Source organism: Momordica charantia (genome assembly GCF_013281855.1).
Source record: "Momordica charantia cultivar OHB3-1 chromosome 8 unlocalized genomic scaffold, Mcharantia_2.0 BLBB01000008.1, whole genome shotgun sequence".
In the NCBI taxonomy this organism is placed as follows: domain Eukaryota; kingdom Viridiplantae; phylum Streptophyta; class Magnoliopsida; order Cucurbitales; family Cucurbitaceae; genus Momordica; species Momordica charantia.
The window spans coordinates 30,021,440-30,165,618 of NW_028275166.1; the positions used below are offsets into that span (position 1 = coordinate 30,021,440).

Consider the following 144,179-nt stretch of genomic DNA (forward strand, 5'->3'; position numbering starts at 1 on the left):
CTTTATTGAAATTTTGTTTGAAAAGAAGTAGACCAAATCATTGAATTCCCAAACCAAACACCATCCCTTCATTTGTTTATATTTGAGAGAAAGGATTCTTTTCTTGTAATATTAGAGAAACCCCTATTTTTATTTTTATTTTTTATTTACATTCTCTACCCTTATCAAAATAATGTTCCAATCATTTTCAACAACTCTTTTCCTTATATACTAAGCCATATGTAGAGTGTTACTAATGATCAAGTGGATCCCACTAATTAATAATCATATGTAGTAGTATACATACCTAGGGCTTGTGTGTTTGCGTTTTTTTTTTCCTTAAAATTAGAAAGTATTCAGTAATATTTACAAATTTAGTCTCTTGAAATTTTAATGATGGATCATGTTTATATAATTGCAAAATTTTAGTTTAAGTTAGTGATCATTAAACTGTAATTCTATTGGTATTTATGTAATATTTACAAATTTAGTCTCTTGAAATTTTAATGATGGATCATGTTTATATAATTGCAAAATTTTAGTTTAAGTTAGTGATCATTAAACTGTAATTCTATTGGTATTTATGTTGAAATTGCTAACTAAATGAAGATTTGACATGCTTACAAACAAAAAGTTCAATATATGTTTTGGTTTCTAATATTTGTGTCATTTTTTAATGTCATCCCAAAGTTTTATTTTCATTACTAAATTTTAAAATATTTTTCTAATTGAAAATAACAACATTTTTAATAGGATCATTTTCTATGATACAACTGCCTATTTCTTGGCCAAGTAGGTTATATAGATTTAGGTCATGTGTAAAGTGAATGTTGTTTCAATTTTGGATCAACTTATCTATTTCGTCACATTAAACTTTTTTTCTTTTTGATAATTTGGAATCAATGTCATGTAACTTCGCCAATTGGATCCCTATAATTAAAGTTGTCGACGGTCACCCATAACACTGTAACTAGTATAGGAGGACTCATTCCAAATAGGAGATACCCTGACTACACGTCCACGAGGTTCGAACTAGGTTCGGCCACGAACCCACTTCACCACCACCTACCCATGGTTAAACTATATTATTATACTCTAACTTAGTAAGAAAAACATATTCTTACTAATTTTGTGGACACATCATACATTTTGTGAACAAATTTTAATGGACTAATAACAAATAAGGATTTAATAAAAGAAATTCAAAAACATGAAAAGATGAAATTAAAACTTTATAAAAAGATTTGAGAAATGACACACTTAACCCCCAAAAAAAACTCAAGTTGATAAACTTTTTGGATAAAATTATACATGCAATAATTGAAAACATTTGTGTTGTCACTTCTCTCTTTAGCATATAAGGGCAGCCAGAGGCATAATGAAAATAAGGAAAAGGTAAAAAGAAAAGAGAATTATTATTAGCCATTTTTTGCCTTTTTCTTCTCTTATTTTATTTTATTTTATTTTGTTTGCAATCATGTGAAACATGTAAAGAAAAGAGGCAGAAAAAGTTTGTTTTGATTGACGTAAATATGTATTACCTTTGCATGAAAATTAAATATGTTAACCTCTTTCGACATCATCATCATTTCACTTTCAATATTCAACATTTCTAAACCCTTCTTCCTTTCTAGCTAACCTTTTTTTTTTTCTTTCTTTCTTTCTCTTCTTCTTTTTCACCTCTCAATCTTCTCATCCCTATTTTCTTACATTCTCATAAATCAATCTACTTTTTTATCTTTAAGCTAATTCGTTTGCAAAGGTCATTTCTTGGGCTGATGTTCGTATTCTATTTGATTACTGTAGCGCTATAAGTAAATGAAAAGACTGTTTGTCTTGAATCGATCACTAAAAACACTTCAGAGCTCGATATGGTAATGTTCATGTTTATTGCTTCTCATTTTTTATTTTTAAGAAGCATAACTGTTTGGTAACTATTCTCCAATTTCTCTTCTCATTTTTCATTTTTAAAAAACGTTTTCAATTGAAAATGACAAAATTTTTTCTAGTTTATGTTTCCAATTTTTTCCTAGACATAGATAAAAGTATTATTTTATCATTATTGACTTATAAAATACATAATAAATATTAGAAAATAAATATAACATAAAAACTTTTAGAAAACAAAAAATAAGAGATAGTAATTACCAGACAATTCCATTCCTTTTGTAAGTGAAATAGTTACCAAATACAATTCTATTTTCATTTTATAAAAAAAAAAAAAGGAGAAGAAACCAAAAATAATAAACAATGAACAATAACAAACCAACCCTGAGCTACTCTTATGTTTTGTTTTGTGATTAAAAGTTTCTTTCTAACTTTTTCTCCCTTCTACTAAATTCAACTGTATCATAAATCTCACTTTTTTCTCTTCCAAAAGTCGCGTTTGGTGGCTGATATTCATATTTTATTTCGCCAAAGTGTCGCTACAATAAATTAAATAAATTATCATCCATTTATTGTATTAAAATAAATTGACAAATTACATATCATGTATTCCAAGTTTTTTTTTGTTTACTTGTTAATTCTCCACCAAATTCCAAAAGCTTAAACCAATATTTTAGTGTATATTTTTTTCTTAATAATACTCCTTATTTGTAAATTCAAAAATTAGCGCAAGACTCAATATTGATATTAATGGGATAGAAAATTTTATAGCATGATTTGGGAACCTAAAATCTTATGCTCTAATAATACGATGGTCAATCCAGCAAAATGAAGAAAATTAAATGTTCACTTCATTAATTAAGGTATTTGTGTGTATATAAAATAGTTATAAAACGAAAATAACAAAAATAACTAATTAACTTTTTCAATATTGTCTTAAAAAGTTCCTTTTTGACTAACCGCAAATAATATTTGAATATTTCATAGTGTTTGATTACTTGTTTGAAAAGGCATTATTAAAATTTTAAAAAATATAATTTGAGGTGCCTTTTCATAGAGAGTATTTCATTTAAAACATGAATGCATGTTAAAAACATTATTCCATTATATAAATCTAACATGAATTCATTTAGGTTTAAATACTTCTTGTTAATTTCATGTCAAGAAAAAAATACTTCTTGTTAGTTAGTATTTTTTCATTATAATTCTAGTTTTTTTTTTTTGTTATCTAATTAATTACTTTTAATGAATATTACCCATAGTACACATTTTCAAGATAAAGAAACATTGTAAAAATTGTAGCATTACTCAGTGTTGTTAAAGATGAATAAACTACCACTCAACCCAAAAACTTAACTAATTGAGTTAGGTAAATTTAATTCATTTATATAGATTCTCAACAAGCATATCATTGATCTATTTTTTTCAACTCTTATAAAAATCGATCAAATTAGACTAATTTCTCTTTCTCCACTATCTAAAATTTATACAAACCCGTCTTATTAAGATATCAAGTCGAGACTTTATTCGTGTTATCCTCTCCTCTCCTCCTACTTAGCCAAAGAAATACTCTTTGGTGCAACGCTATTGGATCTCTCCTATGGCACATATGGATGTAAAGAAACAACACAACATTTATGGATCTCTCTGAGAGGCCGTTTGCTTTTTGAGAATGCAGATGCCCAGCATTTTCAAATGTCTGGAATTTCAGATGTCCGAAATTTTAGATGTCGGCATCTTCAGATAATCATGTTTGTTTCGTAGGAAAATATATAAGGATGTCAAGGAATATCTAGATAACCACGTTTGTTTTGTAGGATTTATTCATGGGAATGTTTTAAATTTATATAAAGTTCCAAAAACGCCCTTACGAATATTCATATAATTTATACATTAATCTAATATAATTAGCATTTATATAATAGATTTTTCTAAAATTAATTTAATATTTTAGGTTTTTTATGTTAATTGCGTATATGTATTAATTTTTGTATGTTATTAGGTAGAATTCATGTTAATATAAGACTTGTTTTTAAAATAATTAGTATTGAGTAAATTTCATTTTCAACTTTAATATTTTTTAAAATACAATTATATAATTAATATTATATGAGGTAAAATTTATTTATCAAATTATATTCTTTTAAGAAGAAAAATATCACAGGTAAACTCATTGTTAAAAAAATGTTAAAATTAAATGGAGATATTATATAATTTAATTGAAGTTTATTTTATATGTACATATAATACATGAATATACTCAATTTCTTATTAGTCAATGAGTATGTTAATTTATTTAAACTATAAAGTTACAAATAAAACAAAAAACTTTGATAAAAGAAAATATATGAAAAATTAACGAAACGGCCCCTAAGAGTACCTCAAACCTTTGGGAGGGTATGACGATCAAGCCTCAACATGGTCATCAAAATCCTCTCTGTAATTACAATATTGCAATCATTTATCTTAATTGGAGAGCCTCATTTTTTTCCTTTTCGTTTGTAGATTTCTCATGTAACTATTGGCTCACTAATAATAAATACTCTTAATGAACAATGAATAGAAAAAGGGTAAAATAAAAAATGTGAGGTTGTAAACATATGTGCTATTTTGAACAATATAATTTAGGAGTAAGAGAGATATAATTTTGACTGAAAGGGTAACTTTATTGCCTTTAAGTTTTTAATGCTCTCTCTTTTTTCTCTTACACTTTAATCTGAAGAGCACTAGTATGTGCTCTTGCAGTGGCTCCACCAAGGAAGAAAAAAAAAAAAAAAAAAAAAAATTCTTTTTGCCCCTTTCAATGCAAAGGGAAAAATGGTGAAGTTACCCTTTGGGAATTTTAATTTTATTTATTATTATCTTTTTCTTTTTGGTGCAACTTTTAGCTTCTGAATTCTTTGAACACATGCTTACTATTTCCAATGACATTGCCCAAATTTTCTATCTTAATATTCTACCTTTTTTCTCCCATTTTGTGAATATATATATATATATATCTTAATTGGATATTATTGTTTTGTTTTTTGTTTTCCTTTATTTATACGTAGAATATTCTCAAATAAAGCCAAATTTCAGAAAGGTTATCCGAGGCTTGTTTTATTTAAGGGGTGACCATAGATTTAGCATAGTTGAAATAAAACATTATAAAAGTCAATTAGAGATATAATTATAAATATAGAAAAAAATGGAAATTACATCAATCAATAACTATTAAGATTGATATATAATTTCTATGATTATGCATATGGGTGGGAATTCAAAATTATAATTTTTTAGTAGTATCAAATTAATAAATATTTTTAATAAAATTAATCACATAAAAACATTATAATTCTTGTAAATAAAAAATATATATTCTATTTCCTACAACTATAAAATAATTATTTCTTTCATTTCCTACAACAATGATCAATGGTATAATTATATAGAAAAACCAGCTATCATACTTTCTATTAAACAATAATAAAATATTTTTAATAAAATCAATCACATAAAAACGTTATAATTTTTATAAATAAATAAAAAACTATTTTTATTCTATTTCCTACAACTATAAAATAATTATTTCTTTCACTTTCTACCGTAATTAAAAAAAATATGAATTGTATATTTATATAGAAAAAGAAGCTTTTGATTGAACAAATGAATCAAAATATATATATTGATATTAATGCTTTATGGTAAAAAGTTTTAGATTATTAGGCAGCGATTTAATAATATAAAAAATTTTAAAGGACAATTATAATATATTAAATTAAGAATTGAATTCAGTTATAGATTTTGAGATGTCTGACTCATTAACTATTTCTATTAAATTTGAAGCGTAGTTTCCCACAAATAAAATTCTGGATCGGCCCTCCAATAAACTAGAGAGGTTTTTTAACAAGTTTTTGAAAGTTGAGAATCAAAAGAAAAAATGAAGAACCTAGGAAATCAAAATTTTTTAATTTATTCTTTTTTTTTTTATATATATGTCTGTGAGTACCCGAATGCTTCACCTTACTACATTTGGTTGCTTAAGAAATACATAGGAAATTAATTCTTAGATAGGTGACCGTTGGAATTCATTTCCTCTAAATCATTTTAATTTACCTTTGGATCAATGAGCCACCCATAATAATTAATTTTTTTTTATTCTGACTTTCTATTGTATTTTACTTTGGAATATATATTTGTCGTAGACCAATCAGCATCAGCTCCTCCTACTTTACTTATTGATCTAGCTTATTTTTAATAGGAAAATTTAATACACCTCCAATGCAATACAAATATGGTGACACTACAAATAAACTACACAAAAGGGTGGTAAAGAGTAGGGTAATAAATTTTTCGTTGACTATCCATGTGTTCAACATCGACGTAAAGAACGAATCGACATTTTCGTAATATCGTAAAAAGATCAAGTACAAAGTGTTAAAAAATATGAATAAAATATCACAGAAATGAACATAATATTAATAATAAAAAACTTTAACGTATTTAAAAAGTTGAAGAATGACTTTATTTATCAATTTAAATATTTTTTTATGAATTTTTAGTTTTATTGTTTTTCCATAAATATTCATTGATATCGACACTATATTGATATTTTCATTTGGGACATCAACCTTTAAAACCTTTTCGGTAAGTAGGCAATTTTTTGTCCATGTTTACTGAAAAAGAAAATAAAAATGCAAAGAAAATGTTGGCACTATCAATTTAAACTTAAGTCAGTAATTAAGACGTCTTTATACCTTATCTAAAGAATCATAAGCTCGAATCTACGCTCCGTATTTGTGACGAGAAATTATAATTACTTTTTTTAAAACGAATGGATTTGATGCGGGTGGTTGGAAATGAGATGAGAATCATGAGACTGAGACAAAAGGCTATTGCAGATTGCAAAGGGGAAAAAAATAATAGTGAGTAGGAGAGCAGACAGAGGTTTGCTTTTTGGGTACTTGGGGAATAAAATGTTGTCTCTCCATGAGGATTGGCGTGGCAAGTGGCAATTGGCAATTGGCAAACCCCTTTTTTCAAATATATATATATATATATATATATTTCATTCTCTAATTTTTATTCCCCTTTCTACTCTCTCGTTTTTCCAAAAATTAGAGATTGTTTGGTAAAGCTTTTATTTTCTTTTAAATCTTATTTTCAGTTTTCAAGAAATTTTTACTGTTTCTTTTTCTTATAAAACATATCAGAAAAATATTATTAATAAAGGCAAAATGTTAATATCAAATAAATTTGAACTTATTTAAAAAGAGTGAAATGTGTATTTGTTATTTTTTTTTATAATTTTTATAAAAATATCTATCAACAACGATATTTTCATCGTGAGATCTCGACTACATTTAAAACTTGTTTATAACAGAGGTTTTCCTCAAAATTGTATAAATTTTTTTCCCTGAGAATCTAGTTTCTTTTTTCCTTTTTCCAAAAATATTTATAAAAGAATTGGTTTAACGTACAGTAAATATTAAAATTTAAATATAACATAATGATTTAGAATTTTTTATTTTTAAAATATTATTTTCATGTAAAATTTTTAGTTAAAATTTGAGAGAATAAATAGCCGTTAAATGTTTTTTAAAATAAAAAGACAAAACACATTTTTATTTTTCTTTCCTAAAAGGATAGAAAATTAATAATTAATAATAAGAAATAAAAATATTACCAAACAAATCTTTAATATTCTGCTGGATAATTATTTTATTTTAAATTTTCTACATTTAAAAGATTATACACGTTTACTAGTATTTTTGTGTTTTTAAATCTAAAATCTAACCAAGTCTGATAACTAACGATAGTTTTTAAAAGTCCAAGTACTGTATGAGTGTATTATTTAAAACATTAACCTTGCAAACTTGTTTTACTTTTTTTTCTAATTGATTTGGGAATGTAACACATTTGAATCTAAGTTCACTTTTTGAAATGCAGTTGAATCAAGTTGGTCAAAAATAATTAATGATTATACATCAATAGTAATTTTAATTTTTAACAAAAGACACGTGAAAATAGCAAAATACTGTTCTTTTATTTCATTCTACTTTAAAAAAAACTAAATATATATATATATATATATTTAAAGTCTCTTAGGTACTATTTATTTGTTATAAAAAATATTCTTTAAAAGTGAGAAACTAAATTTTAAAAATAGATATAAATCATTTTCAGGAACTTAATTTTTCAAAAATAAAACACAAACAAAATTTTTATCCAATGCGGCTCTAATCCACATTTTGTTAATACTTGAAATTGGTCTCCTATGTTTTTTAATTTGTTTATGAAAGAATTGTATTTATTTATTTTAGTATAAGATGTGGGGATGGAAGTTTGAACTAAATATATGCCAATTACAGCGAACTATGTTTTCTTTGGCGTGATATCTATAAATTTAGATATCATATAATTGAGAATATTTATGATATTATCAGCATACTGTATACTGTTTTACATACTTTTATACCATATTAATTAGATTTTGTATTATTTTTTAATTAAAAAAGAGGTTCTATATTATTTCTTCTCTATACTTTCTTAAACCTTTTGATTTTTTTTTAACCATTCTTTAACCTTTTGATAATCATAGTAATAAACAGTTTTGTAACCTTATATATCATAAGAAAAGTAACATTAAAATTATTTTTGTATTATGAGACAGGTATTTGTGAAGCTCTATTTGATTATATCTTATTTTTAGTTTTCTAATTTAAAATTTTTTATTTTTCTTTTCAAATCTAAACACTTTGAAAAATAAACTTTTGAAACTCATGGGTTGTTGAGGAATTGTTCCAAAAAGGTTTTTTTTTTCAGAAGTAATTTTTAAATATAACTTTTAGGTTTGTAAAATATAATGAAAAGAATACGTTGGAATCACTATTTTTTTTTTTTTTAACGAAAAACAACCAAAATTATTCTAAAATATGGGTGATTCATAAAAGTAAAGTGTGCAGAAAAGAAACAATTTTTCAAAAAATAGCTATCTAAACCTGTTCTAAAACAATTAAAGTACCTTTTTGAATCTTTATTTTAATTTCACAAGGGTTTAAAAAGCAAATTAGTATATAAAAAATAAAAGTAATAATTTTTAAATCTAAAAAATAAAAAACGAAACCGTTACCGAAGGTTACAATATACATGGCTATATGATAAAAAGATATAAAAGAGGCAAATGGTGGCGAAAACCAACAAACAATATTCAAAAAAGAGATCTCCAATCTTAGAGTCAAATAATAGCCCAAAAAGTGAAATAAAGAGAACTGAAATTTCTCACTCTCTTTTCATCACACTTAAATTCTATTCCCTCTTTTTCCCACATCTCTTACCTTTAAGTAATTTCCCTTTTTCTTTTCTTTTCTATTTTTTCTTTTTCTGAAAAACATTTGTAGCTTTGAATTTCTTCTGGCCCTGTCTGCCCATTCAAAGGTTGATGTGTTAAAAGGAGGGAAGCTGATCTATGACCATGAACCATAAATAAAATAAGATAAAATTTAAAACTGTGGGGCCCACTGGTGGACCATCCTTTTTCCTAAAATTTCATTTTGTATAAAAATAAAATAAAAATATCATTAACATATAACAATTAAACAAACCCCATAATCATACTGTTTTGATTCTTTGTTATCTATTAATTAATATTATATTAAACTATAAATAATTTTAATTAAAAGAATATATATTATCTGATTTGAGAAGTGAGAGAAGGGAGAGAGACCGGTGAAAAATCTTCTTTTTGCAGCTTTTCATAATAATGGGAGATAAAGATAATCTGATGGAGGTGTATCATGCTATTAATTTTACTATTTATATATAATATGCTTCCCTGCTTCCCCCTTCGCTACTCCCCAAAAAAGTGTTACATTCTAATTGGACTTTCCAAAAAAAATTCCCCCTTTTCTTTTAGTTAAATAAATTGCAAAAGTAGTGCAATAAAAAGAAATATATAGAAATTTAGCCAATGAGTTGTTAAATGGATTATATTGTGTGGTATGGTAATCAAGTAAGATAAGGCTATAAGTGGGAAATAAAAAGCAATTTTTCTTGACGAAAAAAAAAAGAGAAATAACAAATTTAATCATGACTTTCTAACTTTAATTTCTAACTAGTTAGATCGAGCATAGTTAAATAGGGAAGCATTTATATCTTACGTACCACTTTTTAGAGGTGGTAAGTTATTATTTCCACCTTTTATTTGTGATGTAATTTTCTATATTAAAAAAAAGTTCTAATGTATGGGTAACTTTTTCAAATTTAAAGTTCAGTCTAGTTGAGCTTAACTTAACTAATTAGGCACATAGCTCCAATCAGGTCTGTAAATTCGAATTCTCATCTCTGTATATTATACTTAAAGAAGAAAAAAAAACTTTTTCAAGTTTGAAGTTAGATTCTCACCCCTGAATTTGAAGAACTATATTATGAAAATGTAAGAAAAAAATGTCTTTGAATGTTGAAAAGTTTAAAAATTTAAACTTTCTAATTTTGATACTAAATTTCTCACAAATTCCTATCTTTTAACACATTTTAGTTACCAACAGAGCATAGCAGGTGGTGAGTTGGAACAGACTCTCTACCTTGACTAATCAATAGCTAAGTTTTTTTAGTACAAAAGTGAGACGGTGGATTCCAACTCATGACCTTTTGGTTAAATGTCAATTATTGCTGTGCTAAACTTATATAAGCAATTAATAGCTAAATATTAATCTTCATGCTTCCATAGCATTATATATCTTAGTGATTTTTCTATGAATGACTACGATGATTTGGTATGATATGAAAATAAGTAGCAACCAAAACAATTAGTTTAAAACATACTCTGCCTAGTGTACGTCATTTATCTAGATAGTCTACTATTTTCTTACCTAAAAAAATGAAGAAAATAGATGTCACCAGCAAAAGACACAAAAAAAAAAAAAAAAGAAGAAAGAAAAAGAAAAGGAACTGGTGGAGTTAACACAGCATGAAGTTTTAGTATAAAGATGGTTGTCTGGTTTGGTCTGAGTTTTCCAAAGGCCAAATTACCTTCCCATCTCTCTCCGAAACTCTCTCTTCCCTCTCTCTTGGTTTTCCATATATCATCACTCATCAGCCAACCCACGCCTTCTTCTTCTTCTTCACACCTTCCTCTCTCCAAGTCCCATACCCAAAACACACAAACACCAAAAACCCATACGGGTCGGGGGTGAGCCGAGAGAGAGAGAGGGATAAGAATCAGAGACCAAACAAAAAAGAAGCAGCCAAAAGCTCGGTGGTTCTATAGTTTCTTTCGGGGGGTGGTATAGGGGGGGTGGATTCAGGCAAGTGATGCGATCAGGAACTTGCGCTGCGCAGCAGACCCTCACTCCGGAGGCTGCTTCAATTCTGAAGCACTCCCTCAACTTGGCCGCCCGGAGAGGCCATGCCCAAGTCACCCCTCTTCACGTAGCCTCCACTCTACTCTCCTCCCGGAGCACCTCTCTTTCCCTCTTCCGACGCGCCTGCCTCCACTCGCACCCCCCGCACCCACTCCACTCTCGCGCCCTCGAGCTTTGCTTCAATGTCGCCCTCAACCGCCTCCCCTCGTCCCCCCCTCTCCTCCCCTCCCCATCCCTCTCCAACGCCCTCATCGCGGCCCTCAAGCGCGCCCAAGCGCACCAGCGCCGCGGCTCGTCCCTCGACCACCAGCCCCACCCCCCTCTCCTCGCCCTCAAGGTCGAGCTCCACCACCTCATCATCTCCATCCTCGACGACCCCAGCGTCAGCCGCGTCATGCGCGAGGCCGGCTTCTCCAGCACCGCTGTCAAAAACAACATCGAAGACTCCTCCTCTCCCTCTCCTTCTCCTTCTCCCTCTCCCCCAAATTTCTTCTCCCACCAGGCCCGCCCATTCTTCTTTGCACCCCCGCCCATCTCCACTGACACCAAGTTCGTGTTCGAGGCTCTTTTGGGGAGGATCAGAAAGAAACATAATGACAACAACAACTGCAACTACAGCAACATTGTGATTGTTGGTGATTCTATTGGGGTGGCGGAAGGCCTGGCTGTGGAGGTGATGAGGAAGGTGAAGAATGGGGAGGTCCCCGAGGAGATGAAGGGGGCCAAGGCTGTGGAGTTTCCATTGGGGGAGTGTAGGAGAGTGGGGGAGCTGAAGAGGAAGGTGGAGGATTGTTGTGTAAGTGGGGGAGTTGTGGTGTATGTGGGGGATTTGAGATGGGTTGTGGAGGGGAGTAATGGGGAAGAAATTGATCGGTTGGTGGGAGATGTGGAGAGAATGGTGTGTGATTATAATCATGGAAATGGAGACAGTAATAATGATGGGAATATTACTAAGGTTTGGATAATGGCGGTTGCTAGTTATCAAGTTTATATGAGGTGCCAAATGAGGATGCCTCCTCTTGAAACTCAGTGGTCTCTCCATGCCATTCCTCTCCCCTCTGCTCCTGGACTTGGCTTATCTCTCCATCCTTCTAGGTATATTTTTAAATTTCCCCTCCACCAAACTAAATTGAAAGATTAAAATCGAACAACTATCTAAATTTCAGCGAACTCGCTGAAACTAAATTGAAATTTTTTAAATAAGAACTAAATTAGAATCGTCTAGTAATAAATGTATATTCTTTTTTTCTTTTGAAGTTTTTTTTTCAAATACTAGTTGTTTTGTTTGGAATTTTGCATGGAAGGGCTGAATTATCATCATTTGTTTCGAAGGTTACATAGGTAGAGAGAGAGAGAGAGAGAGATTAATTTGGGGGGTTGTACTTGGGTTGTGCTTGGAGCGTAGAGACATGGTCTGAATAAGGACAGAAACATAAAAGAAAAAGTATTGTTGGAAAAGTCAGATGAGTATTGTCCTTGATGTTTCCTACTTTTTCTCGTCATGATATAACCACGCATGGTCTTTGTTTTACACAATTTTACTCGGAGATATTAAACACAAAAATCAAATCATCTCTCTCCTCTCTCCTCTGCTAAGTTTTTTTCAAAAAGGGCCGGAAAATTTTCTCTGAAACAATTGAGAGAAAAAAAAATATCATTAACTATATCTGTTCTGTTCATATGCCCTGTTGTCTAATCTCCTTTACTTGATTAAGACTTAAAACAGTACTCTAATTTGTGTTGGAATTCCAAATTCTAATCTACTTTTTCCTTCTGTTCATGATTTTTTCTTTTTGGGTGCAGTGTTTATGATTCAAGGCTAAGCTTCTTCTCTCAGAATCCATCATCTCATGCCATGGAAACAAAGCCATTCATTGCTAAAGAAGAACAAGAAAAACTTACTTGCTGTGCAGAATGCACTTCAAATTTTGAAAGTGAAGTCCGGCACTTGAAACCTCTCCACTCCAGCAAGCAAGTTCCCTCTTGGCTGCAACAGTACAACACCGTCCACTCTCATTCAAAGGTACGAAAAAAAACACAGTAAAATTTAATTATTTAAAGAAAATACTTGGTTCTTCAATGGAGGAATCAATTCTTGTCATCACCAGCCGATATGAGCATAGTTGAATCGTAATTGACATGCACTTCTTCTTTCAAAGTCGGAGATTCAATTTCTCGTATCCTCAAAATTTTGTACTCAAAAAAATAATAAAACTTTTGTCCTCACCGTCAGTTGAAAAATTGATAATATTTGATGGTGCATTTCTCTGTCAAGTAACCAAATATTTTTCATTGTTTAACTTGTATTTTCACTCATTCGTGGGTTTAGAAATTAGTCCAAGATTCGAGACTGTGTATTTAATGTTTTGTTTATGTTCTTCAGGAGTTTGTGGAACTGAGGAGAAAATGGAACAGATTTTGCAGCAGCCTCCACAGAGATGGCTCTGTACAGAGCTCGATGGGGAAGAGTTTTTCCTACTCTTCATCATACCCATGGTGGCCGAAATTCAATGAATCGAATTCAATTTCCTTTACAGATTATCAAACTCCTAAATCGTTACAGAGTTCAAATCTTGTTCCTCGATTCAGACGGCAGCAATCGTGCACAACAATTGAGTTTGATTTTGGAAACGCGACTACAAAGCATGATCAGGATCGAGAACCGAGCTTGAATTCTCTCAAACACATGGTGGGCAAGGAAGTGAAAATCACTCTTGCACTGGGGAACAATCCCCTGTTCTGCGATTCGTCGGCGGAATCCACGGAATTGGAAAGCGAAAGGAATTCGCGACGAGGAGAGATTTTGAAGGTTCTGAGAGAGAATGTGCCATGGCAATCGGAATCGATTCGTCGTATAGCGGACGCATTGGTTGCAGAGAAATCGATTCATTGGATTCTGATGGAGGGAAGTGATTTCGTTGGAAAGAGAAAGCTGGCTCTCGCAATTGCAGAATCGGTCCTCGGCTCTGCGGATCTACTCTTCCATTTGAACGCTAAAACCGAAGATATGGAAATCTCTCGCTCTGAAATTCTGGAGAGAGCATTGAAATCGAACAGAGAGCTCGTGGTTCTGGTGGAAGACGTGGATATGGCGGACTCGCAGTTCATGAAATTCCTCGCGAACGGACACGAGAGCGGAAAATGGGGAGAAGTCGAGAAAATCATATTCATCCTCACAAAGAACGATTCCTCGGAGAAAAAGAAGAAGAACAGAGCTTCCGTGATCGAGATGACGCTGAAAATCGAGGCAATGGCAAGAAGGAATCCAGACCAGAAGCGGAAGGCAGATTGGGAGGAAGTGGCAAACAAATCAAAAACTCAAAAAACAATGGAAACGGCAGATTTGGAGAACAAAATCTGTAGACAATCAAGCATGAACACGCTGGATCTGAACGTGAAAGCGGAGGAAGAAGAAGAGGAAAGCGAGAAGAAATTACCATCAGGAGGCCAAATCAGTCCAATATCAAGCGAAGTAACGCGCGAAACAGCGATCTGCAACGACCTGCAAACTCCAAGAAACAGATTAATTGGGGAGTGGATCGAGAATCGGTTCGTCCTGGATCGGAAAACAGAGCAGGAACGCGAGATGAGAGAGGAAATAAGGCGGAAAATCAGAGAAGCAGAGGAGGAGAATTGTAAAAACGGGGATAGGGATAGGGATTGTAGATTTAGGGTGGAGGAGGGGGTTTTAGAGGGAATTATAGAGGGATTTGGTACATTTTCGAAGAGTTTGTTTGAGAAATGGGTGAAAGAAATTTTTCAAACGAGCTTGGAAATGGAAATGGAAATGGAAAGGAGTAGATATGGCGGGAAAGGGAAGGGTATAGATATAAGGCTGTGTTTGGGTCAAAAACACGTTTTGGAGGAGGATCATGATCATGGGTATGGGTATATGGGTTCTTGTCTTCCTAACAAAATTTCTCTTTCTTCTTCTTCTTCTTCTTCTTCTTCTCCGGACTCAAAAGTGGTCTTTCTGTAAAAAAAAAAAAAAAAAAAAAAAAAAAAAAAAAAAAAAAAAAAACCAACTCCACAATGTCCTTAACTTCTTGTATTTTTCACTTTCCAACAAATATTAGATTTTCTTCCTTCCAGTTTCAATCTGGTTCTCATGGTTTCGACAAATCTCACTAATTCAATAGACAATAACTCTTTTTTTTTTTTTAATTTATTTATAAGATAACTATGAACTTTGTGTGTTTTAATTTGGCCGGTGGTGCGTTAGCTACTTGTATTAGAGTTCAGAATTAATTTGAGTAGAAATTAAAAGAAAACGAGTTTGGAAGTTTCAACATGATGTGAAGGTTTAGCTAAATCACACAAACCGAATTGAAACTTTTAAACTATAGAGACTAGATTGAAACTAACCTCAACTTTTAAAATGATAGGAACCAAATTGAAATTAAGTCTATGCTATAATGGACTAAATTTATAATTTAATTTTTTTTATAACAATATAACATTATAGATAGGGAGAAAGAAATTTGAAGGTATAAACTATAAAGAAAGACGCTAGTATTAAAAAATTTTGAAGAGGGGATTGAAACGGGATTAAAATTAATATAGTTTTAAAAAGTAATTTTCAAAATAATGTCAAGAATAGGATTTTGTGTTTTTATGGAAAAAAAAGTAAACGTCCTATTATAAAGCTGATTTAGTATACATTCACAAGAGTACATCAATTAATGTCTTTTTTTTTTAAGTATTGACATAAATAGAATAAAATAAATATATATTTTAAAACATGACATAAAGTTTACTGAACTTAAATGTAATGTAAAATATACTTTAAAAAAAACACTTATTCTATATTTGAAAAAAATAATAATAATTCACATGAAATTTATACCATAAAGTGAAACTTCTCCATTTTCTTTTAGTATTTGTATTGTAATTAGTGTCTTTTTTTTTACAGAGATAAATGCATTTATTATTGAACTTTAAACTTCTATCAACATCTTCATATGTCCATGAATTCGACGTTAATACAGGGGTATATCAATTGAACTTATTAAAAAAATATGAAATGCTTATTTGTTAATAAAAATATATTTCACTTTCTTGATTTTAATAATATTTTTTTAAAGGTGATATTTTTAAAATTGAAATATCAAACATCCATATTTAAAATCTCGAAATCAAAACTAAATTAAGACTATATCGAAATGGTTCTAAAAAGCAACTAAGTTGCCCCTTTTTGGGTATACGAAAAGGGTAATTAGGTAAATATAGCCACTTGCAACAATGTATGGCCATGGAAGTGTTAGCCCATGATTCCCCTATGATCATAGACCAAAGCAAATCTTGAACACATGGAATAATGATTTTTGTGAAACATTTATTGTCATATCACTATCAATTTTTTTTAATTATCTTTAAAAAAAAATAAAAAAAAAACCCATATGAACAAAGTAAAGGCCCTACATCCGCCGTTGGATGCAATCATTTGGTCTCTCATCATTAACCCTTTTTTGAAAATGGAAATGGAAGGGAAAAAATTTGAAAAAAAATAAAAATAAAAAAGTGTACTATTATTGATTTTTAGTGGGAAGAAATTTAATTAAACTTATTTATTGTGATAGAGAGAAGCCCAATGAAACATTCATCATTGCTCTTCTTTCTTTTTGTTTGTTGTTCTTTTTTTTTTCCCTTAAAGTTTTGTGACCTAACAAAAATATGTATACGAATGAATGAATGTTCACTGATTGCAGTCAAACGTGCGTGTGAAAGAAGAATCTCATAATTAATCATCCTTTCATAATCATTTTGGGTTTTTTATTTAGTTTTTATTGTTGATTAAATTATAAATTTAGTTATTGTAGTTTAATAATTCTATCTACTTAGTTATAATTTTATATAATCTTTGTTGTTAATAGAGATATATATGGACTATTTTAGCTAGCATGATGCAATTGGTAGATTGCTTATAAACAAGTGGATAACGAGCCTAACTGATTAGCATATAGGTTAGGTTACGGTGTGAATAAAGCCACTTTTAGTCCATTTAGTTATCTTTTTTTTTTCATCGACATGTTAAAGGTGGATCCTCGTTCACTAATTTAATTTTCTCACCAGTCTAACAATACACTTATTTCTATCATTGATTTGTCATGCGTCAGTCAATATTGCATTCACAATGAAACCTATACAAATTCATAATTAGAGATGTGATTTGTCAAGACAATTGAAGGAACATGTTTTTGTCGCCTCAAAAATTTATGGTTTAGAGATATGATTGAAAATTTTTAAAATTTAAAGACTTTGCCGATACTGAATAGTTTGTAATCACTTTCGTTACATCATATTGTGACGAGCTCTCTCACCAAAGTAGGTATTCCTTGTAGGAAGGTATACATTCTTACCTCCCTAACTCATGCCTTTTTACTCTTTGCTTGGGTTTTTTTTACCTGGCCTTCGACACGATCGGTGCCATGTGACCTAGGATTTTACCGGTAGCAACAGTTACCATAATATATAGTTACTAAATTTATAATTTAACCATCTTTATTGTTATATCATCGAAAAATTTTCAAACAAGCTTCAACTTCATAAAATTAAGGAAAAGAGCAAGAAGGTAGAGACTAAAGAGAGTACCTTTCGAATCAAGGGTTAAGATAGATACTTAATTACTAAAATTTCGAGGTTTGATCCATAATAATAATAGTAATAATCACAACCTTTCTTGTTTTTAATTAAACTTATAGTTAAATTTAGAAAGTAGAACCAAATCTTCTTCTAACATTTTTCTTTTTAAGTTTATGAAAGTGAATTATGTTTATGGTGGATTCTCGAATTGGCAAAGTGAGTTATGTGAAGAAAAACATGCCGGCACAAAGGGGACAAACACTCTGATGCCTCAGATCAGTAAGAGAACAATCTAAAGACTCAGGATTGAGGAATTAGATTGCATCCTTGGATTTAGAATGATGTTCTTATTTAGGGTTAGAGGTTGTGAGTCCCACATAATCGTTCTGTTAAACCGTTGTGGGGTTTGTTATACAGTTACAGATAATTGGTCATCCTACCTCGACATATGACTTTCTCTCGATCAACAGTAGTTTAACTGAGCTATCAGGTTATCCTTGGTCGAGAAACTAAATAGGTCGGCCACTAAGTGTTTTCGAGATATAATAGAGAAAGATCTAGCAATTCGATCTTTCTCTGCTCTCCACATTACGCATCGTTATTTGTTCAACAAATAATAAGATATACATTATAGGTAGAATGATGAAAATGTAACAAACATAAATTGATAGATAAATAATTTTCTAACGGAATCCTAATTCTTTGAGTCTAAAATTACCTTGAATTTTGGGAACATCTCAGCGAAAAAGAAAAAAGAAGAAATAAAAAGTTTCTCCAAAAATGATTTGTTTCACTAGAAACAATATTCGTTTAAACTTTTTTAGGAGATCAGTTAATACAAAAGATAGAAAAAATATTAAATTTTACCCATAAAGAGTAAAATTTAGTCGCTTAAACGTTAATTAGTGGTAAAATTTAGGGAAATTTTTGCAAAAACCACCCTGAACTACGGAACAATATTAATTACAATCACGCTCTCAGAACTTTTAATTTTGATCCATCATCTTTTTAAACTTACGAAATTGTTACACAATTAAATCCTTAAATATTGAAAATTGTGCACATTAAACCACACCCTAAACTAAGTTTGTTACAATCCAACTCTCAAATTATAGAATTGTTACAATTAAACCCAATTTTTTACATCTATTTTTTGTTTTTACAAGTCAAGATGTCAGCTCAATACATTGATACCAATAATAATAATAATAATAATAATAATAATAATAATAGTTTAGTATTATATATTTTCAAATTTTATAGAGAACAAAATGTGGGTTATAAATTGTAATAATTCTATAGTCTGAGGGTTCAATGGTAAGAAAAGCTTATAGCTCAAAGAGTGTGGTTGTGCATTTTTTAATATTTTATGGTTTAATTGTAACAATTTATAAGTTTAGGAGTGATTGACCAAAATTGAAAGTTTGAGAGTGTAGTTATATTATAACAAACTCATATATAGTTGGAGGACAATTTTTATAATTTCCTCTAAAATTTTTGTCCTCAAAACTAAATAAAAAAAAATAATTTAAAAAATACTCAAAATCAAATAAATAAGAAAACATTGAAACTAAATCACAAAAATATCGGAATCTAGCAACAAAATTAAGTAGGTAAAAAAGTACCCCAAACAAAACAATGAAATGTAAAAACTTAGCTAAACATTATAACATAACCAAAAGAATCACAAAAATAGTCCTATCCATCTTTAATAAATATACGTATCCATCTATATATTCTAAAAAAATAGTTTCAAACACCTTTCAATCATGATTTTTTTTTCAACAACTAAATATGTTTGAATCGAAAACTTTTTTATCGAAAATATATCTTAATCAGTGGGCGCAGCATGCCAAATGACAAGTATGATAATGGCCCACTTATTTGATAAAAATATTATAAGCTTTTCATCTCCATAAAAAGACATAATAATACTCTTAATTGCAAGAAATAAGACAAACTCTCTTTAAAGCGTTTGATTACATTTTCCAAATATTATAAGAAGAAGGTTCTTTAATTTATTCCAAAAAGAAAAAGAAGAAAGAAACTCCCCATGCTTTGAATATATGAAAAAATTGAATTATTTAAGGAAAGAGTTGAAAAATAATAATTAGCAGTAGGAAAAAGAGAAAAAAAAAAGGCAATAAGATATTTTTTGGTCTTTTTAGGATCTGCTTTCTTTTTCTTACTTTAAGACTTATTTTTTGTCCTCTCTTTCAATTATTTGAAGATTTGGACATTGTTTTTCTTTCTTTGTATATTTGCTATCTCTTTGTCCATAGACTCAAGCAAGTTAAAGATTCCTTCGACAAGAAATTTTATTTCTTTTTTTCCTTTTTTTGGTTAGTTTAAAATTTTAGACCCTATAATTTTTAAAAATTTTTTTTTATAGTTGTTACTTTTATGATTAAAAAGTATAATTGCAATTTCTAAAATTAAAACGTTTTATATTTAATCCCTCAAGTTTTAAAGTTCAAATTTTAGTCTTTACGAGTCAAGAATTCACAGAAAAAAAAAATGACAAACTATTCTAATGTTGTAGTAAGATAGATTATACTATATTTAATAGTCAAAAGAAAAATGATTAACTTAAATATAGCTGAACCAAGTAAGACATATATCAAATAAAAAAAGAAAAATGATTAACTTAAATATAACTGAACCAAGTAAGACATATATCAAATAAAAATAAAAAAAGAAAGTCAATTTATTGGTTCTGAAGTAGTAACGAGTTAGAATCTCAAATTTATTATTGAAACACAAGAGACTAGAGTAGCTTTTTTCAAACCTAGGAGGATGCTAAATTAGAAATTAGGGTAAATTTTAAGACACGAAAATCATATTTTAACTTCAATTTATCTTGTTTCAATTGATTTTCTCACGTTCCTTTCAAAAGTAAATATTTTTTTTTATCACGTCAAATATTCAATAATGTTTTAGCAGAAAATTGACATTATGCATGGAAATTGATTTGATGTCACTCCAACTTTCTGTATGTCAAGGTGCCACATCAGATTCCACTTACAGCCAATAAATAAATAAAATAAAATATATATATATATTGGAGGGGTAAGAAGAAAATTAAAAAGGAAGAAAGGAAACCACCTTATAATTAACAAAATTGTCTCCAAGTCATAATAAGGAAAATATTTCACAAATGTCTAATGCTATAAATATTTATAAATATGGATTTTAAGGTTTGAAGTTGACTTTTTTTGTCTCCAAATTACCATAAATAAATATCATCTTACTTTAAAAATATATTCTTTCCTAATAAATTAAGTCATTTAATGCACATATTTACATTTGATATTAATAAATTATTGAACAAATATAAAAAATAATCAATGCAATTATTCTCATTATTTGGGATGTTAATTACCAAAATTCTGACAAAAATTCACCAGACTTGTGCTTCCATTATTTCCAAAATTCTCACTGTTGTCACTATATTTTTCAGTGTTCATTCTGGCATCTGCAACCTCCACGCATATACGTCTAAAATTAATAATATTAAAAGATCATTCGGCATATTAAACTTAAATTTTAAATCTCTTTATTTGCAGTTATACCTTGAAGCAGGAAAATAGTGATCGCATCAATAAAAATGTATATGCAATACTTGAAATTGTGTCACAAAATTCTATTAAAAAAAGTGTTGCAAGCTCACTCACAAACATAATTTCTGAAAACATGAAACCAAAAACAAAGTGGTTATGAAACAGGTAATTGAATTTCATGACTACATCAAATCTTCTAGAATTCAATTAAATTATACACTGATATTCATTTCTTACATAGAGAGAGAAGAAGAAGAAGAAGAAGAAGAAGAAGCCATTTTTGGTTAAATCAACAAAAGAATGAAGGAGCAAAACCTGGATAAATGAACAAATAAGAAGAAATACTATACAAAGAATGATACAAACTCTCATATGCTAAAACTATTCTTCTTTTCTTGGCATTTCTGAGGTAGGGGCTGTGAACATATACAAAAAGGGTGGTTACATAAATAATACATCACCCTTAATTTAGTAAATCTATTATTGAGGGGAAACAAGCATATATGAAAATTAATGCATAAAGACTCACAATAGATTAGGAGTTGTATTAGGAATCGATGTCTTACTCTTAGTAGAACAAAAAGACAGGTGTGAAGAATCTACCGCTCTTTCGAGATCGACCAATGGCTTCAGTCTTCTCTCTACCTCTTTGCTTTGCAGATTAATCTCCTCCAGAATCATAGATAGAGCAGATTTGCAGGTATCCTCATCCTGGAATGCTAGGATCCATCTCCCATCCACAAAAGGTTTGTTCTTAAGCTTTATTGACGTACCGAATTTAGCAGGATCGAGAAAGGGTAAAGTTGAAGGGCGAATCCTCAAATGCAGCCACCTTGAATGCTTTTCATCAATTCTAGGCTGGTATGAACCAAAAAAGTATTATAACTTAGAAACTACAGTCATCCAAGAAAGCAGAAAGGTAAAGATTGGCCAATAATAGATTTTCATTTTTTTTAAAGAATGAGGAATGAGCCTAAAAGTTCTTTCTATATCTATCATTGGCTAGATATATGTTTTAGTCCCTATTATTCAAAAAGTTCCAATTTGGCCCTTTAAAATTTAATTTTTTTCAATTATACCTTTTTCATCAGTGAATGTTTAAATTGGTAGATGATAAAGTTACATGGTAAGATACTTAGTGAGTTGGTAAAATATGCCATCTAAAAGAAAGGTCTAAATTTCTGCCAACTCTTTAGAAATTTGGAGAAGGAATTTAGATAGCCTAATTTCTCTTTTAAATTTCTATCAACTCACTAGTAAGCTTATCATCAGCCAAGTCAATATTAGTATGGTATAATTGAAAAAATTAAAAATACAAGGGACTAACAACTAACTTGAGAAAAACACTCAAACATGACGAACTAAAACATATACTTTTGCCTTCATTTTTCTAACTATCATATAGTTTTGATTTCAACCATATAAGTAATACTTGCCATGACCTATACTGAAAAACACCAGTAACAAGGGCCATCGATGTGATTGACAAGGACTAAAATTTGCTGTGAAGTGGTTTCATATGATATGAATGACTCAAAGTACATTGCACTCTTACATTTGATCCAGCCAGAGGTGCAGCAACTCGAATAATTCCACAACGAAATTTTGATGGCAGTTCTTCAGCAAGAATTATCCATCCGGAGGTCCCCATAGAAGCTCCAAGAAAGTAAAAATGGCGCTCTTTGCCCCTCTCAAATGCAATTCTACAAGACACAGCACCATCTACACAGCAAGAACTAGGGTGGTTATAAACTTATAATATAACAAACTCACTGCAGCCTTGTTTGAATTAAAATTTGTTTGAATCCTGCACAACTTGTACCATCTAAACTTTTATGGACATGTAGCTAAACAGAAACTCTTATGGTAGAATTTCAATTCTAAGTCGAAAACTAACCAAGTCTCAATTCAACACCCGGTTTAGGTCCTGAAGCATCTAGTCCAGCAACCTTTGCGCGGGAAGTTTCAGAAATTTCGGAAGGAGGAACAATGGCAGGCTGCTCCAACAAAGCCTTGCCTAGGGAAAATGATTGAAGTTGGTGTAGAAGAACAAATACCTTGAATTGAAAGAGGGAAAGATATTGTTAATAGAAACTTCATACAAAATAGTAAATCACAGGCGGAAAAAAGAAGGAAAAAAAAAACTTTAGGTAGTTGACCCATTTCAGAAGGAAACTGTTTTGAAATAAACCGAATCTTCTCTCTCTTACCTTGAATCACCCATTTCAGAAGGAAATAGACTTTAGGTAGTTCACAATTTTTTATTACAAAAACAATTCAGATATATCAACTCAAGCTCCATAAATTGATGTGGCTAGCATAGGGCAAGTGATTATTGTTTGTTCTAAGAAGATAATGTCTGTGTTTAAACTGACATTATCTTAAGCTGAATTTCGGATGTTCAATAATTTAAGCATCTGATTAAGTGATCATAAGTGAAAGTTTAGTGGAAAGTATACTTCAAATACAATTGCCTTAATTTTCCTTTTGGTCGGGCATCAATAACTGGTAAACTTAAAGATATTTTTTCTGGAAAATCTGTTGCATAAAATTGTATTGTTTAGTTCTTTCTTCCACTAGATAGGACTTATTATCCATTTTTTCCTTCTTGTAATCTGTCTTTCTTGTTGATGAAATTTGTTTCATATTTTGCTTGCGAGAGAGTAAGTGGGGAAGAGCGACACCTTTACCAACTCGGACATTCTTTGACCAGCAGCAAATGACGATTCAGGTGGAACAGCATCTACATGGACAAGAAGTTACGTTAAATTCTTAGTGCGCCATACATTAGAGTCGCCAACCCTACTTCTGACAATATAATAAGAGCTAAAATCACAAGAAGTAAGATAATCAATCACAAACTATGAATGTTATAACTAGTTATTATTCTTACCTTCTACAGAAGCTTTTGCAGAGTGCAAGAGCATGCACTTTGGTTCTCTCCTTGGTGATGGGGCTTCAATTGCTACAAAAAGTTTTATGGTTCAGCCCCCAGAAACTCTCAATCCAATTATCATTTTGATGACGTTTTATACCTCTTTTGCACTTTTTCCACTCGTCAGAAAGAACTGTTAGGAGGAGATCAGGCCAAGTCCCTCTAGTTTCCTGCAGGAGCTCAATGACACAGTTTTTATATGAATCCTGTTCGATTTCAAAGAAAGATTAGAAAAACATGAGGTGAAACTTTCTGTTTTACAGTTGCAAGTAATAAGAATCAATAACATTGTTTTTACTCGTCCACATATAACTCACTTTAAGCAATTTTAGATGATGGCTGTTAAACTCTGCCTCACTGTAAGGTAACAACTGCCGCAAAAGCCACCCCCCATCCCACAATATTTCTGCAGATATATTTGAGCGACAAAAGAGACTGACCAATGCATTTAGCACCTAAAACATGGCCAATAAAGATGGATTAAGCCACTCATGTTCATAACCATATATCTTGGTCCATGTTACGATGAAATCATAAAAGATTAACTGTAGCTTTAATAGTTTGTACAGTTAGGTTGGCTTTTGCTTATGCTTAAGTGGGAAATTTTTATCATCGGTCCTTTGTATGACTAACACATATATATGTCGAACGATGTTTCTGATCCAAATGAGATGCATATCCTTAAGATAGAGAGAAGTACCTGAAACCTATGGACACGAGGGCTTGCACATCCTTTAAGAAAATATGAAATGCCGTAATCCTGATAGTGAGAGAGTAGGACATAAATCAGTCAGCAAATGATTAGATGAGAATCAGCATAATATTACAAAGAGGCATCAAATGGTGCAGCTAATATAGTGGCAAGATTACATCCTAACGCTCTAAATCTAAGAGAAAGATACCATAATAAATAACCTGATTTTTAACTCCAGAAAAGCAACTAAAATATTATCCAAATAGCCCTTGAAAGTTTTTCAGTAATATATTTCCTTAAAGCAATATTTTCCTTTGAGGGGGAGAAGTTTGGAAAGGATTAGGGGAAGCGTGGGAAGACAAAAGGAGTACCTTAAGCTTATGTAGGTAACCATCAAGTTCAATATCAATGCCACCTTTCACTGAGGTATTTTCTGAAGAAAAGAGTTGCTCTTCGCCGGAATCCTCACCAACCAAGGCTTCCTGTTGAATACAAGTTTTAACTATACTACCAATGAAAAGTTTGTTTATAGTTCAATGAAAAATTCTAACTATACTACCTGTTACTACCGAGACTTCTTTTTCTTATATTAATGAAAAGTTTATTTCACGTTTAAAAATTTAAAAAAAAAAAAAAAAAAACTATACTACATAGAAAAATGGGGTGAGCACTATCTTAGGTTCTAATAGGTTAGGTAGTAAGTACAAAAATTCTGAAAATATTATAATAAAATGTGGCAATAGACTGCACCCGGGCAGTTACAAGAATGAGCTACATATGCAAGAGCCTCACAAAAGAATAAAACACAGTTCAAATTTGCAGATCCGAAATATTGAAGCTTCATTCACTACGAGCATTAAAATTTTCTTTTTTTAAAACTACAGAGTCCATTGAAGATGACCAAAATGCTGTAATCAACTGGCAATGATAATAAAATAGTATAAATCTTCAAATATCAATAATTGTCTGGTTATGATAAAGTAAATCATAAGTTCAGAGGCGAATCAAATTAAAATTCGAAAAGTCAAGCATACAAGCACTCTCTTTCACGATATTGTCAATTTGAGATGGTGCTAAATAATGTTTGTCACTTAGTGTCAAGAAAACAAAAGTAAGCCCAAAAATTGCAATGTTTGTTGCTTAGTGTCATGCTATCAATAGTGAACAGAGTCCAAAAAATTGCAGCATAGTCATCGTGGAAGAGTACCAATAACAATTTCTTATGTTGTTTTCTTTGAGGAAGGATTCCAAGAGCATCCAGCATTGACTCATCCAGTTCTACAAAAAAAATTGAGATGCATGATAAGAACAGCAAAACAGAGGAGCAAAGTTGAATATCTGTAATAATCTCACCTTTAGTCTGCAATAGTGTAGCCAGAACGTTCAAGGCACCCAAGACTTGTAAATTATCTCCAATTGTAATATGAGAAAGCAACGATTCCCTGCCAAAGCATACATGTTGGGATATTTACTAACACATTGTTGACACATGTTAAGCATTATTTGGACCAATTCAGAAGATAGAAATTGGAAGTTTTGTATTGGACCCCTATCCAGTGTGCACTAAAGAAGAATAAAATCAGAAATTCTTATCAAGAGTGAAAAGCTGCTATTTACAAATAGTTCATAGATTAATTTATAAGGAAACCAAGTTACTGAGTAAGCCTACAAATAGAATAAGTATAGTAGCCACTTGAAGGCTAACATACTGGCCCTCTACCAAAAAACTTTGCTATAAATATGGGCAGATTAGTCGGAATCACTTGGCTAATTTGAGGATTGTCACTCTAGACAGGGATCTCAACTTGGGTAAGATTAGGGACTTAAATATATGGTTGTGGCGTTCCAAGTTCAGCCTTCAGCTTTATGGAGAAAGGTGATCGTTAATAAATACGCTACTTCATTATTTTGGTTGTTTTCCTTCTGAATGAAAATTTAAGAGCTGTAAAACCCTTAGTTCTGTATAGTTAAGCTGAAAGACACTGCCGGTTCTCTTTTATTAAGTGGCTACTATACTTATTATTGTCTCTTCTACCCAAAAGAACGTCAGAACACCTGCAGATGGGTCTTGTGTTTTGGACGGCCATAAGAGAATTCCATTGAACCAACTCTCTCTCCAAAAGGGGCCTTCTAAGCATCGGACAACAAACATTAGAGGGAAAATCTCACACATCCTTTGGTCTGGCACTCTTTTGGGTAGAAGAGAGAAGATGTTAGGGAAGCTTCCACTAAAGCAGCCATTGCCACTCCAATCGTAAAATCAAAACAATGTTTTACTATTATCTATGGTTTTTATAAAAGAAATGGAAGCCCATACAGTATAGAAGCTTTGTTAAGAATGGGTCTTCAATGTCAAATCGCACTTTGCCGCTCTCATTGAAGGAATGCCGACCCACCCCCTCAATTTTTCAGGACCCTATTTGGAAGAAAATGTTGCCCAAAAAGTGTAAGGGTTTTTTTTTATCAGCAGCCCTTGGTGGTCTCAACACAATGGACAAAGTGAACAAACAGAATCCCCCCATGGTTCTCAATCCAAATCGGAATTCCTTATGCAGATAAACCAAAAAGGATGACAACCATCTTGTTTTATCCTGTCCGCTAATGGTTTCTTTTGGCTAAAGCTGCTAGAAGCTTTTGATATGGCTTCGGTTCTTGTAATTGAGCCAAGCCTTTTGTAGTGACCTCTTCTCTTCAAAATCTACTTTAACCATCTTACTAGCCCCACAGCTCAGCTGACAGCACCCCTCGTCAACTACATTTGGAGGTTTAAGGTACCAAAGAAGTGAGATCCTTCTTATGGTCCTTTTCTTACAGAAGTCTTAAAACTGCCGAGAGATTTCAAAGAAAATTTTCCCACTAGTCCTTGTCTCCCCCGTTGTCTCTGCTATAAGGAGGAGACTACAGACCACATTTTCATCCATGGTTCGTTTGCCTGCAGTGTTTGGTCATTTGTGTTGTCTAAATTTGGTATGAATTTTTGCCTTCCTTCAAGGGTGGATCATCTCTTCTTGGAATCTTTTGTGGAATTATGCTGTGTCGGCTCTCCTTTGGTGGATTTGGAGGGAGAGAATAATAGGATTTTTGAAAACAAGAGTGTTCCAATGAATTCTTTTCAAAATAGTGTACAACATTTAGCTTCTTGATAATGCTCTAATCATAAAAATAATTACAGCCTTGTGATGATCATCAATGACTGAAAGACTCTTATATCTTAGTTTCGGGGGTTCTCTCTACCCTCTACCCCTAGGCTATATTCTATTTTTGTCTGTAATACCATGGTTCCATTTCTTATAAAAAATAAATAAATAAATGATGGGTTGTTTGAACAGTAGATTATGCTTTTCAAACCTCCCAATGCTCCAAGCACCTTTATGCATTTCACGGTACTTGAGTCTTTTTTGGAAACTTTATTGTTAGTCCATTTTCACAATACCTTTGGGTATAATAAAATTTGTGTAGGAACACTGGGACCACTTGACGAAATTTTTCACTGCCCCATCTGATGTATGGATCAATATTTCCCTTCAACAATTATTGTTGCTTTGTATCAAGCCCATGCATTTTATAAGTACAGATGAATCAATAGTTAGGTAGCTAGAGGTGTCAAAATTAAAGGATTAATAACTCCTTGATTGAAGTGTGAAGTAACCATTTGAGTGAATTGTTCACATCAATTTTAAAATACAGAATAAAGAACCAGAAAGAAATAATAGCTCTCTCTTAACTATAGGAACAATTTTTAAGAACAACAACAAACTGTTTTAGGTGTTACTAATAACAAAGAAATTGACGAAATTAATTACAAGCTAGTGCATTTTTCCAGTCCTAAATGGGATCAACTTTGTAATGCAGGAACTAAAATTTCAAATAGTGTCACCACTAGCATATTTTTTTTAAGAAACAAATACTTTATTTAAAAACATGAAGTACAAAACACTGCAAGAGGATGGCACATCCTATGAAGTGATGAAAAGAAAAAGAGAAATGAAAAACTCTTACACAGTAAAAGTGCAGGAGAAAGATAAATAGAATTGGAAGCTGAACATAAGGCTAAATATTTGCAACCGAATTCTTTCAGCAAGTAAAATAGAACCTTGTGATTTCAGATATCACGTCTTGCAGAGTTCATGCTTTGTCATAAGTTCATTTTCCTCTTGATTAATCATCTAAAGGCATAAACCCCTTGAAAATTGAAATATGCTTTCACATGTGACTAAAATGACAGGAAAGCTGGTTATAATGGATATAAAACGTTACCTTAATTCCAAGTGTGAGCCTGGACAATCATTCTTCATCATCCCATCTTCTAGCTCAGTTTTAGGAGGAGATGAATCCAATACTTCATTTCTTAAAGATTCAGCATCCAACGGCTGCCTCACAATGCTATCACCTTCTGATAACTGGCTTCTATTTATGCAACATAACTGAGCCATATTTCCATTAACTCTATCTTCACAGTGTGGGGAGAAGGCATCCAATGGACAGAAAAAGGCAGCAGAGATGGTGTTTGCCAAATCTTTTATTTTAACTATGCGCAAAATGCAACAAAGTAAATACAGAGAAGTGACAGCTCCAATTTGTACCCCCTGGACGTTCAAACTACCAATGGTTAAAAAAAATGCTGTGAATAAAAAAGATTTTTTTTCTCATAAATGAAACAGATATGTGACTGGACTTAAAGATACTAATAAGCTATGACAAAAGGAACAATCCGCTCATAAAGGAAGCTAGGCCAAGAAAGGTTAAACCTCGAAGGCTTAACCACTACGATTTTTTTTTTATATATCCGGGAGTGTCAAGACTAGCTTACGCGCACTTCGACTGATCTTACAACATTTGGTGTCAGGAAACACATAGGAATTACTAATTCCTAAGGTAAGTGGTCATCATTGGGTTTGAACTCATTCCCTCCTAATTAACCCTAGCCCATTTGGACCAATGAGCCACCCATGATAGTTGGCCTAACCACTACGAATTATGAGAGATTAAATTTCTTTTTGTTTATATGAAATGGAGAACTACATTTGAAAGGGGAGAACAAAAGAACGACCTGTGGGCAGAGGGAACCACCGCCCACAGAACTAAAGAAAAATCTTTCAATTGTTAATAATCCTCCTCAGCAGTCTATCCTTTGTTTTCGCGAGCTTTCTTGTAATCGGTATTCAGCATGTGTTCTTGGGCTTCAGTTCTCATATTGTTATGGGTTTTTGTTTTCTATGGGCGGTTTGTTTTTTTCCTTTTTTTTTCCGCTTCCTTTGAGAGCTTGTATTCTTAAAATTTTTTCTTCCTTTTCATATTATCAATGAAAAGTTTGTTTCTTGTTAAAAAAATATATATATATAATCATCAAAAGACCCCTATAATTATAAAAGAATTTTCTATGGTTAAAATACAAGATTAAATTTCATTACAATTTATACATATGTGCCTTCTCAAAAAAGGAAAAAAAAATTATACACGTGTCCTAGTTGGCAGCCACATCATACTTCTGTTAAATTTTAACCTAATTTCTTTAGCTCCGGAGGTCTATTGCACTTTAGTGCACCTCGAGCTTCAATTTGAATACTATATGTGTTTTGTGTACTGCCAATTGCGAAGACCAAGTGCATTTGTTTCTCTTTTGTCCTTATACATCAATTTGCTGGGATCTCTTCTTTCATATGTTCAATTTAGTTTTGGGTAAAGGACAAGTCAGTATCTTCATCGACTTTTCAGTTGCTATTTGGTCTTGTCTTTTCGCCTAAAGCAAGTCTTCTTCGGGTAAACGGTCTTAAAGTCCTTATTTCCGTGTTATGGTTTGAGCGTAATCAAAGGACTTTCGAAGGAAAAAGCCGCTCAGCTTTTGAATGCTTCAGTATAGCTAAGTTCAAAGCCTCACAATGGTGTGCTCTCTCCAATCTCTTTGCAAATTATTCTCCTAGCATGATTTGTTCTAATTGGGAGGCTTTTTTGTGCAATGTTTAAGCTTCCTTTCATTCTCTGTATTAAATTTGGTTTGTTTGTATCTTTATTTTTATTTTTCTTTTTTCTTCTTCATTTCCCTTCATTTCACCCCTTTGGGGGTTTGTATCTTTGAATAATTTTTGTTCCTTTTCATTTATTAATGAAAAGTTCGTTTCTTGTTAAAAAAAAAATGTTTCTCATCAAAACAATGAAAACACCAAAACTATTTTAATTAAAGAAAACATTGAAATAAGACAGTTCATAACGTTCAAAATATTAATATTTGAAAAGAAATGTCACAAAGGATAAAGGATAGAATAAGCAAAAGTCATACATTAACAGCCTCTATCCTCAAAGACGGAAGAAGCAAAGGAAAGATCAAGTGCCGCAAAATGTTATCAGTTATTAACCTTCCCACGTCAGGAATCCCTGCAGAAATAACATCACTAATATAGTAAAGGTTGTCTTCAATTTCATCTACAGCAGCAAGAATTGTAGAGGTTGAGAGCTCAGTGCTTCTGCCAAAGAAACCAAACAGCACCTTTAGAGTAAAAGTCACCTTCTATGCGATATTATAGTAATATATTCTAAAAAAGAAAAGGTTTAAAACTAACTTTTTACCTCATTGTCTTAAAGACCAACTCATTCAAGTTAATGCACTGCTTCCTAAAAAATGTCACTAAATTTGAGAAATATTCTGCATGAGGGAGGCTGGTGATGAATCTGTTGACACAATCATCACCAACTGAAATTGAAATTAGCACATTAGAAGTCTACCAGGCATCAAGTTACCATGATAATTTTAATCAGGGAGTTATTTAAGCAAATAGTGTCAAGACAAACTAACCATGATATACATTAAGTGTCAAGGTCCGAACTGCTGTGCGGATCGTATTTTCTTCATGAAAAGCAAACCGTATAGCCTCTACATACATTGGAAAAGATACTACTTTATCCTACATGGAAAAATCGCATTGTAAGAACAAAATCACAATTACACATGTGCTAACAATTTGTGAACAAGAAACATATACTTACTATGAACAATATCAGCTAAATATACCTATCCTAAATAAAAAAATGAAAAAGTAGTAAATCTACTTGTTGGTCCACATTTATTGGAAGCATTACTTCATTCAATTGCAAAACAATTTGTTCCATTGAGTGACCACATGTCAGTTTATTGACTCTCCAAAAACAATTCGATAAGAAACAGAAGAGATGTGTATTAATCACAAAAAGAACTGCCTAAGGGCAAGGGGTAGAGAAAACTCCTTCCCAAGGAAACTAAAACATGAAAGCCTTCCAATTGAACTAAAGACAACAAGAGACATAATGCATGGAGTAAGAGGTCCAATCTCCTAACTGTTCTACATGCTGAGATAATTGTTCTTTATTGAATCAAGGAATGTTATGAGAATGACAAAGATTTTATTGATATATTACACATGTTCATTAAGTGAACTGACGACAAAGATCCCTTTTCCTCAATGGAAACACTAAACCTATTCCTTAGGGGCAATCAAAATATACAAAAAGAAGGGAGAACCCCAAAACTAGGGGAGTGATAAGAACCCTAAATGGAAGGAAAAATTGGTAGAAAATGCTAGATATACGAAAGGAAAACTAAAAGGTTCCGAGCACTTTCAGGGGCCTAGACTCTCCCAAAGATCTACTTAATCCCAATACCCCTGACAGGTTATTTATAACCATTCAACTATAATGAACTTGCTAGCTAATTTCTAATATATCCCTAACATAGATCCTTTAAAATTTAAACACTTCTATAATTACAGCCTTACATCATGTCTTTTAGGTCTTTAAAGTCAAAACACTTTTCGTACTTACAAAGCTTACAGGTTTGTTCACCGACTGGAGATCTTTTTTTGTAACCCTGCAGTCCTTTATACGTTCTCTCTCTTCATGAAACCTAGACAATCAATATACGTTTATGTCCCTAATAATATCCATAATCGCCTACTGAGGAGCTTTTCTCCAATTAGTATAGATCAAATTGTTTTCTTGATTATTCCCCGGGAGTCGGGGAGTTGTTTGGTCAAGTTTCATTATCTTTAATCCAAACGATTTTTAAAGTTATCATGACTTCCTAGAAAATAAATTGACATTTTGTGAAATGGATACCAAAGACATATTTCTCCTTGTGATGACCCGAGCACTTTAGCCAATATACAAACACATCTATAAGTATACATACAGCAGTCTTAACATCTCCCTCAAATTATATGCAATTGCAATCGGCTTATGTCTAGGATTTGGATCATACATATTAAATACTTTTAATAAAAGATTTGAACACAATTTATAACAAGAAAAACTTACATTTTGAGTTTTCACAAGAAGGGAGATCGTGTTCTTGTTCAGCTTTCCACTAATTGCTCTTATAAAAACAAAGAAAACATATTCATAGTTGTCAGATGATTAAAAAACACGATTACTTTGTAGTGAGGAAATTGTAAACAATTCAAAAACAAACCTTAAGAAGGACATATAGTAAGACAACAACTCATCATTCCGGAAATCAAATGCATATGTTATTAGCTTGTTCATATGTTCAGTACTGAATAGGTAATCTGCAATAGATCCAAAATGATCAATTCCATAAACAGAAGTAGCAAGATTGAATTCAATAATTTATGAAGTTGTATTCAGAAAATTACATATAGCATGTTCACTTTTGAGGTTCTGAATTATAATGTTCATTGTCTGCAACAACTGAAGCGAAACAGCTGCAGTCTTGCTCATCTCCAAAATACGTACAAATTCTCCCATGACTTGTTTCTCCATGAAAAACCTGAAAACAGCCAGAAGTACGTAATGGCTTTGCAACACTAAAAATTTACCAACAAATAATAAGCAATAAAAAGGCCTCACTCAAAAAAGGATGCATCATGCTGGTCACCATAAGTTATCAACTCTGCTATTGATCGCAGCACCTCAATAACAAAATCCTTCATCAAGGCATACAATTAAATAGTGCTACTACATACCCATGAAAGTTGTTATTTAAGACATTACCACTGGAAGGAGAAAATCAAGAACCACTTTTTACCTTGTTAACCTCATTGACTATTTGAATCTTCAGCAGCTGATCAGTTAAATACCTGTGTCCCACAACACAAGTAAATTTAACAAAATATGAAGTGAAACAGGATCAAGATATAAGGATGCAAATCCATCACGTCCTCAACGAGCAAAGTGTAATGTAAAAAAAATAATTGATGATTAATGTAAAATGTTTTAACAAAAACATAATTTCATACGAAAGGATTATTATAATTATGTTTTAAAATAAATATAATGGATTTATGATGATTTGGTGTATACATTAGGAGCTTTGGAACATTTGGCCCGTACTGAATTAAAATATTTGAACATATAAATAGATCAAATCTATGGCCAAAAATCCAATAGATACATCTGAGTGTTCACTGGAACCTTAAGCTTTTTGCCTTTTCTTCTTTTGCTTTCAGACTTTATTAGTCAGCCTTTCGAGAAGTCCAGAAGGTAGAAACAGTGTCCAGACTCTGGAGTTGTATTTGACTTCTTAGAAGCTTGTAACTATTATTTAGGATATAACAGCATTTCATTGAGATAATTCTGTAATTTCTAATTTTTGTTATTTATATTTCCATTTTAATTTCTTAGATTTAGAAATTTTTGTTTGAGGCTGATGAGTGGAGAAAATTACTTGAGTAAATACTCCCAACTGTAAACCATAGTTCAGCATCCAACACTCTCTCCTTTCTCTTTTTTTTTAAATCAAAAAAATCTCATTGATAGAATGAAATGAGAGAAGATTACAAAAGGAGGGAGAGAACCCCAAAAGTGGGTCACAAAAAGGCTCTCCAGTTGGTAATTAAAGAAGCAGAGCTATAAGAATGAAACATGGAGAACATTTCCACCAAGTAATAACCAAAAAAACTATGGCTTCAAAAGTGGCATGCCGTCCGTTTCTTTATGTCCAAGTGGTCCACAACAGGGCCCGGATGAAGTGGTTCCAGAGGCAGCCTTTTTCTTTCTTAAAAGGGTGGCCGAGGATAGTTATAGCAAATAGGAATGACAAATCTGTTGGGAGAGGAACCGACCAGCCAAAGAGGGGCAAAATTCTGTTCCAGAAGGTTGTTGTATAGGGGCAAGAGAGAAAGATATGCCCTATGGATTCACTCTGTAGCTTGCAAAGAGGGCACCACTGACGAAATAAAGCCATAAAAGACATTCGTCTCTGGAGCTTGTCGTGAGTGTTGAGTGCATGAAGGCTAGTTTCCCAGAGAAAGAATTTGATCTTCTTCAGATAAGAATCTTTCCAGATAACTCCTAGGCCTTCTCAGCCTTTGTGATGGACTGCTTTCTTCTAACTAATTTGCTAGCACAACCTTTTTCTATACCTTCATCAGCCCATAATTTCTCATTTTCTTTTCAATAATATTTATAATTTTGACCAGCATTTTTTCCAATCTCATAAATGCACAAAGTAGGCGACAAAAGCAGTTTATGATATGAAGAAGTTGGCAATGGATTTGGTAGCCAAAAATAAGGAATACAATGTTGCAACAATCACAGTAAGCTCAACAGTGCTGGATCGATTCTTCTTATCAAGCATTATCAAGGATTAGTCACGGCTAATGACACCAATAATACTAAAAAACTAAAGGAGTTGGAGATTTAAATGAACGAATAGCTCAAGACCTCAAAGATAGCCTTCATCTCCTGAAACACAACTTTGCATTTTGGTACACTTAGTTAAACACCTGAGTGCAAACTCAAACACCATATGAGGACAACATGCAAAAGATTGTGGACTTCAGCTCATTTTAAGGAGTAAGCTATTGCCATTTGGCTCGTACTTCTTCATTGCCAAGGCCAACCGATCTACATCTATTTAAGGAAGCAATCAGTCCACTCTAGGAGGAATCATCCAACTGCAATGGTGGAAATATTTGACTCTCGCATTAGTGGGTGACCAACTGAATTTTGGTGACAGTATCGTGCTTAGAATTCGTTTCAACAAAGATACTTTGAGTGTCTGGAACTGCAATGCATTTGATCATTCGGCAGCGATGGAGTTAAGAGATTCAATAAAATGTCACTTACCACTCTCACACTGCTATGTTATGAAATACAATCAACAAACTCTATGATGCATCATTGTGTGTAGCTCGTTACATAGAAGCACATGGTGTGATGGTAAGGAGGATGTTCCTTATCTACTACTACGTAGTGGCCACTGAGGCATAAGGCTACGCTAAATGATTCTAGCATGGTCTACGTCCCTAATTGCTTTTGATTCTTCTTTCAATGTTAGCAATTAATTCACTCTTGAGATTTTTCAAGCTTATAACTTTTCCTTATACATGGTTGGTCTAAGGAGGATAGGACATGTGATGTAAATATCTATGCAAATTGTAACTACATGCGACTTTAAACAAAAAACATGGAAGCACCTCTACAATACAATTTTCGTTTACATGTTATTAAAAAGGTACTTTTGATTGGCATTTTGAACAAGACATCAAGTAGATTGGCTCATTGGTAAGCTAACCACCAACTGAAGCATAGTAAGCCTTCCTTCTTTGAAGAAAGGAGCCTTCTTCCAGTAGTCAAGTTTTCTAGTAATGCTCTAAAAGACACAGCCATTTGGATTCCTTTCAATGGCATGCCTAAGAATCCAAGGGCCAAACCCCTATTTGAATCCAAAGGAATTTGCTTCAGCAGGAATTTTTTTCTAAGGTAGAAAACCAGACTTTCATTAAAATAAATGAAAAATAGAAGGAAGGGCAAAAGAACTATGGAAGGAGCTTAAATGAAAGAGACATTCTAACAATTAAAAAAAAAAAATACACTCCAGTTATGCAAAACCCCTTCGACGCCGACACTAATGAAGCACGGATTGTGACCATAGCCTGCACCTCTCTCCAATACTTCCAAGTCCCCTAAAGATTTTTCTATTCCTCTCCCACCAAATGCTCCACAAAAAAATAATGAGTAAAAAAAAAATATTAAACGATTTCCTGGAAGCGCTTATAAAATGGTTGGCTATGGATAACATGCTATGAGGCTACAGCAGTGTTCTTGAGGTGCAAGGCGCACCGCATTGCAACAAGTCCTTTGATCGCCTTGAGGCGAGAGGCGATACAAAGGCGACGCCCGAGTGAAGCGAGGCGCACCTTAATAAATAAATAAATATTATATATATAGTGCATAAATTTATATAGTAAACCTTTAAAAATCAATACCAAATTAGTGTCATAGTAAATGTCAACAAGATACATAAAACAACCAAATTCTATAACCAAATTAAAATTTGGAAGATAAAAAAATAAACAAATAAAAGAAAGTAAAGGAAAGAGCCACTGTGATGAAACCATGGGGAAGATTTAGAAAGAATGGGTGTGAAATGATTCAATGAAAGAGAGGAAAAGAAAAAGGAACAAAGGAGATAAAAGAATAAAAAAATTAAAAAAATTAAAAAAAAAAACTACGAATGAGCCGCGGCAGCAACATACGGAGGAGGCGACGGCTGCGATAGGCGACGACGGCGACGGTCGGCGACAACGGCTACGATGATGGTCGGAGACGGGAGCGGGCAGCCGGAGATTGAGGGTGGTGAAGTGAAGATGAATGCCGAGAGGAGAGGCAGAGAGAGGGGTTAGGGCTTGTGGGTTTTTTTTGCAAGGGAGAAGAAGGGTGTTTAAAAAAAACACATTAAAAATATAAATTAAAAAAAATAGGGCAGATCGCCTTGCTTCAGCGAGGCGATCGCCTTGCCTCAGGCGAGAGGCGCGCCGAGGTGAGCGCCGGATTGAGGGCGCTCGCCTGGGCACCTCGCAAGGCGCACCTGGGCGAAATCGCCTCGACTCTCGCCTAAGGCGAGCGCCTGGGTCAGCCTCGAAAATACTGAGAGTGTTGTATGCCAACTAATGGAGGAGAGAACGAACCCACCAAAAATTAGTAGCAAATGGGAAGTAGTGAAGATAGCATAGGGGCACCAAATTTTTTTTTTTTTTTGAACAAGATACGAACTTTTCATTGATATATGAAAAGGAACAAAATTGTTCAAAGATACAAACCCCCGAAGGAGTGATAGAGAAAGCAAGAAATAGAAAATAAAACATAAGACAAGACTACAAAGGAGAAATAAAGGTCTCCCAATTCATACAAATCATACTAGGGGAATACGAAGAGAACAAATCGGAAAGAGCACACCATTGAGAAGCTTTGAATTTGGCAATGTTGAAGCATTCCAATGGCAGGCAACAAGAATCTTCAAAAATTCTTTGATTTCTCTCAAACCATAATTCTGAGATGATAGCCTTAAATCCATTAATCCAAAGTAGATTAGCTTTAGGTGCCAACCCAATACCATGTAGAATCTGAAAAATATTATTAGCAGCCTCACGATCCCACACCCATACTAATTGGAACATCTGAAGAAAAAGATTCCAACAAACAGCAGCATATGGGCAGAAAAAGAAGACATCATTTAAGCTTTCTTCATTTAAGCTTTCTTCAATTTCTCCTTAATACACGAGTTCAGTTTGCCATTATCATAAAATTCAGCAAAGAATCTTGCAAAATCTGCCTTCAAGAACTTCCAGAATTTAATGAAAAACTCTGCTGTAAAGCCATCGGGCCCCGGGGCCTTATTCTTGCCAAGGCCTTTTAAAGCATCCCAAATTTCTCCTTCCTCGAAGTGTCTTTCTTACCGGACACTATTCTGAGCGGAAATAGGTCTCCAATTGAAGCCAATTGGTAAACAACCAAGGAGCCATCCACTGAAATTTAGCATGGATATTCAAGCAAGAGTACCGAATTTGTGTTTGCATTTGATGCCTTGGTAGCACGATCATAGCATAGGATTCGGCAATAAGAGCTTCCAGTGCAAGGAATGTAGTTTGTGAAAAAATTGGAAAGTAGATAATGCATGGGACAGTGATGCCCACTCCTAGATTTCAGCTTCTCTAAGATGCCTCCTAAAACCCATCTCCCAAAAACTGTCTTCATCCCATGATTCTCGGATGGATGCATCTTCATTGCTGGATAAGGCAAAAAGCAACTAACTGGCATTAGCTAATGCGCCATTACGGGTCCATTGGTTTTTTTCAAAAGAGGGTGAATGAACCGTCGCCAATCCTAACCTTAATTTTACTATGAACTAAATTTTACATTTCTACCTCCACCTAACATCCTCCTTGGCTAAAGTATTCAAGCACTTTAGTTTAATCTCCATTCTCAAGTTTTTTTCATAAGAAACACTCTGTAAAATTTTCTTGAAACAGCAGTATAGATGAGACAAGACAAAACAAAAAGACATAAGATAAGACATCTCACCCATTAAGCAGTAAGCAACATCCATTCTTCCAACTTTCTATCAAATTAATTACTTCTAAAAAAAGATTTCATGTTTTATTCTCCTCAATCAATATTGGTAGTATATTTTTCCTTGGCACTAGAGTAAATAGTAGAGAAAATATGGCAAAATAATGAAGTTGATGAGCCATTTGTCCTCCCAAAATCTAGTCCCCACACCATTGCCAACCAACGAAACTGTTATTGAGAACCTTCCAACATTGGACCATGGGCTTTTAGAATTCCATGGCGTGTCAAAAATGGCTGTAACCTTGCCACTCTTCCAAGCAACATCACCTTCAATGACATCCAAGATACTAACCATTGTTGCATTGATGACTTAGAAGCCTATCATCTAAACCTTCGTTCAAACATGCACCAATCTGAGGAGTGAAAATCCAACCCTCCCTCCCCTGCTATCCAAGGCTATTTGGAAGTTCAAAGTTCCCAAGAAGATTAAGATTTTCTTGTGCACTCTCCATGATGAGGGCCATGATACTCATACCGCTGCCATGATTCAAATAAGATATACCCAACTACTACCCTCTCCTGATTGGTGCACCCTTTTCACAAAGTAGAAGAAAAAAAGTACAACACAAGAGGTGGTCCGAAGAATACACCAAGAAAGGACGAAGAAAAGATTGTATTCTTTTTCCGTATTTTATCTATATGGTCCGTATTGCGGTCTTACAGTATAACAAAAGCTCTAAGGCAGCTGCAAAGTCCGAGTCATATTTCTTTGTTCCACGAATAAAACATAGAAATAACTCTCAACACAAAACCGAATATACTAAAGTTCCATCGGTTTAGCTCACCGTGGCACCAGAGCAAAAAGAGAAAGAAAAAAAGAACACATTTTCCACGCTTTTCACCCAGCAAAGGTGAAGAAATAGCATTGAGAAAGAAAATTTTCCAGTTAAGAAATTGAGGCGATGTTGAGTAGCTAACAGTCAGAGTGATCGTGCCCGAGTATACCATAAAAGAGCAAAAAGCAACAAATCATCCATCCGAAAACATTAAGCGAAATTGAGTTCCAAACCTGAGTTCTTCCAACGAGAATCGATCCCTGGATCTCCAGAAGGAAAACCACATGGCTGAACAATCAGAGCCCTGAATTCAGATACCCAGTAATCATTCTGTACCCTAAACCCAATCCATCTCAGAATTGAAGGTCCAATAAGGCTTGAGAGAAGTTGTTGCTTGACAGGGGGCAATTGATGAAGGTTTTCCAATCCGATCGAGAGTTCATTCGACAGGGGAAGGAGCGATGGAGATCTTGATCAAGGCGAATTTGGGTTCTTTGTTTAAAAGATACTGCAAATTGCAAAAGAAAATTGAAAATGCAACTGTTGTGAAGAAGAAGAGAGCCGGGAATTGTTGGAATTCCGATAGCAAACGGAAGATTTGGCGGAGGAAAGAGAAAACGCTTTGGAGTTGGAGCTGAGAAACCAAATTCCGTTCGTCGGACTCAAAAGTATTGAATTGATGGAATCGGACTTTGCCGGTGGATTGGGCCATTGTTGTATGCATATAATTGGGCCAACCGTCAGAACATAGATGAGTTCAGATAACGAGAAATTGACTGATTAATCCAATATTCCTTTTTTTTCCAAAGATTCTAACCCACGATTTTTTATCGAAAATACATGTTTGAACTCTGTTAATTATTTGATAATTTAACACAATATAATATATCAAATAAAGTGGTTTATAAAGTTTTAAATATTATCGGTCTTCGATTTTTTGATCGACGATATATGCAGTTGAACTCTATTCAAGTTGGTCGATTTTGATGTAGTTTGGACTAATTTTTGTAATTTAGACTTTTATTCATTTTAGTATATTTATCCTTCTAATACTTTGTTTTGGTTCTTGTAACTTTAAAAACCAACAATTTTCATCGTTATTTGTAAAATTTTAACACAAAATCGAAATAACGCACTATGTACCAAAAAATTCTGAAAAAACTGTAACAAAATATTAACCAAAATTACATATAATTAATTCATATTTTAATTAATAACAAAAACATATGCGACAATGGAACCTTATTACAAGCCTTCTCCAACCAACAAAATTTAACCTTACTACATAATCATTACAATATTACATCATCAATATCTCTAAAAACACAACATTATTATATTTTGATTTCAGAGCATAAATCTCCAAACTAATATTATAATTATATTAACATATATGAATCTGAATGTCACCAGAGGCTGGCTTGATGCTCTTGAGAAGCTGAGCTCTTCCAAAGTAGAGTTGGAAATTATTGATATCATCAGAATCAACCGTGATAGAGAGGTTTTTCAGTAGACGACCATAGTGCAGAAGATAAGCCAGAAAGTAGATTTCGTGGTGCTTTCCTGTGAAGCACTTGGCCTCCACTGTCTCTAGAGACGACGATAAGCACTTTATGATAACCATATTTGTGGCCCAGAAGCTGGCGATGTCCATTGGAAATGGTGGTTCATATTCCTATTAACAAACAACAAACATAAATTAATTTCATTAATTCATCATTTTTTTAAAATCTTTTCAAAATCAAAGTCAAAATTTTGAAAATTAAAAAGAAAAAAAGTGATTTTTAAAAATATGTTTTTTTTCCTGTTAAATACAGTTAAGATAATTCAAATTTGTTTTCGTTAAACACATGCTAAAGAAATCATGGGAAAAAGTATAATTTTGAAAAAATAGAAAACAAAAAACGCAACGGAGCCTTAGTTTGTATAATTAACTAAAATGTGAAACCCTAGAAAGAAAAAGTAAATAAAAGGGTGACTCTTTGTTAAGTTTCTAAAAAATTAGGGATTGTATCAACTATTAATTTCTAGAACTGTTCATTAGTGCTATATGCCACGTTGAAGTTATTACTTGACACACTCGTGTTTATGAAATATAGAATAACTTCATTTATGATTAAAAGAAATAGGGTTTTTTTTTTCATAAACTGTGTTAAAGAAATAATAATTAGAAATAAATTCAAAGAAAAAACAAAAATAGATTTTTTTTTTTCAAGTCATTCTAAATACAGTTTTAAGTCTTAAGTAGAATTCTCAAAAGATAAAAATTGATTAAAAATATTTTTAGTTTTTAAAATTTAATCAGAATTTACAAAAGCACAAAATAAACATAAATAAAATGTAAATTACAAAACAACGGATAAATTAATATTCTAATTTTAATAAACGATTTTCTCTATGATTAACAATCCCTTTACTTCATTTTTGGTTTTTAAAATTTCATAGGGAGAAACTATCAGCAAACAAATTTATTCCCTCGAAAACACATGGAAAACAATCGTAAGTAATTGAATTAAAACAAAAAACGAAAATGGTGAGAAAAAGAAAATACTCACATGGAAAATGGTTGCTTGGCCAAGAACGAGAGTGAGGATCTTCAAATGGGGTGAACTATTCAAGAGAAAAGTTATGCCATAAAATTCATTTGGATGCACATTTGTCCTCAACGTTAAATGTTGTACATTCAATGGCGCTTGCATCCGAATTGGCTCGTCCCCTTTTGGAATAACCTTCATAAATAATAATATCAACTTTATAACCCCAACCAAAGAAAAAAAAAATTATATATGGCTAAATTACACTTCTACCCTTCTATTTTTAGAACAAATGGAAAACATGAAAGAAGTTTCATTTAGACAAAATAAAAATAAAAATAAAAAACACCAATTAGAAACATGGACAGGATTATCAGTTTGATAGCCATTTCGATTTTAGTTTTCTGTGTTAAAGAAATTGATTTACTTTGATATAATTTTTACTTTTCTTATAGTCAATTTGAATTCTGAGTAGAATTACACCAACAAAATTAATAGTTTTCCAATTTTGGCTGCAGATTTTGGAAACATTTTTCAAACTTTGATTATTTTAAAACAAGTGTGAAAGATTCAGTAATTTGAACTAATATATATACCTGAAGCAAAGAACTGCAAACACTCAAAACTTTGGCAGGATAGAGACTATCAAGAAGAACATAAAGAAGGTTAGCGAGTTCCGAACTATCATGATCTTCTTCAATGTGAAAGCCAAGATCAGCCTCTTCGAAGCACCGATTCACTTCCATCCGGAACGAACCAACGCTCCCGAAGTATCGAAAGTACGTCAGATTCGGCGCCTCGATCGAAATCCAATCGTGAAGAAAATTGCAATTCTCAATCGCCAAACTCCTCAGCCTCAGATGATCGTTCCCCCCAATCTCAAGATGCGCAATGTTCCAGCACTTCTTCAATCTCAAACTCTCCAGCATCTCACATTTCCTCAACAAATCCCTAATTTCTCCGATTCCGACTTGATTCCATCCCAAACAGAGGTGCTTCAGCGATCGCAACTTCGCGAACTCCGCCGCCCGAAATCTGCACGAAAACAGCTTCAGAGATCGGAGATTCTCGTGGCCGTAGACGATCGGAGGCAAATCGAACATTTCTGCGTGATTCTCGCCGTCGTTGACTAATTCGCTCCACGTCGCGTCGGAGAAATCGAGCTCCAAGGTCTCGACGTCTCGAGAAACAGCGAATCGAATGCAGGCCTCGATCTCATCGACGAAGCCGCCGCCGCCGCCGTCGCCTCTCGGATTCGAGAACGAGAGGGCGAACTTACGAATCGTCGGTTCTTCGTAGTCTCTGATGAAATTCGTCGCGAAATCGATAAAAACTCTTCTCCGAGCGTCTCTGATTCGCTGATCGGATTCCTCTGGCCGGACGAAGAAACTTTCCTGCAACTCGATGTTCTTCGTTGCTTGCCAAATCTTCACCCAACGCTTCGATAAAATTGAAGTTCTCACAGCCTCCTTGAATGGCAGAGAGGAGACGATGATCGATAACAATGCATCAGGCAAAATATCCAATCTGTCCATTTCCGCCATGGCTACCGTTGAGAGAGAGAGATTTGAATATGAAACTGTGCAAGTTGACGGTATTTATAGGATTTTTCGAATGGGCGCGAGAAGACGACGGTTGAAATTTTGGTACTTTTGAAAATAAAATTTAAAAAATTAATAATTAGATATTTTGAGGATAATTAAAAGCGATTATAGCAATATGAGAAAGTAAGCATTTTTCTTCCTCAAAATGTTCTATTGCTAATATCTCTTTTCCTAAATTTGATTTTTAAATTAAAAGACTAACTTTTAAAGGATAAGTCCCACATTTTAGTTTATACTTACCTTGAAATTTAGTTAAATTAATTTTTTCCCTCGTAAATGTTGGAAGTTTAACGGTATCATTAACGACCATGAGAAATGATTTTAGATCGCATAAATAAACCTCCCTGAATCAAAATTATAATAAAATTAAATAATATGTTATTAGTGATGTTAGTTGCTTATATTTTTCTTACGTATATGGTAAAAAAGCAATGTCGTTTTCAAATACGTCACGTGGAAAACTGGAAAACTTATCTTAGGTTATTGGTTTTTTCCTCTCCTTTGCAAAAACAAAAATGTATTGTAAATTAAAGGTATATGTTAAATCCCTTTCTAATTATTTAGGCCGCATTACTTAGAAAGAATGAGAATCAATCGAAATGTTATTTCTCATTTATTATAAATTTTATCGAATCAGAATCTGAAAGTTTATTTATTAAACTATTTGAAATTAAAATAGAAATTAGATATATAACATTATTAGTGCATTCTCTCTTTAAGAAAATACTAACACACCCCTTTCTTATTCTTAGATAACTAAAAATTGTGTTAATATAATTTCTAATTAAAATGATAATAAATTTTAATTTATTTCATTACTTTGATAGAAAATCATTTTATTGTAACAATTTATATCATAATAACATAATACATATTATTAAAATAAACTAAAAAATGATTAATATAATTTTGTTATGAATATTATCTTACTTAGTGTCTTATTGCCCAATACTCAGAGTGTCTTGTTGCCATTTATTGTCGTGTCCAAATAATTGCACCTCATGTTGCCAAAATTACTTATAAATAAAGATTTTTTTGGTGGTTCATTATCCTATTTTCATATTTTCTCTCTATCTTTTCATTGATATTTTTTTATATGTTTCAATAATGCCTTGTTTTGTTCCTAATTTCACAACAAATTTTTGTTAAGACAATTATCCTTAATATTGTTATCTTATAATATATAATAACGATGAATTCTATTTTAGCAATTTTATTTTATATTAATTAATAATAACAAAATCAAATCAAATAATTGACAAATTAAATAAAAATTTTATAATATTTTATAATAAAATCACATTAACTCAAAAATGTTGGATAGTTTTTTTTATCCGAGAAACATTATTAGTAATACAAATAAATAAATAAAGTTGTAAAAAAATTAATAAAAAAATTATGAGTATCATTAATATATGAGAGAGAATGAGTAAAATTTGTAAAGTAATTATTGAGAACGTGTAGAGTCTACAAACCAAAATAGTAATAAAATTGATTGAATTGTAGGGGTGAAATGGAATTAGCGATTTTCAAGTTTTAGTGAGGTTCACCAATCATGCAATGCATGAGGAATAAAAATTTTCATTCGGAAAACAAAAATAAATGTTTAAAAAATTATTTTTTTAGTTTTCAAATTTTAGCTTAAATTTTAAAATATTTATAAGAAGTTGATGACAAAATAAAGGTATATATAGATTTTTAAAAATAGAGAGAAAAAAAACATATGGTATCAAATGGGCCTAATTTATAATTTGCAGTGATAATAAATATATACTCTATTGCAGTTTATATCAGCACAATTTTAAATAAGTGGTAAAATTAAAAGTCCTTCCAAATATAGATGGTAAATGTAGACACTGACTTAATATTTGAAAAAAAATAGAAAATATAATATATTACATATAATAATTATACACAATCTATTTTAAACAAAGGATTTAATTATTTATTTTTTCTAGAATATTATATTATAATGAAAGTGAGAATTCAACGACGGACAATCTGAAAAAATAAAAATACCTTAACGCGATACATTGAGTTGTGGTTAAGATCAAAGTGTTTTTTTAATTTGTCTGATTTGAAAAATAAAATAAAAGTAGATATAAAAATATATTTGAAAAAAAAAAGTTGAAATATTCAATTTATATATTAAAACACTATCTCTTTTATCCTTTAAAAAATATTTTTAACTTTCCCGCAAACTAAATAATAATAATAATAACAAAATATGAGCTATATGAAAAAATAAATGTCAAAATGAAAATATAAATATCTTTTTCTTATTTATAACACCATTTTTTAGTACACGGACTGAAACCTCGCAACCCGCTTTCCATCGGACGAAAAGTCTTCCAAAAGGTAAAGTACGGTTATTCTTATAAAATAAGGACAACCCACAGCTCCTTAAGCAAAGATAGCAATAGTGTGGGAAGAGAAAGCATAATAATCAACAGAAGCATGACGCATCAACGGATGAAACAGAAAGAGAGAAATCAGATACTGACGAAGTCGAATAAGAAATAAGAAAAGACAAACGAAGTAGCGTTTTCCGTAGAGATTCGAACTCACGACTTTTCAATCCTTATACTTTAAGCTAGATTCAGGTTGGCCTATGACACCATTTATTTATAATAAAAGGAAACTTCATGTTTCTTTCTTGCAAAAGTTATAAATAACTTATTTTATCCTTTTTGTTAAATAGCTTATTTCAATATTGCTTATTTTATCTCATCAAAGTAATATCAAATAGGTTATGGTCCAACTAAAAGAAGTCCAAATGAGCCCAATTAAGTAGTTTAAAAGAAAAAGAAGACCAAACAAAATCTTTCAAATTACATTTATACCAACCAACCTGACTGTTAGTTTCCTTGGGGACTAATAGATTAAGTTTGGAAAAATATTTGTTTATATGTCACCACCTCTTTTTTGCTGATTTCATATTTTAACTTCTATAAAGTTTTTCACCTTTCCAAAAAAATAAAAAACTTCGATAAAGTTTCTTTCTTTCCTAACAGCTGATACAAATTGTTGGTTAGGACAATGTATATGTAGAAGTTTGTTTTCTTTTTAGTATTTATTAGCGAATTTACTCTTTTTTTTTTCCTTTCTACAGTGGGAGACAGTTGCATGTAATGACAGATCACAACTATATTATTAAAAACTTGAATGGATTATGTTTTAGTGTCAGAAAAGAAATATTCTAAAACTTTCGTATATTCTTTGTTCTTTGTTTGGATAAGACCACCATTAAATTGTTTATAAATAAAAGAGAGAAATGTAGAAAAAGAAATATTCTTCAAAAAGCTAAAGAAATTTCAATTTTTTATTGGGATTTAACACATACGAAGATAGGTGTTGACCAATAGCACTTAAGTATTGATCATCGATTTCTGGCATTGTTTCGTATCCAAAATTGATATTGATCTATCAATGTCCACCCTTCGTTAAGGGATAGATATTCAAATTAATTAAGACATAGGTTATCTAAGTTTTTGTACTTGTGGTTGTTGGGAATGTGGGGCCAAAACGGAAGAGGGACGAAGTAAGAATGAAGAGATCTTGAAGAAGCGGAACGAAGTAAGAATGAAGAGAAATCGAAGAAGCAGTTTTTAGGGACCTTTTGACCAATGAAGCAGTGGTACGACGTTGTAGAGATACATGGGCGCGAGACAATCAAAAGTTTGTAGCGCCATAGCGCTATGTCGATATTTAAAAAGGCAACTTTTTTGTCGTTTAGGTTTTGTGGCACAAAATTAGAAGCAGCAACAATTTGTTTTCACCGAAGGAGGGAGAATAAGTTCTTCAGATTGGCAACATATTCTTACGTCAGGCACTAACTGATCTTCGATATATATATATATATATATATATATATATATATATATATATTGTTGAAAGTATCTCTAATCTCATTGATAGCAAGTTGGCGCAAATAATTGAATCAGAGTAGTTGTTGAACCATACCACATAGTTCCAGCAACCATAAAAACTGCAGCGGTGAGGTTTTTCATTCTTGTATCCTAAGTATCTATTACTGTAGTGTTTAGAAGTTAGGTAGCTATTGTTAAGACATCTATCGAGAGTGTTTGTAGAGCGTTTGTGAAGCCCATTATAATATATTCAATCACAGGAGAACTTGCACATTGTGGAAGGCTAGACGTAGCTCATGCTTAGGGTGAACTAGTATAAATCTATGTATCGTTTTATCTCTCTCATATTCTTTTTATTGTGTTATTTATGTGAGACTTGCTCATAACTGTAGAAGGGAAAAAATCTTAATTAGACTTTATTGGATAGCTCGTGTAAGGTATATTTCCCGAATTCTTCAAATAAACTACTAAAAGATGACCATTGTTATTCAACATAGTTTGAGTTCATTTGTCAATAGTCCACATCCATATTTTGTGAAGGAAAAAAAAAGGACAATAATTTAAAAACACATCTATAAAAAATCAAAACACAAACTCAGTCATCTTTGTTCTTTTCATCTAAAATGGGAGAACAACATGAAGAAATCTTCGGTGAAAAGAGAATAAGGTTTTTTTTTTTTTTTTGCGCAATAATGTGAAGGAGTGGTACAAAAATATGAACAAAAGTTTTTTTTTTCTGTTTTGGATTAATGATAAGAGTTTTAACTTATTTAAAAAAATGGAAGACTTATTTTTTAATTTACATATCTTGTATGATTTTTTTAATGATCAATATTTTCACACACCTAAAACATTAATTTGAGGTTTTTTTTTTCGCTAAAAAGCTCACCAATATTTCTTAGAATATTGGTGAATTTTTATTGCATAATTGATGGCAAGGGCCACTTTATTTCTTTTGGAGACTATGTAGAATCCACAGTATATGATAAATATGATGATGACTTGACCTTTTAACTTATGCAAAGGTTGCATGTTATTGGACTTATTTCGTTAAACTTGAGTAGTACGTTATCTTAAATTTACATTTTCCAAATGACATCTTAAATATTTCTATGATTATCGACCTTTTTCTCTTAATTATATTACAAGTTTAGTCTCTCAAATTTTTAAAATTATGTTTAATAAGTACCTAAACTTTGAAGGAAAAAAAAGCCAATTTTGTATTTAATAATTCTACGAATGTCTAATAAAGCTCTTGACTTTCAATATTATATATAATAAGCCTATGAGCTTTCCATTGTCCAATAGATATATGAAGTTTAAAAAAATTAACAAGTAGATGATCCATTAGACACAAAATTAAAAGACTAAAAATCTTTTAGATACTTTGCGACAAATACAAACTCAAAAGTTCAAGTACTAAACTCATAATTTTTCTCTTTTTCCTTTCGTAATTCAAGCAAGCATGTATTATAATGTCTCTTCGAGATACCCATTTAAGATTATAATAAAATCATCACTCTCATTTCCTATTTTCCTTATTGAAGTTGACTCGGGTGGCATGGCACTGTCTGCAGTTTTGTGCTTTTATTTTTCCTTCTAATAAATGAGAATTTTTGCAACCGTAGAAAGACATTTTTTTATCTTCATTTCTAAAAATTTCCTATAATTTTATTTTCCAGACAGAGAGGAAAATAACAAAGAGAGAGAGAAAGGAGAACCAATTCTACTTGGAAATGAGATGACAAGTTGTGAGCCACAGTTGAGAGGTTCTATCAAATGCTCATAGGGCTTTTGCGATCACAAATTGCTGCTATTGCTGTTTCTACTTTTACCTTTACTTCCTCTTCCTCTGCTCTCTCTGCCTGTAAAAACCCAAATTTTACGTATTAAACACATAATTTAAATCTACGTCCTTAAAAAAATAATAATAACTATAATATATCGATCAATTTAACTATGCCTCAAGCGAGAAAAGCTAAACAAAATAATCCTAACTATACCATCACTGCAAGGTAATAGTAAAAACTTGAATAATAGAATGATACTAACACCAAATTTGAATAAGTGGTGAATATTAACACTTCTATTGAGCCACAATATTGATCATGAACTCGCTTTTTTTTCATTTTTAATATAATAACGTGTGAGAATAGAGATTCAAATTCTTTTGATTGAAAATTAATATCTTAATATTGAGTTAAACTCAATTTGATAGTCCAAGAACTGGTTAATAAACCACCCAATATTCAGCCAATAAAATACCCAAAATCAATCCATAGACCATGGATAATGTAGGTGAAAAAAGTGATGGAATTGTAAGTCTCAATAAATGTGGGGGATGGGACGATCATTTTAGAATTAAATTATTGTAATTATTTTATTTGATTAGAACTTCTTGTTTTGTGAGGACAGTCCTTATCCTGACACAATGAAACTTGGCCGCTTCAACAAATTTTGGAAAATCCCATCCCCTGATTCCGGCTCACGTGCTTCTCGGGTTAGCCGACAAATGTAACGACGAAAATTCAAGTTCCCTTTAATAATAACATTTTTTTTATTGTTTTTAATTTATAACATTTTTTGTTTCTTAAAATTTTCAGGTGAAATCAAAAGTAAAGTTTGCATCTAAAGTGAACAATAAAATGTCATATTGAAGACATGTAATTGTCATGATATACTTCGAGAAAACAACTATTAATGTTTTTTTGCTGCAACCCTTTTTAATTAGGGTTTGATTAGAAATGAATGATTTAATGGAGAGAGGGAGAGAGAAATGGACTAACCTCAACAAATAGAGTATTCAAGAGCCTACCGGCGACGACGGTGATATTAGCGGTAATAATTTTGAGGTTGAGCGATTCGATTGCTTGGCTGAGCTTCAATATGGTGTCGCCGCTCCGTCTGCAAGTCAAACTCACAATGATCGTCTTCTCCGCCATGTAGTTCACACTAAGCTGCGATCGATTTCAACTTGATTCCGTCAATTTCGAAGCCCTAGAAAACAAAATAGAAATCCAGTTTCAGAGAAACTCACATCGAGAATTTCGATTGTTGAAGACGACGACGCATCGCCCTCGGAATCACCTTTCGGCTCTCGATTCGCATCCGCTGTCTTCTTCGCCGAAATCTGATCGTCGCCGGAATCGCTCGCCGGAGTTCTCTTCACTTTTCCCGATTCCAGATCCGAGATGTCTGATTCGATTCTCCTCTCCTGCTCTCGCAGCTTTTGGATGTACTCTATCGCGTCTTTGATTATCGACGCCTTGTCCATCTGAAATACCACACATGGAAAATTCGAATTCAAAACCCTTCAACCTAACACTAATTTAATTGATTGAAACATAAATAAATAAATAAATAAAACACATTATATTATAATAAAGGTTAAAAAAATATTTTTGGTCTATATATATTGATTAAGATAACAATTTAGTCCTAAAACTTTCTTTTAGATGGATAACAATTTAATCCTTAAACTTTAATATGTAACAATTTAGCACTTGTAATTTAAAGTCGGTAACGATTTAGTCCTTATCGAAAAATTTTTTTTGTTAAATTTCTTATATATATATATATATAGGTTGACAAACTAAAGGGACCAGATATTTTTATAATTACAAAGATTAAATTGTTACACGATAAAATTGACTTTTGATTTTAATAAAATTTTTTACAATATGGACTAAATTGTTACAAATTTTAAATGACAGGAACTAAATTGTTAAAAGTTAAAGTTCAAGGACTAAATTATTACTTTTGTGAAAGTATGAGGACTAAATGTTTACAAACTAAAATTCAAGGGTTAATTTATTACTTTAGTGAAAGTATAGGGACCAAATGTATTTTTTAACCTATAATAAATTTTCAATTAAAATCAATTTAATAGGTAAAATTAAATTACGTGGTTAAATATTAAAATAGCTAAAAAAACATTTATTAAATAACTAAAATTAGAATTAAATATTAATAGGCCAAAGAAAAACTCACAAATTTCACCCTTTATTTCACTTTTAAGGAATGAAAAACAAAAATTATTTCTAAAGTATAAACATACCTACTATCACTTTTATATATATAAAATACATACACTGTTTATTATTTTATTGTCCACTTCAATTTTTCTTTTTAATCATTCTTATACTCGGATCTTCGTCAAAATGATTAATTTTGTTCATATCCAACGGCCCACCCAGACTTTAGAATTTGATATTAGAATATACATCAAATTGGTGCATTATTTTCAAAAAGTATAGAATAATTAAATACAATGTAGTACAATGACTTAAAGTCTTAGATCTCGTGATGATTTTAATAGTTAAAAAAACGAAAAGTAAAGAGGGCAAAGTTGTCCAAAAGATAAAGAATATTATTTTATATATATAAAATTCTCAAATAATTTGCTGTAAATAACTTCACAAATCTTATCTCACGGTGGGAATAAATTCAATTATTAGATGGAAGGATCGAGATCAAAAGATGAATTATAGAACAACAAATAAGAATGAGATTCAAACTCATGACCTCTTCATCGTAAAAGTGTGTCCATTTTTTTTACATATAAAAAAGTGGGTCAATTATCACTTAACTAAGCTCAAATTGACCGTTATAAAAACAAAATTGATTATATCTCTCTCCTATGTTCAAATTTACTTTTTAAAAATTTAATATATAATGGAAGGTTTTAATATATAGATTATAAAATTTCCACTAAAATCTCATAATTTAGTAAACCTCTCAAAATGCCTCTAAATTTATTAAATATTGATAGTTTTTAATATGTCGCATCAGACAAATGTTAAATCTTTGAGAAAGATCTATAAATTTATTAAAACATGAATTTAGAAAAGAAATTAAAAGTAGAGACAAAAAAGAAAAACAAAAAAAAAAGTCTCACCACTACAATTGGTACACGTGCCTTGATTGGCTGGAGGAGTTTTGTCCGCTTTTAATATGTCGCATAAAGACAATCATTAACTTTTGACTAACCATGGTTTAGTAACCTCTTGCGAGGTCAGAAATTCGAGTCCCAAAAAGACAATTTTACACAATTAAAATTTTTTAAAAATTATAAGAATATCACCAAAAGAAAAGAAATATATGTATTTGTATATATAATTAGATTAAAAATTTCAGAAAAGCAGCATAAACTACGCATCACGTGAGACTAACTAAAATTATTTTTTGTGACACTTCTTACAAAATATGAAGTAACGTTATTATGATAAATGCAACTTGAACATGATTAAAACATCTTATCTCCAATTAAAATAGGGTGAGCTCAAATTTTCACAACACATGTCTTAATAAAAAAATATTATTTCTACGAAATATAATTTACCTAAATTCTTTACCAACCCATTAAAGGGAAATAAAAGATAAAGAATCTTAAAATAAAAAAACGTATAATTTTTCAATAATAGTTTAGTATAGAATAAATTTTAATAAAAAAAAAATCTACTTCTCCGGAGAGGATGAATCTACTCACCGTTGCATCTTTGACAACTAAAAAAATATTAAAAATAATAATTTAGATATTAACGAAAATTCTTCGAGAAAATAGGTATTCTTAATATTTAGCTCTCCAATGGTTTTGAATGTAGTCGATATATAAAGTTTTTGTTATTTGTTTTATTGGAAAACGAAAAAAACAAAGAGGGTAAAATGGAGTGACCTTGGTGATATTAGGGACGACGGCTCTGAGCGCGAGAAGGCGATCGTTGAGCTTCTTCCTCCGATTCCTCTCCGATAAGATGTTCTTTGAGGCTTCCAAAGACGACGGCGTTCCGTCCGGCGAGCTCGAGTCGTAGGAGCCGTAGAACGCTTCGTCCAGGCCCGGCCACCTGCGATTGTGCCGCTCGTAAGCCCTAAAATCCAAAATCCACAGAAACAAGAACAAATTACAGAGACGGAGAGGGAAAATTACCCGTCGAACTCTTCGTTGTGCAGAAACATGTTGGTTTCCCAATAGTATTTGTACTCGTCGATAATGTTCTCCATCGGCGGCCGGAGAAGATGGAGCCACTGATTTTGGCCTTCTCTCGCCCAATCCCTTGGTTTCCCCCTCTTCCCTAAGGGGCAGAGTTGAAAGCGAGTCTTTATAGCAGTTCTATTCGTATGGACGCCAGGAGAGGGGGAGCCACTCTTTTCTTTTTTACTTCCAATTATTTATTTATTTAATCAATTTATACTACTCCCAAGTCCCAATCACCACCGCTGCCGATTGATTCTGTCTTTATAAATAATTTTTTTATTCGCAGTCTATAACGTTAATTATCGTTAAGTCATGTTCATTTTATATTCTACTTTAATGTAATAAGGCAAGATTATAGTTCTGTTTAATATGATTATGACATGTATATAATGAACAAAACGAGTATCCATGTGTTTGTCATATCTAAGTAATATTCCTACTCTAATGGTATTAAAGTTTTCTCTTTTGTAATTTTAAAAAGGCTGTGATAGGTTATTAGGTTGGCTTTCTATTTTTTAAAGTTAAAATATCTGAGTAAATTTATAAAATTATAATATTATATTTAATAAATTCATGAACTTTAAATAGAATATTAAAAAAATCTAATACAATTCTTATTATTTCTAACAAGTTATTGGAGTTTATTATATTAATTAGACACGATGTCGAAAAGTTTACAAATATAATACACCTTTTATAATTAAACTTTTAAAACTTCTTTTTTTTTAAATCCACGTGGGCTGCAATCTCGATGCTTTCTTGGAAAGATCTAGACCGTCCAAAATTAAGGACGTTTGGGATCTTCAAGGCCGCATGGCAACGGAATGGCCCCACGCGCCTTCATGACGCGTGGGCTACAACCGACCAAATAATTGCGTAAACGTTAGTTTTATGGTTATTTTGCAATTTACTCCCTCGGTCAACGGGCAATTGCCAGCCGGGCAGCCGGATCCCGTCAGTTTTATACGAATAATACGGACAAGTTTTTTTTCTTTTTCTTTTTCTTTTTTTTGAAACAAATACGGACGAGTTGAATGAATTTATTTTTATTTTGAATTTTCAGTTCAACGTTACTTTATTGGTTTTGATTTTATAACTTTAAAACATTAATTTCGTCCTTGAATTTTTAACTTAATCCCTATATTTTTAAAAATTAATCATTTTGACCTCTTAATTATAAAAATTTATTATATTAATTAGACACGATCTCTTAATTTTAAGTTTGGCTTCTATAATTGTAAAACTTAATCATTTTGATCTCTTAATTTTATTTTTAATTTCATATCTATTACAATTTCAACACGATACTACATTTAATATATTTCTTAAAACGTAATCTCAAATTTAAATTATAACGCCACTATTATATATAGAATTTATGTTAAAATTTTACGAATAGAGATCAAAATGATCGTTTTTTAAAAGTGCATAGACCAAAACAGATATTTTTAAAGTATATATACTAAAACAAATCAAACTTAAAAGTATAGGTAAAATATAGTAATTTGATCTTTTTTTTTGTCTAATGAAATGGAAAGTTTTATAATAATTATAAATAAATAGCACTCATCTTGCTATTTTATCGTGAGTTAAATCTCAAAATTTCCTACCTTTCTTATTAACTCTCTTTTATTAATCTTAACAAATCTATATTATTAATTTTTTTTCATAAATATTGCCTGACATGTTGATTAAATTAAGGTTAAAAAATACATATGATCTATGTTACTTTTACTAATAATTAGTTCCTGATTTTTTAATTATAACGATTTAGTTCTTGTACTATCATATGGATGACAATTTAGTTCTTGAATTTTAATAGGTAACAATTTAGTCTCCTAATTCAAATTTGTATCAATTTAATCTCTATCACGAAAATTCTCGAAATTAAGCGTCAATTTTTATCCTATAACGACTTAATTTTTGTAATTTATAAATAAATTTAATCCTTTATCAATTTATGGATCTGTATATATAAGAAATTTTAACAAAAAATTTTACAATAGGAACTAAATCGTAACAAACTTTAGATTTTAAGGATTAAATTTTATAGTGTAGAGGGATTGAAAGTGTTTTTTAACCTCAAATTAAAAAGCAACGGTGGACCGAAAATCAAATTAAAAAAAAAAGGAAAAAACTGTTCTTTCTCCTGTCTTCACTCTTGGGTCCATCAGCTGTGATGTTTTTCTTCACGAGTTGTTCGTGGCTTATTGTCTCTTTAATAAATTTTGGATTTTAAAATGTATTATTTTGTGAAAATAATGAACGGTTTAAAATTTTCCAACTATCGTGGAGCTACATAAATCTTAAATATATATTTTAGTCTATTATATTTGATATTTTTCAATTTAATTTTGATAAATATAAAAATTGGTTAATCATACAAAAAAAAGTTATGAAATTCAAGGTTAGAGAGTGAAATTATGACTCTAATAATTATAGGGTGATTTTTTTTTTCTGTCTTGTTAATATTTTATTGCTACTTCTTTTCTAAAATATAAAAAATAAAATAGACAGCGGCCAAAATACAATTATTTGTGGACCCATCATTTCAGTGGACGAAAGGACAAAAAATAAAATAAAAATAAATGACTGGTTAGAAAAAAAAAAGAATTATCATTGAAATTGTAATTACTTCTTTTCTTAGTTGGTCATTGTTGATATTGTTGTCTTTATTTATTTATTTGTTTATTATTATTATTATTATTATTATTATTATTTTCATATGTATAAATTTCTATTTTAGTCTTTCAATTCCATATTTATTTTATGTTGATCTTTTATTTTAATTTTAAAAAAATGAAAAACAAATTTCATCTTTAATTTAGTTTTTCTCTAAGCTTCCAATATATATTAACATGTTGACGTGGTATGTACTGGTGCGGTATAGATTGACTCGGTAAATATTGAGGGAGTGAATAATATTTAACAAAAGTATACTAAAAATTGTCATGATTATTTTCTAGATATTTTGAAAGTTCATAGAGCAAAATTGATCAACCATAGAAGTCCTAAAATAAATATTTTGACTAAACATTTAAAAACCCAAAAACAAAAAATGGAATGCAATTTAAAATTGATGAATAATGTTGTTTTCAGTTTATTATTTTTTAAAATTATTATCAATACTATTTTATTACCTATGTTTTGCTATGTATTTTTTAAATATGTTTAATTTAACCCAAAATTTTAGAACTAGAAAATATATAATTTTCAATTTTTTATTTTTATTTTTGAAATTTGAGTAAAAATTTAAATATATCTTTTCAGAAAAAATGAAAAACATATATAAAAGTTTGAAAAAAAAAGGCCCAATTCTTATAACAAAAAATTAAAAATAAAATTATTATCCAACGCGAGACAAAAACAAGATTTAAATCTTAATTTTGGAATATTACGTGGGTGAGGTTTTAAGCTTGTAAAATATCTTTGGAAACGAAATAAGTGGCCGTACCATTGCCAAAAAAAGTAATAAATAATAAATAAAACGGGACGAGTCACACCCCCGGTTCGGAACGAGTCAACTCGGCCCTACCCGAGGCCGACATAATCCTGCGCAACTGCTGGGCAGATTTCAGGTGGACAAAATCGGTATTATAGAATTTATTATTATTATTTCTTTTGATGGAGAATTTATTATGTTATTAGCGGGCACTTGTATGTATGTATCTATATATATATATATATATAAATTTATTATTAAAATAAAGACAATGTTGAATAATAGTAGGTGGATGTGTATATATATATATATTTTTAATATTCAAGTATGATGAGTTGTTAGAATAATAATGGAATATCAATTTAATAATATTACTAGATCTAAACAAAATCGAAAACTTACTAAAAGAACTAAATGAACAAATTATATAATTATTATTAAAATAAAAACTTTTATTTCTAAACAGTTAAAAAATCTAATATTGAATCTGAATTTAATTTTAAGACAATGGCAACAATTTACCTTTAAACTTTTGAAGAACCTTAATCTTTTCGTATTCAATTCATTCTAATAGATATTTCTTGCTACCTCCATCACATAGTCGAGACTAGGAGATAAGACTTGGAAAAACTTCAAATAGATCAAATCCGCCTTGGTCCAATTATAAAATTTAGAAAGAATTTATATTGAATGAATTAATTAAGCATCGACTCTGAAGTACTCTACAATAAATTTGGAGTTACACTCTTAATACATGCAAGTCGACCATCAACGAGTTGCTTGTAGTCACAATTCAGTACGTCAAAAGTTTATTTATACCTTAAGTACCACTTTATCTTATAATAAACAATTTGTTTATGATTCAATCATAAACTAAGTATCTCTTGGGCCATTTTCCAGTTTGATCATGTCACAAAAATAGTAGATTTAAATCGACTACGGAATCATTCTCACCTATGTAAATCAAAAGACATATCCTTACAAGCAAGAGTTCATAACTCACCAAGGATTAAGATCAAGTTCGTATATGATCATCTTGTGATTTTTTTTAATGGACTTACCAAAAAAAAAAAAAATTAAACATCGTGCGACTCAATCATTTACAAATTAATTGTAGATGATACTCTTATTTGCATGTCTCCACATGAACGATCAAGATCAATTATTTGTAACTTTTATAAAGTGGATCGTATCAACAGTGTACTAGGATAGGGCACTAGACATCTAAATTTTAGATGCCTTTTTATGATACAACATTTCAAGCTTCTCCCAAAGTTAGTTGGGTATCAAAATTCGATGCAGGTTACATTTGCAATAACATTATTTGCGAAACTTAGTCTTATCGTGCTTGCAGCTCTATTCCTTCCAATCTTCATTACTCATGCTGGACCTCTTAGAACTACGATCCATTGGACCATCATCACTGTTTACCTCTTTAGAAGCACCCCTGCTGCTCATTCTTCCCTCCAAAGGATTGTGTAATCAAATTGTATTAGGACATCCTTGGCTCGCACTTCCCACAAGCTAAAGTTAATCATTCCATCTGATTTCTCCATGTTAATCTTCACTTGAATCATAAAGTTTGACATATCTCATATATTCACACTAATGAATCTGCAAATTGTGAACAACTCACACTATTCACGAGACTATAGATCGTTTCAAGAAATATTTTCCAATATGGAAGTTCATATAATGCTGCAACCACTAAGCATACTAAAAAATTCAAGTAACTACGAACCCAAATCTCTGATACGACTTGTTGGGCAAGAACATCTCACATATACCACATGAATAAATAGAAAATAATCGAGAAATTAAAGACGTAACAATAAAAAAGCACACAAGAGTTCAATCGGAGAAAAAACCTTGACTCGCTAGGAAGAAAAATCCACCATGTAAACAATATTACAATCACACAGAATTTTCTCCCCGACAACAATTAGATAATAAACACTCTTTCAAAGCTTTATACCACTTATACAACTATAGTTATTTCAATCTTCCCGTCAAGGCCTTGTGTAGTCCAGACTATATATGTACATCCTTAACTTGCACTTGCCACGAGTCGAAGTTGATCATTCCATCAAATTTCTTCACGTCAATATTCACTAGACGCATCAAGTTTGACATATCTGCTTCGCACTAGCAAAAATGTAAATAGTGAACAAATCACACTATTCACTGTAGCTCGTTTCTAAAAATCTTTTCTAATATAAAAGTACTCCAGATAATGCTACAACCCCCTAACACACTAAAACAAAAAAACAAAAAAACACTATCTCGAGACTTTATACCATTCAACAACTGAGAATATTATACTAGACTTAAAAGTGTTTGTAATTGGAATAATAAAACCTAAAATCATGAGCTGTTATAACATTTAAAATACATCATTTAATTGTACAATTTAATGGTGTGATTTTCACTCTTTTGCCAAAACCGAACATATAACTCTCAAGAAATTTATCTTGGGCGCTTGGCCAAGTTTTCCTCCATTTCTTATATTTTTTTTGGGCTACTTGAAAGAGAAGAACGCGAACACGTGGCCAAGATGTGATCAACTGCAAAATTTTGGTTTCAGATAACAATATTTTGGTTTAAATTTCCTTTCAATCCATGAATTTTTAAGATTATTTTATTTTAGTGATAATTAATTTCAAATTGACATATATCTCCAACCACAAGGTTGTGAGTTCAATCCCTCACCCCACATTTTATATAAAGAAAAAAAATTGGACCTATCTAAATGAGACGGAGAATTCTCGTTTAAATTGGAGAAAATTCTCCGTGGATGAAAAATTAAATTGGGGATGGAGACGGGGACGAGGAAGTCTTTTCCATCTCTACTCCGCCCATGAACATCCCTGATCAACATACATATTTAAGTTGCCTATCTTAATTAGATTTTATTATTTATTTTCTTAACCCACACCACACGTACTGAGAGAGAGAATGAGGAGAAACAAGATAATTAATGATGTCGGGTCGGGGAAATTGTCACATTCAAACTTCAAAGTAAAAATACATGTGTCCGATTTAAAGGAAATGAACTTACTCTCATAAGTAAAATAGGAACGCTCACACTAGATCAAAATAAATTCCAAATAAAATACTCCATTTGTTAGACTCGAGCTTCTAGTTTTATAAAAGATGCGATAAAGGGGTCATTTTTTTCAGATCTACTCGCCAAATCATAGATCTTCCAGAGAAGACTAAAGCGAATGAACTCACCCCATTCACGTTAGAGTTTAGGCTTGGTCCGAAAAAAAACACGAAAACAACATAAAGGAAGAGATCCATGTAGTTACTGCGCCCGCCCGCCCCCTTCTTAGTAAATGGGGCAGCAAGTGGCTGCTGGATTTTCCCATCTGTCATAAACTTCTCTTGGTCTTTGGTCCTTTTCACATTCAATTCATGTCATCTAGATATGTAGAAGAAAAAATTGCAGAATCTAAATATACAATAATAATATTTAATACTCCGAAAACTAATTAGCACTAAAATAGCAATCATAGCTTAACTAGCACTCAAAATTTTATTCTTACATAGTTCACTTTAAAACTAAAATGTATTCATTATATAAATAATTAATCAAGATTAAAGTTCAAAAGCTAGGTGGGATAGATAGAATTTTTAAAATTATATTTTTCCCTTCTAAACTTTTTTATATCATACAATTTTGCTTTTAGTCTTTTTTCTTTATCTAAAAAGTATTCCTATAAATGCATACTTAAATTATTATTATTAGTAAAAGTTAACTATCATAAAGAAAAGACGAATCTCACCCTTTAAGATCAACGTACAAATAGAACAAGAAAACATGTCAATAAAATTGACTGAACATCATCAAAAAGTTGGAACACAAACATTTGACAACTGTTTTTATTCCTTATTTATCAAATTTTTTTTAAATGTTTTCAAATTACTTAGAATTTTTGGAAACAACAAAATCAACTTTCTCGTTTCTGATTTTCATTTCCAATTTCTTCCGCAACATAAATAAAAATCTTATATTACCATTCTTAATTTAAAATTTTAGAAAAAAAGAAAGGAACAAAAAACCAAAACCAATTATTATTCAAATTTTTCCAAAAAAACCAAAAATTGTTATAAAACAAGTGGATGAAAATTTATAAATAAAAACAGCCAAACGTAGGTGGTGATCTGCAAATTTAGATTCGATCCTTCTCTGAACTTTTGGGCCGTTGAATAAAGTGTCACGTGAATGGTAACACCTTTTATTGTTTCCATTTTCCATTTTTTCCTTTTCCCATTTTTAAAGATTCTTTTTGACCTGATTCGATCCCTGAATATTCTGTCTGTAATCTCTAAAGATACTTCATTCTTATTTTGTTATCACCCCTCAAATATTCAAATATTTAATTTTAGCTCCTCAACTTCTTTTTATTTCATTTTAGTCCTTCCACTTTTAAGAACCGGTTAGAGATTGAAAAACATCTCTTTTGTTATTTTAAAAATATTTTTGAGATTATAAGTAAATTTCAAAAGTTAAGAAAATTATTTTTTTCTTTGGTTGGTTCATTTAAAGTAAACACTGATCTTTTCTCGTTGATTTGTTGCGTGTTGGTCTTGAGGTTTCTCCCTGATTTGTTGTGTGCTGGTCTTGGAGTTGTAATCCGTGATTCACTGAGTCATTTTATTCTTGCGGTAGCGACATTTATTCTCCACTATGTTTCTGCCAACTTGGCGAAGGCTTTCGCTATTCGAACGAGTTTGTTACTGGCTTGTGATACGGAGATTCAACCCATCCAGATAGAATCTGATTCCCGACGATGCTTCGAATCTTGTAAAATAAGGATGATAACCTTTCGGAGGTGGGCTTTCTTCTTCATGACGTTCATCGATGTTGTGACCAGTCCGGTATGGTTAGCTTTCATTTTTCTCTTCCCGAAGGTAATGGTGCGGCTCATCAGATGGCTCGTTTGGCGCTTCGTCAAAGATCGGATCGGGTTTGGCTAGAAAATAATCCAGTAGAACTTGCTAGAACTCTTCGTGAGGATTGTTTGTCTTGTTTTTAGTTTGTTTTGTTGTTTGTCTCTAAAAAACTTTTCACTTTCTATAATTTTATTTGGAAGGTTCCTCTCTAAAAAAATTAATCTTCCTCTAAACTTTTCTCTAAATTTCTCACTCTCACCTCTGCAACTTTTCTTCTCTTTCTATCTATTTTTTCACATTAAATTTTGTTGATTGTAATTTTTTTTAGTTTCTAGTTTAGTTTTCTGTTTTTGTTAAGATGTCTTTTGCTCTCAACTGAGTAAAAGTCTGTTTTACTATATAATTACATCTTATACCTTAATTTCTACCAATCCTCTAATGAATAATTTCTTTATGATTCTTCATTATAGATTAAGTCTCTCTAAAAATCAGCACTCAAGAGACTTACTTTTCTACTTATCCTATAGAAAAAGGAATGAATTTCATCTGGTGAGATTATGTTCACAACTTCTTATTTCGATCTCCAAAACGATAGACTTATTGAACAACTATACAATTCATTTCCACCCATGCAAATCAAAAGTCATGACCTCGTAGTAAAAGTTCATAACTCACTCAAGATTGAGATTTCAATCAAGTTATATATGATCATCCTGTCAAATATTTGTCCTCTCTATTAACGAATTTATAAAAAAAGATCAAATATTTCAAGATCCAATCTTCTTATACAACCTCTATATATATATATATAGAATACTCCCACTGACAATCTTAGATTTTCACAAAATAGATAACAGATATTATCCGTAGTTAAAACAATCAAATTATTATTATTATATTATTTTATAAAACATAAATCACGTGATTTTAAGGTATAAATCCCAACAATTGTCATTGCAAATGTCATCTCAAACTCACCCACGTCAATTTCCACTCGACACGGCCAACTCACCTTTTCAAGCCCTAATTCCAAATGCTTCTAAATGGTCTCACCTTGAAGAGCATAAATGGGAATACCCTTTGTCGCAAATATTACAAAAATAGTGTTACACTCATCCATGTTCTAGTTTTTTCTCCCCCTTCATGAAAAGAAAGGCAAAAAAAGACACATAGGAACTGGATTTGGCAGCTTTAATCTTCATTAATTAACCTTAATGAATCTTCAAAATTGTCCCAATAAATTTGGTCCCACTATCCTCATTATGACAAGGGTAGAAAATAGGTGGTACTATGTGTAGGTTCAGCTTTTACCATCTTTTGGGTCTGACCAAAAGGATAGTATTTTATATATTCAATGAGAGAGATTGGTTCATTGATGTTTTTGGCAAATTTTGGTCAAAGGGTAACATAGTCCATTCTTTTCAATATATTAGATTTTGGCCTGATTGGAATAGGAAATAAACTATTTCAATTTTCAAATTAACAACCATCGCCAACTAACACTCTTGTTATTTGTTTCTTGTCTGTCCTTCTTTTTTTTAAATCCAGAAAACTAAATTTACATTGTTTTGTTCTTGCTTTTCTATTGAAAAAAAGAAATAGAAAAATGTTTGATAATTCTTTCGTGTTTCTTGTTGACTCAAATTTTAAAATAGAAAAAGTAAGAAATTTCTTATTTGAATCAAGTGGATTAAATGACAAAGCTTGTGTTTGTATCGATAAGACGAATATTTTTTCTCTAGATTTGGTTAATCACAAAGCTATTAATTGGCTCATGTATCTGATCAAGTGGTTATGAATTCGAATTCCCCACTCTCAATTGTTATACTGAAAAAAGGTTATTAGTTGTTGTCTCGTGAATGGTAACGCGGAACAAATTTAGCCAACTAAGTCAAACCCTAATGGTACCTTCATATATTAGATGCATGCTTTAAATGAGGATATTTTATTAATTAATTTATTTATTTCAAGCGTAGACCAAAAAGAAAAGAGAAAAAATAAATAAAAAATAAAAAAGGTTACCCACAAACTTGAACTGTTGAATCAAAAATTTCTCTCAACTTTTAATTCCATAAAATTTAACTTTAAACTTTGATAAATGTTGCAATTGTCACCGTATATTCAATTTTCCATGGTTCACAATCAATTTTAACAAAAAAAAAAGGAAGTAAATAACTACCTAACTCACTTTCATAAAACAACGATCTCAAGACTAATTTTTTCGACAATGTATATTGTGATATATTTCATTGATGAAGTATATCATCAATATACTTACTATAAAATATCTCATTATTAGACGTGATCTTATATATTTATGTTATTTTTTAAAATATTTTACAATGTGATAAGTTTGCTATTTTTCTAGTACAACAAATATGAATATATGAGAATTTGAACCTTAGATATTATTTACTGTCGAGTAAAATGAGTAAAATTAATTGAAAATGTATTCCCATAACTTCGTCTAAGTTTATTAGTTCTTTTTGGCCGTCAATTCCATTCTATAAAGAAATAAAATAAAACTAGCGAGGAATAAGAGAGTTATTATTATTATTATTATTATTATTATTATTATTATTATTATTTTACAGAGAGGAATAAGAGAATAATTGTATTATATAATTTAATTAATCTTCTTATCACATGCAATAGCTTTTTTTTTTTTTCCAGACAGCCCACAACTCATTTCTCTCACACTTTTTGCTAATTAAGAAATAGAAACGCGGAGAACGTGCATTGACCGACAGTTAAATATAAAGTAAAAAATAAATAGAAAAAGTACGTGTTTATTTTTTATTGTGTAATTTTTTTTTTTCAAATGGTTTTTTTCTTTTTTCTTTTTTTGATTTTAGTAAATTACCGGAGTGATTAGAACTCGTAATCTTCCAATCAAAGACATGTGTCAATTATCAATGAACTAAGTTTATATTGTCAAATGAGTTAAATTATAAATTTGGATCATGAATTTTTATAGAATGGTATCTGTCTATTTAGCCTATCCGCTCTAGTCCCAATTATGTTTATAAAATCTTAGAGGCTTTTTCTTCTTTTAATAGGTTAATTTCATTAATTTTGTGAGTTTAATGTTTATGTGACACATTATTTTACTAATTAGCAATTTTATGTGGTGTTAGAATCCATATAAATGAATTAAATTTATCCAACCCATCAGCTTAAGTTTTTGGGTTGAGTGATGGTTTATTCATTCTTAAGATGGTATTAGAGTGGGAGGTCATAAATTTACCTAATCCATCGGCTTAAGTTTTTTGGTTGAGTGGTGGTTTGTTCATTCTTAAGATGTGGCATGCTGTGATAGTAGGTTCACAATTACAATGTGCTGAGTGGATTAATTTCGAGTATTCAAATTAAAAGGGATGAATTTAAGATTTAGGGTGTGTTTGTTTTATTTATCTGACAAATTAAAATTTGATTTTAGAAAAACTTAAAATAACTTAAAATTGATTTCTAAAGTATCGGAGGATGATTTTGAAAAATCAATTATTACTTCAATCTTTTTTTTCAAAATCACTAATTCTACCATCATTCTAAAAACACACCCTTAGAGTGTGTTGAGAGTGATTTTAGCATGACAAATATCACTTTTGCCATGTCAAAATCACTTCCTTTTCCTTTATCATTTTTCAAATCATTTTAAATTGATTTTTAAGTTATCATTTAGATGAAGATTTTGAAAAATCAATTATATTTAAACTTATTTTTTAAAAATCACTCAGGATATATTTGGGAGTGATTTTGGCATCTGTCATCATCAAAATCACTTCCTTTTCCCATGTTTGGCAAATTAAAAAATCGATTGTAGGAAAGTCTAAAATCACTTTAAATTCGAATTTTAAGGTATCACTTGGATAATGATTTTAAAAAATCAATTATACTTCAATCTCTATTTAAAAGAAATCACTAATTCTAACATGACTTTCAAACACACCCTCGTTTAATCGTCGTATCCTTAGAAAACTAGGTTTTGTGTTTGGTCCGCAGACAAACTAATGAAGTGAGTTTAAGGAACACAAACAACATTGACCATACATCTATAGAAAAGAAAAATCACCAACATTTATTTAACATTTCACACCAATATTTCTTGTTGATGGTTAATTATCAAACCCATAGTATTTTACCAATTTTGTAATTTAACCTATTAAATTAAAGAAAAATTTTATTACATAACATAAATTTCTTACGTATTCTAAAAAATATTCGTGGCATCTTTTATTATGTTATATACTATGTTTGAATTTGATTTCAGTTATGTCATTTTTGTAAAATTTAAATCCTTATTTATTCTATGTTATTTAGGTAAATATTTCTAAATTAAATTAGCTCCATTTGGCCTCTTGAGTTGGTAGAAAGTGATTTCAAATTCATAATTGTTTTTGAACCAAAATGATTCTAAATCATTAAAATTAAAATTTATTGTTTGGATGTTCACGAGAAATGAAAAGAAAGTATAATATTTTACTATTCTACTATTAATATTTGTAGAATATTATATTATTAATAATATAATATTTAAACTAGTAATTTCAACCATAGAAACATAAATAATTTAATCATATCAATCTAACAAAAGTTAAAACTTGTCGATGTCACATTTATTTTAAAAACTAAACTAAAAAAAACTTGCAAATCTCTTGATTTAATTTTTTTTTAACAACTCTGAATTCAAATCTTAAAAAGAATAAAAATTACAAAAAAGAAAAACATAAAGATCTAAACAATACAGAAATATGAGGAAAATTAAATATACCAAAAAACAATCTTAGTTTGCTTGAATGATGATGAAAAAAAATGTATATAGAGAGTCGATTTATAATTATTAGAATTAAAAAAAAGTAGGACAAATCAAAATTTACAACTAATTTGGTTGATGATAATGTGGCAAGGAGATTGAACCAAATATGAATTCTTTTTCTAAATTTAAAATTCTCACGAATCCAATCTATTTGGAACATAAAACATTTGAATGAAACACTGAATTTCAAATCTTTTAAAATCGATTTTGAAATCCCTCCCGATCAGGTTCTAAAACGGGTTAAAAGAAGTTTAATTAAAAAATTAACCATTTTAAAATAAGAGCTATCTTCCAAATCTATTAATCATTGGTGTGTGACTGAACTTCAATAATTCAAAACACATTATTGACATAACCAGGACTTGAGCAATATTTCGAAATTACTAGGATATCCTCTACCAAAAGATTAATTACTAATATTTCAAATCGATAAGACATTTTTGATATACAGAAAAAAAAAATTTTGATAAAATAAAAAATTGAGTAAAAGATATCGTCAATAAAAAACTAATGAGACTTATAACTTAAGAAGTACAAATAATTTATTTATTAACTGAAATAGATTTTATAAATTTTTAGGGTATAATTTACAGTTGAAGTCCAAAATTGCAGCATTAAAATAAAAAAAAAAATTAAAAAGGAAAAGAAAGGAAAAGGACAGCCGTTAAAATTCAAAATTCCTATTAATATATTCATTTCAATTTTCTATTTAGGATTATAAATTTGTTTGGAGGTTAAGTGGTCATTTTCCAAAGTGTACCCACTTCACTAAATATAAAATGATTTTTGCAAAATTGTTTTCTTTCTCCAATTTTTTATTTTTGTTTTTTTTAACTCATATTTTTGTTGCTAAACTTTCATGTTCTTTCTATTACGGTCTATAACTTTTTAGCAATTTTTTATTTTTTAGTTTTATAATTTTCATAAAAGACATTTTCTATTTACATAAACTTGATATAGACAAATATTTTATTCGTTTACTTATTTATTACACGAAAAATGTTTGAAACATCTTGTGGTAGTATATTTAAGTATTTTGATTTTTTAATGCACACGTTTTATTCATTTACTTATCATATAAAAAAGTATTTGAAATCATGTGTCATAGTAGGGCACGTATTTATTTAGAATTTCAAATGAATTTGAATTCTTTTTGTAAATAATTATTGAAAAACAATGGTAAAGACTACCGGCTGAATTTGATAGACCCTCATATCACGAGTCATCAAGTGAACACGACTCTTACAGAAAAGGAAGAAATGTGAATTATATGCAAAATTTAAGGACTAAAATATAATAGATGATCAAAACTGTCGAATTGATATGATAAGAGTACGGGTGGTGAACAAACAAAAAAAAAAAAGTAAATGGAAAGAAAAATGTTGTACAACATATTTATAGTGGTTCAACCAACCACAACTTACTATAGTTTACTCCGCTCCCGAACACCTCTTGAGAATTTTACTAAATTAGATCCGTTTATTGGGTTGAAGATCACAAACCTTACTTTTTTGCGGAATCACGATCAAACTTTACAGACTTGTAAGATTTAAAACTAAACTCTAACATTTTCTAAACAAATATCAAAATCGACCTTGTTTTTACTGGACTCAGCAACTAAACCAAATTGTTTGCGAAAATAAATTATGTACCTTACAATAAAAATATGGAAAGCTCTCCATGAGTCAAATAAAAACTCTTAAAACAACTTTAAAATTACAAGAAAAGCATTTTAAAATTTTTCCAAAAATTTCAGCTCTAGTTGGAGAACTTTTTGAAAGTTTTCTTCCATTTTTCTCCGATTTTCAACCTCACGTTAGTGGATGAAATAACTATTTGTACCACGTGGCGCTTTTTGATTGGTGGATGAAATTCGAATTTTGAAGAAATAATAATTTAAATAAAGTCTAAGCACTTTCCTAAAAAACCAAAAATGCCACACAGCTGTACTGGGAGAAAGAGGTGAAGAACTCATTTAATACATGCAGAGGGGCGGTTTCGTAATTTCACACAATAGGACAAAAAAGTTTCTTGCACCTGGCTTCACCTTCACACCACCCTTGAGAGTACCAATTTATTGTACTCGCCTTTCATCACTCTCGGATGGGGCGCAAGTATGATCGAAATGACAAAAAAGAGAGTTTCTAAAAAGGCGCGACTGGGCTTGAAAATCAGATCGTTTGGGAAACTTTTTTTTTCAACAATTTCCAAACTTTCCTATGACGCCCTGTCAAGATCTCGGCCATTCAAGCTTCTTGATTAACTGTCGTCCGTTGGATACAAGAAGAACACCAAAGCTCAAATAAACCTTACAACACCGTATTATTTCCTCTCAATAAATCTCACAACTGATTTTCCATTATTTAATCTGGACTGTTCTCGAACGTCCAGTTGAACAAATTATTTATTTTAAAATGTATTTTTTCTAATGAGAATCAATAGTCATTTAATACAAGTGTTTACTTTAATTATTAAATGGTAATATTTTAATAAATAATTAAATAAATATAATAATTAATCAACTCACTTATTCTTATTTAATTTTATGTGGTTCTTCCTTGAATTTTTTTTGTTTGTGTATATTATTTGTTAGGATTTAAAGTTTAGCGTCTAGGGTTTGAATTTAGGGTTTAAAATTTTATTTCTCTATGAAACAGAGTCTAGGGTTTAGAGTTTAGGATTTTGTATTTTGAATTTAGCATTTTATTTATTTATTTAAAATATATAAATATGGATAGTTTGGTAATTTTTACATGGACACATACTTCTATATTCACACATGCGTAAATTATTAAAATTTAAACTATTTAGGTAAGTAGGACTTTTAAATAGTTTACGTGTTGATTTATTCCAAATATTAACTAATACATTGAGATATTAAGGCCTAACAAGCCAAAAAATAAACAAAAAATTAAATGTAAAGTTTATGGTATAACATATTATTTCAATAAAGCCTTGAAAGTTGTTTGGAATTTGGATGGTAATTTAGAGGGTTGTTTTACAATCAAATTTTCTATTTTGTTTGATAACCAGATTTACTCTTTTAGTTTTGCTATTTCATTTCAATTTAAGTTTACATAGTGTTCTATATTTCATTATAGTTGGTATGACTTTGTGTGTGTGTTTTATATTACAACAAATCTGGAGGTGTGAGAATTTGAATCTCTGACTTCAAGGGAAGGAGTAGATATTTTTACTATTGTTACCAAGTAGGGGGGTGTTCATAAGTTAGGTTGGATCGCGTCGGGTTATGAGGGTTTTTTGGACCAACCCGACCAGATCAGGGAATCGAGGAAACCAATTTCGATGGCCAACCCAACCCAAAAATTTCGGGTTGGGTTGTGGGGTTGCTTCACACGAGGGACGACAAGCAGATGCAAATATGTGGGTGACGAGCCGATCTGTGAGTCACGAGCATATTCGAACCTACTTCACGACAACGACGAGCAGATTTGTGGGTCATGACTACGGGCAACGAGTAGATATGTGGCTAATGATCGACGATGAAGATTTGAGAGAAGAGAGGAGAAAATGAGAAGATAAATAGACGAACAAGGGTGATGGTAGACGACAAAAGACTCGAAAGGGGAGAGGAAAAAACAAGAAGGAGATGAAACAAGATGTTGAAAGTAGATGGAAGGAAAGGAAGAGTTGAGATTAAAAGTAATTATATAAAAAAAATACATATTAATAATTTTGGTTCGATTTGGGTTAAATTGATTTTTTAAAAGTAAACCCACGAACTGAACCACTCAGTTTGCAAAACCTACAACTCAACCCGAACCGAGTCTTTATCCAACCCAACCCAACCCAACCTACCGTTTTGGTTGGGTTCTTTTTAATATTTGAAGGTGTGACCACCAAATATATTGAGAGGAAAACAATTTCTATGTCAAGAACATTTTCGCATTATATTTTTGTCCTTCTATTTTAATAAAATTTCTTTATTTCTCATCAATTAAAAATAAACCAGTTTACTCATTTCCTATAAGCGTCAATTAACTATATATATAAATTGTATAATATCTCAATCTATTATTTATTTCACTCTTTCATTAATATCTCAATCCATTCGTCTTTCTGGCTCTAACAATCCTAAAATTTTTGTATTAAAAAAAAAAGAAAAAAGAAACAATCCTAAAATTTTCAAAAGTTATGTTATCGTTAAATCTTTTAAGACTTTCATGCTATAATTATATGTCAACACTTTTCTTCCATTAGACATTTTTTTGAGACGTGAGAGAGCAATAACTAATTTTGATAAACCATAAAATTAAGGTGTAGTAACTAACTTTCCTAAACCATAATGTTGAGGTGTACCAATACTTGTAACATTTATTTTTCAAAATATAAATAAAAATATTATTTAAATTATGGTTGACTTATAAAACATAATACATTACAAATAAATTTAAGATTTAAGATTAAAATTTTGGATAAAAAATACACTTTTAGTCATTGAATTTGAAAACAAGTGTCTAAAGTGATAGTTTTATCTTTGACTTTAGAAAATGGTTCTAAATGATCCTTAAAGTTTATTTGACCTTGACTAATGAAACAATAATGTGGCATAACTGGATTGACAAATTATAAAATGATGTGGCAATATTTATATTATTTTTATCATAGCTATAATATTTTATTTTTTTATTTTTTATTTTTCCTCTCTTCCCTTCTCTTCCTCCCCTTCTTCTTCTCCTCCAGTTTTTGCTGTTCCATCTGATTTTCTCCATCAACCAACCAAAACAATTTATGAAATCAATCATCGTTTTAGGCGTTTGTTGCTTGCTTAATTCTCTTTGATTTATGAAAGAATATTTTTTTAGATAGAGGAAGAGAAGGTTTAAAATTTCTGTAAAGATTTTAGGGCAAACTTTTTTCTTTCATGTTTGACCTTGACCATGTTTAAAATGGGAATTCTTCACTACATCAATGTAGGGATTCTTACCTCCCCTTATCTTCCTCTATCTTCTAATGGTTTCATAAATCAAACAGAATTAGAAAAATAGAACAGCAAAAATTGGAGAAGAAGGGGAAGAAAGAGAGACGAAGAAAGAGGAAGAGAAGGGAAGAGAAAAATGAGAAAAAAAAAACACCTAAAAAAAATAATAAAACTATTTAATATTGTCACTGTCATTTATAATTTATCAACTCAATTATGTCACAATATTATTCCTTTTGTCAACTAACGCTGAAATAAACTTCAGTACTATTTAGAACAATTTTCTAAAAGTTGGAGCTTAAACTGTCACTTTTAAAAATTTAAGATCAAATAAACACTTATCAAATTTAGGAACTAACATTTCATTTTGTCCTAAAATTCTTTATTTTCTTAATTTTAAATTTTAGAGAACGGGCACAAAAAATGATTATTTTCTTCTTTTATTAAAATAAGAAACAAGAAAAAGGTATCAAAATGCAATTCTATTTTTATCTGATTAAAAGAAAGAAACCAAAACATTACCAAACCAAGAAACCAAAACATTACCAAACCAACCCAACGGACCTAATTTAAAAAATTTTGCATTACAAGACAATCTTATCAATAAATTTCAAGACACATTTGCATAACCCACTAAATTAGCCTTAATAAACGTAAAACTAGCCCGTTTATAAATGATTTTGCTGACTTTTAAAATGGTACAAAGTTATTTTTTAACTAATTAACTCTCTTTTTCAAATACATCATAATTTTCAAATTCATGGTCAAAAGTATTTTCAAAATTATATACACAAAGAAGAGCGAAAGAAAATAAAAAAAAGTCCAAACTAAATATTTCATCTCTCATGAGTCAATCAAATCCGTTCTTTATCTCTTGATAACACGAGAGAATGCATGACATTCCTATCAATACTTGATATACAAGACAGATTGATTAGACATCCATCCCCTCGCGCTTCACCCACCCTATTTGATAAACTTTTTAAGGTGTTTTGAATCATCCTATACTAACTAAATATTCTGCGTTGAAATGATCGGTCGAACTGCAACATGATATTTACTTGACTCCTTGTTAAGCTATCACATTAGAAACATTTACACAAAGAAAGTAGTCCCAATACTCGTTTTACCAATCCTTGAGCAATTCACTGGCAACGTCCTTATAGCTCACTTTCTTCTTCGTTGGCTCAGAATTGTTTTGCACTGGCTGCTTCTCCTCGAGAACAGTACTGCTACTTTTAGTTTCACTCATTCCAAGACTAGGAACCATATCTAATAACATGGCCTGAAGTGGATCAGTCATGACTTCCAGCTTCTCAGATTCTTCAATGCCTTGGCAATTGTACCTTGTAGATATTTCAATTTCTGGAACATTAGATTTAAATTCTGCAAGATCATCTTGTTCAATGACCTTTCCTTTATGTGAGGAATCACAATTTTCTGGCCATATAAACTCATTTGTGTTCGAGTTTGCTGGGCATACTGTTCCAATATTTCGTTTCTCCACTCCATTTCCTTCTGCATTTGTTTTATCATCAGTAGTGTCACTGCTGTCTGATTCAACACCGCCTATTTTTGCAGACCCCTTGGCCGTACGTGCCCGAGTTCTTTGCCCTTGTTCAACGCCTGCTTTCCCTTTCTGCATGCTCCTTGCACTTGCAGTAGGTGTAGGTCTTCTTCCTCTTTTCTTCTCACCAGTTCTCTCGGTTGAACATAAGGGCACGTGCTCAATGCCCTTGCCTTTTCGTGAAGGATCAAAGTTTTCCAGCTTTGTAAGCTCATTCGTTTTCAAGTTTTCACTGCATGGTGTTCCAATATTTTCAGTCTCTGCATTTGTTTTTTCATCATTATAGTCACTGCTGTCTGACTCAACTTCACTTATTTTTGCAGGCCCCTTGGCTGTTCGTGCCCGAGCTCTTCGAACTTGTTCGACGCTCAATTTCCCTTTCTGCATGCTCCTTGCAGTAGATTTTCCTCTTTTCTTGCCACCAGATCTCTCAGTTGAATGTAAGAGCATGTGTTGTCCTGAAGCAGCTTCATTTCTTCCTTGATCTTTATATGCATTGGAAGGAGAAGAAATTTTCTGGTTTTCTGTATTTTCTGAGGCCAATGGTGTCTCAGAATCTATGTCAGAATTTCTGCGGAGGCAGAGAGATCAAGAAGAAACGGTGAAATAACTATGATACCATTCCAGAACCAAAGAAGATGTGCATATATCTTGATTAAACGAAGCCAAGCAATGCATGCACATAAATCTATATTTTTATAATCGGCATCAGGAATTTTGAGAATTTTCTATATTCTACTTAAATTATGGGTTCAGAATATTTCGACTAGAACGATCTTACATGTTAAAACTATTTAATAGAAATTTGAAAACCTATATGATGTTCATGTCATATTTTCTACGTTTTAATAACATTTTCAAATTTAAAAAGATTGAAGTAAAATTTAAACAAATCTACATCAGTTATTAAAATTTGACTAAAATGTTAACCACTCTTAAGGCAATAAATTCTACAATTACAATGGGGCACTTTTGCAACAAAAAAAAAATGAAAATCACATATGTACTCTTTTTCGTCTCTGAATAATGAGAAGGAAAAAATAGTATCGATGAAGTGTTAATATTAACACATAATCAATAAATGAATATCTATTCCTAACTTCACACAAAAGAACATGGCACAGATGTAATAGCAGATCATATCTAGGAGACAAATTTGAACTTCCTATTTTATGGACAAAATATATAAAGGTAAAAATTTTAAAAGATTTAGAGTTCGAGTAAACATCAAAACTGAAAGTGGTGACTAAGTTTGACCCCATATTAGGAAAGTGCAACATAATTTATGAAAGCTAAAAAAAATCATAAGTTGTACGATATATCCTATTTCAGAGGAAGTGATTTACGTTGAACCCCAATGACAAACTCATTTACTTCAAATTAATAAATGGAGACATCAGTCACTAGTCAGTCAACATGTATATCATGCTGATAACATTTTGCAGGCCTTTATCTCATATCTGGAAAAACAAAATGACATGCATGCTACATCAGCATCTATTTATGCAGAATGCGTTCTGCAGATAACAAGAAACTCATCTAAGTGAATAAATCCCATGTTTCCATTTTTAAATACGATAGCTGAAAATATACCAGTGTTGCATCCGAAATAATATAACTAGATACTTTACCTTATAGGAAAAAAAAGAAAAAGGGAAAAAAAATACTACACATTTTTTCTCGTTAATCTTGATATTGAATATATTCAATATTTGTTAGATTTTAATATTTGAAATGCACAAAAAGTTATCCCAAGTTATTGAGTTCGAACTTACAACTTTTCGATTGACTTTTTCCAATTGGGTTTCAAGCTATATGCATCTTCTTGTAACCTGTGGGCCCTCTCCAAACAGTCTTCCAACCACTGATGTGCAACAATATGAATCTTATTTTTCAATATGACATGTTTCTCCGCTTCATTGAAGCTGTATTGAGAATAGGTATAGAATCAGCATGAGCTCAAGACAAGAAACAAAGACCATAACCTTTCAAAGATGATGAGTTTCAAAATTGAAAGCTGCGAACTAGGTTCAGGAACCTGTTAAGATAGTCACAAGATCAAGGAAGAAACAATCGTGTCTTTAAGTCATGAATCCAAAATATGGATTATCATCTCAGAAAGTAATGTAATGATCATCAAAATGACTTCGTATCATAAAAACCAATATAAAGGAAGGCTAGGAGCCTCTCATGAAACCACACACTTTCATTAAGACCGGGTTGTTCAGGCACCTGTTATGGCTTGAGTGAGTTTCAAATGAGTTTATGTCACTGTAACTTTGACCTTCTAACAAGCTAAGACAAGTATCCATCTCTACATAGTACAAACCTTGGTAGCATAATATTACACAAGGAGATAGGAAGGTAAAATCATGTCAACCTGGATTAAGTTAGAATGGAAGAAAAAAGGAAACCTCACAAGAACATGTCGTTCAAGATACCATGTGTATTTATCATTTAGTTTAAACTTGAACCTTAAAAAACCTTTCTTTAGTTTGTGAGGATTTAAATCTTTATCTAATATATATAAAGAGGATGTGATACCACTTAACTGAAAAGGAAGCAAGAAGGCTTCTGCCTTTCAGCAATCTAAAAATTCTATACTATGCAATATTAAATATAAGATTCATACATAAAAAAGAAAAATAACATATTAAGGAACAGACAAGCACAAATGGACGTCAAGGACTAGGGATCCTCCAAAAGCTAAAGAGAATAAGATAACATATAGTGATATAGAAGTGATATAAGAAATATAATAACGATTAAAATAGATTGAGCATTATAAGGCAGATGCAAAAAACGAATTTCCACAATCAAGACAAAACATTGAGAATAACAATTACCATTTCAATACTGTTTCACAATCCACGGAAGATCCAGGTATACAGAAGACTACAACATGGGTAGCAGAAACATGGTTATCACTGACTTTTCCACCTCTGAATGAAACTTCAACCTTCAATCTCCTCATTGAAAGCTCCAACAGAACATCCCAATCAAATTTCCTACAGAAAATGTTATCATGGAAACTCAACACAATTATCCATTAAATGTCAAAATTGATTGTTAAATCAGTTAATTTTACGAAGACTTGATATGGAGAACTTACAAAGATGGTCTTAAAGGAAGGAAGTAAATTTGGAAACCAACAAATATACTCCATTCATCTTTTGGACAGTATTTCCCCCTGTAGTAGTCAATAGCTTTCACATCTTCTGATCTACTAACGTTGCTTAATAGCTGACAGGAAAGAAGTTAATCTCTATCTATTGCAGAGAGAGAGAGAGAGAGAGAGAGAGAGAGAGAGAGAGAGAGATCCTCAAAAAAACATGCAACCCCTTGGGTAATCCTGCACTTGGAAGTAGAAAATGGACTAGATATGATCTTCGTTAGGCATACCTGTTTCAGGTCTGCAAGTTCAAGATCCCAGAAGTACGAGTCAGAAAATGCATCAATTTCCTCTTCCAATTTTTTCTTTGAATGGTCAGAGAGAAAGAGAAAATGCCTAGAAAAGCATGAAGTTCAACATTTCATTACACAGTTTACAAACGGAGGATTTTCCAAAAAAATTGATGAGTAACGGTTGCATTACTTAGGCTGTAGAGGCAGCAGTTTCTTCTGGGAACAACATTCCAACATCCAAGAATAATGAATAACATCGCCACGACGTCTTGCAGCCTCATATTTGATGCCTGCTAAATTTCTTCACCAATTAATAGTTATAAAAGCACATGCATGTGTAAAGATGTGAGTGCAAAACTATGTGGAGCTGGATGTGTGATAAGCGTTTGAAATCAGAAAGAGAGAGAGAGACCCTTGGTGTCAGCAGCAACAGAGTGTGTAACAGAATCGTTCAAATTCATAGAGAATGTACCCCCATTCTCCACAATCAATCTGTGCAGGGAATCGAGAGAATGGGTTGGAGGCACATTAACAATGTCTGCATATGTCAAGGTTCAACATATCTTCAAAAGCGTCAATGGAATCTAGCCATGTTCAAATTCATTCCAAACTTTCATTTATTCTATTTTATTTTTTGACAAGAAACAAGCACTTTCCATTAAGTACAAAAGAACCAAGGATACTCCATACGGTCGGGATATAAAATAAGAGGACCCAGTTTCATAAATAAAAAAAGAGCATATATACTCGAAGTATTAGTATAAGAAAAAATATGTGACATTATTCCAAAATTTAATGAAACATGAAGGCATTATTTAAGAATGTAAGTTTACAAGCAAGCATCTTTAACATCAAAAAAGTTCCTACTTTCATTATCTTCACTAGTCCTCTCTAAATATTTTCCATAAATCACAAATGGTCTCAAGTAGTTTGCTTATTTCTTGTTCAACGTTGCCAAAATGAAAATTACCAACATCTCATCATACAGCTCTGTAACTGAGTTTATGGGGCTTTAATATCAATGTTTCAAAAAAAAAATATCAATGTAAAGACTAATGATTATTTCCAGAATTTAACTGAGAGAGATAAACTAAAATGTCATTTAAATTTTAGGATACAAAATAACATATTTGAGAAAATCAAGGAGTCCTCTTTAATGCCAGAAATATCGGTCTGAAGTAAATGAGAAGGAACAACAGATACGCTCTTCTTCCTTCTCTTTCCAGTAGATTTAATGAACTTTCGATTACTATCTTGCCAGCCACTATTATCTGTGCCCCTTTGCGTGTTACCATTACTTGAATGAACCAACTCTACAAAAGCTGCAATAAAGAAACATAAATAGAAAAGTAGTTCAAACAACTTACAAAAACCGTTTGTGAAGAGACTAACATTATGTTTGGACCAATAGGAACATGCTTGTTTTGTTTAATTGAGATTCGGCAGTTTGAATGGAAGATTCAATCTACAACTCTGTACTTATATTTCAAAGCCAGGTGAGAACAGATTTCATACAGAGAAAAGTGTATCCTTTTTCTAAAAAATTGAGACTAACAAGAAAAATAATAAAAAGAGAACATTTTCAGGTGTGGTCACCAGAAAATTCTGTGTTTACATTATTTAACTCATGACAGGTTTCTGCCCATACATAGAAAGATGTATGACCATTTCTACATCCAATAAAATCTATGTTTCTTTTTATAAAAAAATTCAAATTACAAAGACAACATTTTCAGGTGTAGTCGCCAGCCAAAGACAACATTTTCAGGTGTTGTTGCTAAACAGCCCTTAATCATAGTATTTACAAGTGAAGCATGAGTACAGAATGCAAATGTATGTCTTTTCTTTTAACGAGAAGCAAAATTTTCATTGATAAATGAAAAGGAAGTGCATGTTCAAGGATACAAACCAAACTCTCAAAGGAAGATAGTAAACGAACATTTAACTTGATGTAGAAATGGATCTCTTGTTTTATTTTAATTCTATGTTATTTACTTTATTGTGCTCCTCTTTCACCCCTTGGGATTTGTATCTTTGAACAAGGGTGTTTTTTCCATTCATAAAATCTCGCTTCTTGTCAAGAAAGGAAAAAATTTGTCCTCACAACGGAATTCAGAGTCAGAATATATGATTTGTTCTCACATGAAGCTCCCACTAACAAACCTTAGTCACATTAACCTTTTCTCCCTAAGTGGTTGTCTGCTTCAGACCCACATATTGCATGAATCGGAGTAGGGTTGTTTGAAGAGTGGTTATGAGATCAACCAAGGAACCTGAACCCACACTTACCGTGCTTAAGCATTTGGTTCTGATCCTTAATGAGCTTAGCCACCTCCCCCGTTTTACTGAGCCTAATGGGGCTCAATACACAGAGCTTTGCTCGCACCTCAGGTTTCAATCTGTTAGTGAAGTTGCCTTCCACAGCCATGTCCAAAAGTTTTAATAGTGATGCCGCATGAATTTTGAACTGACGTTAGAACTCATGTACAGTGCTTTCTTGCTTCAACACTTGAGTACGTGTATAAAGAGTTCCCTATTGCAACAATCAGAACCGTGCTATTGAGGTTGCTTGAAATTTTGTGCAGCTATGAAAAGAACATCAATTATTCGTCTAACAATATTATGCCATTGCCCACCAAACTAACCATAATTCTGTCCATCCTTTCCTCCTCATAAACTTGATCATGTTCAAAGAACTTCACTACCTGAAGAAGCCACCCATCAGCATACCTTTTCTCCTCCTCAAAGCATTTGGCTTAATTCCAAATACAACTCAGATTCTCTCTCTCTGTTGGAGCTTTTCCTTTGTCCAGTTTAGCTTGGACCATGGTTCCCTCATTGATCTTATTTGTTTGCTCCAATTGTCGTGACAACTTCCCCACTCCTTCCATTAAAGCTACCAACGTTTTCTATATTTTCATAATCCCCTGTGCTTCCCTTGTCATTGCTCTCATGCGAATCTCCACTACATCCAACCAATTATGCATCTTCCTTCCTCTTTGCATGCTAAAAATAGAACTTCGAAATCAAATGATAGGTTCTATTGAATCCTTTTACATTACCATGGTGCAATGGAAATATTACGAACTCTCTTATTCTACCATATTACAAACTCTCTCAGACTCTTCAAGAGGCTTGGACATTCCTTTCCCCAGAACGAATTTCCCACCGTCAAAACAAACAACCTTCTACACTTTCCTAACCTGCTACATATTCCTTTCTCATAGCATAATACAATTTTATCTGTTACTTTTTTTTTTCACTTGTACAAACTAAACACACGTTTTAAGTTGCCATTATTTACTGCATAACTAATTTTGGATTTATTTAGACCTAGCCGATTTCCTCCTAGCATAAGTAAATCTAATCTATGGCTTCAATTCCTATCACATAGTAAGTGTAAGATGGATTACTGAATTGATTAGGAGATAACTGATGATTAGAAAGTTATTTGGATAGATTGCTCTTTTTCACTTTCATTGGTAAATTTTTTTATAAGAAACTAGACTTTCACTATCAAAGAGTAGATACAAAAAAGGGGAGATCATTTTAATAAGTTTTTATTTCTCATTTTAGATAGAAGATCTCTTGTCCTCTTTTCTTGTAAACATTTATTTTATACCTATACATTCTTGTTAGCTAAAAGAAAAAACAGCTACAAATGTAATTTTCCCGAAAAAGTTACTTTAGTAATGCAATGATGAGGCGGGTAAAGGAGACAACTGGAGGATTCTACTCTAATAATAAAAAAAAAAAAATATATATATATATATACATATTACCTGTGGGTTGGTTATTTATCAAGATAAAATTAAATTTATTAGAGAGAGCGTTCAAAAAGAGTATTTCTCTCACATTGCACATCAAGACATTCATGCCAAGGTTTGTCATATCGAACACGGTCTATGCGCGGAAATCTTAGGCTATATGGTGCTGCAAAGACCTAAAACAGCATAAATCAACAAAACCAGGTCATAAAGTAAATATTTAAAGCTAGAGTTCCATGTGATAAGAGAAAACATTCCATTTTATTCTTTAAGAATAATAACACAACTAGATAAGTGGAAGGATTAGAAATCATAGTAGAAAAACACACCTCAGACTTTATAGTTCGTATATCACTGGTAATGGAAAGAATGATTGATCTGCAAAATTGAAAGGAAAATTGAGACAAAGAAGATTCATTTTTCTCTACCATCAAAAGCTTTACGAGTGTGGCAAAAAAGTTATCAGAATGCTAACTTCTCAGGGCTTTCAATCCAAACATCTGGTCTTTCTTTTGAATTATTTGTAACTTGGTAAAAGCTCGGTGCAGCCTTCTTTGGATATTCACTTTTCCTGACAAGAGACAGCAAGTACTTCAAGAGATATATCAAAATATTGTAACTTACAGACAATGGATTGGCAATGTCTATCAATTTGTGTGCAGCAACAAGCAAAATGACCAGAACCAGATCTATGTTTGAAAAGCTCATTCTTGTTTTGAGGCTGAACTCCAAAATGAAGATGAAACCGCTTTAGCCCATTACAAGACATGCTCTGTATTAAAATCATGGTTCCATGGTGTGGTGGTTAGCAATCTAGACTTTGAATCAAGAGACCTGGCTTTAGCTCCAGGTGGGACCTTTCCTTCATATCATTTAAAAAAGGCGTGCTCTAAATTTCATAAGAATTATAAATAAAAAAATTTCTTACTCAAGGATGTACTTGGTATTCAGATATTTTGGTCTTATACATGATGATTCGATAGCATTATTTTCAATAAACAATTTGAAGATAATCCTTGTTCTGCTGAGTTATTGGGCATTCATATGTAGGTTCAAATCCAACTTGGCAATGTTACTCAGTCCCCATTGTTTACCCATTCTTCCTACTCACCAATTTCCAACCACGTCCTAAATATTTCCAGGCTTGCAGTGTGCAATCCCCCAAGTCCACTCCCCTCTCCTCATTTCATAGGCTATTATTGTTTGGGCATCTACTCCTAAAATATCAATCCCAATGCCCAATCATTCCAATTATAAACATTTAGAAGTACCATCCACGTGATTTTTGGATGCAGTGTAATATCTTTTTAACAAGAAACGAACTTCTCATTGAAATAATGTAAAGATAAAAATGTGTTCAAAGAAAACACCATGAAGAACTAACACGAGAATCCTAGAGAAGAGAAATGACAACATAACAGATACAATAGCCAGAGGGAAAATGAAAGCATTCCAATTCATACAAATATCACTAATAAATATTGAGCAAATAAATTGTGAGGCTTTGAACATATCAATATCAAATCTTTCCACCTAAACTTTGGATTTGTCCTAAAAAATTCTTTGATATCTTTTCAACAAAATTCTGAAATTATGGCTCTGACAATGTTTACCCAAGGAAGGCAACCACAAGGAGGTAAAACCAGACTGGTTAACACCTAGACTAAATTCTGACTTGAACATTGTAAAAAACCCACTGAATCTTACAAATTTTGAAGATTCACTATATTAATCTATAGCAATCTGATTTAAAATAGATATATCAATTTCTTCCCAGTTATATTTATGTACAAAGTGAATAAGAAATGTTTGGAAATATTAATTTAATGTAAAATACATAGAAGAGGTTAAAATGAGTGAAATACATGGTTTCCCATGGGTTAGGAATCACAAAACCCTATAAAATTTAGATGATTAGGTAGGACCTGTCAATACAGGCAGCATAAATGAGTGATCAGAACATTTTCTAATTCATACCTAAAATAAGGCCTCAGTTTGTTTGTAACAGCATCTAAATCCTCATCAGTAAGTCCAGTTCCTACTCGGCAGAAGGAAATAAATCTGCAATTTAAAGAACCTCTTAATCAGCACCACATGCTAACGGACTTATTTTTTAAATAAAAGATACTTTGAAACATGTAGTAGAATTATTAACTCTGATTCAGTAATAATCATTGCCATTATCATAACAGCAATAATTTTTGTATAGTTGTAACTTACATCGAGATATTTAATTAATTATGGTGGAAGTTAAAAAGAATCCATTTGCTTTAATTTCAGTATCTGAAAGTCATTGGAAGTTTAATTATGACTATGGACCCACATTTAGTTGGTTGAAGTATTTCCAAAATTATCCAGGACTACTTCAACTCTTGAATTTACTTCATTGACAGATTAACAATTATGTACGTAAAATTCTCTTTTTGTTGTCCTATTGGATGCTAGTTCATAATCTCCTCACCTCCTGCAAGGTGGAGATGACTTTACTCATTCACTAAGAAAATTTCTCAAAACTGTCTTTATTTCTTTCTTTCCTTTCCCTTCCTTTCCTCATCTTTTCCTCCCTTTCGCATAAGAATTACATTTTCCTCCCCTTCCTACCAAATATGTTAAGTGGTGTTTCTTTGTCCCCCAAATCCTGACTTCTTCCCTGGTTCTCCATAATTCCTACAAGTGCCGGTAAATGCTTCAAAGACCTGTCTCTTGCAAGTTCCTCTATAGTCCTATCATCAGTCCATTTTTTGGAACAATTTTTCCACATCCTTCCCGAGTCATGGTTACCTTGTATTATTCTGTGATAGGGTAAAGCTGACCTGATCTTGTATATTGTTCCTTAGACCAAACACATATATCTCGCTACTTGTTAGTATTCAAGTTCGGCCAGGTTTTTGTTCGCATTGTACAATCACTCGTTGACCTCATGCCTTATTGATATTTTTTAATACTTTTGGTTCATTGTCCTTATTCCTAATTGATATATATATATATATATATATATATATATATATATATATTCTTTTTGTGTTAGTAATGCTAGTAGGGATATATAAAGAATATTTGTAGTGTCATATTTGTAATACTCAGTAGTTTCGTTAAGAGTTAATAGTTAAATAGAGTGAGTTGTGAGATTTGGGGGTGAACATTTTGGAGAGTAATTTTGGAAGAGTACCAAGTATCCCAAAGAACTTAGAAGCTCGTATTTCATATACCAGTTTTAATACAAATAAAATTATATAGCCTTTGAAGAGTCAAGATTATTAGGATTTACAGATTCTATTAATCTTTGAAGACTTATTTCCCTACGGATCTCAGTGGTTAGTTTGTTATTTTGATATTTCGGTGGGGATCAGGAAGTCGGCCTTAGTATCACTGATTCTGATTTAGAAGTTTGAAGTGACTTTGAGGAGTTCTTTCCTTCTTTAAACCGTTCTTCCTCTTTACCAGAAGCTCCACTCGACTTTTTAGACATTATTAAAGATCTTTCTCTACTTTTCAGCTCTTCAAATATTTGATTGTTCGATAAGTGGTTGTTCTGGTTTCTCTTTAGCAAGTTATGATGGGAAGAGCAAGTCTGGAAAGGAAAGTTGTTAAGGCCTTTGCTCAATCAGACTTTTGGTATTACAATGGAAAAAGGTTTTTTTGGTGTTGCTTTTGCAGATTGAAGGATGTGGCTTTGGTTTTTTAGTTTGTCATTTTGTCTAGTTCTGGGTTGGTTTGTTCTTCAATGTTTTTATTCTCTTGTATTTTCCTGAGCTTTGTTCTTTGTTGGTTATTTTTTTATCTTTTTTTTTTGGCTCTCTGGGAGTTTATATCCTTGGACATTTTTCTTATTTTTCATATTATCAATGAAAAGTTTGTTTCTGGTTGAAAAAATAAAAATCAAATTATATTGTTCTAGTTCCTATGAAATTGATAACAAAGCATGTTCAATCCTTGAGAATGGATCTAGAACTTAGGACATGTAACTGGTAATGCACAATATAGAAAAAGAGTCATTAAGAGATCTAACAGCAATCAGATTGAAAAGAATAGAATTAACAGTAACTACATAACTCCTTAAAAACCGAAAACCGAAGCCCAAATAGAGGCATTAAACCTAGTCAGCTTCTTAGGGATTTCAAATTTTCAATAGAATAACAACACAACAATTCTTAAATGAAAGCTTGACATGAGAATCTTACCGTCTGGGATATGCATTCGAGGGTGAACGCTCAGCAAGACCCATCAGAAATTGAGCTACCTTCATAAATATATGTGTCAGACTTAATCTTCCAAGAAAATGCATCGTACTTATTTACTAGAAAATCTAACCTCCCCACCCCGTCGCCCAGAGCCATAGTAACCTCCTATTATCAGTTAACAAAACATTTAGATATAAAAAAAAAATGAGAATTATGCTTATGCAAACAAACTGAAAAACAAGAAAACTTTAAGACCTATGATGAGGGCATCCAAATCAGATCCAGCACGAACATAATCAGGCTTTAATTTTAACCACTTCCCACTACGATCACCAGGTTCCCACTTGGAACCCATGTCCTTAATAACAATACCTTCATCTCTAAGCAAAAATTCCCAATAATAACAAATGTTCTCAGGAAATTAGAACATATATAACTTATAAGAACTTGGAAGACAGTAGACCTAATAACAAATTTGTAATATTTTCTTTTCAGTAAACTGCAAAAAATACCTATTTTCAATGGTATTTTTAAAAAATCTTTCCACATCATCGGCATTATAAGCTCTTTGTGACCAAGAAGGATCCCCTGCATGACAGCATAGTTAAGATGCATCATCCACGATGACCTATTCCCATTAAACTATTGCATAGACCTTATCAATCTAAAAGTAAAGTTCTTAAGTATTTACATGATATAGCTCGCTAGTGTTTGGGCTATCTTATGGGATCTTTAGTGTGAGAGAAACAATAGAATTTTTAGAGGGATGGAGAAATCTTGAGAGGAGGTTTGATCCCTCTTTGGATTTCATATTTCTCTTTTGAGCCTCGGTAGTAAAGTTTTTGTACTATCTGTTAGGTCTTATTTTGTTAGATTCAAGCTCTTTTTATTTTGGCTCCCTTTGCTTGGCTATCTTTTTGCATGCCCTGGTTTTCTTTCATATTTCTCAATAAAATCATGGTTCCTTTTCAAAAAAAAAAGTATGGAAATATAGAATTAAAAAATAAAACAATCCAAGCCCCAAGAAAACCGATTTAATTATTTATTAGGATAGATGTCTTTCAACATATTAAGCGAACATAAATAAGGGCATAAATTGATATGTATTTTACCAGCACAGTCACTATTAAGACCACCATTAGGTACTAAAATTTCCAATCGTCCCTTCACAGGCTTGACTACATCTCTCAGAAGCTCATGTCTTTCTTTCAAACTCCTGTGAATAACACTAGTATCTCCAACATAAAGAACATCGAACGCAACATCTGTCCATTCTTGTTAAGATATAAGAACTATAACTTCAATTTCAGTGATACGAAATTATAAACATATTTTTTCAATCAGAACATTGAACTGAACCTCCAAGCTTGGTACAGTTGGAAAGGAAATAAAAGGATACAGCATAACTGCACAATGGAAGTAGAGAAAGACAAGAACAAGAACCATAAGTCAAACTACTATCCTCCAGCAGTTATAGCAAAAAAAAAAGTAAATTATCTCAAAAGAAGACCTGACGATCGCTGTCCAATCCATCCTTTGCTGCCCTTGCTGAAAATGAGGTAAAAAAAAAGGTTGTATGTTATAAGCAAATATATATGGTCAATTTCCAGTTTTAATCCTGAAGATTTAGATGCTTAATTCAAAATTTAAAAGGTGCAATTGTCACAAACGAAAAAAATAGAAGCTAAAAAAATCTAAGCTAGACCACCTATTTCTTGGTTTGAGCCAAACTCTGCAAAACGGTTTAAAGATTTATCCCACACCAACATTTCACCATCAAGTATACACCTACAAATAATTCAAGGGAAAGTTACGATTCTTCAAATTCATAATGAACTTTATACAGCATAAAATACTGTAACCTTTTTCTACAGGAAGAAAGGAAGTAGTCCACTGGAAGATCAGCATTAGGAGTGCAAATGCATAATCACGCGTGCATCAAATTTTTGGATAAGAAACTTACACAAGGAGTTAGACGTTGACAAAAATGTCGAGCATTTTTGTGGGTCATTTGGTTGGACAGAAACTTGAGATTTTTCCACTATAAAAAAACTTTCACTATCTGAGTTACGCACCGTAGAGATATTTTCTAATGCCATCAATTTTGGAAAAAGTGAAAAAATCCATACCCAGACAAGTTAAAGAATTGAGCCTATAAATACCTTTTGAGACTTTGTTCATTATACAAAATTTGTTCCCTAACCATACTGTTTCTTTTTTATTAATCTTAGATCGTAAAGCCCTCATGAGTCTTCTTTGGTGGTGGTTTCCTCCACCCTAGACTCTAGGTAGTTTTGTCTTCTTAATGTCAGGTCTCTTGTCAAAAAGAGGTAAAAAAAAAGGAAGTCTGGAACTAACAAAAATATCAATGCCAAACAGAAATCTTGAAAAATCTCAGACACACGAAAACTCGTAGAAATTATTTGAACTAGCAAATAAAGCTCACTTTATAGACTAGAAATCATCATTAACAACTCTAACATCCATAAATATAAATTAAACACAAAATCTAAACAATATCCAACAACGGAATATTATGAATTTTTAAGAAATAATATTCATAAATAAACATAAAAAAATCATTAATGATAAGTGCACACCAGGAGATAGTATTTATATCCATTTAAAAGACACACACTGCAGAGGGGAATAATAGAAACAGTATATGAGAATAAGAGAGAAATTACAGTGTAATACACTACAGAGAAAGAGGGAGAGCAGTAGAAGCATTGGTTGATGAGTGCGCATGAGAGAGATGCATGTTAGAGAAAAAAAGAGAAGGATTCACAAGGCTTATCCTCAGATCAAAAGGGTAAGAAAGTGGCAATGACGAGAGTTATACCCTCCTATTGTATCTTTATCTCCTCTACTACAACTACACCCTTATCTCCTTCATTTGGTCGATCAGGGAGAAAGTCTGAAGAATATTACTCTTCTACTACAACAAGCTGCAGAGAAATCAATTCTCATCTAATTTCTTTTCTTAGCTGGCCATCAAGCTCCTCAAAAGACCAAACTTTTTGCTTTCAAAAATGGGCAAGCCAACATGAGCATAGCTTAGCATTTAAAGTCCTCTTTAAGTCACACCTCTACTACTACTGTATGAAAAGGGAAAAAAAAAGGCTTTGGAAGCTTATTATCGAGAACATCCAGCTTTCACGGTTTGACACATGCAATGCACATGGTTTGATGCTCTAACTTATTTATATTTTGGAATTTGATCATATTTTAAGTTGTTTCTTTAATTGGTACCAAGGAAAAACACTTTCTTATCTTCCAGAACCTGATTGTCTAAGCTAATACTAATAGCAGCCATGAATGATCACATTTTAAAGAAACTCATGCTATTTCAAGAATGTAGGAAAAGCCAAAAAATAAAATAAAATAAATGCTTCCAAAAATTAGAAGATACCTAGTGGCAATAATATTTTCAACAATAACATCAGACATTCCACGTCCATATTCTGAGTGATCGAGAAAGTTCCTGAAGATGAGCAATACATGTAGAAAGAGAGAAAAAAAAAAAAGGAATAATGCAAATGGAGTAGGAGGTCAATTTTTCCACATTGATCACACTAATGAACCACAGATGTATACCTGTAGATCAACCAATATTAATAAAATGTTAATTCCATTTTTGTAATTTCTTACACAGCGAGTTCAAATGAAAGGATAACTTGTATGGGCTTCATCAAATGGTTTAAGAAGACAAGGAAAAATGGAAACAGATGATAACTTTAAGTCACGTGCATCTACCTTGAAAAGAAGTGTATTTCAGTTCCATTCTTATGAATTTGAATACGGTCACCATCAAACTTGCATTCGACTACAACTTCCTTCCCATGAAGCTAAGCGCCAGAGAGAAACGTGGTGAGCATGAAACATAAAATTTATAAGAAGTAAACTCGATGTGTATGGTAGATTAAAAAATAAATAAATAAATAAAGACTACCATGTAACTGTAGACAATTTGAAGATTTTAAGTTATTGTATTTTCAAGGTATTCAACCATTAAAAATAAATAACGAACTCAGAAGACAAATATTACAGTAAAAGCTTCACACCTTCTTCCATGCAGCATTTGCATTGGAAACTCTTGAAGCCAGCTGCGGTCGCACAGCTTTTCCAACTTCAATGTCCTTTAAGATCACAGTAAAAAAAAATGTAAAACATTAATTATGTACTACAGGAATATCAAAGATATTATGTGGCATCACCAACAACATGTTTTACCTAATATCGATGACATTCATTGGATCAATGACAAAGAATACGAGTACAGGTAAATTTTCAAGCCTACTACCATCAGTCTCATTATTGCTCATTTCTTCATATTTCTCTTTGTATTTCAATCTCTCTCCCCTCCGGCCCCCCTCCCTCAATCTCTCTACCCTTTTATTTTAATTTCATCTCTCTTTATTTATATATCTCCTTTCTGTGTACTATTTTGTTCAAAACTGACTTTCCCCTCTCTTCATCTATAAGGTCCCTCCCTCTCTTTTTATTTTTATTTTTTTCAAATCTTTAACTCTCTCTACGCCTTATTTCATTCATTGCTCTATCTTTCAAATCCTTCAATTTATTACTTACCAACCGTTTTCCTATTTATATAAAGGAAAATTATAGAACAACGAAACAATATATGAAAATAGTGAAAATCTAGAGGAGTTACATTTTCTTTTCTTTTCTTTTCTTTGTCTGGTAAAAAACAAGTTAATCGAAAGGGAAAATCTGCAAAGTCTAGGGGATACGAGAATCTCCAACCAAAAAAAATTATAAAAACATTCTTCAATTGACACAAAACAAAGATGGAAAATAACAAAAGAAACCTTGTTAAAGTCATCCAAGAGAAAGATTTAGCTCCACGTTTTTAACAGACCTGACGCTTATGCCTTTTTCTACGATCCCTTAGCTTTTCACAAACCAGTTTTAAGTCACAGGTGACATTGAATAAGTCTTCTGCATCTGGATGGAACTCATGAAAAATGCTCTTTTCACTAACTCCCAGTTTCAGATCTACAAGATATACAAAATTTAAAAAAGTAAATTGCCTGTATGAGAACTATTGCAAGATCTGGAAATACATATTTGTAGTAAGAAAAGTTAAAAACCTTTGAGGATTATCATGACAATCCACTTCATTTCCTGTGCATTCGTCTTCTGTATAAGAGTAGACAGAACTGCAGTTTTTTCTGCTCTGCTTTTAAAACCATCACATATAACAGAGAAATGTGAAGCGGTAAAGACATATTTAGATGGAGACGCAGTGTAATAAGATTATGCCAAAACTCAGAACCCAGAAAAGCAAAATATCTTCTTTAGCCATGAGAAAATCTGATAATAAGACAGATTACAAAAAGCTTCATATTTTTTCAGAAATATACGAGTAAAGAAAATGCAAATAAGCAAACAACACTCCGATCTAGAGCCATAATAAACAATTTGTTAAAATACAATTTTAGTCTCAGTACTCATATGTTAATTCTGGTACTTTCAAATGTTACAATTTGGTCCTTCAGTTTTTGGGAAACTTTCAAAAAGTTTTCCTTATTCGTTGACTTCACGGGCAACAGTTATAGCAAGACATTATTAGTTCGATAACGAGGAGGCAAATGGATATGTTAAGATTACTACTAGATTCAATGATTTTAAGAAATTAAAGTTTTTCCTATAAAATACGAATTGATAGATAAAAAGAAAGAAAAAAGTTCAAGGATACAAATGGTTGAAGGGAGCGGAAGGAACAACGAACAACCAAAACATAAAGAAAAGACCCAAAAAAATACAATGGTCAAAATAGAACATTAATGAACAAAAAGCCTACCCTAAAACTAAGAGCAACTGAAGCTAAGACCAAAACCATCAAAATGCAAGACTAGCTACTAATCCACTGCCCCAAGGACCAAACTTTGGAAGAAAAAGCCAAGAATACTTCGGCAAGAAGGGTTGCACCAGTACCCTTTAAAGCTACTAAACACCACAAGGTATATCGAAAAGAACCCCTACTCAGCCAAGGAAAATACAAAATCCTTCGGAGCCTCCATAGAGTTGAACTCAACGCTAATGATAGAGGAATTTCCCCTTGCAGAAGGGAGAAGAAGCCCAATTTTGCTAGGATCTTTCGAAATGCCATCTAAATATCCTTCAAATTATGAATCAATGCTACTGACACTAGCCGTCGAATCATTATTAAAATCCGAAATTTCCTCCTCTAAAGAATCTTTGATGGCATTTTGAATCAACTTTGAGACTGCTTCGACTGTAGACAGAAGGATTAGGCCACTTGTATTTCACTAGATAATCTTCAATGACTGCAAATTACTTAACAAGAAAACAAATGGGGAGAAATCTTGGTCAAATCATAACGAATCAGCTCTGTACTGAATAAATTAATCCTGATTAATGCTTTTGGACTTGATTTCAAGTAGGATATACCAACTTCCTCTAAGTACGTCAAAAAATCAACACTTCCAGATTCCATGATAGGACCGTTAGCCTCCTTAAGAGATTTGGAAAAGATCTCTGATGAACCAATCACAAAATTCAGATCATTAATATCTGTATTAAACTCGAAGGGAGAACCCTCTTTCACACCTGCTACATTATTTTCATTTAATAAATCAACCAGTCCATCATATTCCACATCAAAGTGCAAGGAATTTACCTCTTCATCTTCCAAGGGATTACTCTCAGATTCAATGCTACTCACGTTGAGATCATTTAAGTTTTCTAGACTATCATTAATTGAGAGTAACCCCTCAGATTGATCAGCTGCATTCTCCAATGGATAAGAATTAAAATCCTAATCAAAGGCCGAATTCAAAAGAAATGGAAGTTCTTCCTTACGGAGGTGAGTATCAAAGCCACTCATGCAAACTTCAACTATGATGCCATACATGAGCATCTCACCTCATTGGTGAGTCTTATACAAGGAAAACAATGAATCCCAAGGCCATATGTGACATCTTTATCACATGCAAATTAATATCAAGGCTTTGGACATTAACGCTCTCTGTCTTCAAATGGTCTACCACTTTACTCGCCGATACAAACCTCCTTTTGGCCTACACTCTTCCGGGACACCCCTTTTCAAAGGGAAAAAAAGATCGTTTGTATGCATTTTGTTAGAGCTTTCGTTTGGACTACATAGATGGAAAGGAAATTGTAATTGTAAATTTTGTTTTGTTTACCAGCAATAGATGCCTTGGTTAGAGCCTCACTAGCTCCGTCACTGCTCCAAGCACAAAGATATAATTGTAATTTCATACTTCTTAAAAAAAACACACACATTAATAGTTCAATCTCAAATAGGTGTTTTAAAATGATACAAAAAGTAATTCGATTCAGCTTCTTTATGGACCAGTTCTTTCTCCTCGAGCCCATTTAATATGAATCAATGCTCAATAAAGCTAAGCTATTCTTTCAGAATTGTGGTTCGTGAGAAATAAAAGGATTTTTTTAAGAAAATAGTAAACTTGGCTATAGCACTTTGATCTAGCTAAATTCAGGGATTCTCAATGGTTTCAGTTTATAAAATTTGAACATAACTGGCATGGTCTTATTTGTCCGAATTGAGATGTATTTACTTTCTCACTATAGCTTTGCTCCTTTTTTACATTCAATTCACTCCTTCGGGAGTTTGTATCCTTGAATAATTTTTGTTCCAAATTCAAATAAATAAATTTTTAAAAAAATGTAAAATTAAGTATCAAGTTTAACCTGTTTTCACTTAAAGCCAAACGGTCCAGCAGATCATTTAACTCTTTAATTGTTAGACCACCAGGGGTCATTCCTTGCCTGCGCTGCAAAACCTATTGCAGCAAGAAAAAGAAGGTACAAATCTATTCAAAATAAGTAACTCGTATAAATTTGGACCATAGCATTCATGTAAAATCTCAAATTCACCTAATTCCAAGGTACAAGCATGTATACTCATTATGAATCAACATTCATCCATTAACGAAGAATTCCAGAATTTCTTGCTCATCATACAACTAATAAATTACATTGAGTTAAATACATGAAAAGAAAGGCTAAACGGGTAAATTAATCTAATCAACCCCACGAGTTCAAAATAAAAAATTACATGACTAAATAGAAAGATGTGCTAAATCTTTACCAATAGAGTTAAAAACGAAAGGAGAAAAGCAAGGGTCACCTCGGCAGCAACAAGAGCGAAATTGCCGGCATTAGCTCCAGTCTTAGCACCGCCTTTGCGCCAATTGTTAAGACGAAGAGCGTCGTCGGAGTCTCTAGAGATGCCAAGAGCGTCGATAAGGCAAGTGGCGAGTACAGACTCCTTGAGGCCATAGGTGCCGCGCTCCCGGTCGAGGGTGGGCAGAATCAAGCGGATGGCGGAGAAATAGTCGGCAGAACTGCAGAAGGTGTCGAGAAACTTGCGGAACTTGGAACGCTTCTTGGCGGAAGATTTGCTCCGCTGAATCCAATCGAACAGAGTTGATAGAACATTGAAGTTGATGAGCTCCGTCATGGTGAAGACAGTCGGAAGTTGGAATTCGCCGCTCGGAGTCGGAATCGAATCATTTGCGTGGCTTGCCCAGGAAGGATTCCGATACTATGATCTAAAAACAATTTAAAATAATAATAATAATAATATTTATTTAAAAAAAAAGGATAAAACCTTGATCTCCCCCTTAAGCTTTTTCTTACTGCATAAATTTTAAATTTTTTATCCTTATAATATTAAGTTTTATACAACGAGTATGATTTAACGATAATTGATATATATTTTTAATTATGTGGGTTCGATCCAATTAGTTTTCTCTGTAAAAAATGTAATATCTATTTTTATTTCTTTATTTTATGTTATAACATATTATTTTCATTTTTCTCTCTAATATTTTAATGTTTTTTTCAAAATTTTATTTTTCTAAAAATTCTCTCTAACTTTTCATTCTCGTTTCATCTACTTAATTTTTGTCTCACTACAATTTCTTTCTTTCATTATAATTGTTTCCCCTCATTTTTATATTTTTTATTATCTAACAAATATATCAAACTATTTTTCCTATAATTGTTTATTTATTTATTTTCTTTCTTTTTATAACATATTTTTTCTCTCAACTTAAATTTTTTCAAATGTTCTCTCTTAAAATTTATATTTTTCCTTTTCATGTCTCTAATATCTCTTTTTGATTTTTCGTACTAATATTATTTCTATCATATATCTTACTTTCTAAATAATATTATCTCGAAATCATTCCTCTCTAAAATTTTTACAAAAATTCATTTCTCTCTCTACTCCAATAATAGATAATCTATTCCCTGGTCCTACCCCAACCTTGTCTCTAATTAATTTCATTTTATAAAATAATTAATATATATTTTATTCCAACTAAATTACAAATAAATAAAATTAAATAATTTTTAAAACTAATTATTTAAACAAGTAAAATAAGAATATTCCGGTAAAATAATTTATATTTACACACACATATATTTGCTATCTTTTAAGAACTTTCATTATGCCTTTCATCTCGAATCAAATCGAACCGGGAAGTGTTTTGGGACCGATAGTCATCCCGGATCGAACCGGACCGGGCATGTCCGAGATGAGAGGCAGAATGGAGATCTCCCATTCTGTCTTTCATCTCGGATCGAATCGGGCCGGGACGTAATCTGGGACCGATATTCATCCCGATCTAGATTAGTCCGGGATGAAAGGCAGAATGCAAGCGTTGCTGTTAACTATATGGTAATGGTATTTTTTTTTTAGTTTAATAAATATGGTGTGAAATTTGAGGTTTTCAATTTTCATATATTTGAGTGATGTACGGAAACATGCTCTTTAAATTTTAATGATGCAAAAGTTATGATTTTAGAACTCCTATAAAAATACTTGTTGAAATGGAAATAACTTTTTGAGATGTTTCATGCAACAACACAGCTCAAACTGTAAAACTAAACATAATTCAATGGTTAAGACATCTATGGCAATCTCCCACCTTAGATGAAAATGAATGTGAACTTCATGCTTTATGGCACAATTATAAGAGTCAAGAACATTACATTATAGTCCTGCATAGATTCAGTCACCCCAAAACGAGACACAAGTACAACCTCACCTCATCCCCGTTATCATATAACTCAAAGAATACTGTTACATTGTACAAAGAAATGATTTTACACAATATAGTGTTCACTGCTGAACATAATCAAAATTTTGGCTTTTCTTAGGGAGAACTTTGTTCATTCTCGCACTTCAAAAGAGCCAGTCTTTGAGACCTCACGTAACCTTGCATGTTATTAAGAATATCAATGTAATTTCGCAACCGGTATCGGTCTGAATTTGTTAGAGAAAATAGTGGGTTCAGAATGAGAGATGGTGCTTCTACGAGAAGGAAAACCAGTAATTGTTCAACCTTTGAATACAAACCAGCTGCATTTTCCATTTCATCCAGAGCTTCCTTAACTTGTTACAGTCGTCACATTATCTCCAGAAATCAGTTAACCAATGTTATCGTGTCGGAGTGTTGCACTTTACTAATAAAGTAACAGAATGATGAAATCATAATAGGAATGCTTTTTTACATTATGCAGATTAAAAGGCACTACTGACAATTTAAAATTCATGCAAATTAGGAATATAAATACTCACGCCTCCATGTCTCCCAAAATCTAGGGCAGATCGAAATATTGTCTCTATTGCATCGGGCATCTCTGTATTACCTACAATCAAGCATAACAAAATGATAGGCTAAATAGAGCGCAGAAGCCCACATTATACTTGATCTGCCGGCTGTACCTAATCCGGCTGTTGTACCTGATCCGCCTGCTGATGTGGAAAGAGATACTCTAGAGCGGAGAGTGATGGAAAAAGGGAAGAAGATCGTAGAGGATCCGGTAGTAGAGGCCCATGCGGTAGACGAGGCTGGACCCAGTGCAAATGATGGTCAAGCGTTAGAGAAGAGGTCGAAGAGGAATAAATTCAAGAAGAGGATCAGTAGACGGTTGAAGAGGCTCGATGACCGTGTTGGTTCTATCGAGGACACACTAGGTGGCATTGGAGTCGCCCTGAAAGGTATTCAGAGGTACCTAAAGAACCTGTGAAAGGTACGCATTTTATATGTATACAAATTTATTATTATTTATTACAATAATGTTCATGGGCCGGTCTTTTTGTGCAGGGTAAATTCTCTGATCCGAGCAAGTATTTTGGAGGTGGGGGTGGGTCCGATGATGATGGTCCATCGGATCAAAGGCCTGATGAGTCCCCGAAGCCAGATGAAGGTCTGAAGAGTATGGACGAGGACCAGAGGCCTAATGAGGACCTGGAGACTGACGAGCAACCGACGTTGGGGCATGGTCAAAATAATATGGACGAGGATCCGAAGAATAAGGACGAGGATTCAATGATTACGAAGGAGGACCATGGTACGATAACGGATGGGAATGATGCATACCCTAATCACCCTGTCAGTTTAATTCAGGTAACTCCTACTTACTTTCCTTTTTGGATTATTTATGACCTTGTCTTACATCATGTTATTTAATATCAATACATTACGATCGGGAGACGGCCTGATGGCTCGGTAGTGGATCATGCAGATGACCATGGATCTCGGGTGGGCGTAATTCAAGTAACCACCTTCTATAACGCTAGTATACATTTGTGCTACCATAATGCTAGTATAATGTGATTAATATTTTTTGTATATTAGGATCTCACTGTTGGCAGGCAAGAGCCGAATGTTCCACCAGATATGCGACCCACGAGACGACGAGTTAGGCGTCCGTAGAATGATTGGGCACCAGACACGATTGTTAAGGTAAACTTAATGTCATACATTTTGACAATTGTCATTACTTGACCTTATGTGTTTATTGTGGTTTAGGTTGAACCTGACCTTCACCAGGACCAATCTGACCTTTAGCAGGCCCCAACTGACCGAGGGCTACGCAAACGTCATTATTCGTGGAAACTGAAGGGTATATACACACCAACCGGCTAGCGTGGGATCACCGTGGATGCATACGACCCAACATGTCTCATTCCTCCGCAGTTGGACGGTCAGTTCCAAACATGGATGGATGACCTAAACACAAATTGACAAAGTCGATCTACTGCAGCAAGCTTGGAAAGGAAGGAATTGTATCGCGATCTATTGGACCGGACTGTCCAATTGAAGGACGAAGTAAGTACATCTTATTCACTACCTAGTACTATATTTGTCAATAGTATACTTACATCAATTTGCATTTGTTAAATGTAATAGGTAGTTGATGCTCTCGTCCTGTTTACGGCGAAAAAGTTGGAGAAGTGTCTCCATCTGTGTCGCAAAAAATTTGCAATAGGCGACGTACTGCTTCCGGTACATACTTTTTACCGCTCTTGGTTCGAACTAAAAAAAAATACTCTTTTAATTATTTGTGTAACTAATATCCTTTTTCACTTCCTACTCTGCTGAATCGAACAAATGGTCCATATGCAACCATGAAACCAGGTGTCCTGTCCAAGAGAATCACAAGAGAATCAAATACTCCTGGAGCAAGGAGAAGACCATGTTTCGATATGTATTCGGTAGGTAGTCGGACCACAACGTGCCCTAGAGTGATGCAGACATTGTGTACACTGCGATCAATGTAGACGAGAACCACTGGGTGATGCTCGGCATCGATCTTGTGGAAAGCGACATAATCGTATGGGATTCATTCCAATCGGCCACTCCACTAGATGCACTCGAGAAGAAGCTAAAGCCCATTTGTACGATCCTACCTGCGGTGCTGCATCATGGCAGGATGTTTGCAATACGATTGGACCTGCCAGTGGTGCCATGAAGGGTGCATCGGGTTCGCGTACCCCAACAGAGTAGCGTGACGAATTGCAGGATTTTCTGTGTACGCTTCTTTGGGTACGATGTTACCGGGTCAAAGATGGACACTTTGACCCAAGATAATATTGTATTTTTTAGGCGTCAGTACACTGTACAGATGTGGGCGCGTCGCCCCATTTTTTGAATATGTATACAATTCCAGTATTATATTTTCTATGTCGTACTTGATTCTCATAGCATGATACATGAAACACATAATAATAATAGAATCCAATCTCCACAATAATAATAATAATAATAATAATAATAATAATAATAGAACACATACAGTTGCAAATGCATACATGCATGGTTGGTTTCTTGAGATACAAGTTACCTTACAAATTTCTTTAAAATCCACTTCATATATGTTTAAATGTAAATGACCAACAAAAGCATACATTCACAATGTGGTAAAGGGTTCACTACATGTTTTGTGATTGTGCCTCGACGCACCACAACGACGGCACTTACATGTTTGACGTACCTCGCCTGTGGAAGGAATCCTAGTCGTCTTCCGCCTCCCAACTCTTGGAACAGTCTTCGATGGTTCCACCAATATGTTGACAAACTATGGTGAACTGTTCCATGTTGAGACGTGTCCGACTGGAAATATGGGTTCTGAATAAGCCAAGATCTAGGAGTTCGTCGTATATGCCTCGTCACACAGACTGGATGGATTTATATTTCACATCGTCGTCCCGGCAATAGCATGAGAGCATAGAATCTTAAAGTAATCGAACTCCCGACAACTACACGTCATAGCGTTCAAATCAACAATCCAGTCAAGGTTGCGATCTCGTACCTGGAAATGGAACTGGTCAATGTTGTCTACCACGTGTCTCCTCGCACTGTCCGAGTATTCGACATACATGTTTTCTGCATAGTCGGACAATGTGGTTGATCGGGAAGCTACAAGCGTCCGTCGATCGTAGAACCAAGTCTGTAACTAACCTCTAGTGTGGTCAAGTAAGGCAGTCACCGGCAACTTACGAAAGTGCCTGAAGAGGGCATTTACGAGTGTGCCTGAAGTTGGGCCCAGATGGAGTTGAAATAAAACTCGCGATATGCCTTCACAGCCTTTAAAAATAGTTCCTCGATTGCTTTCGCATCGTCTTTAAATTTTGCTATCAAGTTAACTTTAATATGATGTATACAAAAGCAATGAAATACAACAGTAAATATCTTGTCAATTGACTTGCAAATGACTTGATGTCTATCAGAAACAAAAACCAAATTGTCCACTCCGACGAGTGCACGTTTTATTTGAGTCATAAACCACACCTATGATGCTACCGTCTCACCATCGACAATCGCAAATGCTACCGAGTAAATCTGGTTATTGGCATCCACACCAGAAGCTGATAATAGTACCCCTTTGAACTTCCTCTTTAGGTGGACCCTGTCAACAACCAACACTGGTCTAATACAACCCACAAAATCTCGAATCGATTGACCCAACGCCATAAAAACATATTTGAAATATTTGTTATTTTGTAGTTTTAATTCGAAAATAGTACCTGAGTTCATGATTTTCAATGCTTCATCATAAGCTCAAAGTAGACCACATGACGATGCTAGATCCTCTCTAATAATCCGGAGTGCTTCTTCACTAGACCGTCATGCTTTATTGTAACTCAAATTGACGTCATACTCCTTCCTCATGTCTTGTATAATGACCTTCGGTCTATACGTGCAGGAGCGTCTGTGAACTTCTCCTGCACAATATGTCCAACCACCCAACTCTTGGCTTGCCTATGGTCCTGTTTCAAAACTCCATCGTTGCACGTATGGGCAGCACAATATTTCTTTATCTTGAACAAGGTGCATTCCTTTAGCTTTGTAGTTTGAAGTCTCCACGTGCAACCAGTATGAATGCACATCAGTATATATAGTTCCAGTGTTGACTTTTTTACTTTAAATCGAAAATTCATCTACATTACAACTAAATGCATTTTCAAAATTAACTCCTTCTTAGTATCAAATACATCACCCTCATTAACATCATTTGTCACAGAAGATTGTACTATGAGTTGCAATTTCTCATCATTAGGCTCTCCAATGAACCATAATCTTTGGGTCGATTCCCGACATGTCTTCATGAGAACAGGTGAACACATCAGCATTGGCCCTCAGAAACTCGATCAGCTCGACTCGGTCCTTGGCCCCCAGCATGGTTCCGATGCCCACTTGCTTATCAGCACTAAGTAACGGGACTAGCTCAAGCTTTTCGTAGGCATTCCTCTACTCAAGTCGGTCCTGCTCCATGTTAGCTCTTCCTGGTTCATGATGACTGCACAAGTACTCGACCCTTTTAGGGCAGCAGCATAGCACTCTCGTGAGGTCTTCTGCTCGCCTTGGAATCCTCCCACCCCTTTAGGAGTAGGATATTTCATCATTTGGTGGAATGTCGACGGCACGACCTCCAGGGCATGTAGAATCGGTCAACCAAAGATGGCGTTGTAAGCCGACTTGCCGTTGATGATCACGAACTCGACCACCAAGCTGACCTGAGTTTCGCCTTCCCTTAGCGAGATGGGGAGCTCCAGGGGTTACACTTTCTCCAGAGAACCCGACAAGCGGTGTTGGGCTCTTCTTTAGCTGAGCGCGGCCCCACTCGAGTGCTTTGTAGGTGGATAAAGACAATATATTTGTTGAGGCTCTACCATCTATGAGGACCCTGCGCATGGTAATGTGATCAATAAGGAGGGCAATGACCAATGCGTCATTGTGAGGGAAGTGCACACCCTGGAGGTCGACATCAGAGAAGATGATTGGGTAGGACTGCTGTTTTGGCTGCAACATACAGACCTCATGGCCAGCCTCTCCGGCCAGCTCTTTCCTTTTGTGGCCTGACTGGCCATCGCTTGACCCCCCTGGAATTGTGTGGATCATAGGAGGTTGGTCCTCTCGCTTGGGTAGGGTTTTGGACCTTTCTCTCTTCTGTTCCTTTCTGCTGCTAGAAGGATTCGAGGTCTCTTCTCGGTCTCGCTTACCGACATACTTCTTGAAGTAGCCTTGTCGGATCAAACCTTCGATTTGTTGCCCAAGTCAAAACAATCGGAGGTATAATGGCCATGGTCCCGGTGGTACCTACAGTACTTTGACTTATCACGCTGCTCGGGATCCTTCTGCATCTTCCTTGGCTCTACCAGTAAGTCCAAGTTTGAATCCTGGATATTGGCCAGGATTTCGGACAAAGGGACCTGTAGTTGCGTGAAGGTGCTGAACCTCTGAGGCTTGTCACTTTCTGATCACCTCGACGACCATACTCAAGTTAACAGAAAGAGTTCCCCCTGCCATTTCCTCCGTTGCCATTTTTCTTCTTGTCCTTATTCTTCTCGATTTTGGAAGGCGAGCCATTCCTTGAATACTTATCTTCTTTGGACATCATGATGTCCTCGGCCTCGATGAACTTCGTTGCTCTATCCAAGCATCCCTTCAAGGTCAACTCGGGCTTCTTTGCCAGTGACCAACTTAACTTCTCATGTGTCACGCCATTGCAAAAGGCGGACCGAGCTAGTAGGTCAGTGCAAGTCTCAACCTTGATCTGTTCTGAGAGGAAGCGCTTAATGTAATCCCTAATAGGTTCTTTTGGCTTCTGTCAGATCGAGAAGAGATACGTGTCTGAGTGTTTCGCGTCCTTGTGGGCTGCAAACTGGGCTATGAAAGCCTTTCTAAGCTGTTTCAAGCTCGAGATCGAGTAGGAAGCCAAAAGTCTAAACCACTTCCTTGCTGGCCCCTGCAGAGTTATAGAGAGAGCTCTGCACTTCATCGCATCTGAGTACGCGTGAAAGTCCATGATGAACTCGTAGGTCTCCACATGGTCGACGGGATCCTTCGTCCCATCGTATTTGTTGAAGGTTGGAAATCCGCTCTTCTGCGAGATGGGGGCATCTAAGATGTCTTGGACGAAGGGCGGTTCGTCAGGTTCATCATCCTCTGTAGCTCTCACAACTTTCTTCAAGTTTCCCTTTAACTCGCTGACCAACTCTCTTCTCAGCTAGTCAAACTGCAGCTGCAAGCTCACGTTGCCTATAGATTCTTCCGGAAGCTCTCTTTCGAGGCCCCCGAGCTTTGGACCTCGCGTCTTGCTTTGCCCGTCTACCTTGGAGGGTTGCAGGGAGAGCTCAGGTCGGTAGTCTCCCGTTCTTGGCAGGTTATTGCCCCTAAAACTAGCTTCGAAATCAGCTCCTCAGCTCTCTTCTTCTGGGAGTGGTCGTCCACCTTCTCCTTTCCCTTCTTTGGGTCACGCTGAATCTCAGGTAACGGGACCTCGAGATTCAGCAGCGCTTAGGTCATGGCTTCCAAGCGAGCTTGCATGTCTGCCAGTTGTGATTGCATCTGCTCGGACGATGGCAACTCCACCAGAGTGGACTTCGTTTTACAAGTGTCAAACAAGTCTTCGGTTTCCTTGGTAGTGGTGGGTGATCATCCCTTCCCCGCCTGCCATTAGGCAGGTCGCGATCTCCATTGTCATTCTCGTTACTTCCAGAATGGGAACCGTTGCCTTCAGCCATTCTTAGAGCAAAAAGCTTATTGTCATGCCGGTTCCCATAGACGGCGCCAAATGTTGATGCTACTTTCCGACCGAACTTGCACATCGGTGATGAACTGACGTGGACGACACTCCGAGGTGCTCGCAAGTGAACCTGCACAAAGATCAGACACTCCGACGCCCAAGTTAATACAAGCTCAGAAGTCTAAGGTCGTTCTCAGAGAAAATTGCATATCTGACTCGTGGGTGGAATGTCCCTTTTATAGACAGGCTGGGAGAGACAGGGCAGTTAGTTGGTTACGACATACTGTTATGTCTGTCGGGTCCCCAAGTCGACGGTCGGGCCTGAGGTCGGAGTCCTCAGGTTGGTTTGGATCATATCCTTGGCTCAGCTCGATATCGAGGTTTGGTTTCTGACGTCAATTTGTGATGTCTCGAACTAAGAATGTCTACACATGGTGACTTGATTTTTGACCACCAATAGCCATATCCTTAAATTACAATTAGGGCGAGTGCTTGCTTAAATGTTGGGTGTTCACAAACTTCCAATTGGGTAGATTCTGACCTAAGACCTATAAGGTTCATGACCAATTAATCTCATCTGATTCTCGTAGCTTTGTATTAAAGGATTTTTGTTATGTATAGCTAGCAATTGTGTTAGGATTTCGCAAATATAGGGACTAAAATGATCATCTCTTAAGATATATGATCGTTTTGAAAGTAATCTTGAAAGTTGAGGGATGAAAATGAGATTTAAACTAAAACAAAAATAATTATTACTCTTCGAGTAGGACGGACCAAAATAAGATTTAAACCCGAACGTTGAAATGGCAGGTGGGTGTGAAGATAGTAAGAAAAGGGTATTGGACAGAGGATGAATGGGGCAAAATGAGGAGTGTGTCTGTGTCTCAGCACAGGGCCGAACAGCAAGGATTGTTTTCAGTGATCTCAGCCACTCCTCCTCCGCAGGTTGTCTTTGAAGCATTTCTCACCATGGAGAATCCTTGAGCTCAAATTCTCCTCTTTACTTCACTTCATAGAATATGCTTTTCAGATTGAAAACTCTTGTTCACTTGTTCAGAGTTATGTGCTTTCATTTCATTGCTTTCCTCCAAACTCTTAAGTTTCTAATGTCTCATGTGTAGGATTGTTAATGGATTTTAGTTTGTGTTGATAATTGTCTCGTTTTTGGTTTTCTATTTTCATCAAAATTATACCATCCTTGATGAAGAAACCAAATAATTTCATTGTCCCGTGAGATTAAAGTATGTGTTTTACCCGACCCAATCATTCCAGAATAACAGGAAAGAAAAGATAGAAAGAAAGAAAGAAAAAATTAACTGTAGACTGTACTATAGTCTATAATAATGGTTACAATTGCACCACCTGCAAGTAAAAGTAATACTCAATCCAAATGGAAATCTCCCAACACAAGAAAAACAAGTAATAGAGTAAAATTAAATAGCAAAATAAACAAGGGCCAAGTTAAAAGTACAGTCCAAATGCAAATTACTGAAACTCTTTATAGATAAGAAGAGAATCCAAGTGATTGTACATGAAAAAAACTGATAGCATTGTTACCTAATGGCCTCTTTCAAATCCAATGCGAGTTCTACCAGAACCACCACCCTCGTACCCATCTCGCATTGATGAACCTGCACCAGCTCTCATTGTACCACCAGACCCAACTTTATCCATAGCTTTCTTACCTTTCTTCACTTCAGTCAAGAACTGATCGAGCCCGAATGGATCAGCTTCCTCAACCTCTCTCTCAAACTCAACTGGCCTGTCTCTAGGTCCTGACCTTTCTGCAGTGCCCGAAAACGACTTGTCTGGTTTGAAGCGATCGGTCTTCATTATCTTGTCTAGCTGTTCATCAGCACCTCCATACATATCAGAATCAGCATCCTTTTTGGGTCTGTAAAGGGTTGAAAGAGTGGGTTGAGCGGTAAATAAGCCCTTGTCGTATATATTATACTGGTCGTCCGTGGCGAACCCAGAGTCCATTCCTTTGTCTTGGTTAAATAGCCTCTGGTCATACATAACCTCTCCCTCCCTACCTGCTCCGGTAGAAGCCATACCTAGTGCAACCTTCTCACTAATATCACGATCTCTATCTCTCGTAATCTTACTTTTCTTTCCCATTGCTGCATCTTTGGCCTCCAACCTCCGTTCCCTTTCCCTCTCTCGACGTCGTTCCTCTCGTATCTTCTCCCGTTGCAACCGCTCTTCCCTTTCTTCCCTGGTCTCCTTTGGTAAATCCTTATCTTTTTCTCTTACACGCTCGAACTCCCCTCTCATCTCAGAAGTATCTACTGTGCTCCTCTCAGATGGATAAGCAACCACAGAAGGAGGTGCAGCTCCAGTTCTCTCAGACCGAGCTTTCTGAGCTAAGGCTCGGAGCTCCAGCTCCTTCTTCTCCTTCTGCTTCATAAGCATTTCTTTCTGAACCTTGGATCTCATTGCAACTGCTTCTCTTGCTTTCTGTTCTGCAACATAGAGTGCTTCAGATAGCTTTGCAAAATTATCATTGATTTGAACTTCTTGAAGGCCTCTCCCGTCGGCCGCAAGGCGCTTGTCAAGCGGGATTGTATAACCTTTAGGATTCTTCCAGTTTGAAATACAAGGTGGAATCTTCCAATCCTGCTGATCCTTCACAGTGACAGGGCGAGGAGGGGAATGCATAACAGGCACAGGCGGAGACCCCGAAGCTCTAGGAACACGTTTATGCTTGAACTTTGGAGGCTCGAGTGGATCTACAGGCATCTCCACCATTCTAATTATTCTCTCCTTGGCGCCTGAATTAAACGCAGCTGATTGTTGAGATGGCTTATACTTGATGAACTTCGAATCCGATGATTGTTTGGGTACATTTTTAGGCTGCGCTGCACTCAATCTTACATTCACTATCTTTTCAAGTGCAGACTTTGTTTCCTCAGTTGTTTCTTCAATCTCTTTCTGCAATTCTTCATCTTCATCACTCACTTCATCATTTTTCAAAATCATTGGAATGAGGTCTTTATGTTGCGAATAGACAATCTTTTTAGCATTTTCATTCTGCTTGACAATGGCATCATATGCAACATTTCCGTGCGCATCCACTGTAATAGGAAGTATCTTCGATCCGGGCTTCGACAATTTGTCTCTACCCATGTCAAGTGGATATTGAGCAATGTGAATCTCTGGAAACGCACCGCCATCTCCAAAATCCTCTACTTTCCTAGGAACAAATCCACCACGCTTCAAGTAAGGCGGCACAGGATTCACCTTAACAACAGAAGTTTGCTCTGCTTCAGATGAACTAAACCGCTGCTTGAACCATGGATCATTTGAATGATCGTAGTGTGTTACACTGGTTGACTTTGCAGCAGGAAGAAGGTCTTTCAGAGTAGCCATGATTTTAAACTAAGCTACCTAAAAAACCAGCAGAGGCAGTGAAAATCCAATTGGTACAAAACAAAAAATATTCTTATTTACTGAAACCAATTGAGAAAACTAAGAAAACCCTCGATTTAAAAGAAATATCGGTAACCCAGAGTTTTACTATTGCTGGAAGAGGGAGGAAACGAACATCTCATTCAAATAAGGGGCTTTTAAATTAACGGGAAACCACAGAATTCTGACCTAAGTAAAAAAGTGGAGAATCTGAGAATTTTCCAGAACAATAAATTACGAGCTATAAATGAAAAAGAGTTTTCCTAGTTCACTCGCAAAAACAGGTGCAGCTAGATTAAAAAAAGAAAGAAAGAAAGAAAGAAAGAACATCCCAAGTTATTCATATCCAACGAGTCCGAGAGAGAGAGACAGAAACGTTAACCTAAAAGTCACAGCAGACACACAGCAAAATCAGCCCAAATCGCAGAATACGCGAGAGAGGATGGTTTTTCTTCTGAGAGGGATTGTTTCAGTGGCCGAGACGGCAGAAGCAAGAGAAGGGTGAGGGGAGAGGGGACGAAAATTCGAGTTCGGAGCTGATGGAAAGCTTCCGAAGAAGGACGGAATGAAGGGAAAGCTTCGATCGGGCTTGGAACAAGAGATTTGGAAGTTGTGATTTGCAGAGATCGAGCCACAAAGAAAGAGAAGGGTTCCAGGGAAGATCGAAGGGAAGACGAAGGGGAACAGAGGGTTCGAAAGTATCATAACCGGGGAAGATATCGGGTCGGATCTAAAGTAAATGTTTTTTTTTTCTTTTTTCTTTTTTAGTACGGATTAAAGTACAATTGAAATTTGAAATTTTTCAAGGATAACATAACTCAAATAAAACCAAATTATAATTTTATATAAAACATATTTTAAAATATCACGTTTATATTATATTTAAAAAAAATTGAAAATTTTCCAACTATTTATATTGTTTTATCTCTTTTTTATGCATTTATCTTTATTAAAATATTTGAAATTTCACATGATTTAAAACATCCCTGTTTCACTTGGACAAAAAATAAATAAATAAACAAATAAATGGTCAAATTTCACAAGCATTTCAATGAATTTTGAGTTAAATTAATAATTTAACTTGTCATATTTAATATTTTATTAATGAATTAAAGATTTAAAAAATTATATTAGTAGACTTTTTATTTTCTTTTTTCTCCCAATAAATATCCAGCAAGATAAAAAAAATTAATTAATTCACTTTTAGAATTTCAAATCACACAGAATTTGAAACCATTCATCCATCTTGACTTCAAATTAATATTAAGAAAGACAAACGACATCGTCCAAATTCAACAAAACAGCGTTTTTTTTTATTTCTATTATTTTCTTTTTTTTGTGCGACTAAAAGACCCCATCCTATCAAACTATCAACTCAATAATTTTGAGATTGTCTGTCTCAGTTTAGTCCAATTTTTCTCAAGATTTAACTTGATTTGAATTCTCCAAGATCAGTGTGGAAAAAGTATCCTAAAATTTTGATTAAAAAAAAACCTACTCAACAATAACACATCAACTCTGAAAAAAGAGAGAAAAAAAAGCGTAGGACAAATCTACCCAGCTGATCAGTTTCATTATGGCAGAGACAAAGTGAGTAATAAAAAAGTTTTTAACTACTTTAGGCTGACTTTACAAACTACATTCCAACGTAATTCATTCATCTTCTTGATAAAAATTAATCGGAAGCAAGATCGAATCCAAGCGGGTTCGAATCTTCAGAGCAATCGATTCAGAGCCGGAAGGTACTGTAGCCTCCTAAACCAGAAGACCCATATCCACCATATGACTGTGATGATAAAGAGGATGAAGTGAAGGATGAAGTGTAGGATGAACCTGAACCAGCCAACTGGGAGTAGGATGACCTCAAGCCTGCGTCTAGCCTGCCATAGCTGCTGCTTGTTACTGGTTCCTTGGGCCCACTTACTGCTTCCTACAAGAACAAAGGGAAGCAAAAACATATATATGTAAACATTAGGAAAGATCAACAGATGAATTATTCAACACCATAGCGCCATTTGACTCGGGATCTCCAGATGCCGGAATCAGAATGGCAGTCTTTTCTTTCATAAACTAGATATTTGAAGATGAATAGACAACCATGAAAATTGGGAACTTGAGACTCAGAAATAATGTGTTATTTGGCCAAATGGTTGTGGCGGTTCTTTCAGGAGCCTAGTAGAAGTAATATTGCTTCATTGTGCTTCTCGTTTTATTAGAGCTTTTCGATGGTAAAAGGGTGCAAATCCTTGTAACATTACACATGATTGATACAAACAAAATAGTTCTATCAAAACATGGGTGAACTTTAAAGGCAATCAGTTCTATGAAACATTTGAAAGATACTATTCGCAGATCTATGTTACAAATAGCCTCTTTTCTCTTTCTTGTGGGATAAAAATTACAAATAGCCTCGTTAACATAAAGAAATGCAACGATACTAAAGACCAGGATTCTTATATTACTAAAGAAAAAATGTTGTGGTTACCACTTGATTGCTCCTTTTATCTTGGGCAAAAAAGGGGATCTTTTGCCTTCAATCTTGATGGCCCATTTATGATACCTAAAATTGTCTGGTGTAACGAGGCTAAGGCTTCGGCCAAAGAAGAGCTCCAAAATAGAATAAAAATAACCCCAATACAACCCAATGAACCAAGACAAGCTTTTTACCCCGAAGTTATTAGTCAAAAGGGAACGTTAAGTATTACCTGAATTAATTGTTGAGCCATCTGTACTTGTGAGGAAGTGCCTTTTATTTCCACGGTGATCTCATCAGGTAATCCCCTGCTCTCTTGTATGGTTAAGATGGCACCACTATTGCGACGGATGAATGCAATATTTGTTCCTCCAACCCCAATGATGTCCTCAGCATAAGATAATGGGATCTGCATTGTTTGAGTAACCTGAGAGGAACAGCAAAGAGGTGACTTGATCAGAGAAACAAAGACAGACTCTATAACTACTGTCTGAGCGAAGCCCCCATTCATCATTATGCTAAATAACGCACGTATGCAAAATATGCCATATATTTTGGACCGTTCTCGATACACAATAGGCATATACAGGTGACAAGCTTGCTTGCCACACCACAACAAGGAGACGAGCCTAAAAAAGAAATCACCTAACAGTACTAATGGACATGCAATGATGGTCTTGTTGATTGTGGAGTTCAGTAGGTGAGATAATTTTCTCCTCACTAAGTCAACATAAACCATTCCCTTCTACCATTAATTGGAAAACCGTGCTACTATACCAACCTGAGTGACAATAGGTGCACCAGAGCGAGCAACACCTGATGATCGAATGCCAGGAAGTATTCGATCTTGTCCATAGAGAGAAATACCAGAGGATGCCATATGAGAATCAAGATGACTTTCCCTGTCATGAAATAGAGATTCTCTTTTTGTAGCAGGAGGATATTCGGTTGAGATTACGCTTTGAGATGCAGTATGAAGCGAGGACTTGTCAGCCCAGGTGTCTGTTTGACGATCTTGCGAGGCAGTTGTATTGAACTAAAAAAGGACAATGTAGAAACAACTCATAAGAGGTCCTAAACTATGCAAAAGAAAAGGTTGATCATAGACCAAACAAGACATGAACTTACACTCTTTTCAAACAGAGGAAGAACGCTATGATCAACTAAAAACTTCCTTAGGTGGCCGACCACTGCCTCTAAAGCCTTGAGAACCTTTAAGGATTCTCCCTGCAGTTCCACCATCCTCTCATCTGCACCAGCATAGAATGGCATCTCATCTGCAAGCATTTAATGTAGATGAGAACGGGAAAATTGAGAGAGTACCCATAGAAGAAGAATCACTATATCCGGAAACGTATTATTATCTCAAGACATTATTAGTTGCTTGCACCTGGTGTCTGAAGCTAGAAAGGCTTGAAGTTAATAGTCATCATGCTTGGTAAGTTTGATTTACAACAATATAATTGAGGTAGAAAATAAAGACTTATTTTCTATAGCTAATTGTCATATACTTTATTTTTAGGTCACTTTTTATCAGATGCCAGCAGCAAGAGAAAGATGATGGTGAATCAGAATGAGTATGCTCCTCTCAGATGACCTGAAAATACTCCAAACTTGAGAATGATCCCATACTGCATCCCCCATCCAATTATGAAGGGACGATTTATATCATTATTATCATTTTTGCATACAATGCACCAAAAAGAACAATATAGTTAGTAACGAGTTCATCTCAAACAAGAGGTCTCAACCATCTAATTTTCCTAATGCCAAAAGGCCAAAACCTGAAAATTTTATGAATCTTAGTTGCAATTCCACCACACAAAATCACATCTCTGGATTCATAATGCACCAAAAAAGGACAATATAGTTAGTAATGAGTTCTTTTGCACAAACCAAAGATTAGTAAGGTGAACCAATTTTTAACAGATCCATTTGCACTTCTCACATTATGGTGGTCTTCTATCGGGGCAGTATTATTCTTTAGAATGATCCCTCCCTTGCAGCGAGGTTTTGGACGGTGTGCTTATTCCCCTTTCTGATGGCTCTACACTTTCTTTTTAATAAAAGACCAAAGAGCAAATGAAAGGATATACAGTGGGAATACGCACCTCTACAATTTAGCTAACTAGTAGATTTTGTGACCTCGACAAAATAATACAGCTAGGGCCAAAACCAATCAGGAAAAGAGCACAACGCATGCACTACAGAGAATGAAGCATACCTCCTGATAACACTCGCACAGAAGCTCCTGTACTCTCCTGTATAGATTTTATTAATGAACCCTGCTTTCCAATAAGATTAATAGCTTGAGTTGATGCCACAAGCAACCGGATTGAACAAAATGAAGCCTTAGTATCATCTTCATTCTCAGAAAATCCAGACACACGTTTGAACACTCTTATAACTGCATCCATTGCAGGGGAAAGAGGCGCCTCAGGCTCTTCTTTTCCCGAAATTAGCACCTGAAGTAAACTTTATACGTCAAAAACTGAATGAACAAGTTTCAACAAGATCTCCTATTTAAAAGAAATTATACAAAAATGCATCAAAGCATCCTTGCAAATCAATTGAAGCATCAAAGAGAAGTTATAACTTATACCTCTCTTCTATATATTACAGTTCTTAATTGGAAGTGAACCTAATCACAATCATTTGATCACTCCCCAAACCACAAAGTGCAAATTCTAAATTTACCAGATACATATCACCACCTTCTAAAATTTAAAGCCAATCAGGAAGTCCAAGATTACTAAACAAAATGGAAGTAAAAAACAGACCATACAAAAACACATGTTTAATGGAAATCAATAACCAGCCCACTGTCAAATTTTGATTTGAATCATTTTGTTTAATGGAAAATCAACCATTCATTGAGAACCATAAAAGAATACAAAAAGACATACAAAAAAAACAACCCAAGAAAGAAAAGCAAAAACAAAGCTACTCCAATCAATAGATTAAGCCAAACTGATCATTACAAAAAATCATTTTGCCTCAAGTCCTACGCCTTCTTTGGATTGTTAGAGGATTACGCATTGTACAATACATTGAGCTTTCAAGTCTTTACACCTCGTGAAATGATTAGAAGAATAATATCAAATTGTCATGTTCTTAAAAAATATAACAGTTAAGTGTTTCCTTGTGCATCTCAAGCCAATATACCATGAGTTAATAATTTAACTCGTAACAAGTTTTACCACGAACTAAAAAAATGTTGGTGACAAAAATTAAAGAATAAGTAGATTAAGAGTTATTGGTAATGATGTTAAAAGAATGCCCCTCTCCCTTTTTAATTTTCTTTTTTTTTAACAGAGTTTTGGCTTCAGCTCTTAGTTGATGTAAATATTTCTATTCTCCTTTTACTAATTAATGATCTCTTATCAGCTGGAACTGGAAGACCATTTTGTAATCCAGCCTTGCAGTTTCTTTTTTATATTTCAAAACATCAAAAATTAACTATCAGTTTCTTACCCAAAAAAATATTTATCAGTTCTCTTTTTTAATAACCGAGAGTCGGAGCTTTGCTCCCCAATACTCGGGACACCCGCACCTACCCCAAACCCAGACCCAATAGACTAAAAAAGAGAGAGATTTATTAGTGATATAATGATTTTGTTGAAAATAAATAACTTCAATGTGTGTGTGTGTGTGTGTATTTAAAGCAACCTCGCTTTCATTGAGAAAAATGAAAGAATACAAAGCGCATACAATTAGACAACCCCAACAAATGGAGCTAAACTAAAACAAAAAGGGCTCCAATCTAACAAAATAAGACCTAATAGTAAGGCCTGGTTTCGTTCTCTCGGGTTGCCAATGTCTACACCCCCAAAATCTAACGACTTGCCCACCACCTCCCACTTGACTAAATGAGAACTATTCCCCACATCAACCCCTCCCCATAGGGAATCCCTCATGAACTTTTTGAAGATCTTACTAACTGAAACAGGCACCCTAAACAGGAAAGGAAGTAAGTTAAGATCCCACCCAAAATAAATTGAACAAGAGCTAGTCTACCTCCTTTGGAGAAATAACTATTCTTCGAAGAAGCAATATTTTAAAAGGCTTTTGAGGCTTATGCCTCGAGGCTTGCCTCGAGACAACGCTCTAACTTTTAGCCTCGAGACCTGTGCCTCTACGAAGATGCACCGATGCTTGAAGTCTTTACGCCTCGTGTACTTATTAGAAGAATATTATTAATTTGCTCCATTCTTAAAAAATATAAAGGTTTCTTTGTGTATGAAATGCTAATATATGAATGGTAACAATTCAATCTATCACTACTTTTACTACCTACACTTCAAAAACAATAGAATAAGTCAATCCTATTAGTGATAATAATAGTGATGTTAATGATGTCCTTTTCTAACTTCTATTTAAGTGGCAATTGTCTGGGGTGAATTTTTTACAATTTTATATATAACTAATATCATGATTTAGATACTTGATTACACAAGTTTATGATTTGTATAATTTTTTATAATTAATATTAAGGCTTACAACTCATACCGCCTCAAGGCTTACACCTCGCCTCTTCAAGAGGAAAATTGCAAGGCCACCTTTAGCCTTTTAAAACATTGCCAAGAAGAGGGACATCTCATAACCTTTTCCACCCAAAAAGACAAACTCCTAGAGAGATGCTCAAGAGGGAGACCCAAATAGGAGGATGGAAAAGAGCCAATCTCACAACCCACTAAGGAGGCCCACTTATTCAGATTAATATTTTGACCAAAAATAGACTAAAAATGACCCTAGATTAACAAGAGACTCCTCCTTACCCAAGAAAAATAAGATAGTGTCATCAACAAACTAGAGATGGGGCAAACACAGGTTATCCCTTCCAGCCCGAGACCCCGAAAGAATACTCCTCTCCAGCCCTCTCAAAATGATTCTACTCATACTATTGACCAATAAGAATAGACAGGGGGAAGGGGATCCCCTTGTTTCAAGCCTCTCAAAGCGTGAAACCTACCTCTTGGCTTGCCATTAATAAGGATAGAATATCCAACCGCTCTAATGCAACTCCAGATCCAAGATCTCCATTTAAAACAAAAACCTTTCTTCCCCGTAACTTTATCCATAAAGTCCCAATTCACGTGATCATTAGCCTTCCTTTTCAAAGTCTATCTTGAAAATAACTTCTTCTTGCTCACGACTCCTATAGGACTTTAGCTTAATTAATAATTATTTAAAATAGTGAAAACAATTGAGAGAGAAATAGGTTTTTATAGTTTTATATAATTATTTATTATTATGTTTAGTAATACTTAATTTGAAATTTTATGATTTCTATTTAAATGGAAACTTATGCCTCATTTTGCTTTGAGGCCTAATTCTTTCCTCTTCAAGAAAAAAAGTAGGCCGCCTTTACCCTCTTAAAATATTACAAATATTGCTAATAGTACCCTCTTAAAATATTACTAATATTGCTAATAGTACGCCACTATAACTAGCTTTACACAAACTACCCACTCTCAACCTTGCTTCACACCATATCACCACCCTTCCTCTACAAACTAGCTTCTAAAAAAAATTAAGATACACCCAAACTACCCCCAAGTAACTCATCATGTTGCTTCAATGTCCTCTTGGTGCAATATTCAATCGAAAAGTTATAATTTTTTTTTTTTTGAGAAGAAACAGATTTCATTAATGTAATGAAATAGAATAGATGTACAAAAGGGGGTAATATAAAGACTTTTTTAGAAAAATTCTAATGAGGATCGTGACATTTGGAGAGTTGTGTTCATATTTCGTGTAGGCCAGCTATCTTTAATGTCTTGCTCGTAGCCATTAAACTCTAAGAATTTAACTCATTGAAACTAACCACTAAAATTTTCCTTACAACTATTCTATAGAACGAGCGGCCAAACATCCCAATTTTTTCTCCTTGATATTTTATGTAAACCTTGGCTTGCACCAACAAAACTTGCTTTCTTTTATTGAGAAAAGGTGAAACTTTCATCAAGACAAATGAACATACAGTGGTAACAACCCAAAAATACACGGCCTCAAGGAAACGTATGAGACAAACTACAAGAGAGAGGAGGAACCAAACAAAGACCAGTCAGAAAAGTCTAAACCAAAAATAAGTCCCACAAATATGAACAACAAAGAAAAGAAGAATATCACAAAAATCATCAAACCACCAAAACTCAATCGACAAATTCTGTTAATATCTTCTAAACACTCCACTCAACATTTCAACATAAATGTAGAAAAATAGAAGTTACTGGAAATAAAGAAAGAACTTGGGAAATAAAATCAGCAAAAACGGATGCAGCAGAGCAAACACAATTAGTTGTTTTTATCTCAAATCAAGCTTCAATTATAAACAACCAGAACAAGGTTTAACAGAAGTTCCTCTTTTTCAAGAAGTTCCTTTTTTTTTCTTGAGAACTAGGAGTCGGAGCTTTGCTCCCTTATATCCAGGGGGCAACCACGCTCAGCCCCGAGAGACGTCAAGAGTTTTTGGTATTAAGCTCACCAGAAGGTACAAACTTGAGGCCTCTAAGCAAGTATGACTAACGGACCCCAAGTCACTGCCAACTAGGCTACCCTAGGCGGCCTAGTTATCCTAATATCCGACACAGATTCTGCGGCTTATAGAAAGAAGTAGAAAATAACTTCTTGGGACTAACACATAACATGTTAACTTGAGGGAACCAGCCAACGATGGGAGAATGTTCTTGTTTTTTTTTTTTTTTTCTGGAAACCCCATGGCACGAAAATGGAGATATTTCTTGTCTAGGAAGTGTCACATCCAGTCTAATTATCCACCGAGAAACAAATAAAAATGGTAAGGCTGGAGCAATAACAATAACTAGGAAGATATTCTCCAGACAAACCCGTGCTACTGAACCAAACAAAGCAAAAAAAAAAAAAAAGTAATATAAAGTTCCAGTAACATGCCATTCCTCTACTAAAAACAAGAGCTTGGGACAGAAAAACACTCACAACGCGATCAGGAGTGCCAACAGCACCATCAAGAACCCGAATTCTGGCCTTCGTTTCCTCGCACATCTTCTTGATAAGATCGCCCTTGCGCCCAATAATGCTACCCACCTTAACAACCGGCACTATAAGCCGGAAAACGCAGTCCCCGGGCCATCCCGGCCACTTTTTATCGGAGGAGCCAGTATGATTGGAGGCTTCCTGAGCTCCAGAATCCGAAGCCGGCACCGATAAATAGTCGGAGTTAGAGGGATCCAGGTCGGATTCAGCGCCACCGGCTTCCGTAGAGTCTAGTTCTGCAGCAGCTACAGAGTCGAGCGTCGAACTTTGGGGGTTGGAATTGATGGCGGAGGCATCAGTGGAGCCATTCTCTGCAATTTTGTTGGTGGCCATCGACAAAGATGAAGAGGGGAGTAGTTAGGGTTAAGACTTCAGAGGTTTTAAGAAAACAAAGAGAAATAGAAGCTACCACAGCCAAATACGCTTCTTTTCTTCTTTCTTTTTCTTTTAATAGAAAATAGAAATTGCTATGCCAACATGAATTTTTTTTCCCCCTCGAGAATGTGTCACTTTTCAAAAAAAATAAAAAATTAACAATGTCTCCATTTGACATTTTTTATGGATGTAATATGTTTTATTTAGGTTGGCTATATACTTATTCTTTTTAGTTAATTTGTTAGTTTATTAGTCAAATTATACTAGTCTCTATTTGCACCCTAAATTTTAAAAATTATACTTTACTGATTATCTATGGACTCGTTAGATTGCTATAAAATATCATATGTAATAATCATCATGGGATTTGTTCCAAGTAGTCTATGAAGACCAATGTAAATAGCAAAGGACTTGGAGGGAATTTGTTCAAATCAGGGCGGATTCAACAATTGTTGAACTATGTTTATGTTGGATAATTCACGTTATATATTAATCTTTGGTTGACGGTGTATAATTTTATTAGTTGAGTTATCATCGAGCTGGTGTTAAAATACTATTTCACACGTCTCAAAACATTTCAAGTTTAGTATTTAATTTTTTTACTAAATCGCAAACAACAATAACAATACACATCTCAGACTATTAGTTTGTTGTTGATTGGGTTGATGTTCATTTAACCTAACAATAAATAATTTTCTATAAAAAAACTTAATAATAAACAATGGTTTAATGCCACAACCTAGGAGGAGTTTAATGGGAAGGGGTGTCAAGTCTCTGATGAAACTAAGGTTGTTCGTGAATTTTTATTTTATTTTATTTTTTAAATAAAGGTCCTACTTTCATATTTGGAGCTTTACTTGGTACAACACGTAAAGGTGGAGATTCGAAACATTTTAATAAAAAATAAGTGACTTGATCAATTGAATTAATACTTAGTTTCAACCGAGTACCGCTTGAGCAATAAAAACACTAGGATTACCTTACCTTATTTGAATTTGGAGCACAAATATTGGTTCTTTTGTTTATTACATTTAAATACTATTTTGGTTTAAATACTTTCAACTTTAATTAATCTAAGTCATTCTACTCTCAAAAGGTCTATTTTGATTTATGTGCTTTTAATTTTTGTTCACGTGTAATGTTGAATGGATTTGATAAAGGTTTCATGATAGCAAAATGACTCAAACTTGGGAGCCGGAAGGAATTCAATCCCATATTTATTAACCGGGTTCGTTCGATAACGTTTTCGTTCTTAATTTTATTAAAGCATCAAGTATTTTACAATTATTTATGTTTCTTATTTTTTATTTTTTAGAAATATTATCAAAATTGTATAGAATTTTGAAAATAAAAAAAATACGGTTTTTAACGTATATGTCAATTACCGCTGAGTTATGCTCGTTTTGGTAATCTTTATGATGAATTATTTGAGAAATACAATGTTGTTGAATTATTGAGGAGACAAATTTTCTTGAAAGTTCGGATTTCTATATTAGTCTGAAAAGCGATAGACTAATTGTTTCACCCATCTCATCACGTTTGGATCATTATTGAAATTTTGAAGGAACAAAAATTTCAAATGAGATACTTTTAAATAAATAAACAAGTATTTATTAAACGCCATTTTTAAGTAAAAACTTTATTCTAGACATTGTGAGATAAATATTTGACTATGGTAAATTGTGTTTAGATGTGTCAGTGAGACGTTATAATATTTTCTGTATATCTATGAATCACGAACTTAAAATATGATTTTCACGTATTAATTTGTTGAAAGAATGAGTGACAAACACACTCCAACAATGATTGATCAACGATTCCAAATTCTTTTTTTATGAAAGATCATCATCCATTTTATAGGATATAAATGTTCGTTTCGTAACGTTATCGTTTCTCGTTTCCTATTTTATGTTTCTCGTTACTATTCTTTTTACATCTAGAAACAGGAATACGTTTAGTAACAATTTATACTCTTTTTTTCGGGAAAAAAAAAGAAAAAGAAACATAAACAGAAACTAAGAAACATAAACAGAAACTATGTTTCATAACTATTTCTTGTTACTCGTATTTATTTTTAGTTTTTTTCTTTTCAATACAACAATTTGTTGAGGTGAGCAATTCATTATCTTGATTGTGGATATACGATTTAACTAAGGTTTACTGGTTTTTATTTTTAGTTAAAATAAAAGAATATAATTTATTGAAAATATAAATTATTATCTATACAAAACTTAATTATTAGCTTTAAATAAAGAATAAAATTTTAAAATATTTTTAATTTAAAAATAGAAAATAAAAAAGTTATCGATTTCCTAACAAACGAGATTCAAAATTGGACCAAGGAGGAGACCTATAAAATTCTGGCCCATGCGTGGAATAGGCCTAAAGTTTCCGTTACAAACAATAATATATATATATAATATGATTGGTTGAAATGTTGACAGGAAATTTTTTTAGGTAAAGAGCTGGGGTCGGGATTTGAACCTTCAACCTCATAATTAAATACATGTACCGTTTGATTAGCATTGAGATGAACCTATAGTTTATGTCCCTTTTGATTTTATTATGTGAGTCATTCAATAACACTAACTCATTAATTTACAATATAAATCTTATCATGTCAGTTATTTTTAGGTTTTTATTCTATTTTGATACATATATTTATAGATTACTACTTTCAAAATATTTATTCTGGTCGATGCATTTTAAATTTTTGTTTATTTTAGTCTAGACATACATTTATATTAAATTTAAAAGGTTTCTATTGTCTATAAAATTTCTGGTAAAATTTTATAAATAAGGACCAAATTAATCCATTTTTAAAAGTACATAAACCAGAACAAATATTTTGAAATTACAGTGACAAAAATGAATTTTAAACCTTATTTTTACTAATCACAAAATTGATAGTGTTTTATGGTAAAAGCAACACACAAATGGTACATAAATAAATGAACTAAATTCAACATTTTTGCAAACACATGATTTTTTTTAATCAAAGCCAAAAACTAAGAATGTTTGGGGAAGGGAATACCCTGGACACGTGGAGGACCCCTATTGGTGCTCCAAGATGGCTCATGAGTCATGCCCAGCTCGGAGAGCCGAGATGGCCGCCACCAACACCGACAAATGCCAAGTATGAGGGCCGAGGTGAACCTGGCCCAGGTCTGACCTATCGGGGAGCTCGGTAGGGGCCGAGATGAGCAATTGTCTGCGACGTGATTATCGGGCGTAACCGTCGGTCCCGAGATTACCGGGTGAAATCGACGGTCCCGAGATTGCTGAATGTAACCGTCGCTAGATTAGCGGGACCACCACCCATAAGTAGAGGACCTCACTCCCCAGGTACGACGATTTCTGGCTTCGAACTAAACTTGGAATCCGACCTATACTGACTTGATCGTCGGAGTGCTCACCTTTTTGTGCAGATCCGCCCAAGTGTTCAGGTCGGTCCGGAGGCCGAGTTCGAGCTACAATCAGGAACACATTGTTGTGCACATCCCTGCATAAACAAAGAACCCAAAAATGGATATTCAAAAAAATAGATTCCCATGCTGTTGAAACTTTTGCCCATATTTTTTGACAGTGAAGATATTGATGAGGAAATATTTATTTTATAAATTCAAAAGGGAATGGGTTTCAATTTCCATGATGAGAAAGGCCAAAATGGGATAACCCCATATCATCTTTCCAAACACCAAATCTGTGATTGAAAAAGAAAGACCTTTTTGGAACTTTCCCCTTCACCACTATCAATTCTCTTTCTTATACTATGCAAAATTTCTATTTCTATTTGTTAATCAAAATTTGACTATCAATTCTATATACTTATATATATATATATATATATATATATATATTATGAGAAAAAAAGGTTGTCAACCAGGTAAATGGATAAATCAATACCACATCCGAATAGGAAGGATTCTGAAATCATGGAAGCGCGATTAAAAAATATTCAAAAAAATTGATAGTCACTACAACCTGTATTAATAATGTGCACATTTCTCTTCTATGACTCAATCATAAGAACTTTAAAATTAAGCTTTCTTGACTTGGAGTAATTTTGGGTTGAATGACCTCCTAATTAATTTACAGTTCAGATAAATACGATGGCGTAGCTAAGGAGTATGTCGGAGAAACGAGGTTTAATTTGATTTTGATATGCAATTACGATTCCAATGGATTTTGTTTCATGTGTATAGATATTAAATATTGGAGGGTTAAAACATGAGATTTGAAGATAATAAATATCTAAATTTGAATAATTATTAGATAATTATAGATCACGCTTTTTTAATTCTTTTATGCCTGCTTTTTAACTCTCTCTCTCAATAAAAATATCTTTAAAAAGTTGGCGATAAAAAAATTTTATGTTCCAAATAACTTTTTTACCCACCTATGATAAATACTCAGGTTTTAAAATTTCAACTCCTGTGAATTGTTAGAGACTAAACGTATATAAGTAATTAAGTGCTTGTTTGTTAACTATTTTTTCTTATTATTAAGGTTGGTTTACGATGAATTACGATTTGATTTGAGAACTGGTATATGGATTGGGTATGGCCAAGCTTTCAAAGCAAATTTAGTAAGGAATGTACAAAGGAAAGAGACACTTGGACCCCCAAGTCAATAAGATGTCTATCTTAAATCACAAGTTAAGGAATCAGACTCTGAACATAGAGTCAGAGTGGTGTTTCTATTTATACGATGTCAATAAATGGGACCCTCATAATCGTTCCGTTAGACTGTGAATAATTAAATTATAGGCAGTCGAGTTCCTTAGCTCGGCACATGGGATCCGCTCAACCAACGATGGTGTGACCGAGCTAAGAGTCATAGTTGGTCGAGATCTATAGGTCGGGCTCCATAAGTTTCCAAAATTGAGATTACGGAGGGAAGATTCACACATCAACCTTCCCTAACTCTTCACATGATGACATGTTGTATTATCTTATCCTCCGACAATGTTCTAGAGAAAAAAATGCGTACTATTTTTTTTTGGTTGCTGTGTTCTTTATATAATGCTAGGTTCAAATTCAAAATTGAAAGGTTTTAAAATGTATGTTTTTTAAATTGAAATTTGTTTTCTCGTAATTTGTTTGCTTTGCTTTTCACTTTTTTAGTACTTTCAAATTCTTACTCAAATTTCAAAAGGAAGCTACATAGTACATATATATATATATATATATATATATATATATATATTTTTTTTTTAAAATGGTTGTCTGAGACAAATTTGTTTTTAGTATTTAATTTTTAATATTACAATGATTTCCTAGCAACTTTCTTTGTTTAGTTCCACTTTTTTTTTTAATAAAATCTTTTGGAAATATTTAACAAATTTCAAAGACCAATTTTTTAAAAACTCTTTTTTCAAGGGAAAAATTTCTAGAATTTAAAAAAATGTTTTTAAGAAATAGAATTCAAAACACTGAAAATTTTTAGTAAAGAAAGCTAGTTTTCATTTTTCAAGGGAAAGAAGAATAACAAAATCATTATCAAAGGGTCTATTTATTTAGTTTTTAAATGTTTGTTAAGGAAATAAAATTGTTAAACTGGTTAACTTGAAACTTTTTGTCAATGAACATAGCTGACATCGTTTAGGACAAAAAAAAAAAGTCTAGAATTTTAAAAATGTTTTCTCTACAAACCTTTTAAAAAAAATTATATAAATTAAATTAAATAAAGGTATTTAATAAAATAAATATGTATTTTTAAATATAGAAGAAAGTTTGAAGTTTTATCCTAATAGCACAATCCAAATCAAAATCAAATTCAATTAAGGTCACACTTATCTATATTTGAGGAGGAAAAAAATAATTTCGACACATTTTTAAGAATATATATTAATTTTATGCGATTGCAACTTTTCAACTAAGTATCCTGAAAACTTTAAAAATATATATATTAATTTTAAGGGTGAAAATTTAAACTCGCGATCTTTTGGATGGAGATAGATGTCTTATAAGATAGGTGTTAATTAACCAGTTGAACTATGTTTAAATTGCCTTTTCTCTTATTGGTTTAATTAGTAATCTTTTTTCGGTTCAACTGGTTTAATTAGTACTTAAAATCTCTTTCTACTCTTATGAAATTGGAAAGAGACAATGTTCAATATGATTTTTATGTTCGTGTTACTACTTGGCACGTGGGATAGCTTTCGTTTTAGTTTTCGACCATTAATAAGGGTCTCTGCTTGAGATTTATTTTTTTAAATGAGTCGTTACTTGTTATGTTTTTATCTCTTTTACGAAGTATGTGGTGTTTTTGTTGCTATTTGTCTGTTTTATTTGCGGTTATTATTGACTTTCTTGTTACTATTCTTGATCATGTAACTTTATTGATATATAGTTCTCTTTGTTCCATGTGTACATCTCCATCGATCTCATGTTATTAAATCTATATTTTTTCCCTACAATATACTTAACCTTTAAAAAAAAAAAGAAAATTGGAAAGAGATTTTTCTTTCTTTAAAGAAACACACAAAGTTTAAGCATTATGTGAAGGAAGGAAGAGAGAAGATAAAATCTGACAGGTGCATGAGAGGGTTAATTAATGAGTTGGGCTGTATACAAAGAGAATGAGCCAATCCCAAAAACCAGATCCTTGTCTTTATCCAAAATCAAAGGCTCATAGATTTCCATCTCATCCTCATATAAAAGATAAGGTTTTTTTTTCTTCTTTCTTTTTCCTTTTTTGTCCTAATTCATTTGTGAATTTCAAATTGCTTGAGTGTATGCTTTGGTTACCATAAGATCAAAGGCCTTTTTCTTCTTGTACTATATATGAAATCTAGGATTAGCAATCTTATGGTCAATAAATCTCCATTTGCAATCTCGCTTCCAAGTGATAAGATAAGATATCACAATTACACCATCCTGATATTTAAATGACTTTTTAAATTTGTTGGTTTGAATTTGTGTAGTAAAAGGAAAGATTATGCATAGAAAATTAAGTAATATCAAAGTCATAAAAATATTATATTGTAGCTTGACGGGTTGAATTATTGTGTTGATTTGATTATTTATATGATTATTATCCATGGATGAGTCTCGACACTTCAACCATGTTTGATAATCATTTTGTCTTTGATTTTTTTGTTTTGCATTTGCTTTTAAAAATTGTTTTTAAAATTTAAGCCAAATTTTAAAAATTAAAAAAAGTAGTTTTAAAAATTTGTTTTTGTACCTAAGGCTGAGATATTTTACTTTATACCATTTGTTAAGTCTATTTAATTTTGCACAAATTTTAAATTATTATCCCACCAATAAAATAAAAGGGTTGGGATATTTTGCAGAAATATCTAAAAAGTGCAAGAATTATTATATAATATATATGAAAATTAAAAGAGATTTAAAAAATTTTATTTTTGATTTTTTGAAACGTAATCACAAGTGATTGAAGGTAATAAGCCCAACGTTTGATTGCCAATTGCCACACATAATCCCTCAAAAGATACCAAAAAGGTCCCAATCATTGCTCCCTTCAGACAAATCATCCACGTCACCCTCTTTCATGCACGTGACCCCTCTCCAACCCCATCATCCTTCTGCCACCTCAGCCCTACTAAAATCTCCCTCCTCCAATCACCACCTGCCACCTCATCAGATAAGAAACCCACGAAATATGCCCCCTTGCCTACTTGGCACCGGCTTTCTGGAAAGCGGATATGCAAACTCTCGCTCCCGTTCCGGGCCCTAATTACCGATATGCCCCTTCTAGCGGTGTCAAATTTAATGCCATGCCCCATTGTTTGTTGGTGCAACTGTCATTATATCATATATATATTTTTTACAGAAATAGAGAGGGGAGATTTAACTTTAACATATAAGAGAGGCATTTTCAAAAAAAAAAAAAAATTAACTAAATGAATTCTGTTCTGTTTTGTTCTTAGTTACATTTTAAAAATGTAATTTAGAAATGATTCTTTTTATTGGTGAAAGTTTTAATATTTGGAGGTTGCATATTGAATTTAAAAAAAAAAAGAGTATTTTGTTTTGATTATGTTAAATTAAAAAGGTATAATGCCAAAACAGAGGTCAAATTCATTTATAGTATCATTTTAATAAGAAATGCCAGAAAAAGTAATAGAAACAAAGTTGTCACAAATTTGCCAAACCAGAATATGGAAATTACATTAATGAAATTTTTACTTAAAAGGAAAGGCACGAAAGACCAAGTAATTACTCGTTATGATACCATGAAGACAACATGCGCTTCACATTTTCACAGTAGTACGATAATATTGTCGCTTAACATGTAGTTTCATCTTAAATACTTTATATTAAAGAAGATGTTATCCTTACGTGTATATATATGTGACTAAAATTGTAGTACCCTATCCCCCAATGCCATCTGCATTTATAAATATTCTAATGCACTTTTGTAAAAGCAAAGGACCATAAAATTGTTGCTAAGAAAACAAATCCCATTCAATCCAGACCAAATTCTTCTACTGTTCAGATGTTTTTGTTTGGTTAATATTTGAAAAGAGGAGGGGTAAATCGGGTAAATGGGAATAATTGTACCAGTGACATAACAAATAAAATAAATTAAAGAAATTAATAAAAAAAAAAGGGGGAAGAGAAGTCAGTCGTCCCCACTGGGACTGCAGGAACCGAGTATTGTCTCGTTCTCTGTTGTGTTCCATCTAGTAATCTCCATCGCCCAAAATGCAAAAACAAATTCACAGACGAGAGAAAAAATTCTTTGTTTGTTTCTCTCTACACTATGCCTATTTCTACGCCCCACCCAACGGATCTTTCCCTTTTATCTTCTCCACCTCGTGACTTTCTTCTCTCTTCTTCTCAACTATTCTCTCTCAGTCTCAGACTCTTTGTTTTCTTTATTGGGTAACTTAGGTTTGTTTTTCTCAGATATTTCCCACTTTCATGGTGTCCTTTGCTCCCATGGAAGTTCGAGAATCAGAAACAGAAACAGGGAGATAGAGTTGGGAGTTTTGAAGAGTTGTTTTTGGTTTTGGTTTGATTTTTCTTTCTTTTTTTGGCGAGTTCTTCCGTACTGTCCCCCTTTTGGGCGAGTGACAGAATTTCTTTTGGGTGGATTTTCATGGCTAGGGTTTAGGGGTTTAAGCTCATTTCCACCAATTTTCAGATTTCTGATGGAATTTTTGAGTTTTTCTGGAGTTTCAGGGGTTGGGTTTTCTCTGAATTCTTGAGATTTTTTTTTCTCGGTATCCAAACAGGAACAATAATGTCTTCTCCATGTATAAGCGGCGGTGGGAGAGCTTACAATTTCGACCTGGAAATTGTGAAATCTCCATCTTCTTCATGGACGAGGACTTCTCAAACTTCGTCGCCTTCTTCGACGCTCTCTGAATCAAGCAATACGCAGCTCGCAATCTCGACGCGGAAGTCAAGAACTCCTCGGAAGCGCCCGAATCAAACCTATAATGAGGCCACGGTTTTGCTCTCTACTGTTTATCCAAACGTATTCTCCACCAAACATCTTACGAATCCACGCAAATTCACGAAGCCACACGACTCTCTGTTCTGTGAATCGGCGGAATTGCTCTTACCTTTCCGTGTGATCGATAGTTCTGGATTTCTCCTCCACCAACCGCTCCTCCAGGAAAAACCTAATTCCCAAATCCAAACGAAATTGGCGAATCTGTGGGAAGGCCGCCCGTGTTCGAGCCCAGGGGAGATCGATTTCCAACCGAATTCGATGGAAATCGACGGTGGATGTGGTCAGGATGATGATTTCGACGCCGAATCGATTCTCGATGAAGAAATCGAGGAAGGAATCGATAGTATCATGGGGAATCTGAGTGTGGATAACCTAGAAACTGCTAATTCGCCTCAAGATTATTCTTGTACGAATCCTCGGAATTGGAATTGTTACTGGAATAATCCACCAATCGGCCTGGGATTGAACCAGAAATTCGAATTCGGATTCGGAATGCAGAAGGCGACCGAACGAGCAGCAATTCGACAAGTCGAGGACGGAAACTGGTGGCGGTTTCCGACGGTGGACGTCGTCGAAATCTCTCCCAAACTAAACAAGCCACCGGCTCCGGCTGCCGTGTCGACGAAAAAGAAGAAGAAGAAGATGGAGAAACTTACGGTAATCGAAACGAAGAAAGCCGCAACCATACCGCAGAAGGATCAGAAGCCGACTCCGAAATCAAAACCTGGATTGCTTCTGAAACTGAACTACGAGGCGGTGGCCGACGCTTGGTCCGACAGAGGATCTCCATTTTCCGACGAGATTCCGGGATCCGATACGGCGGGAAATGATGTCAATGTACGTCTCTCATCCCGCCCCCGAAAATCAAAACCCAAGAAACTCTGAAAAATGAAATTTTCCTCCCCCATTTTAGGAACTGAAATTCCCTTTTCTCTGCTACTGTTTCATTCTCCCATATAACCAAAAAAAAAAAGTTAAATTCTTATTTTAGTCTTTTGTTATCTATGCTCCGTTTCAATTTTAGTCTTTTGAGTCTTAAACTTTTTAATTTCGTCATAATTTTTTTTTTGTTAAATCTTCCAAAAATGTTTTTGTTGTTGCTAATTCTTAATAGTTTTTTTTTTTTTTAACATAGACTCATTTTTTTGGATGTCAATTTTTTCGTCTAAAAAAAACGTGACACTGTAAGAAAACTCTCAACCTATAGTATCAGCAGAAGCGTTTTGAAAGATTTAATTAAACTATAAAGACTGAATTAAAAATTTTCAACAATAAAACTAAATTGAAATTCAACTTTATTTTAATTACTAAAAAAATAGTAATTTAACTAAAGAAATCATAATCTTTTAGATGGCGCGTGGCTTTCACGCTCCCCTTTCTTTAGAGTCATAAGATTTAAAGCATGTAGGTCTGTGAGACAAGGTGAAAGAATTTAAATATTTTGACTTTTTTTTTCTCCTTTTTATAAAAAATAACATGATTGGTTTATATTAAATTATTTTACTCTGACTAATAATAGATTTCCTTGTCAGTGAGTCACTTTTCTCATGAAAAAATCTAAAAGAAATGAAAATAATGAAAATAATTTATCTATGGTCTAATCATGAACCTCATTTAATTCAAATGTATATTGCCCTTTTGTGGGAGGGTAATATTGTAAATCTGAAACTTGTTCTAAAAAACCAATTTTTGATTAAAAAAAAATGTAATCTATCCAAAATAAGTTTATTTTTCAAAAGTTGAGTAATAAAAATTTGAATTTTTACATTTGCAATATATATATATATATTTGAATTTCGCTTCATTTTACATTGAAATGACAGAATTGTCCTTGCTTATTTTAATGGTATGGCTATTTTTGGAATTTGACAGACTAGACTGGCGCAAGTTGATTTATTTTTGGACAGTGGAGGATTGTTGAGAGAAGCTAGCGTGTTACGATACAAAGAGAAACGACGGACACGTTTGTTCTCAAAGAAAATCAGATACCAAGTGAGAAAAGTCAATGCCGATGAACGACCCAGAATGAAGGTATGTAGGTGAATATTGTACTCTTCTAGATTATCAAACAAATTAATTCTAACCTCTCTAAAATGTGGTTTTTCATCCTAAATTTACTCTTTTTTTTATTGTCTTTAAAGTTTTTTAAAATTCCTTTAAATTTTAATTGGGTTATAAATTTAGTTCTTGTTCTTATAATTTTATAAATTAAGTTCTTATTGTTATAGTTTTGAGTCACAAATTAATGATGAAAATGTCATGATTTATTATTATTGTCTTTGAATAATTGGTATATAGTTCATAAGATGAGTTAAACTGTCTTCAATAATCAATAAATATAGAAATGTTTTTGAAAATTAAATATAAAAACATTACTTCCCCTTTGTGTTTCTTTATTTTGTTATCTACATTTAAAAGCACCGTAAAATCTAAGCCAAATTGAAAAAAAAAAAAATTGTAGTTTTTGTTTTTGCAAAATTTAGCTAAGCATTCAATTGTATTTTCATAGAAGGTCAAATTTTAAGAAATCATGTCTAATTTTTCAAAATAGGAAATCACGAAAGGGTTATAAAACGAAGCTTACAGTATGAGTTTGGATTATGAACTATTCCAAAACTTTAAAGAAAATTGCATTGGGTAGCAAAAATCTTTTATGTATTTCAAAATAAGTAAAATCTTTTATGTATTTCAAAATATGTCACCTGTTTTTTAAAATTTTCAAATATGACATAAATTTTCACTTATATAAGTAGTATATCACATACATATATCAGATTACAAATACTCATATAATTAGTATATTAGATGTATATCACATATATATATATAAGAGGTACATATTGCAAATTGTCATTTTAAAAAATTGACGATATACTCGAAAAGATTAAATTTACTAGTTTTATTAAATATTTTTACTATATTTCTCAACTGCCCCGAACTTTAAAATTGAAAGTTTAGGGTGGCATTAAACTAAATAAAAATCAATTTAATTTGATTGAAAAATAAAAGAACATTTCCCTTTTGGCAGGGGCGATTTGTGAGGAGGCCGAATTCAAGCGCCAGCGAACAGAGGTAGACAATAGCCTTTAGGATTCAGAAACACTCTTTTTGAGTTGTCAACTTCCACTTTTTGAGAGCTACTTTTTACTTTATTGCATTAATTATTATCATCCTTTTTTCTTTTCTTTCCCTTTCTCTTTCTTTTTTGTAATTTCTAATTTTTCTTGTTTTCAAATTTTTTTTATCAATTTCAAAAAGCTCAATGAGAGAAAGGCCACTAAGTAGATGGTCAAAGTTCTAATAATTCGACCCCTCTTTTTCCTCAAGTGTGTGTTTTGTTTGGATTTGTTTTATAGTGTTTGGAGCATAGCGAGCTTACGATTTTAATAGCCGTGTTGAGATTATGTAAAAGTTGATAAGAAAGGTGAGTTTGTAAGTATAAATTGGTAGGACATAAATTTTATGCAATGAGGTTAGAAAACAAGTAATGAAGACAATCAAATTCATGTATCAAACTCAGAACCTGTTCACAGAAAAAACCTACAACAACGAGAATGTTGGAACATGGATCAAACACGCAAATTCATATATACGAGTTTTCTATTTGTTGAATGGGAACAAAGAAACTATATGTCCCATGCTAGGGGACCTTAATAAACTTCCAGATAACCTTGTTTTTATGTTGTCATAGTTCTGTTAAAAACATATTGGTATCCATTTTTAATAATTTTTACTTATGGTCTTTTACCAATAATTAACTAAGATGTTTTTTAGTTTTTTTTTCATCAACTTCAACATAACTCAATTAGTTAAGACATATATACCATCAATTAAAAAGAATGGGAATCAAAAAATGGAAGGGTACCGTATTGGGTAGAAGACGGTCCAAAAAGCGAGTTAACAAGTATTATAATGGAGCACATGTTTAATGAATGGTTGGGAATATTTGAATCTATGACTTAGACTACACTACTTGATTAAGATACAATTTATTGGAAGAAACAATTACAAATTACACCTATATGATTTAGACTGCACTAATTGTACTTCACTGTCTTTTTGTGTAATGTTGAAAGTGTGTTTTTCCATTCCAACAAAACCAAGTGGTTATGCATTTATCTCTATGGTTGTAGACTTGAATATTTTCTCTATTCTTCATGATGTAGTATTTTTTTTTAATTAAAATATATTTGATAATGGTTTTTATTTGTCGTTTCTTAAAGAAAATAAAAAACGTTAAATTACAAGTTTGATCAATAAACTTTTAGGATTATGTTTATAGATATTTAACTTTAGAACGTATCTAATAAATCTATGAATTTGTTATTTGATTTAATAACTCATTTATTCAAGGTAAACCTCACAACAATGATACAAATACCTCTAATAACTAGATGATAGACCAATTCCAAGAAAAACTAAACAGATTTTTGCTTGGAAAAGATGATCAACGATAAGAAGAAAGGAGAACGTGTTTCTATTTTTAAGATTTCGAACTCTCAACAACCTAATTGATCAAACAAGATTGAAAGTTCTAAACATACCTTATAAACACAAAAAAATACAAAGAAAGCTTAAAACCTGAGAGAAACTAACTCAATCTGAAATTTTATTATTAAGACGTTGTTTTTTTAAAAACAAGTGTACAATTGTAATTGAAAATGCAAGATCGTAGACCAAACTAGTCTAAATTTAACCAATGCCCCTTCAAATCCATTCATGAACCTTCCTACAATTACATGAATTTGAAAGGTACGAAATGCATTAAATATTAGAATGAATCTTGCACTTTCATACATAAAGCTTGTTGGACGAATAACTTGAAGGGATACAACTCTTCATCAGGTGCGAATACTTTAACTTGAAAGTGATCATTAAGTGCCTTTTGAAGTTCTTAAGCTCTAATTCTTGTGATTGGACTTTGTCGCATCCTGATTGGCTCATAATTAAGTTGGATTTGAGTTGATTTAATTCACTTTAACTTTGAACATAAACTTCATTTGAGTTAGTTCATCTTACAGACTTTCCTCGTTACTCGTGCTTTTGGCGATCACTCATCTCAATATCAAAATTTAAAAATAAGGCAAATCATAAAAATCATATATAACTTTTTAAAACCCTAGCGATAAAATAAAAAAGTTTATATCGGAACCATAAAACAAAAAGGAAAAAAGAAAAAAAAAACAAACGAAAAATGGAAGATTCGACAGGAAATGCCAGCACCAAAATCCTCCGGTGGCGGTAACACGTCTAGATAGATGCATTCCAACCAATCAGAACTCAAGAGGAAATTCCATCAATCCAATTACGAAATCAGCCTTCCGGTCCCGCCATCCAAGGCGGAAACATCAAGGGGTTTATCGTAAAAACATCACACATCAAATCAAAAAATTTAAAAAATAAAAAGAAAAAAGAAAAACCAGAAAACGATTAACTGAAACCCGCCATTTTTCGCGAGCTTTTAAGAAAAATATTTTCCCCATTTTTTCTCTTTTTCAAAATACAGAAATATTCTCTCGCTTGTGCCTCTTCATTGATGCGCACATTCTGGTGAGAGAGACAGAGAGAGAGAGAGAGAGAGAGAGAGAGAATCGATCGTTCTGGTTGTTATGGAAGACTCGGTGACGGAGGAGAGACGATGATCACCATTTCCTTTCTCTCTCTCTCTGATCAAACAAAACGATTCTGATTTCAATGGGCACGTTTCAGAGCTTTCGCAAAGCTTATGGAGCTCTCAAGGACTCCACCAAGGTCGGTCTCGCCAAGGTCAACAGCGAGTTCAAGGTTAACCCTCCTGTTTATCATCGCGCTTTTCCCCTTTTTCCAATTTCCAAATCTCGTTAATGAATGATTTCTCTATGTTTTTTTTGTCTATAATCTGTTTTAAGGATTTGGATATCGCCATTGTTAAGGCCACCAATCACGTCGAGTGCCCTCCTAAAGAGCGTCATGTTCGAAGTGAGTTGTTATTCTATATCTGATCGTGGATTGATTCGGTGTTGGTGATATGAAATTCTTGTCGATTATCTATCTGTTTGTATTTCAATTGGCAGAAATATTTTCCGCGACGTCGGTGGTGAGGCCTCGGGCGGATGTGGCGTATTGCATTCATGCGTTGGCGAAGAGATTGTCGAAGACGCGGAACTGGATCGTAATTTCTCTACTATTTTCGTTCCGATTTTGTAGATTCCTGTTTATGAATTGTATACTATAATGAGACGGGATATTTCTTCTTTTTCATCTTTTAGGAGGATAGATCGGATTTGATGTCTCCGTTTGGTAACTTATGATAGGTCAAAGATAATGAAATGCGCAAATGCCAAAAGATTAATGCAATTACTGCCCTAGAAACTCGAAGCCATCAAAATTTAGGCTGTTACTCTGTTGTTTTCGACAGGTTGCCTTGAAGACGTTGATAGTTGTACATAGGACATTGAGAGAGGGTGATCCAACCTTCAGGGAGGAACTTCTCAACTATTCACACAGAGGACACATTCTTCAAATATCTAATTTTAAGGACGATTCAAGTCCTCTTGGTAAATTGCTTCTCTGCATGGTTTTGTTTCTATGAATTTGACCAGTATGCTAATGAGGAGGACTTTTATAATTTTTATTTCAAAATATTTCATTGTGAAGCTTGGGATTGTTCTGCATGGGTAAGGACGTATGCCCTTTTTCTAGAAGAGCGACTTGAATGTTACAGAATCTTGAAGTATGATATCGAATCAGAACGTTTAACGAAAACATCACCAGGATCAAGCAAGGTTTGTTACGCGTAGATTTAAAATCTCAAGTCGGATGGAAAATTGGTAATCCAAGAAATCCCTTCTTTAACAGGTACATAGTAGGACACGCTTGCTGAATTCTGATGAGCTACTGGAACAGTTACCCGCATTGCAGCAGCTTCTTTACCGCCTAATTGGATGTCAGGTAATAGCTGTTAAAGGGTCTCTTTTATATACATTAAAAAAAGCTATTGCTATTAAGTTTTCGGATTTTTGGCCCTCTTATTTTGCAGCCAGAAGGAGCAGCTTACAGTAATTATCTGATCCAGTATGCCCTGGCTCTGGTTAGTTACTATGTTATCTTATAGTTCTATCTCGATCAGCATCCGGACCCGATATATGGCGTTAGGTTGTGCAATGGTCTTGGACTAGTAGTTTAAAAATTAATTCAAGTTTCTGTTTACTTCTGACCATAAAACTTTGAGAAATTCAGAGGATTGGTCCTCATAGGTAAGAATCCCAAAGTTTTATATAATCAAATAATGCGGGATTCATTTATATCATCAAACAGTCTTTCATGTTAACACCTTGTTAAGAATAAAAATAAAAATTGAACCAATCTTAACTTAAGAGCTTATTGGATGAATGGAATGATTAAAGCAGCTAAAAGCCTAAAAGTTAGTTGAAAAGAAAGCTAGTTCAGTTTCTTTATTCCTTTTTGGTTAGGAGCTTGCTAAACTCATGAAATGGCAAGATTTTCTTTATTCATACCACACTTATGAAATTGGCAAGCTGCTGAGTTGAAAGTGAAAGTAGGCTATCTATGAACAATTCGTTAATTTTTATTCTTTGCTTTACATTAAACTGGAAGTCTTTTTTTATCTAGCAGAAAGCAGAAACATAATTACTATAACATCTTAAAATTGTTGATGTTCACCTCCATATTGTCTATCTTATTACATGGTCTCTTGAACTTGGACTTTATATTTTGATATGGATTTTGACAGGCTTGTATGATTTAATTTTAATGCTTTAAGGTACTCTGGAAGCTTTATAGATTATAGCCATCCCCCAAGATTTAATCCTGTCTTGACCGTGCAATTATGAATCTAGATCAGGGTTGATTTTTACTACCTGGGAGGGGATTACACGTACAGCCCTTACATAATTCTAGGTGCACTACATTTATGCTCATCTCATATCAAGAAAACATATGAGAGCGAAAACTTCATTCTCAACCTTTTTCACGGGAAAGTGATCAAGAAACTATCAATTGTTTTCCCCTGTTGTTCTAGTTTTGGGCTTTCTTTTGGCAATTATATTTATCTATTACATAAAACATATCAAATATGTTACTCATTCTGGATTTTTCTTGTTCTGACTTTTATTTTATGAAGGTACTTAAAGAGAGCTTTAAGATATATTGTGCGATAAATGACGGAATAATAAATCTTGTGGACATGGTAGGAATATGCTCCGAATACCACTAGCTTTTGACTAAAGCAATGGTGCGATTTTATTTATTGGTTATAACGGTTAGGGTTGACTTCTTACAGTTCTTTGATATGCCAAGGCACGATGCAGTTAAAGCTCTCAATATATACAAAAGAGCCAGCAACCAGGTTTTTTCCCTCTTATTTTTTCACTTTCTGTTTTGGTTCTGACTATGAAAATATGGACTATGGAACAAAAATAATATTGCAGTTGAAAACCATTTGGATTAAATACAGCACAAAAAAGGTTAACTCTTCAGGTTTTCTTGTTCCTAGGCTGAAAATCTTGCAGATTTTTATGAATATTGTAAGGGATTGGAACTTGCTAGAACTTTTCAGTTTCCCACGTTGAAGCAGGTTCTTCTTTCTTTCTTTCCTTGGATTCAAAAAGGGAAATTTTTACACAGTTGAAACAAGGGAAGAAAATATTCCCCAATCTAGAAAATATTCTTAAAAAATTCACTTTCTGCAATCAACAGCCACCTCCATCATTTCTTGCAACAATGGAAGAATATATAAGAGAGGCACCACAGACAGGTTCTGTTAACAAGAGACTGGTGAGGAAAACTTCCCAATTCCTCAAGTTTTTATCTTGACTTTGTGGATATAGCATGTGATTCTCTCGTGTACAAATGTGGCATGTCTGTAAATGCATGGCTCCAACTTCATAATAGCATACACGCATCTACAATATCTGCATCACTGTGATGCAGAGTTTTTGACCTTGATGCCATATAAGCTGGAAAGTAGAGAGATTAGTTTCGCAAGGGTTTCAAAGAAAATATAATTCAGCCATATAGTGGCTTGTCATAACTCTTGGTTGAATTAAAATGTTGGATTGGATGTTGTGGAGAATTTTTTGACTTCTTGGATCCAATGTCATTCCAATACACGCTAATGGACCTCTCTTAAATGATCAGGATTCTAGGGCGTGAGTTTACTGTATAAATGCTGTAACTTGCTCTATGGTCTTCATTAGACTTGTCATTTTTGAGACAGGAATACCGAGAGGCAGAGCTATTGACTCACAAACCAGAAGAGCCTGAAGAACCCACCGAAACCGAAAAGAAGGTTGAGAATGTTGATGATGACGAACCACTGGTGGCAACAGAGGAAGAACCCCAACAGAAGGAAGAGGAGGTCGCAGAACCTCCACCTCTTATAGCAACTGATAATACTAGTGATCTTCTGGTAAGATTTCTCAAAATAAAATATTCTTGACTGACCGAACTTTGTCTCCTGTTACATGGAGTGATCACTTCCCATGCAGGGTCTGAGTGAAATAAATCCTAGAGCCGCAGAAATAGAGGAAAGTAATGCTTTAGCTCTTGCGATAGTTACACCTGGTACGTCAGCTGCCATTTGATTTTGAAATTTCTTGCTTATTTTCCATGAGGAGTCTATCAGGGACTCAGTATGGCACATCTTATTTGTGTATATGTGCACACCAATGTGCATATTGACTGAAAGAGTTAATATAGAGTTTAAATTCAAGTACTTTCCAATTGTTGCAATTATAGAAATTGTCTCTAGTCGTTAATTACAGTCCATTTATCTTCCAAAGTTCTTAACTATGCAGGGAATGATACGTCTTCTTCAAGTCGTGCTTTACATGACATCGGTGGAACTAGAGGTTGGGAGCTAGCCCTTGTTACCACACCAAGCAATAATACTGGTCCAATGGTCGACAGCAAACTGGTTCTTATCTTTCCCTTCACTTTTCTGATTCATTGTTCTCATCAAAGCTGTGGCTAGGATGATTAGTCTATTTCAAATCAAGTGGCTTTTGTTGTTTTTTTTTTTTTGGTTAGGTCAATAATTTATATCCGGTATTAAAAACCAAAGATGCTTGCAAATCTCATCTAGATCTCAAGTGTTTTAACGAATGCACTTGCATATGAATTTATGTTATGTTCTAGATCGAATGATAGCATGTGTGTGTTGTAAGTTTCATATTATGAGATAAATAAGTATTAGTGTGTGTTGTGAATCAGGCCGGTGGGTTCGACAAGCTATTGCTCGATAGCTTGTATGAAGATGAACATGCCAGAAGACATCTTCAGCTGCAGAACGCAGGATATGGAACATATGGCGAAATGTCAGTGCAGAATCCATTCGAACAACACCAACACGACCCGTTTGCAATGTCAAGCGGAGTAGCGCCTCCCCCGAACGTGCAAATGGCAATGATGCAGCAGCAGCAAATGCTTTTACAACACCAGCAGCAACAACAGTTACAACCAAACGCATTCCCACAGCAGCATCAGCAGCAACATCCAAATGACTCCATGATGATGGTACCTTATCAACAACAGTTGCCTCAGTACCCTCAGCAGCAACAACAACAAATGCAGCAACTTGGCCCTTCTAATCCATTTGGTGACCCTTTTCTTTCCTTTCCTCAAACCTCGGTACCGCCCCGAGGAAATCATAATCTAATCTAATCTAATCTAGATTTTCTTTCCTTATATTTGGCTTCAACTTCTGTAATCCTTTTTTTCTTCTTCACTCTCTCTCTCTTTATTTTATTTTTATTTTTAAAATTTTTTTTCATAGGGGAATTATGTGTTCACTGTGAAGTTGATAAGTTTATTATTTGTAACTAATTAAATAATGGAAGGTGTAATTTGGTTTTCAGAATATGAATATAAAACTCTGATTTTAAGCAGGGAATGTAATAAATGCTAGCTCTCTTTATATAGAATATTGTCCGAGATAGGTGAAAGCTTACTATATAATTTAGTCGTCAATTGGAGATATTTTTTCAATTTTCTCCTCAAATTTCAGAAGTTTCAATGTCTTCCATGAAAAGAAATATCCAACGGATATGGAATGACAATGATTTATTTAAATTAAAAAAATTTGAAAGAGAATGCATTAAATTAAAGTTGAACTAAAAAAAAAAGAAAAGAAAGAGAATGCATTAATGTCACTTTAATAATAAAATGGAAATCCAATTAAAAAGGATTTTTAAATATATAAATGGGCTTAAAACACAATGCACCAGGCCCAAGATGTTATCTCTCCAGCGGCCATAGCCCAGCCCAGCGCGCAGCTCCACCTTATTTTGAAAAATTATGATAAGAAAATAAAGACCGTTGGGTAGCGCGTACTGCCCGCGCTCTTCTCTCTCTTTCCTCCGACCGCTCCCCCATTCCTCACAAACCCTAAATCCTGGTTCGACGTTCTTCTTCTCGATCTTTGGTATTCTTCTCGATCACTTCCTAAGTTTAAGTTTTAGATGTCTGAATTATCGTAGGGTGGCTATGTTTGAAACCCGATCGGACCGGATCGTGAAAATAAAGATTTTCCTTTTCTCCTTTGGCTTACACGTTGAGATTGATCTGAAATTGAATGGATATCGGTGTGATTTTTGCGAATTTCTGTTATTTTCATGTGTTCCATTGAAGATCCAGACCGTGATCTACAGCCCACCTCTCGAAACCCTAATCCTTTTTATTTCCGCCTTCCTTCTTTTTCATTCGATTCCCTTTTCTTCAAGTCGATTCGTGGCCTTCGTGTTCGAATCGGTCAGAATCTAATTGTGGAAATCGAGATTTTCCGTTTTCTCTCTTGTAGAAAACATTGAATTTGATCTGAAATCGAATGGTCAGCGGTCTGATTTTTGCGGAAGATCCAAACCCCTACTCCACTTCCAACCTATTGAAACCATAAGAAAGTTCTGTTGCCTTTTTCTTCTAGGGAGTATACGAATTTCACAGTCCTCTGTTCTTGCGTTTGAATGAGGATCTAATTTGATACATGAAAATTAATCCTGGAGCTTGGACTTGAATTTATATTACGTATATAAGTCCTCTGCTCTGTTTTCTTTTAAAATTGGGTTTTCGTTATGTCCTTCATATTTTTCTACTTTTTGTTTGTTTTTGAGTTCTTGTTATATCTATTGCAGTTATTGCCTCTATCTTATATTGTTTCTTGTTTTTTTTTGGGGTCTGATCTTTAGCTGCTTTGAATTTCCTCGTACTTTGAATTGCCAACTCTCTCTTCAATCATTGCAGAAGTCGTTTAATTTCTAACACTCGTTTTGTGATGTCAGGTTGGGCAATCAACTATTGTTCTTTATAGTCAAAACTCTTTTCAAGTTTGACTCAAGTCACGGATATAATTGGTATTTATTTTCTTTCATTCTCCCTCTTTCTTCAATCGTCTAAAATTTCTCACTTTGTCCAAGGGTTTTGAAAACTTTTAAGAGTATTATTTTTATTTTTTAAATTTTAGGAGCCCATGAAGGTATTTTGAACTGTGGGTAATTGAGAAAATGGCTGCATCGATAGAATTGTCCCGAAACATCGGTAGAATTGTCCCGAAATGTCGGTTGCCTTGGTATAATTGTCCCGAAATGTCGGTTGCCTTGGTATAATTGTCCCGAAATGTCGGTTGCCTTGGTATAATTGTCCCGAAATGTCGGTTGCCTCGATAGAATTGTCCCGAAATATCGATGGAGTTGTCCCGAAATGTCGGTTGTCTCGATAGAATTCCGAAATATTGATAGAATTGTCCCGAAATATCGATATAATTGTCTCGAAAGGTCGGTTGCCTCGGTAGAATTGTCTCGAAAGGTCGGTTGATCCGGTAGAATTGTCCCGAAATGTCGGTTGCCTCATTAGAGTTGTCCCGAAATGTCGGTATGTCGCTTTGATAAAATTGTCCTGAAATGTCGGTACGTCGCTCTGATAGAATTGTCCCGAAATGTTGGTATGTCGCTTCGATAGAATTGTCCCGAAATGTCTGCGTGTCGCTTGGTGCCATTAATAGAAATATTGGTTGCCGTTATAAAATAGTTACCGAGATATTGAAGCACAATGATATATTGGTTGCTTCGTTTATGGTTGCTTCAGTAATTGTTTCCTTGAGATAATGTGATGGCTTTGACCAAATAGTTAATTCAAAATAATTGTTGTCTTATTGGTGTCCTTGATAAAAATATTGGTTGTCTCGGATCATTGGTGCCCATAATAGAAATATTGCTTCGCCCGATAATATTTTGGCTCGACATTTGGTGGTTCGAAAATATTGGAGGCTGCCTCGAAATTATTGTTGTCCGCACAAAATGTTGTTACCTAGATCAACTGGTCGCTTTAGAATAGTTTGCCTGTATAAAATGATCATCTTAGTAATTTTCTTGGCTTGAAATATTGGTTGTGCCAATGATAATTGTTACCCTGAAATATTGGTTGACCTAGAGTGTTTGTCTTTATGAAATGGTGGGTTCGATGGCTCGATGTATTTGTTGTTTGGTTACCCTTGAAATATTGGTTTCCTTGATAAAATGCCTTAATATTTGGTTCCTTCGAAATAATTGTTGCATTAGCATGGGTAATCAACTATTGTTCTTTATAGTTAAAACTCTTTTAAGTTTGACTTATGTCACTGATATAATTGGTATTTATTTTCTTTCATTCTCCCTCTTTCTTCAATCATCTAAGATTTTAAACTCATTTTGTCTAAGGGTTTTGAAACTTTTTAAGAGTATTATTTTTATTTTTTTAAATGGTAGGAGCCCATGAAGGTATTTTTGAACTATGGGTAATTGAGAAAATGGTTGCATCGGTAGAATTGTCCTGAACTGAAATATCGACAGAATTATCCTGAAATATCGATAGAATTGCCAGGAAACATCAATAGAATTGTCTCGAAATATGTCCCGAAATCTCGGTAGAGTTGTCCCGAATAACCGGTAGCATTGTCTCGAAAAACCGGCAGCATTGTCTCGAAAAACCGGTAGTATTGTCCCGAAAAACCGATAGTATTGTCCCGAAAAACCAGTAGCATTGTCCCGAAAAATCTCGGTAGCATTGTCCCGAAAATTTGAATTGTCCTGGAAGGTCGGTATGCCGTTTCAATAGGATTGTCCCGAAAGGTCGGTATGTTGCTTCGATAGGATTGTCCCGGAAGGTCGGTATGTTGCTTCGAAAGAATTGTCTGAAATGTCGATATGTCGCTTCGATAGAATTGTCCGAAATGTCGATATGTCGCTTCGATAGAATTGTCCGGGAAGGTTGTTATGTCGCTTCGATAGAATTGTCCGGGAAGGTTGTTATGTCGCTTCGATAGAATTGTCCTGGAAGACCGGTATGTTGCTTCGATAGAATGGTCCTGAAAGGTCGGTATGTCGCTTCGATAGAATGGTCCCAAAAGGTCGGTATGTCGCTTCGATGGAATCGTCCTGGAAGGTCGGTATGTCGCTTCGTTAGAATTGTCCGAAATGTTGGTATGTCGCTTCGATAGAATTGTCCGAAAGGTTGATATGTCGCTTTGTTAGAATCGTTTCGGAAGGTCGGTATGTCGCTTTGTTAGAATCGTCCCAGAATGTCGGTATATCGCTTCGATCGAATTGTTCGAAATGTCGATCCTTCGATAAAATTGTCCAGAAGGTCGGTACGTCGCTTCGATAGAATCGTCCTGGAAGGTCGGTATGTTGCTTCGATAGAATTGTCCTGGAAGGTCGGTATGTCACTTTGATAGAATCGTGCAGAAGGTCAGTTTGTCGCTTTGATAGAATTGTCTTGGAAGTTTGGTATATCGCTTTGTTAGAATTGTCCGAAATGTCGGTATGTCGCTTCAATAGAATTGTCCGAAATGTCGGTATGTCGCTTTGATAGAGTTGTCCGAAACGTCGGTATGCCGCTTCGATAGAATTGTCACATCGATAGAATTGTCCAAAATGTCGGTATGTCACTTTGATAGAATTGTCCCGAAATGTCGGTATGTCGCTTTGATAGAATTGTCTGAAATATCGGTATGTCGCTTCGATAGAATGGTTTGAAATGTCGGTATGTCGCTTCGATAGAATGGTCCAAAATGTCGGTATGTCGCTTCGATAGAATGGTCCGAAAGATCGGCATGTCGCTTCGATAGAATCGTCCGGAAGGTCGGTATGTCGCTTCGATAGAATTGTCCCGGAAGGTCGGTACGTCGCTTCGTTAGAATCGTTCGGAAGGTCTTTAAGTCGATTCGTTAGAATCGTCCCGGAAGGTCGGTACGTCGCTTCGTTAGAATTGTCCGAAATATCGGTATGTTGCTTCAATAGAATTGTCCGAAATGTCGGTATGTCCTTCGATAGAATTGTCCCAGAAGGTCGGTATGTCGCTTCAATAGAATCGTCCCATAAGGTCGGTATGTCGCTTCGATAGAATCATCTCGGAAGGTTGGTATGTCGTTAAAATTGTCCGAAATGTCGGTATGTTGCTTCGATAGAATTGTCCCGGAAGGTCGGTATGTCGCTTCAATAGAGTTGTCCGAAATGTCGGTATGTCACTTCAATAGAATTGTCCGAAATGTCGGTATGTCGCTTCGATAGAAATCGTCTCCGAGGGTTGGTATGTCTCTTCAATAGAATCGTCTCGGAAGGTCGGTATGTCGCTTCGATAGAATCGTCCTTGAAAGTCGGTATGTCGTTTCGATAGAATCGTCCCGGAAGGTCGGTATGTCGCTTCGATAGAATTGTCCTGAAATATCGGTACGTCGCTTGAATAGAATTGTCCCGATTATGGTTGCTTCTGTAATTGTTGCCTTGAGATAATGTGATGGCTTTGACAAAATAGTTAATTGTTGTCATATTGGTGTCCTTGGTAAAAATATTGGTTGTCGTGGATCATTGGTGTTTCCATAATAGAAATATTGCTTGGCTCGACATTTGGTGGTTCGATATATTGGAGACCCTGGTAATATGGTGGCCAATATATTTGGCTGCCTCGAAATAATTGTTGTCCGCTCAAAATGTTGTTACCTAGATCAACTGGTTGCTTTAGAATGGTTGCCTGTATAAAGTGATCATCTTAATAAATTGCTTGGCTTGAAATATTGGTTGTGCCAATGATAATTGTTACCCTGAAATATTGGTTGACCTAAAGTGTTTGTCTTTATATAACAGTTGTATATAATAGTTTGCCTTAAAGATATTTACTGCATCAAAAATATTTGTTACATAGTTGGCTAAAATGAATGCTTGTTGCTTTGGAATAAGCATGGTAAAGCATATGTTGATTTCATATAATAGTTACCTTGAAATATTGGTGGGTCGTATATATTGATGGTTAAATATACGATTACTTCTAAATCCTAAATGCTCTGTATATATGGTTGCCCTTTTCTCTGCCTTTGTTGTTTCCTCTTGCTTCGCATACAAACATCGAACCCCTTTGATCCCTCTTGTAGTCTCAGGTACTGTTCTAATTTCCTATTTCTATCTTACAGGTTTTAGACGTCTTCAAGATCAGTGAGTTGAATTGTTAAAATTGAGAATTTCCCTCTTTCACCTCTACTACTTTTTGTCTTTATTTTTTTGCTATTCTTGCTCTTTATTGCATTGCTTATATCTTATGTTCGGTTTGCTCTTTTGCTGCTTCTAAATTTTTTGTTGCCTTTGGCCTCCTTATGCTCTGATTTCGAGTTATGATGTTTCAAAACTCTTATTTAGAGGTTTAGATGGTCACTCATTCCGAGTCTTAGTTTTTTATTAGGAATAGTAGTAGTGATACTTGGCTGTTTTTTGAAAAGTTGATTGTTTCTAATATATGATATTGATATCGGTCTTACGTTTCCCATGGCCTAAGCCGTTGAACGCAATAGTTGGTTGTACTCCAAACTTACCTCGACATGCCAGCAGGTCGGTTCATGGCTTTCCATGACATTTGAATTGCTATCCTCTCTTTTTAATCATTTCAAATCATTATGGTTAATTTTGTGATTTCTAAGCTGGGTGTTAACTATTGGTATTTATACTCACAAGTCATCTCAAAATATACTTCTGGACACGCCAAGGACGAGGAGGAAGGGCCAATGTATCCAGAAGTAGAACTTAGTTCGGCTCCGATGTGGAGAAGATTCTAACTGCCGATGGAATGTAGAAACTTACGTATGGATGCCATGACAGCAGGGCACACTTCCTAATACTCCCTTTATAAAAGTTCAAGTTCCTCCCACATTTTCAAAGGTAGATAATCTCTTGCATTTACTTAATTAAGCTCGGCTCACCACAAGCTCGAACTAAAATGTACTAACTTGCGTTTCGGAGTTTTATGTGGCTGAGTACCACATCGGTGCAAGGTTTTTTTGTAGGTTGCCACTTAAGTCCACGTCAAAGTCCATATTAGATTGCCTACTGACGTGCTACATCAGCCAGAACTGCGCATCAACACAGCTGGTATTTATTGTCTTTCATTCTCCCTCGTTCCTCAATAATCTAAAATTTTTATCTCATATTTGATTTAGCTATTCATTATTAACTTTCAACTTTTTCACTATTTTACGTGGGATCTATTAGTACATTTTTCATTTTTATACATGAGATTAATTATTTCTCTTGAAGTATTCATTTGTAGTTACTTTAGACCTGGGTTAGTTTGAAATTTCCATTTCCTTGGAAATTATTAGGGAATATACAGGTTAATATAATAATTTCTTAGGAAGGAAAAATTGGGGCATTCTGCTTGAAGTTAAGCTTTTAATTTGGGCTTTATCATTGGTTATATTGATATGTTGATTGCCCTAATATAATTGTTGTCTTGAAATGTCAATTCTACGATGCAATATTTTTCATGAAAATATTAGTTACCTTAACATAATGATTGTCTTGTATTTGTTGCCTTAACATAATAGTTTCTTGATGTAATAGTTGTATTTAAATATTGATTTCCTCTTGATGTCATGACCATATTGAAATATTGATTGCTTGGATATAATGCTGCCTAGAAATATCGGTTGCTTTGATATAATAGTCTCCTCAAGATATCGATTATTTTGAGTTAGCTCGTGCTTCCCAATAGTATATGACTTGATTTAATACATGATATATCGGTCGCCTTGAGATAACAATTGCTTTTTATATATTGTTTGTTAAACTTATCGGGGTTGGCTTGTAATGGTTATTTCGATATAACAATTGTTAACCATAAAAGCTATATAGCCTCCCCTGTGTTGAGATAACAATTGCTTTTAACGATTGTTATTTTGATATAGCCTCTTCGGGGAGCTAAGCTCCGACTCCCAGTCATAAAACGAAAAAAATATAGCCTCTTTGCTTCTACTTCTCTTCCTATTCTCTCAGTCTCAGGTGCTTTTTTTTTTTTTTTTGCATTGCCTATATCTTCTGTGTTGGGTCTCTTTTTCTTTGGGTTTGCTCTCTTGCTGCTTTCTATTATTTTTGCTGTCTCTTTTGAACTCTTCTTTAGAGATGTTGATGGTCGTTGATTTTGGGTCATAGGTTTTCATTTGATACTTGGCTGTTTTTATAAGAATTGGTTGTTTTCGGTATATGATATTGATATCGGTCTTATGTTTTCTCATCATCCGAGCCTTTGAAACCTTGCCTTGATGCTACATTTCATACCTTATTTTATGTTATTGAGGATCTGTTTGGTAACATTAAGCATTTTTTGCTTCTTGTTTATCCAAAATATTAGATTAGAGAGTGTAGAAATTTTAATATTATATTTAGTTTTTGATACTATTATGCATTTTAAACAATATAATAATATTTTATATATGTTTTAAAAAAACGGGAAATTTGTATAAAAAAATTAATATGGAAATAGAAATAAACAAACAAGAAATTTTATTTTATTATTTTTAAAATTTCTACACAATTTTGTTATTTTTAGAAAACTAGTAAGGAAAGATGAGAAACAAAAATATTACCGGACAAGATTTGTACTGTGAACTTCTTTTTCAACCTTTGCCAATCGTTATTTACCTTCTTCTACTTGTTTTGTGATTTGAAAGCTGGGTACCCAAATATGGCCAAGTAACTGATTTAGGTGGTATTTTTCTTCTCTTCTTTTTCATT

At 33.4% G+C, this 144,179-nt stretch overlaps 9 protein-coding genes and 1 long non-coding RNA gene across 14 annotated transcripts; 4 read left to right on the plus strand and 6 right to left on the minus strand.

Annotated features, from left to right (window-relative positions):
• Nucleotides 1-10,831: 10,831 nt before the first annotated feature.
• Nucleotides 10,832-15,305, plus strand: LOC111018152 (protein SMAX1-LIKE 4). Its single transcript, XM_022294116.2, has 3 exons — nucleotides 10,832-12,302; nucleotides 13,011-13,230; nucleotides 13,591-15,305. The coding sequence occupies exons 1-3, from the start codon at nucleotides 11,158-11,160 to the stop codon at nucleotides 15,184-15,186; spliced, it is 2,961 nt and encodes a 986-aa protein (XP_022149808.2). The 5' UTR covers nucleotides 10,832-11,157; the 3' UTR covers nucleotides 15,187-15,305.
• Nucleotides 15,306-21,720: 6,415 nt separating this feature from the next.
• Nucleotides 21,721-40,772, minus strand: LOC111018180 (CLEC16A-like protein). Of its 3 annotated transcripts, XM_022294157.2 has the most exons (21): nucleotides 40,328-40,771; nucleotides 33,992-34,043; nucleotides 33,814-33,890; nucleotides 33,600-33,733; nucleotides 33,416-33,512; nucleotides 33,262-33,319; nucleotides 31,769-31,877; nucleotides 31,543-31,666; nucleotides 31,256-31,439; nucleotides 29,236-29,564; nucleotides 26,332-26,420; nucleotides 26,186-26,256; nucleotides 25,350-25,460; nucleotides 24,985-25,044; nucleotides 24,602-24,739; nucleotides 24,385-24,490; nucleotides 24,243-24,314; nucleotides 24,034-24,092; nucleotides 23,247-23,406; nucleotides 22,905-23,071; nucleotides 21,721-22,207 (listed from the first exon to the last, which is right to left on the minus strand). In XM_022294157.2, the coding sequence occupies exons 1-21, from the start codon at nucleotides 40,378-40,380 to the stop codon at nucleotides 21,875-21,877; spliced, it is 2,583 nt and encodes an 860-aa protein (XP_022149849.1). In that variant the 5' UTR covers nucleotides 40,381-40,771; the 3' UTR covers nucleotides 21,721-21,874. The 3 variants fall into 3 exon arrangements, with proteins under 3 accessions (XP_022149849.1, XP_087983511.1, XP_022149850.1); XM_088127385.1 differs by having other exon boundaries at nucleotides 26,186-26,420; nucleotides 40,328-40,772; XM_022294158.2 differs by lacking the exons at nucleotides 33,600-33,733; nucleotides 33,814-33,890; nucleotides 33,992-34,043; nucleotides 40,328-40,771 and adding an exon at nucleotides 32,770-32,851 and having other exon boundaries at nucleotides 33,416-33,477.
• Nucleotides 40,773-41,420: 648 nt separating this feature from the next.
• Nucleotides 41,421-44,187, minus strand: LOC111018173 (F-box protein At3g62230-like). Its single transcript, XM_022294145.2, has 3 exons — nucleotides 43,225-44,187; nucleotides 42,650-42,823; nucleotides 41,421-41,769 (listed from the first exon to the last, which is right to left on the minus strand). The coding sequence occupies exons 1-3, from the start codon at nucleotides 44,170-44,172 to the stop codon at nucleotides 41,479-41,481; spliced, it is 1,413 nt and encodes a 470-aa protein (XP_022149837.1). The 5' UTR covers nucleotides 44,173-44,187; the 3' UTR covers nucleotides 41,421-41,478.
• A 5,273-nt stretch (nucleotides 44,188-49,460) lies between these two features.
• LOC111018151 (transcription factor bHLH35) lies at nucleotides 49,461-54,230 on the minus strand. Of its 2 annotated transcripts, XM_088128142.1 has the most exons (6): nucleotides 54,028-54,230; nucleotides 53,776-53,944; nucleotides 52,999-53,028; nucleotides 51,139-51,375; nucleotides 50,888-51,058; nucleotides 49,461-49,966 (listed from the first exon to the last, which is right to left on the minus strand). In XM_088128142.1, the coding sequence occupies exons 1-6, from the start codon at nucleotides 54,099-54,101 to the stop codon at nucleotides 49,877-49,879; spliced, it is 771 nt and encodes a 256-aa protein (XP_087984268.1). In that variant the 5' UTR covers nucleotides 54,102-54,230; the 3' UTR covers nucleotides 49,461-49,876. The 2 variants fall into 2 exon arrangements, with proteins under 2 accessions (XP_087984268.1, XP_022149807.1); XM_022294115.2 differs by lacking the exon at nucleotides 52,999-53,028 and having other exon boundaries at nucleotides 54,028-54,224.
• An 18,755-nt stretch (nucleotides 54,231-72,985) lies between these two features.
• ATLIG4 (DNA ligase IV) lies at nucleotides 72,986-93,676 on the minus strand. The gene is made up of 27 exons (XM_022294173.2): nucleotides 93,253-93,676; nucleotides 92,814-92,905; nucleotides 90,206-90,291; nucleotides 89,974-90,110; nucleotides 89,159-89,233; nucleotides 88,851-88,942; nucleotides 88,507-88,578; nucleotides 86,803-86,882; nucleotides 86,605-86,642; nucleotides 86,494-86,500; nucleotides 86,207-86,359; nucleotides 85,607-85,682; nucleotides 85,350-85,474; nucleotides 85,225-85,259; nucleotides 85,095-85,153; nucleotides 82,891-82,974; nucleotides 81,389-81,484; nucleotides 81,243-81,291; nucleotides 81,002-81,089; nucleotides 78,265-78,468; nucleotides 77,559-77,684; nucleotides 77,337-77,436; nucleotides 77,144-77,249; nucleotides 76,854-76,984; nucleotides 76,588-76,749; nucleotides 75,517-75,666; nucleotides 72,986-74,312 (listed from the first exon to the last, which is right to left on the minus strand). The coding sequence occupies exons 1-27, from the start codon at nucleotides 93,583-93,585 to the stop codon at nucleotides 73,301-73,303; spliced, it is 3,768 nt and encodes a 1,255-aa protein (XP_022149865.1). The 5' UTR covers nucleotides 93,586-93,676; the 3' UTR covers nucleotides 72,986-73,300.
• A 10,187-nt stretch (nucleotides 93,677-103,863) lies between these two features.
• Nucleotides 103,864-106,572, minus strand: LOC111018201 (SNW/SKI-interacting protein). The gene is made up of 2 exons (XM_022294207.2): nucleotides 106,243-106,572; nucleotides 103,864-105,839 (listed from the first exon to the last, which is right to left on the minus strand). Exon 2 carries the CDS (start codon nucleotides 105,819-105,821, stop codon nucleotides 104,007-104,009), a length of 1,815 nt encoding a protein of 604 aa, XP_022149899.1. The 5' UTR covers nucleotides 105,822-105,839; nucleotides 106,243-106,572; the 3' UTR covers nucleotides 103,864-104,006.
• Nucleotides 106,573-107,391: 819 nt separating this feature from the next.
• PEP (RNA-binding KH domain-containing protein) lies at nucleotides 107,392-115,774 on the minus strand. The gene is made up of 6 exons (XM_022294219.2): nucleotides 115,291-115,774; nucleotides 110,558-110,798; nucleotides 109,462-109,610; nucleotides 109,115-109,369; nucleotides 108,566-108,760; nucleotides 107,392-107,790 (listed from the first exon to the last, which is right to left on the minus strand). Exons 1-6 carry the CDS (start codon nucleotides 115,678-115,680, stop codon nucleotides 107,590-107,592), a joined length of 1,431 nt encoding a protein of 476 aa, XP_022149911.1. The 5' UTR covers nucleotides 115,681-115,774; the 3' UTR covers nucleotides 107,392-107,589.
• Nucleotides 115,775-124,299: 8,525 nt separating this feature from the next.
• On the plus strand, nucleotides 124,300-128,480 carry CIA2 (chloroplast import apparatus 2). Of its 2 annotated transcripts, none has more exons than XM_088128152.1 (3): nucleotides 124,300-125,991; nucleotides 127,027-127,193; nucleotides 128,183-128,480. In XM_088128152.1, the coding sequence occupies exons 1-3, from the start codon at nucleotides 124,939-124,941 to the stop codon at nucleotides 128,193-128,195; spliced, it is 1,233 nt and encodes a 410-aa protein (XP_087984278.1). In that variant the 5' UTR covers nucleotides 124,300-124,938; the 3' UTR covers nucleotides 128,196-128,480. The 2 variants fall into 2 exon arrangements, with proteins under 2 accessions (XP_087984278.1, XP_087984277.1); XM_088128151.1 differs by having other exon boundaries at nucleotides 124,305-125,991; nucleotides 127,027-127,185.
• Nucleotides 128,481-130,604: 2,124 nt separating this feature from the next.
• On the plus strand, nucleotides 130,605-135,915 carry LOC111018156 (ENTH/ANTH/VHS superfamily protein). The gene is made up of 15 exons (XM_022294119.2): nucleotides 130,605-130,938; nucleotides 131,043-131,112; nucleotides 131,208-131,305; nucleotides 131,552-131,690; nucleotides 131,791-131,918; nucleotides 131,992-132,084; nucleotides 132,173-132,223; nucleotides 133,277-133,342; nucleotides 133,436-133,501; nucleotides 133,649-133,729; nucleotides 133,852-133,929; nucleotides 134,372-134,563; nucleotides 134,643-134,718; nucleotides 134,952-135,070; nucleotides 135,367-135,915. Exons 1-15 carry the CDS (start codon nucleotides 130,849-130,851, stop codon nucleotides 135,814-135,816), a joined length of 1,797 nt encoding a protein of 598 aa, XP_022149811.1. The 5' UTR covers nucleotides 130,605-130,848; the 3' UTR covers nucleotides 135,817-135,915.
• A 547-nt stretch (nucleotides 135,916-136,462) lies between these two features.
• LOC111018234 (uncharacterized) lies at nucleotides 136,463-143,006 on the plus strand. The gene is made up of 3 exons (XR_002602375.2): nucleotides 136,463-136,576; nucleotides 137,430-137,501; nucleotides 141,590-143,006. It is a non-coding gene; the product is annotated as an uncharacterized LOC111018234 (long non-coding RNA).
• Nucleotides 143,007-144,179: the final 1,173 nt, after the last annotated feature.

Coding starts and splice junctions, on each gene's coding strand:
- PEP (XM_022294219.2), bottom strand. CDS start 115,680: ATGGCCACCAACAAAATTGCAGAGAATGGCTCCACTGATGCCTCCGCC. Junction 109,611..110,557: donor TGTGCGAGTGTTATCAGGAG/GTATGCTTCATT, acceptor AAATGCTTGCAG/ATGAGATGCCATTCTATGCT. Junction 107,791..108,565: donor TGGCTCAACAATTAATTCAG/GTAATACTTAAC, acceptor TTGTTCTTGTAG/GAAGCAGTAAGTGGGCCCAA.
- LOC111018201 (XM_022294207.2), bottom strand. CDS start 105,821: ATGGCTACTCTGAAAGACCTTCTTCCTGCTGCAAAGTCAACCAGTGTA.
- ATLIG4 (XM_022294173.2), bottom strand. CDS start 93,585: ATGACGGAGCTCATCAACTTCAATGTTCTATCAACTCTGTTCGATTGG. Junction 85,683..86,206: donor TCTTAATAGTGACTGTGCTG/GTAAAATACATA, acceptor GCTGTCATGCAG/GGGATCCTTCTTGGTCACAA. Junction 85,475..85,606: donor AAAAATACCATTGAAAATAG/GTATTTTTTGCA, acceptor ATTTTTGCTTAG/AGATGAAGGTATTGTTATTA.
- LOC111018173 (XM_022294145.2), bottom strand. CDS start 44,172: ATGGCGGAAATGGACAGATTGGATATTTTGCCTGATGCATTGTTATCG. Junction 42,824..43,224: donor TTTGCAGTTCTTTGCTTCAG/GTATATATATTA, acceptor TTATTTATGAAG/GTTATTCCAAAAGGGGACGA. Junction 41,770..42,649: donor GCCAAGCAACCATTTTCCAT/GTGAGTATTTTC, acceptor GTTTGTTAATAG/GAATATGAACCACCATTTCC.
- CIA2 (XM_088128151.1), top strand. CDS start 124,939: ATGTCTTCTCCATGTATAAGCGGCGGTGGGAGAGCTTACAATTTCGAC. Junction 125,992..127,026: donor CGGCGGGAAATGATGTCAAT/GTACGTCTCTCA, acceptor GGAATTTGACAG/ACTAGACTGGCGCAAGTTGA. Junction 127,186..128,182: donor ATGAACGACCCAGAATGAAG/GTATGTAGGTGA, acceptor CCCTTTTGGCAG/GGGCGATTTGTGAGGAGGCC.
- LOC111018180 (XM_088127385.1), bottom strand. CDS start 40,380: ATGTGGTTTTCCTTCTGGAGATCCAGGGATCGATTCTCGTTGGAAGAA. Junction 31,440..31,542: donor TTGGTCTTTAAGACAATGAG/GTAAAAAGTTAG, acceptor TTTCTTTGGCAG/AAGCACTGAGCTCTCAACCT. Junction 23,072..23,246: donor GGGTGTTGAATTGAGACTTG/GTTAGTTTTCGA, acceptor CTTGCTGTGTAG/ATGGTGCTGTGTCTTGTAGA.
- LOC111018156 (XM_022294119.2), top strand. CDS start 130,849: ATGGGCACGTTTCAGAGCTTTCGCAAAGCTTATGGAGCTCTCAAGGAC. Junction 131,306..131,551: donor CGAAGACGCGGAACTGGATC/GTAATTTCTCTA, acceptor TGTTTTCGACAG/GTTGCCTTGAAGACGTTGAT. Junction 133,343..133,435: donor TAATAAATCTTGTGGACATG/GTAGGAATATGC, acceptor GACTTCTTACAG/TTCTTTGATATGCCAAGGCA.
- LOC111018151 (XM_088128142.1), bottom strand. CDS start 54,101: ATGGAGAACATTATCGACGAGTACAAATACTATTGGGAAACCAACATG. Junction 51,376..52,998: donor CACGTGTACCAATTGTAGTG/GTGAGACTTTTT, acceptor GTGGTATTTCAG/ATGGACAAGGCGTCGATAAT. Junction 49,967..50,887: donor TGAATACTCTATTTGTTGAG/GTTAGTCCATTT, acceptor GGGTTTTTACAG/GCAGAGAGAGCAGAGGAAGA.
- LOC111018152 (XM_022294116.2), top strand. CDS start 11,158: ATGCGATCAGGAACTTGCGCTGCGCAGCAGACCCTCACTCCGGAGGCT. Junction 12,303..13,010: donor TTATCTCTCCATCCTTCTAG/GTATATTTTTAA, acceptor TTTTGGGTGCAG/TGTTTATGATTCAAGGCTAA. Junction 13,231..13,590: donor CCGTCCACTCTCATTCAAAG/GTACGAAAAAAA, acceptor TATGTTCTTCAG/GAGTTTGTGGAACTGAGGAG.